The 136,100-nt window shown below is 44.1% G+C and overlaps 4 protein-coding genes and 1 long non-coding RNA gene across 10 annotated transcripts; 2 read left to right on the top strand and 3 right to left on the bottom strand.

The window, feature by feature from the left end:
• Positions 1–815: 815 nt before the first annotated feature.
• Positions 816–24,113, top strand: MYOZ3 (myozenin 3). The gene is made up of 7 exons (XM_053288232.1): positions 816–988; positions 8,175–8,267; positions 8,957–9,111; positions 10,741–10,818; positions 12,204–12,351; positions 14,617–14,797; positions 21,295–24,113. Exons 2-7 carry the CDS (start codon positions 8,183–8,185, stop codon positions 21,464–21,466), a joined length of 819 nt encoding a protein of 272 aa, XP_053144207.1. The 5' UTR covers positions 816–988; positions 8,175–8,182; the 3' UTR covers positions 21,467–24,113.
• A 1,020-nt stretch (positions 24,114–25,133) lies between these two features.
• On the bottom strand, positions 25,134–38,083 carry RBM22 (RNA binding motif protein 22). Of its 2 annotated transcripts, none has more exons than XM_053303094.1 (11): positions 37,701–38,083; positions 36,089–36,142; positions 34,952–34,981; positions 33,810–33,942; positions 32,211–32,311; positions 31,317–31,489; positions 30,619–30,819; positions 28,568–28,732; positions 27,588–27,676; positions 26,808–26,942; positions 25,134–26,105 (listed from the first exon to the last, which is right to left on the bottom strand). In XM_053303094.1, exons 2-11 carry the CDS (start codon positions 36,089–36,091, stop codon positions 25,975–25,977), a joined length of 1,161 nt encoding a protein of 386 aa, XP_053159069.1. In that variant the 5' UTR covers positions 36,092–36,142; positions 37,701–38,083; the 3' UTR covers positions 25,134–25,974. The 2 variants fall into 2 exon arrangements, with proteins under 2 accessions (XP_053159069.1, XP_053159067.1); XM_053303092.1 differs by lacking the exon at positions 37,701–38,083 and adding an exon at positions 37,151–37,293.
• Positions 38,084–40,057: 1,974 nt separating this feature from the next.
• Positions 40,058–61,060, bottom strand: DCTN4 (dynactin subunit 4). 3 transcript variants are annotated; one of them, XM_053295613.1, is made up of 14 exons: positions 60,845–61,060; positions 55,017–55,087; positions 53,184–53,362; positions 52,468–52,511; positions 50,721–50,828; positions 50,048–50,068; positions 48,660–48,733; positions 47,821–47,933; positions 47,592–47,701; positions 46,436–46,509; positions 44,921–44,975; positions 44,125–44,232; positions 43,720–43,817; positions 40,058–42,389 (listed from the first exon to the last, which is right to left on the bottom strand). In XM_053295613.1, exons 1-14 carry the CDS (start codon positions 60,977–60,979, stop codon positions 42,176–42,178), a joined length of 1,404 nt encoding a protein of 467 aa, XP_053151588.1. In that variant the 5' UTR covers positions 60,980–61,060; the 3' UTR covers positions 40,058–42,175. The 3 variants fall into 3 exon arrangements, with proteins under 3 accessions (XP_053151588.1, XP_053151590.1, XP_053151589.1); XM_053295615.1 differs by lacking the exon at positions 60,845–61,060 and adding an exon at positions 57,248–57,268; XM_053295614.1 differs by lacking the exon at positions 50,048–50,068 and having other exon boundaries at positions 60,845–61,059.
• A 10,473-nt stretch (positions 61,061–71,533) lies between these two features.
• On the top strand, positions 71,534–93,213 carry SMIM3 (small integral membrane protein 3). 2 transcript variants are annotated; one of them, XM_053295616.1, is made up of 2 exons: positions 71,534–71,945; positions 91,024–93,213. In XM_053295616.1, exon 2 carries the CDS (start codon positions 91,041–91,043, stop codon positions 91,224–91,226), a length of 186 nt encoding a protein of 61 aa, XP_053151591.1. In that variant the 5' UTR covers positions 71,534–71,945; positions 91,024–91,040; the 3' UTR covers positions 91,227–93,213. The 2 variants fall into 2 exon arrangements, with proteins under 2 accessions (XP_053151591.1, XP_053151592.1); XM_053295617.1 differs by lacking the exon at positions 71,534–71,945 and adding an exon at positions 72,169–72,190.
• LOC128344772 (uncharacterized) lies at positions 90,830–135,884 on the bottom strand. Of its 2 annotated transcripts, none has more exons than XR_008316038.1 (3): positions 135,494–135,884; positions 133,211–133,519; positions 90,830–91,017 (listed from the first exon to the last, which is right to left on the bottom strand). It is a non-coding gene; the product is annotated as an uncharacterized LOC128344772 (long non-coding RNA). The 2 variants fall into 2 exon arrangements; XR_008316039.1 differs by lacking the exon at positions 135,494–135,884 and adding an exon at positions 133,914–133,980.
• Between the last annotated feature and the right edge of the window lie 216 nt (positions 135,885–136,100).

The following is a 136,100-nucleotide window of genomic DNA, read 5'->3' as shown; positions in this document are numbered from 1 at the left end:
GGGTAAAGGGCTGATTTTAAAGTGATTTTTGAAGTTTATGTGTCTTTAAGGTTAGCAATGAGAGTGGATTAATGGTTTGTCATTGAAAATCTTATATGCTAACAAAGAATCTACACTCAGAACACTTCCAAAACAACAAAACCCAGTACCCCATGGGTTAACAACCCATGGGGGTGGTTGGCACCCTCTTTGCAATAGACCACCACTCACTCTGGGCCACCCCAGCACCCCACAAGTGGATTTAAGGTTTTTCTCCATAGGGAAGAATGGAGGTTTCAGCAGCCCCATAATTGCACTTGGGGGGTGCTGGGGTGGCCCAGAGCGAGGGTGCCAACCACCTCCAACCACCTGGCCTCCTGTTGTGCCCAGGGATGGTCCAAGATGGTTTTGCTGCCTGAGGCAAAAGACCACCCAGTGCTCCCCCATCTGTGGGCAGGTGTGCCTGTGCTAGTGAGGGGGCATCAACACCTTCATTCCATCTCACCTACACCTGAGCTTTCAGCAGCACAGCTTCCCTCACGTCTGTGCCTGAGGTGACAGCCTCACCTTGCCTATCAGTAGAAACCAGCAAGAAAACTTTTCATTGCATCAAGATACATGTGCTCGCTTCCTGACTTCTGGACACTGAGGTGTCGTTAAAGATACACAGACAATAGTGACCAGCTAAGAGGCTGGCAATCCTGCTAGTGGGCTTTCTGCACGCCGTGCTTTGCTCTCTGCAATTGCCAGTGCAGCTCACCAAGGCTCTGCTTTGACCCGCCCCCTTCCTCAGCCAGAAATAAATGTCTGATGTAACATGGATTAGGACCTTGGAATCTCAGCTGTGGAGATAGGAAAAGGCACAAGGGGAAAAGGCTGGGAATCACCGACTAAGAGAATCTCTTGGGTGAGAAAGGCGGCTGGTCTCTATCTAATCCTCACCTGGAAATCTCCTGCCATTTAAAGACTTCACCACAAGGCTGTACAGGCTGAGGAAGGGCACAAGCAGGTATGGGAAAATCTTGTCTCTCTCTTCAAAGGGTACTGGGTTTATGGGAGAGGCTGCAATGAGCAAACTGTGCAGGACAATGTCAGTAATCTGAGCTATGATGAAGCCTGAGGGTGTGTCTTTTAGATCTTGTAGAAAATGTATATTGTAGAGGATTAAACACCTCTATAGTGCAACACCTGTAGAGCCAAATGCATAAATAGACCCTTGTAGAATTGAAATTTGGGACTTGAATAAAGTGTGGATATGCCAGCAGCTGCTGATAGGAAAAGAGTTGGATTTGGCAGCCGCTTACAAATCCAGCCCAATATCACAATGGTCTGTTGCATCTGTTTTCTATGAAACAGATATGTGAAGACTCCAGTACAATTGAGGCCCTGTGCAAACTCAAGGAGTGCGATGACTCATTCCCTAAGGACACAAAAATGGACATGGGGATGGCAAATAGTCTGAATTCAAGGAAGAGGAAGCAGGCAGAATGAGACGCCATGCGGTCACTTCCCAGTTAGATGGGGCTGCTGAGATTAGTTCAGTATGTTCAACCAAAGACATTGACATGGGGTAGCCCTGAATGCAGAGGCAAAGGAAGGAACAAGGGAGGGCTAGTGGTTTTTCAGTGTCTCCTTATAGGCACTGGAGAACCCTCTTTGCCATGGCTGGTGACCAAAAAGGCTGATGGGCAAATATGAGCACTAGCCCCCAGAGCATTTGTTGTTGGATGTTTGAGCGATCTATAAAGGAAAATGGCTTCTGGTCGAAGAAGTGCCATTTAAGGACTAACAATTTGGCCAGTGAGTCCCCTGTCCTGTCTCCAATGCTATATCACTTCAGATGCCCTGGGAGAATGCTCAACACCCCCACAGAACAGCAGAGGGGAAGTGTGCTCTTGATCCAAGCTGGCAGCCTTTGACACCATGGAGGACAGAGCTCTGTGTCAGTTCTGTAATATTAGCACGGTCAGCCAAGTGCTAATTAGTTTTCCAGTTTCTAATTCTCTCAGCAGATAACATGCTATTCCCTTTGTGCTGCCTTGTGGTGGTAAGTAACATGGGTTGGTCAGAAGCATTTGCTTTCAAGCTCTTTGGGAAGTAGGAGTGCCATTTGAAGTGACCATATAACTCTGGCTCTTGAGAATCATAGCTATGAAAAGGAGTTGCTAAGTCAACCAAGATACTTGGCTTGGCCGTGCAGGAAGGAGATCATACCCAAAGTTTTGGAGTTACCAAAAGGAAATCAGGTTATTTCACTGAATCAGTGGTGTCCAGACAATATTTAAATAAGGAATTATCCTTGAAAGTATTTTTATTTTATTTTATTATTTTTTATTTTATTTTTTGTTTGTTTATATTTATTTATATTTTCCATTTGACTCAAAGGCTCAAAGGATACAGAGAGACAAATGAGGGTGAACAATAACAAATGTTGCTGTTATACAAAGAATGGGGGCAGGGGTGGCTCCTCCTAAGAACAGCCCTGCTGGATCAGGCCCAAGAAAGCCCATCCAGTCCAGCATCCTGTTTCACACAGTGGCCCACCAGATGCCGCTGGAACCCACAGGCAGGAGTTGAGGGCATGCCCTCCCTCCTGCTGTTACTCCCCTTGCAACTCCTCCAAGCGGTAAGGTGAGGCAACAGCCTTAGGTGGCAAGTACCAAAGGCTAGGGTGGCTGCAGTGGGCACACCAGCCCAACCACTGACACAGACGCCACTCCACCTGCCTGCTGTTGCCATCCCGCCTCACCTCTGCTGCCCCATCCCTTGGCTTTTCCCTCCTCTGCAGGCTGTCCCCACAGCTGGCACTGGATGTGAGGAAGAAACCACCTAGCCCAGGGCTAAGGCTTCTTGTGGGAAATGGGCAAGGCGTCATTGTCGCCCAAGGACCAAAGAACAAGGACAGCAAGGAAGTGGTCGAAGGATTTCAATGCAGTCCTAATAAAGGAGCCAAGGGCCCAGTTCTGCATTTGCCATTCTGAATTCTGACACATCGGGGAGGGAAAATGCATGGCACCGATTCAGCATCAGAGAAGTTGATGGGCCAGTTTGCAAGTGATTTATTTAAACTGCGCTGCAGTGACAGGAATGAGCCCCTATGGGATATATCAGTTTGTGCTACTGGCATGCTGCAAAATGATACCAAACTAAAGTGAGTGTATAGATGTATGTTGCCTCACTCCTAATAAAACCAAAATAAACGTAATTGTGTTTTGAGCCCTGGAATGCAAGTGCGCACGCAGGGCTTAACCCATGGCCCCTTGGACCTGTGGGGTTTCAAGGATTCCTCTCTGCCTCCAATCCCAATGAGGTCGTCATCCCAAAAATCCTGCTGGCATCCTTCACAGCCCAAGGATCAGGGTTACATCTCCCAGTCCTCCCAGGTCAGTAGCTTTAAATAGAGGCTGCTGATTTAGGGAAGTCTGTCCGATGGAATGAGCAGAGCTCCACCGTGAAGCAACAGGGCCAGGAACCTGGGCCTCTCAGGAGTGCACGGCTCCATCCACGCAGCTTGGCCTCAGACTCATTCTATGGCAGTCATTTGGGTTTCTGTGCCTACAGCCGAAGGTCATGGGAAAACAGGGCCCAAGAGAACAAGTTGCACTAAGATACAGACTACAGGAAGATAACTGTTAATTTCACTGCAGTCACAAAACCGTGAAAGCATGGGCTAGCAAGCTGACTATCAGTCATGTGACTACAAATCTACTCCATCTCCCTCAAGCTTATGGGACAGCTGAAAACATGGTCTGGTGTCAGAAGTGAGCTGCTTCGCTAAAAGCCATAGCAGCATACTCTTCAACAACTGACAGAGGAAAATTCTCACTTGTTATCACTGCCTGGGAGTTGCCCCACATTTGATCTCACACATGGCCTCTCTTTGATCTGCTCTACACAAGCAGAAGAATGAGGTACTGCTGTGAGGTGCTGGAACTCTGGACAGCACTATTTCAGACTACGTAGGGGACACCATTTCTGCATGTTCACCAATGTGAAAAATTCCCTGAATTAATATATGAAAAAGCAAATAAGTGGGAAGGATATGCTAAAACCTTCTTCCTGGTGTGCTAGTTTACTGTCTATGGAGAGCTTTCAAACTGGGATCTTTCACCGGCATTCAAAAATGGTACAGCCTACTCTACCACCTTCTGCCTCCTTACTGTGTTCTGCTGAATGTGTCAACCAGGCCTCTAACATTTTGTGTTATTACTGTACTTCAAAGTCCATTGCAGAAAGTACCCCAAGCCTCCATAGCCATGTAGAATTTTAACAAATCATTTTCATTTTCAGTATAATATCAACATAGATAGCATGAGAGTGGGGGGCATATATGCCTTCATCAACTGCTTGTGGGCTTCCCTGAAGCATCTGGTGGACCATGATGGGAAACAGGATAGACAGGCCTTGGGACTGATCCAACAAGGTGCTTCTTGTGTTTTTATGTTGTACAGTGTTAACTCTCCCTTAAACAGTGAGGCATGAAATGTGTGGGATGTTCAAATGGAAAGCACACCCCAGCATCTTCTGGATATTCTGTCTTATGTCACACTAGTTGCAATATCTAGTGAGTGTCTGGTCCTCCATTCTTGTGCTTCTCAACCATCCTCTGCACATCATAGAGGACTCTGGGTTGGGTGGCGATTTATTTATTTATTACATTTATTACATATATAAACCGCCCCATCCAGAGGCTCTGGGTGGTGTACAACTTTTAAAAAAGATATAAAACCCACAATTCAAACACAATGCTAAAAACAATATAAAAATGATTAGAACCATTTAAAACCAATTAGAATACTTTAAAAAAACACAACACTTTACAAGCCTTGGAATGCCAGGCCAAACAAATAGGTTTTTAGGGCTCTCTTAAAGGCCGACAGTGAGCCTAAACTGCGGATATCTGCCGGGAGTGCATTCCATAGACCAGGAGCAGCTACAGAAAAGGCCCGGTTCCGAGTCGCCACCAGAAGTACTGGTGGTAACTGGAGACAGATCTCTCCAGATGGCCTCAACAAGTGATGGGGATCATACTGAAGAAGACGCTCTCTAAGGTAACCCGGACCCGAGCCATTCAGAGCTTTAAAGGTAATAACCAGCACTTTGTATTTTGCCCAGAAACATATCGGCAGCCAGTGCAGCTGTTTTAAGACAGGCATAATATGGTCTCTCCGGGTTACCACAGAGACCAATCTGCCTGCTGCATTTTGAACTAACTGACATTTCTGAACAACGTACAAAGGCAGCCCCAGATAGAGCACTTTGCAGTAGTCAAGCCTGGAGGTTACCAGCTGTTGCACCACTGTTTTGAGATTGTTCTCTTCAAGGAATGGATGCAGCTGTCAAATCAGCCGAAGCTGATAGAAAGCGTTCCTGGCCATAGCCTCCACCTGAAATACCATGGTGAGGCCTGGATCCAAGAGCACTCCCAAGCTGCCTACCTGTTCCTTCTGGGAGAGTGTAACCCCATCCAGCACAGGAAGATCTAACTCATCCCTTAAATTCCAATCCCCCACAATGAGCACCTCCGTTGTGCTTGGATTCAGCTTCAATGTGTTATCCCTCATCCAGCCCATTACTGCCTGTAGGCAGGCATTTAGGGAGTGAATGCCATTTCCTGATTCTCAGTTAATAAGGGGATGCCAGAGAAATCAGAAGGAAAACAGGAGAAATACATTGGCCTCTAATCTTTCCAGATTTCTGTGTGAAGATTGCCAGTGCTGTCCGTTCAGTGGACTCTTTAATTTGCACACAGATCAGTGGCAGAACACATGGTCAGCATTCATAAGGTCCCAGGTTGGCATTTCCAGTCTAAAAGGGAGGAGAGATCTATACAGAGGCCTTTTACAGTCCTGCTACTTGACCACTTGGAGATCTAACTTGGAGGGTTAGATGGATCAGTGTATAAGGTAGGCCTGCTCAACTTTGCCTCCCCCCAGCTGCTTTTGGACTACAATTCCCATAATCCCCAGCCACATTAGTCAATAGACAGGGATTATGGGAGTTATAGGCCAACATCTACTGGAGGACCCAAGTTGAAGAGGCCTCGTATAATGTCATATATCTCTAGACCTCAGTCTTATTGCCTCTAATACCAGCCTTGCTTTTTCAGATAAGTGTTCTTGCATCAACAGCAGCCTTCTCCCTGGTTCTTTGAAGCAAATTGCCGGACCTCCTCCTCCTCCTCCTCGGTGGCAGGCACATTCAATGAGGGATCACTCCTAAAAAACAGATGAAAATTTTGTACATATTCCTACAATCAAGTTTAGATACCTACAATTCAGTTTAGATCTCATTCACATGTACATTTCTGCTTATCACACAATATTGCCTCTGCCCCAAATAGTGACATTTCCAGAACTGCAGAATTCCCAAGCAAGATCAGCAGGCAGGTGAGCTCCATTTTGTTGGGAATTCTCTCTGGTAGGAGAAACCCTTTTTCATTATAGCAGAGTGCACAGAGGCACAACACAGCAGAATTTAGTTAGGAATGCATGTATGCTGAGAGTAAAGTAACTTGGAGCCAGTTCATAGTTTCAAATCAATATGAATGGTATTTATTAGAGAACTCCATTCTAGATAGGAAAGTGAGGAGTTAGGATCTCTAATCTAGCTAGCTAGCTGGATGCAGATGGTTTCTGCATCTCTGCACACATGGTGCAGGGGAGAGGAGCTTGCATGTTGCAAGATAGAAGGAAGGGAAGAGAAGGGAAGAGAGGAAGAGGAAGTGCAAAGTAGGAAGGAAGGAAGTTAGTCCCTAAGAGTAACAATCTACATTCCAAAGGGATAGTGTCAGAGCAGTAGAGAAGAGATGACCAGTGTCTTGACCCTCTAACCATCTGACTCACTAGTCTGTCCTCCACTGTCATTAAGACAAGAGACAGTGCAAAGTCCTTCACTTCCAACACCCCCTCTCGATGTCTCGTGACTCAGTTGACAAGATTCATTTTCTCTCTCAATTTTTCAAAGCTGTGTCTTGATAGTGGCTTAGTGAGTAGATCTGCAAGCATTTCATTTGTTGGGCAGTAGATCAGCTTGATTAGTCCATCCTTTTGCAGACTTCTCACTACATGGTACTTCACATCAATATGCTTGGTACGCCTCTTTACATCTACCTGTTTGGAGAGTTGAATGCAGCTTTGGTTGTCTTCATACACTGGTATGGACTGTGGTACATCTATACCTAGATCTTTCAGTAGTTGACACAGCCGTGACAGCCCTGTGCAGCTGATACATATTCTGCTTCAGTGGTTGATGATGGTGTTATGTCTTCCTTGGTGCTTGACCAGCTTATGGCTCCATCTCCATAGAAAATTATGTGACCACTGGTGGATTTCCTTTCCGTTAGGTCTCCACCCCAGTATGCATCTACGTATGCTTCTAGTTTTGGTTCACTGTTAGCTGGCAGCTTGAGCTTAAAGTGTACAGTACCCCTTAGGCACTTAACAAGTCTCTTAATTGAATTCCAGTCCTTGACTGTTGGTGATGCAGTCTTTCTGCAAAGTAAGCCAACTGCTGTACTAATATCTGGCCTAGTGAGTGTACTAATGTATAGAAGCTTACCCAATGCTACACAATATCTATGGTTGTCAGATAGTGGCTCAGTTTGATCTTCTTGCTTTATGTCGTTCACTTCCATTGGAGTTGGTGTAGGATTCGCATCTTCCAGTCTGAGCAGGTTTATCAGGTCTTTAATTTTCTGTTCTTGGTTGATGAGGAAACTTCCATCTTTCTCTCTTTGTACTTGAATGCCCAAGTGGTGTGCAGTGTTGCCAAGTTGCTTGACTTCCACATCTCTGTTCAGATGATGCATTATTTCCTTGCTGTCATCTGGATTCTCATAGGCAAGAATCAAATCATCAACTTACGCCAAAATGTAAGTCCATTTGCCATCTCTGCATTTCGTGTACAGGCAGGGATCAGCTTCACTTCTTCCAGGGATCAGGAAGAGGAAGTGCAAAGTAGGAAGGAAGGAAGTTAGTCCCTAAGAGTAGCAATCTACATTCCAAAGGGATAGTGTCAGAGCAGTAGAGAAGGGATGACCAATGTCTTGACCTTCTAGCCCTCTGACTCACTAGTCTGTCCTCCACTGTCACTGAGACAAGAGACAGCGCAAAGTCCTTCACTTCCAACACATTTAGATACAAAAGCCGGCAGCCGATGTGTGAAGATTCATCCAATCCTGTGTTCCTTTGCAGTAGGAGAGATGTTTCCCCTTCCGCATTATGAGCCCCGCAAAGAGCAGAAGGTGCAGGCCCAGGTCTTTGTGAGAGAGATCAATGGAGGAGATGGTAAGTCAGCTCCGAGTGTCATAATCTCTAAGCCATTCATGAAATGCCGTTCTAACATCTTTGCCATTGGTGGATGCTTCTCACCTCACAGTGGTCACTTATAAAGTTTTCATAAGCACAAAGACCTGGTAAGGTGCAGACAATTAAAAAATACTGGGGACGGGCAGGACACACACATTAAAATAAAGGGCAGAAGTGGTGGTGATGGAGAGACTTGCACATCCGAAAATCACCATTTTTCTACTCCTTCAAGAGATCATTGGTGCAGTTCCGATCCAATGGGATGCTGCAGTGTATAAGTATATAATTTCTAGGATATCAGAAGGTACTTTCCCTATTTCTTTCTAAAGTGGAATCCATCCATTTCCATTAGCAGGTTCCAGCTCACAGCAATTAACCATCAAGTTGGTGTTGACTCCTGGCAGCAACAGTCAATGGGGTTTACCATTGCCATCTCCCATGCAGTATGAGATGATGCCTTTCAGCATCTTTCTATAATGCTGCTGCCCAATATAGGTGTTTCCCATAGTCTGGGAAGCATATCAGCAAGGATTTGAACCGGCAACCTCTGGCTTGCTAGTCACGTCATTTTAATTTACAGTATATCCTGCCCATTGTCACAGGAAAAAACACTTAAGGAGTCCTTGCTTTTGTCCTCTTTCTCGCTGTGTGTATGTATGTTTTCTCAGCCCCACAGCTAGACTTGGGAAAGAAGGTTAGCATTCCTCAGGACCTGATGATGGAGGAGCTATCCCTGCCAATAAACAGGGGTTCCCAGCTGTACCAGAAGAGGCAGAAGAGGGTGCAGCGCTTTGTGTTGGAACATCCTACAGGCTATAGACTTGTGAGTCCTGTTTAAAATGAAGTTGTGCCTCCGAGTTGGTGTTGAATCCTGGTGACCACAGAGCCCTGTGATTTTCTTTGGTAGAATACAGGAGGGGTTTACCATTGCCTCCTCCCGTGCAGTATGAGATGATGCCTTTCAGCATCTTCCTATATTGCTACTGCCTGATATAGGTGTTTCCCATAGTCTGGGAAACATACCGATGGGGATCCGAGCCAGCAACCTCTTGCTCCCTAGGCAAGTTACTTTCCCGCTGCACCATTAGGTGGCTTGTTTACACACTGGGAAAAGAGGTAGGAAACTCCTGAAAAGACAATCAATAGCAAGAGACGACAACAATAGCAAGAGGCGGCAACACAGGCAGCCCATTCACAGCTAACCCAACTGACCTTCGTCTCTATTGCCAAGGACATAATTGGGAATATCCAGCTTTCTTAGTGTGAGACACTGGAACCTCCCTTGTCAAGCTGCTGTGGTGGGGATGGCAGATCACACAAGTCATGTTGACAATGAAGCACAATGTGAGATGATGCTTTTTTTCCAGCTTCAGCAAGAAAATCCTTGTCATCCTCCCCTCTGCTTCCTGCCTAACAGGTCTTATGCACCCTAGGAGTAGGGGATGGCATGAGCCAAAGCATTTCTGCCCTGGTTGAAGCCAGTTGGAACAGGAAGTCAAGGCATTTCTGCCTTCACATCATCCTTCCTTTGCCCTTTGAGCTTCAGAGGGCACCTAAGAACTGGCAACGTGTTACAGGAACTGGACAAAACCAAATGGCAGACTTGAAGCTATCCATGATCTTTCAGTTAGTCAGATATCCTGGTCTAGACAATTACTGTTGATCTATTGTATCAAACCATTAGGTCCAGACACAAATCCTCTAGTGCAGGCTTCCCCAACCTGCGGGCCTCCAGATGTGGCTGAACTACAACTCCCAGCATCCCTAGACACAATTTATTGTGGCTGGGTATGCTGGGAGTTGTAGTTCAGCAACATCTGGAGGCCCACAGGTTGGGGAAGCCTGCTCTAGTGGGTGCCATGTTTCTCAGTCTCTCTTGCTCAATAAAAGCCAATATCTGGGACTTAAAGCTACATGCATTGACATTAGAAGAAGCAAATCTTACCTTTCTAACTAATGAGAATAATTATATGGAGGAACTGCCTCCCAGAGTTGGTAGGGAGGATGACTCCTGTGATCTTCCTGGGTGGCAAAAAGCCATCCAACACAAACACCTACATAAGCTTATGTTAAACTTACACTTAAAAATAGTTTACTAACTTGATATATTCGTAGTTAAAGGAAATCCAATCAATCACAGCCCACACAAATATCTGGTTATTGTTTCTGTTTTACATAGTACACCTTTGATAAGCACTTTTTTGTTGAAAGGGGTCCAAAACTTAAGTCGCTGTATTAGTTTTAGGGAAGTGCACACAGCGTAAGGGTAAAACAATGAGCCACAAAAGCAGTGTAAGCTACTGGACTGTAGATTTCAACAGATAGTCACATTTAGTTTTTAAAACGTTCACTCAGGTGTCTACAAGTGACTGTATGCTGTCATACTTCGGATTTCATTGTAGCTGTTGCTTGGGCCATAAAAATAATGCTCTTTTCCTTGTCTTCTTTGCAGATTTCAAACTGGACAGCAGGACCAGCAGGAGGATCCAACACAACCTATGAGGCAGTGGGAGGAACAGAAGGATCCATGGTCTGTTTACAGTTGCATGGAAGTGGGTGGGAAGAGTCCCACTTGTTTAGTATCCATTCTACTGTTCCATGTAGTTAATAATGGAGTAGTCTCATAGACTACTCCACTGAAAGTCAATATTTCAGTGATGATAGGATGATTCTACCTATTCATTCATGCACCAGAATATATACCTGATCTGATTATCCTTTAGTATAATGTTTTTTGTAACATGACTGAAGGTAAAATGTAATGGTAGCATGTATCACCATGGGAGCTCTCAGAGGATGCTGTGCTGAACTAGAATCCAAATCCTTCTCAACTTTAAAACAAATGTATAGCTTTCTTCTAATATGGGGAACCTACACTGCAGAATTAAACTTGGTTCAATAGGCAGTGTCTCTTCCAAAGGGATTTAGAGCACTGTAATTCTGGGAGGGGGAATAAGTCTTTGACAGAGTCACAGCAGCTGCATTCACACTTAATGTGGAACTGTGGATCCAATGGACTCACGATTCCACTCCCCCGCCCCCCCACCCCGTGCTCTCCTGCCTGTATTCGGACATTACAGAGAGCACTCTCTCTGCTGTCAGCAAGACTGCAGAGAGGAGGGGGGACTAACTGTGCAGGCTTCCTTCCTGTATGAAGGACAGCCCGCACAGCCAATCATGGCCGGACCTGAGGGAGGAGCTTTCCCCCTCAACTCCAGTTGAAGGGGATGCAGCCTGCAGTTCCAAATTTGGACGAAATTGCATCTAACTTCAAGTTACGGTGATGAAACTCACTACAACCCAAGGATTCAGTTTGGAGTTTAAAAAGCAGAACCTCGAGTCAGTCACTGCACAGAACTGGAGTTGCATGCATATGCACACAACAGTAAGAAAACCTTTGTCCCCTGAAACTCCGGTTCTGCATTAAGAACGCAGCCAGAAAGTGTGCAGAAACTATGATTCCTAGAATTCTTAGGAGAAAGTTATGACAATGATTTAAAGCCAATATCCATTTCTAGAGTAGATACATCCTGTGATCATTCCTAATGATCCCATTCTAGAAGAATCAGCTAGAGAAGCAGGAGGTGAGTGGAATCAATGCCGAGGCTCCGTGTAGTCCACAGCAGGATTGAAAGAAGCAGCCCTGAAGGAGGTCCAACCACAAAAGTTTTGGGAAGGAGTGCTCTTGCATAGGGACAATTTTGCTGTTTACTTTAAGCAAATGCAAAATTATCTTCCCACTACTGACCCAAAAAGCAGCTTCAAACTGCCCAATTAGCATCCTTTCTCTGCCATTTACCATTCTCCCTCTCCCAGAAGATCCAGTTTAACTTGTGTTATTAGAGGACAAGCTGAGGAAACCTCTTTGATGATGCAAAACATTGTAACCTTTGCCTGTTTGACTTTCGCTGCTAGTCTGTCCATAATGCCGAGGGGAAGGAGAACTATGAGGCACAACTTCATTCAGCAGCCTCAGGAAAGGGGGCAGCCCCCAAAGTACCTAAGAAAACAAGCAAAGTCTTACAGATGAGCAAAGCCCTGAATCCCAATGCCATCGCTCCAGGTAATGAATGATTCACAGCTCCATCATGATTTTGACGAGCCTTTCAACACAAATGCAGGCCAGTGGAACATTTAATGAATGTTCAAATAATTGTGTGACAGTTGTCATCTGAGGAACTTCAGCTGGTGTCAGAAGAGAAGGAAAACCTAAGACCTATCCCAGTGTCTTTCTTCCACTATTAATGTAGCTTGTTTACAGTAGTGCAGGAGATTAGTGCAAACTCACTTCTGGCTACAAGCCCCACATTTCAGATAGAAGTTGTGTGTGTATCTGTTGCCAGATTTGGCTTTTTTAAAGCCAAATTCTGGGTTGCGGCCCATTTGACCCATGAGTATACCCCTTAGGTTCTGGCATCAACTGCAAATCACCTGTGAGATATTCTTTCACAAAGCCCAGATGAATCAGGTAAGACTCACTGAAATCAATGTGTGATGCTCACACACAAAAAATCTGCATTGTTGTGTCTTTATGGTGAAAGACCCATCAAATTCAAGATATTTCCTAAACGTATATTTCCAAAGAATCTTTGCCACACAGGTAGACAAATCCCATTACTGTATACAGATCCCTGAAAACAAACTATGAGCAATCAGGAACTTACAAAGATGAGAAGGGGAAACTTTGAGAAAGCTTGTGCCTCCTCCCCAGAAGAACTAAAAGTACACACATATCTATATTGTCTCTGTTATTTATCACATGGTATGACCCCAAACAGTTTGGCTCTGGTTCATGTAGGAGCGTAACTATAATAGGGCAAGGGAAGACAGTTGTCTGGGGGCCCACTGCCTTGGGGGGCCCCCCAGAGACAAGTCATATGACTGACTCCCTCAGCTGCGCACCCATCTGGACTTCCTTCAGTTGTATTCATCCTCCGAAATTGATGTGAGTGTTAAGACCTGGAGCTACCAGAACAGCATGTTTTTCTCTAGTACCATTAAATGACTTGCATCGTCCACAATTTACAAAACCTTTTAAAACATATTTTAGGATGATGTTCTATTGTGGCACATAGGGGTGTGTGTGTGTGTGTGTGTGTGTGTGTGTAATGTTTTAAAAGGTTTTGTAAATTGTGGACGATGCAAGTCATTTAATGGTACTAGAGAAAGACATGGGGGCTATTCTCACGATCAGCCAAAATTGGGCTAGGAGAGCTCACACTGGCTAGCCTGGTGGCTTACAAGCGGCTAGCCCGCTTTTTTAGCCCTCCCCTTAGCCCTGGTTTGCGGAGCAAGCGCTCCGCAACCCCGGGCTTTCCAATCGTGAGTAGCTGTGGCATGGATCCGCGCCATGGCTACTCATGAAGAGACCCCCAGAGGGGAGGCAAAAAGCCGCCTCCCGGCTCCGGGGGTCTCCCCAGTATGCCCTGCGTGCTTGCGCAGGGCATATTGGAGCTTCTAGGGGCCACATGACCCCCAAGCTCCCCAGCCCCCACTGGCTCCATCATGGAGCCAGCAATTGTGTGGGCGGCCAATCTGGCCTCCCAGGGCTCCCGCTGGGATCGTGTGCAGGCAGAGTGGGCTTAGCCCGCTCTCCCCGCAAAAGCAGCAAAAGCAGATGCTTTTTGTTACCACCATTCAGCCTCATTTAAGACTTCTTTACTTCATGAGCTGAGCTTCAGTGAGGGGGGTGGGCATTTTAAAATCTTGTCTCTGGGCCCACTCCAACCTTGCTACGCCCCTGGGATCATGCTCAGTTTCTAGGTTTCTTAGTATGCAAGTTAGTACCTCACTAATGAGGTACTTCTCTTCTTGTGTTGTGAGCCTCACGTTATCTGGAATGTCTCGCACTCTGGTCATAATCCCAACCCTCCATCTGTAGTAAGAGCTTTCCTTTTACATACTTAAAACACGTGTTACAGCATAACAGGGCACAGTGTCCCTGTGTGTTTTGTGTGTATGGGTTTTTTGAATGAAATCAATCCAAAGAAGAGCTCACAATATCAAGAGTCATCAGTGGCTGACATGATGTCCAGGCTAATATTATCACATTTATCCCCATTCGCAACAATTGATTTCATTTCAGCATTTATAGAACATCTGGTGCCCTTCTTTCCCCTTCATGTACAGTAGTCTTCATGACTGAATTATATGCAACCAAGGAAACCTTTGATTTCACTTGGATCCTTTTCCTACCCTATGTTCTAAGAAATTTAGAAAGTCCCCATCGTTTGTGCACACATAGTAGTTAAGAAATTTGAAGTTGGATACTTCAGGCTTATTGCTATAATTAAGGTGTCTGGCTTCAATTTGGAATTTCCAACTGCAGGCTATTCTGGACCTTTAAAGGGAGTGCCGCCAGAGAAGTTCAACAGCACAGCCATCCCCAAAGGCTACCAGTGCCCTTGGCGGGAATTCCTTAGCAGTGAAGATTACCAGGTAGACAGTGAGAACCATTTGCCGGAACCTCCCAAGAATGCGAATAGTTTTGACCTTAGGACCTTCAACAGGTAATGGCAGCATTCGGTTTATACTGTATTTGTTCGATCAGCAGTTTTACATAAGATATTCAGAGAAATCTTTTCAGTCTGGAATACATCTCGTGAATTTTGGGAATGTGGGACAGGAAACAGAAGAAAGTCAGTTTTAAATCAAATGTACATTCTACCCAATGCCATTTTTACATTTTGAATTTTAAACACAGGAAGTACAAAACTAATGTGAAAGAGATTTAAGCATCACCTGTAAAACTGCCTCTGTAAATTCTGGCCTTTTCAAAGATTCAGGATCAAACGAAATGTCATGCAGAATGCATGTACTTACTATCTGATGGCCTTTTGTTTTGTTTTAAAAGCCACTTTAGGAAGTTGTGATAGATAATGGGGAAACCTGAATGGAGGTGCTTAACATTTCCTCATCTGCATTTCCCCAAATGAAATAGCACCCCAGGTGCACCCCTCATAGTGTTTAAAATGCATATTAGTGCATGCTGTCTACTGAGAGAGTGACATTTAAAATGTGCTTTAAAAACTGCTTTGGATCTTTCTTACAAACCATTTTGATAGCTGGTTTATGATTATAGACGTCACTACAGGAACAGGAATAGGTTGTTCTTCAGTACCATGATTGTGGTCTTGTGGCAGCAAGCATGACTTGTCCCCTTTGCTAAGCAGGGTCCACCCTGGTTGCATATGAATGAGAGACTACATGTGTGGGCACTGTAAGATATTCCCCTTACAGGATGGAGCCACTCTGAGAAGTTTTAGGTTCCAAGTCCCCTCCTTGGTAGCATCTCCAAGATAGGGCTGAGGGAGACTCCTGCCTGCAACCTTGGAGAAGCCGCTGCCAGTCTGTGAAGACAATATTGAGCTAGATAGACCAATGGTCTGACTTGGTATATGGAAGCTTCCTATGTGAGAGTCTCTGCTCACTGTGGTTGCTTTCCCCCTAGTATTTTGTCCCAAGTCCTGCCTTTGACAATAGATCTTTATTGACCCCAAGCAGAAAACTAGATATGTGTGCGCCATTGCAGGACTTGACCCATTTTGACTAGCTGGGGCTGGGCCTCCCAACACTCAGTTTCTGTTGTCAGTATGAAATCGTATGACTCCTCCACAATGTCACAAACCTGCCACGAGCTGGGGAGGGAACACTTTTAACAATTTTAATTAAATGAATATTTGGGGAAGGAGTGCTGCTAAAGCAAACTTATTTTAGCTTTGCAGTTGATAAAGTTACTTTGTTGAAAACCAAAAATACCCAGCTCCTAGGACTGTCTTCCATGATGATTAGAATCTTCATTTCTATTAAGTCATGTCTGCCCTCCCAGATTGTCAAGCAGTATGATCAAGGGAGGGCTACTCCTGAACGCACTGTCTCCCGCCACCAAATCCTGAGCAAGTTGCCAATACGGCTATCCGATGGTGGCGAATAGTCTGCGTGCGCACACACACACACACACACAAGCTTTCCCAGGCCTCTGCTTGTCCCGCAAGGTAAAATATTCAGGTTTTAGAAATGCATGAAAATGTGTAAACCCCTGCTAACTGAGCTAAGAGGCATAGCTTAAAAGTGGCAATTCTGTTGTATTTAGCAGGGGAAGAACAACTGTCCCTATCCAACCCCAGCACAGCATCCCTCCAGTGGTTGTTGCTAGTGTCTAGTAGCTTATGTTTCTTTTTAGACTGTGAGGCCTATTGGGACATATTTCTCTATACCAACTATTTTGAGCACAGGGTTCCTTTTGTCTATCTTCTGATGCCCTACTGAATGGATAGGGCATTTCTCTATTAAATTCTTACGTGCAATTGTGTGCCTTTTTTCTTTTTTCTTTCTTTTTTTGCACAGGGTCTGAATACACACAAAAGCAAGTGAGAATGGAGTAGAGAAAGAAAACATCCAATAGGGCAACAGAAGATGGGCTAAGGGAAAACTGTGCTCACTAAGGGTTGTCCTGATAATACACAAAAGTTTAATTTAACCCATTCTCTTTAATATGGTTTCTATATACAAACATGACAATATAGAAATGAAATAAAACCTTTCAAGTTAATGAAAAACATTTTTACAGACATAAGCAATCTTTAAAACAATAATTTTCAAGTCAAGCAGTCCCAGATTTGGTTGTGGAAGTCAATTGCATCCTATAAAAACTACTGAAGCAAAGGTTTTACAAATCAAACGTTCCCCAGTTTTAACCTCAGAAGTCCGCTTGATATAATGAGAACTGCTGGATGTTTCAACTTCTGTCTCCATAAATGGCTGTTTAATAAATGGCAGAACTTCTGTTCATAATTTGCAGTGCATGTTTGCAAAAAATCATTCATATGTTCTTCTTATGTAGGGAAAACATGTTGCTAAAAACCATGCCCCCATCTAGTCTTAGTTATTCTCCCTGTTGCTACTGTTTTACACCATGTCTTTTTAAAATAACCTTCCTGTGCCTCAACATCTTTAACATATGTTGGACCAGGGAACAGATCCTGACATGTACTCTTTAGTTTCTGTTGCTGCTCATGTTTCTCCATCCATAGCTTTGGATTTATTTATGGCCTCGCAGCAGAAACACATTCACATAGCTGCCTAGTTCTTTCAGTACCATATCCATTCTCTGATACCCTGTCCTATTTAAAGCTTTAAATTAATACTCAATAGAACTGGATGCCAAATTAATCCCACTTTTACCACCCCTTCACTTTAATGTCTCACTGGCTATCGACTTGCTGCATAACATTTCAAGAGCTTAAATTGACAATCTATCTGAACGTCAAGAGGAAATGTAAAAATTCATTTTATCTGGCCCTTTAAAAAGAAAAACGAGTCGCCAAAATAAATCAGGAAACAGACTAATTTCTCATACAATAAAGATTTCCTTCCTTAGTATCAAATGGTGAATGCTGCCACCTTTCAAGGTTGCACAGTATCAGTGGAAAGCCCAGCAACAGAGGAATTCAGGCATGTGGCTCTACTAGCTTGCTTAGGGTGACTTTGCCTGATCCCTGGGAAGTCTGGTTCCTGGGAACCATCAGCAACCAGCCGTTCATGCTCCCAGCAGGTGCATCACCCAAACCTGCCAGTTCTTCGGCTCTCTCTGCTGCCCTGGCTTTCATAACCAAGATTTGAAGCTGGGCAGAGAATGAGGGTAAAAGATCAGGTGCAGGGCTCAGACCACATACCTGCTGGGAGCGTGCACTCCCCAGGAACTGGACTACCTGGTGGTTGTGCAAAGCTGCCCTTAAGCATCATTGGAGGATCAGGGCAGGTCTTTGGACAAACCCACAGCATAACTTTGAAAGCTTTGTCTTAGTGCTCCAAATTGGATCTTTTTCATTGCCTTCAAAATTACTTTCATTTCAATGTGATCAATATTGATTCTCTGATTCCACTTTCAGAAGTGTTAATATTTTTGGAAACTTCCAATATACCAAAACAAATAGATTTTCAATTGCTAATGCTCCATTGTCAGTTAAAAGAGAGCAGATAGGTCTGAGCTTTATGCAAATATTCTTTTAAAGATGCTCAGAATAATTTACCTGAATATGTGAGTAAATGCAACTTAGTTTTAGATAACAGCACATCTCCCTTCAGTCATGCCTCGCCATCTGCGAGGTTCCATTCTGGGAAAACCTTGCAGTTGGCGAATTCACAGTAGATGAGCCATTGAAATCAATGGCAAACAGGGGGTTAATGGAATAGCGATCGTGAAAGGACTGCAACATATGGTTAAAAAGAGAATAAAATTCCCCCAAATCATAAGAAGTGAGTAAGAGGAGTGAAGGGAACCCCTGAAAATGTTCCCCCAAATGACCATGACCCCCCAAAATGACCCCCTGGCCCTGAAAATTGCAAAAGACACAGAGAGAAAAATCTTGCCAAACTGCAGATCTCAGGTCACCGTTTTCTGATTGTGGATATTCAAATCCATGATTGGGAAACCCATGGTTGGCAACAGATGACACTACTACTACTACTACTGCTACTACTACAACAAATATTTATATACTGCTTTTTGAATATAGTTCTCAAAGTGTTCTACATAGAAAAACAGTAAGAACATAGGAACATAGGAAACTGCCATATACTGAGTCAGACCACTGGTCTATCTAGCTCAGTATTGTCTTCACAGACTGGCAGCGGCTTCTCCAAGGTTGCAGGCAGGAATCTCTCTCAGCCCTATCTTGGAGAAGCCAGGGAGGGAACTTGGAACCTTCTGCTCTTCCCAGAGTGGATCCATCCCCTGAGGAGATTATCTTGCAGTGCTCACACATCAAGTCTCCCATTCATATGCAACCAGGGCAGACCCTGCTTAGCTATGGGGACAAGTCATGCTTGCTACCACAAGACCAGCTCTCCTCTCCATTAATTTCATATTACTCCAGTAACAACTTAGGACAAATATGGATACATTGCATGGATGTAAGAACACAGGGGCTTAGAGAGACAAAATATTTCCCTTGCAGTTTGGGACCACTGTGGCATTCATCTTTCTTGAGGATGGCAACAATGACCTAGGTTGTTGTTGTTTTTTCAAGATGACCATAACCTTGAACACATCTGTCTGACTGTGGTATGCATGTCAACATAATGAGGCAGACTATATCCATTGCTGCAGTTCAGCAATGTTTGCCATAATACACACACATATCTGAGAAGTGGTCAGGACTACACAATTCATGAATTATCTGCCTCCTTAGAGTAACCCACATCTGAGCACCACTGAGTAGCAATAGTGAGGCTTGGTGAGCACCACTGAGTAGCAATAGTGAGGCACTACAAAAGCAGAGAAACTTGCAGTAACTGGTGCAACAAGATCCAGATTGCTTTATTTGTAATCTTTACACTACAATTAGCAATAGCAATAGCACTTACATTTATACAGTATACCTACCGCTCTATAGCTGGAAGCTCTCTAAGCAGTTTACAATGATTTAGCATATTGCCCCCCAACATTCTGGGTACTCATTTTACCGACCTCGGAAGGATGGAAGGCTGAGTCAACCTTGAGCCCCTGGTCAGGATCGAACTTGTAACCTTCTGGTTACAGGGCGGCAGTTTTACCACTGCACCACCAGGGGCTCAATTAACTGTAGAATGAAACAAAAGAGTTGCCTTGCTTGATCAGGCCAAGTTCCATCTAGGCAAACTTTCAGTTTCCATTACTGGGGGACAAAATACTAAGGCCTGGTTCATATGGACCCACGGTTCCATGCCCCTCCCCCATGTCCGGACGCTGGGGAGAGCATCTCTCTGCAGTTAGCGAGATTGCAGAGGTGGGGAAGCTGGCTGTGCTGGCCAATGGGCCAATCAGGCCAGAATGAGGGAGGAGCTTCCTCCCTCAACTCCGGCTTTGTGGGGCCAACCTTTGTATGTAATGCTGGCACTGCAGAAATGGAGTTTGTAGTGGTGAAACTCCACTCTGACCAAAGGTTCAGTGGAGTTCAAACTGTGGATCACTTTCCCTCACAAATTCCATTTTCCCTGGTTCAGCTGTTCAGGTTTGGAAACTGGAGGTGAAGGGACTTCCGGTTTCCCATTATGCATGAACCAGGCCTAAGGGTATTCACAGGACCGGCGGTGGGCAGGGGAAAGGTAGGGTCCAACTCACTTTCCCTCCAGACGTGCAAGCAGTGGCTCTTGCTGGTTTCTACACTGCGCTTCTTTTTAGACTATGAGCCTTTGGAGGACAGGGAATCTTATTATTATACTTCTTTTTTTGATGGAAACTGCTTTGAGAACTTCTTTATTGAAGCTATACATAAATAATAGGTGACATGATGCATAGCCCTCTGCTGACAGGAGGAAATTGGGAGCCCTCAAGAAGCCTTCAGCTTCTTTCTGCAGCAGACCAGGTATAGAGGGGAAGGGGGAGTGACGTTCATGTCTCTTCCTTTCCTCTAAAAGCCCTTTCAACTTGTATAAATCTGTTCCTGAATGTCATGCAGCCCTTTGAAATAAATTTATATGAGTTAAAAGGGCTCAGGGAAGGAGGGAGATGCAAAAATTGCTCCCTCTCCATGCCTGTTCTGCTGTGGAAAGATTTCAGCACAGTGACACAGATAGATAGATAGATAGTCTATGACCAACCATGTTGAAGGTTTTGTGTGGACTCCCAGCCCTCTTACCATCCCTGGGAGGCAGTGCATCATGTCACCCAACAACTACGGCTCCCTAACACATACATTTGATAAAATAAATGCCTGCAGTTGTGTGTTAGGCATCCCCAGTCTCTGTAGGAAATGGACTGTCACTAAACATTGGAGAGTTAAAAATGAAGCATGTCAGTGCTGAAATATGCAGGTGTAAGTACAAATAAGATGGATCATACTTGCTTGATTCAATTGTTTGAGGCAAATTAGCACAACGGATAATCAGGAATGGTTTCTGCTTGTGATCCACTTTTAACAATGGATGAGTGTGTTGGCAGTCAATAATTCTGCTTTCTCACCATAGCGTGAAATATATGCTTTGTTTGCAAATACAATGCAGCACTCTTCCTTTGTACTTGCAGGACTCCAACTCCATTTGGAGGGCCGTTACTAAATGACGTGTTCCCTGGATTTGGGATGGCTGAAGCTGAGACAGACACCATGAATAGCTTGGAGCTAATGTCAAACAGGCGCAGCTTTAACAGAGCACCTCAGGGCTGGATACAGGTTATGCCCGAGTCAGAGGATCTGTAATGTGTTGGAAATCCTGCTGCCTTTTTCTTCCCAACCTCAACACATGTTGGTCTTCCACTTTGCTGTATAGAATTGCAAGCAGGGAGCATCTTTAACATAGAATAGATACAGAGGCTGTTCTCTCACACAGCCCAATTCAGGCTAGGGAAGCCCAGCCTGGGTGAGGCTGTGCATGAGAACTGCTGGGATCGGGCCCAATCCTGGCAGGGCAGCACAGCCTAGTCCAGCTTTTAGCAGGGGTTAAGGGAGCGAGCGCACCCTTAACCCTAGTTCCAGGACTGTGCGTCACAGATGGGCACCTAGAAGGCCCGTCTCCTGGAGGAATCCCCCAATGTACTGTGCTCATTGCGCAGTGCATTGTGGGATTCCCGGAGGCCGGGATATGTCGTTCCAGCTGTCCAGAGCTTGAGCACTTGGGAGTGCAGTCTGCTCTCCCAGCATACTTCTTCTGATCGTCTGGGGAGAAGGTCAGGTTTGTGCAGCCTTCCCCTCACCTGCCTGGTAGGTCATGTGAATAGCTCGCTCCACAATATCCTACCCGCATACCATAGAAGTTAGAAAAGCCACTTCTGCTTGTTTCCTGCTGTTCCATGTATTCCCTATAAGCACCTGTCTAGGGCCATTCTTTTACTCTTCTACTGTACAATTACAGCATCCCATCCCATTCGCTGCCAGGTTTTTATAAGCATCATACAGTGGAGTGAGGCCAACTATCAAGGCTAGAAGAGCAAAAAGCCCAAATGTCAGAGTGACAGTGCAATCCTGCCCATTTACTTTAAATAAGCTGCACTAGGGGACTGCAGTATGATGAGGTACTTAATTTCTTTAAAGGAGTGATGTCTAACAACGTGAACACATTCTCTTCTGACAAATATGAAGTTAATGTCTGTTCAACAAAACAACAGGAAATCAAAAATATTAATGTATGCCAAGTACAGGTGAGAATGTTCTGAGATAAATCAAGGAACATGCTGTAGAGGCTACTAGCAGAGAGCTTTTTCACCCCACAATCATGGTAATATTAAGATTGTCTTGCAACCCCATTTTCTTTTGTCCTGGAAGCTGCTTGCCAAAACTTGTTTGTAATACCTTAGATCACCCCCAAGATCCAACTTTGAATTGAGCAGAATGAGTCATGTTGTTAAAGCTCAAGGTATCACACAGGAAGTTTTAATATGGAATCACAAAACTACATTGTCATGGTGCAATTTAAAAAACAACAAATAAATTTTAAAAACCACTAAGCAGTGCTAATTGGCTATCCTGTCATCAGTGCCTATTGCCCTTGGCTCTTACAGATACAGAGGTCTTTCACATGACCTCCGGCGGCTGCTGCGAAGGGTTGCAGAGAAGGCAGGGGCCCACCTGCCTTTCCCAGCAGAGGAGCAGTGGCGGAGTGGAGGGCAGTGACAGGAGCTGGGAGTGGGAGGTCTTCCCCCTCCCCCATCCCAGGATGCCCTCTGCTACTCTAAGTGTGATAGCTGCTCTAGGAAGAGCAGCTGCTGCACTCAGCACAGCTGCTCCTTCCCCCCAACTCAACGCTGGAAATGGTGGCAGGCCAAGGGGGAGCAGTTTAACCCGGCGGTGATCACCCAATCGCTGGCCAAGGTTAAAAACTTGGGCAGTTTTGGACAGCGCTGGGATTGGGCTCACTTCCGGCACTTCACATGTGCAGCCTAGCCCAGGCTGTCTGTGGCTGTGTGTCTGTGTCTGTGTGTGTACACACAGCCTCACACAATGGTGAGCTTGCCAATTAACCTTTGTTAAATAACATGGAACCAGGAAACCCATCCCTGTGGAATATTTTGGAAAATTAGAATGAAGGATTAGAGGAGTGCTTGAGAAATAGGTTCATCAGGGAAGGCAGTCAGGGCAGCAAACCTATGCTTACAGTGTTAATGGAACTTAATTACACATAAACTCTAGAATTGCAACTTAGCTCTCCTTTAGCCAGAAGCTGGAAATCAAGAGGAGAAAGTATTGTCACACAATAGCATTGTTATTAGTACAGTTCCTCTGCAAGCCCGCAAACAGGCGAGTGGACCACTGGTCTGACCAAATTGTCCTGATGTGTTCTACTCTGATGCATATGTAGATATTGTATAAAGCAGACACTCAACAGATGCAAGGTATCTACAAAGCTAGAGCTGTACATCTCCTAGCACTTGGAGTAAAATAGTGTATACCAGATCTAAGAGGAAGGCTCTCATTTAAAGACCCACTTGAAACAACTGAGAGTTGCTTTATTTTTGTGTTTATTCAGCTTCATAGAATTAGGCTGTGTAATTTTTTATGGGTGTTAATATATTGGTATTTATGTGGTTACTAAGCTGGGCAGTTCTATAGATCTTTGTCAGTGGTTCAGAGGCTGCCATATCTGTAAAATAATGTAATATTAACCACAACACTCAGCTGTGATTGTTTAGAGGGAATACAAGAGCTAATTTCTCTCCAAGAAGCACTTAATTACTATTCAGAACACTCAAAAGTAGAATTTCCATTCCATCTCCTATACACAGCGTGTGAGCAATTACATACATAGGACTATCACTGCATTTGTTACAAGGTTTGTGTCAGTGAAGAACTGAAAGTTATGTTTACATTCAGAAGTCTAATGGGGGAAATAAAATGAATTGTATTTTAAAAAGTCTTCTTGGTCAGTTATTTGATAAACAACTGTTGCTTTTCGTAAAAGAAAAGACATGCAGACAGAAAACTACTTGTGAAGTGAAGCTAATACTATGCAACAAATGCCTTCATAACTTGTAGCAAAAACAAAGAGCACTGTGGTACTTTAAAGCCTGTAGATGTGTTGTGGCATAAGCTTTTGTAAAAATGGCTCTCTGTTGGTTTTCCTGTAACAGCCAAATGCAGTTACTCCTCTGGAGCTCATTACCTGGAAGCGCTATTCTATCAGGTACAGCACTACCAGTAGCATTGTGGACAGTAACTAGGAGGTTGCCTTTAGATACACATGCACAACTGTAGTTTGAGCTCTAAGGACAGAGAGTTTAGATGAGTGCAAAGTAACCAAGGATAGTTGCTGTCCATTTTGTTGGTTCTTCTATACAGGTTTTTGCACTTAATGTTACTTACTCCTGAGTGACTTAGATGTGGGTAGTTTGATCTTCAGAGTACATGGTTGCACAAAGTCTGTCCTAGATTAACCTGCAATAAGACAATGGCAGGCTGAGGTGCAGGTTTCCAATATTACCTGAGCCTTCACTTAATCACTAAGAACACAACTAACTTCTATGAAATTTAGAAGCTGTTATTCTCCAACGTCATTTTAGAACTTTAAAAGAACTTTAAATCCTAAAGCTTTGAAACTGCTTAAAGAAAGACCGGAGTACTTTTGAAAAACTTCACCCTGTCTGCAATTTCAGGCCATTAGATAGGTTAAAAAAAACACCCAACATGCATTTATGCAGGTGTTCATCACTCCATTTGGATTCCATTATGCCATCATTTTAGGAAGCAAGGCACACACTGAATAATACTAAATTCAGTTGTTTTAGACAGCTACCACTGGAAGCAAGATCCAGATACCATTGTCAAAATCTACCCAAGTGTTAAGAGAGAGTGTGTGTGTGCGCTCACATGCACGCCAAAGAGAGAAAGAGTGTTTATTACACTCTTATTAAACACAAATTAACAAGACTTCAGATTAAGTAAAAATATGGTTCTCTTTACTAGGACACATTACAGACTTGATGCAGAAAACAGATGGTACTGGGTGAATACTGAGAACACATATCTAAAAACAGACATCAGTAATCAAATATTCAGTTAGGAAATAAACCTGACTAGTTTTAGTAGCAACTGGACATGAAGGCCACATAAGCCATAACTCAACTCACCAACCTCTTAACAGAGGCTCAACAAGCATGCAATGCTGCTGCCTCAATATTTTGGTAGCATGTATCACAGACAGGATCAAAAATGATGAGAAACAGCATTTATTACAAAGTGACACACCATCTACATGTCCTTCATACTAGTCTGCTGTGATCTCCCTGAATCTTTCCATTCCAGCTCAGTGCAAGGAGGAATTAATTTCGCTTCAGCAGTGATACAGTAATTTGACATTCACATGAATAGCAGTGAAAGAGTTCCCATTTTAAATAAGGCTGGGTAGTTCCATTGTATAATTGACTGGAGATTACCAAACAGGCTTAGTTATTTTTTCCAAGAGACAATCTGTTTTTCAAAGTGTGCAACACTAGATACACTGATGGGATTTCTAGTAATAGTACAACTCATTTCTCTAGCTCACATCTCTGCTCTTCCTAACACAAGCCAACCTTTCCTCCCCCAGTATTAAATATTTTGGTTATATAAATGATCTTATTTTCTAGTTGTAACACAGTAAGACTAAGCCTGTACTGCATATACATGAGGGAGAGGTTTAGTTTCCCTGCTCATCATAACTGAACGTGGTATGCTACCAATGTAACTTTTTGTATTAAAAAAATAGAAAAAAAGACAGTGAAAATGATCCATTGATGTTAGGGGCTGTTGTGTTTTCCTGCATGGGCACCCATTCTCTGTGGGTCTTGCGAAGGATAATGAATGGGACCTGGTGCTCTCATAAAAGGAGGTGGAGGTCCCATCGCATGAAACATGTGCGGTCCAAAACCTGCAAAAAAGACACACAGTTTTCCAAGTCTGATCAAACCTTCTGTTACAGTTAAATGCATCACCCCCAAAATGCTCTGTATCTGTGACCAACCAACTTGTCTTTATTAGTCTGATTTAGTTGCTTCTAAACACAATTTAACTTTACTTTTGCTTTCTGATCAATCATAATTTAAGTTCATTATCAGCAGGCTTCTGTATTACTTTACATACATTTCAAGAAAGGAAATGGTCAGAAATTTTTAGCAAGACTAAGAATAGGCAGTATGGCTGCAATCCTCTATTCACTTAATTAAGCCTCACTGGACTCAGTGGGCCTTACTTCCAAGTAAACCCACATAAGATTGGGCTGTAAATCTTTGAGTCCCTCAATTTCCTTTTCCCCAGGAGTGTCTCCCAAGAGCATCTCTTTTCCTGCTGCACAGACCCACAGCTCAATCTTAAGATATAGACTCCAGGGGCAGAATTCGACTGATCGCTATAAGATATTTTATTTATTTATTTAACATATTTTTATACTGCCCAAAACTTACATCTCTGGGTGGTTTACATAGAGACTGAGGATTAAGAGAGCAACATAGACTTGGAACAATCAGTACCCCAAGAGATTCCAAGAAAGCAAGATGCTACAAGCCAACCAAATCCACTGAGTCATAGGTCTGACAGGCCCATGTCTCTTCACTCAAAATAAAAAAAGAATTACCAGGAGGTGGTGGTGGAGCAATGCCAGGTGGTGGCGGCAGGGCAATGTTCACCACAGCTGGAGGCCCACTGGGAGGTAAGTTGAAATAGTTTGCAGAAGCTGCCTCCTCTTCTGCTGCTGGAGGAGGAGGAAGAGCTGCAGGACACAACATTCATGAATTAAAGCTTTTTAGCAGTCAAGGACAATCCAAGCCCAAAGAAGACTACAGCCACTAACTAAAAAACACCACCACATCCTTCTACACCAAGCCACCTGGATCCAAATTAAATACCTTCTCTTTTCAAGGGCATCATTATTAAGGCTCTCAAATAAGCCTGCTCACTAGCACTTATATTTTAAGTCATCCTCCTTGATTTACAGGCATCCTCTTAGCCATAGTTTCCTTCTCTATTCCTAAAATACCCAACCTCTAACTAGGTCCAGTTCAAAATTTAGCAACTTCTTGGGGAGATGTCCATCATATCTTTGGTTCCCAAGAACAGAAGGAGAAAAGCAGCTTATGTGCTGCTGGCCTTGCCTAGCAAGCCACAAACCCATGCTAGGGATACGCACGAACCCGTTTGGAAGCCCTTTTAAGAGCCTTTTCGGCCAGTTTGAAGGCCGGAGGTGGGGGGGGCGCTGACTTTAAGGGTGGGGGAGGGTGCACTTACCCCTCCTTCTGCTTTCCCTTCACCAGCGCTCCTTTAGCAAAGGCTCCTTTGGGGAGGCAGCATACTTCCCCCTACTTGGTTCCATGCACATCCCTAGCCCATGCTTCTGAATGAGGAGCATTTTACTTACCTCCAGGTAGTCCAGGGACTGGCTCTAGCTTTATTCCAGATTCTGTGGTCCCATCTCTTTCCTTCTCCTTTCCTCTGGCAGCTTGAGACCTGAAACCCAAGCCAGAAGCACTGGAACTAAGCCCAAGTGGCAAATTTGGCAGACATGCAAATTTAAAAATTCAGTGTTACTGAGTATACAGGTGGACCTTGTTTCCCACAGTCCCGACATCCACTGCTCTGCATATCCGCGGCCAGGCAATTGACACCCTACCTCTGTATACGCAGGGAAAAGAGGTTTAAAAACCATGTGTCTGTGATTCCTGGGTGCATTTTGTGGAACAGAGCCATTTCATGGCTCGGGGTGGGGGGTGGGGGGCGTTTCCTGCAATTTCCCACAGAAAATTGAAAGAACCTAAACTCACAATTCCCATTGCCTCAAAGCCGCATTATCCATGGCTTCAGCCAAGAACAGAGCCCTCACAGATAACAAGGTCCACCTGTAAACCAAAGCCGGGCGGGAGGGCAGGGGGAGAGACTTGTGAGAAAGCCACAGCTAATGCTATACTTACCAACAGCTGGATACATCAACACATTAGATACACTGCACTAACTATCGCACTCCCAAAGGCAGTTTGGAAATAGAAACATGAGGCCCTTTTGCCACATTTGCAACTCTGTGGCATGCTGTTTGAGTTGTGCTTGTGGTGAAAGCAATACTATCTTTACCGGAATCCAAAACTAGGTTTTTTCAAAGCTTTTGATATTAGAAATTGGGAGGTGGTCTTAAATTCAGAATCCTGTTCTTTTTGAGTAAACGCGGGTATAATCTGTATTTAACCTCTACTTCTTAAGAGGGTTATCTTAAATTCAGAGTCATCTTCTATTCAAGTAAATATGGGTACAAGACTTTGGTACCCTGTAAGTGTTGGAACTTGATGTCAAGGAAAATATCTGAAAGAAGAATGCATGCTGCCATTGTCCCTTTTCTCAGTCACTCACCTGCCCCATTTCACATTAAGCCTTCGGCCATTGACAATCAACTTGTTGAAAGACTTCTCTGCTGCCACTTCTGCAGCTTGTCGTGTGGCAAACTGGATGAATGCACACTGCTGCCTCTGCACCACAGTTATTGTCCGGATCTCACCAAACTGGTAGAAATGATTCCTGAGGAGGAAACACCTTGATTTAGTGACATCTTGTTTCTCATTACCACAGCATGAGACTCAAACTTGTCGAGACACCCTGGGTTTCTGGGGCTTATGAGGAAGGAGGCTGAGCTGGAGGCATCTGAGGAGACAAGGTAGGAGGCTTTGACTTTGCCAGATCATCTTCCCTGCCTGGATTGGAAAATTTATTGCAGCCTCCCATTCCTGTTGCCTGGCCCAGAGAGCCTGAAGATCAGCTCTGCTCAACTCTTGCTCTGCTGCCTTGTTAGACTTGTGGCCTTCCCTTCCTGATGATCAACACCTTTGGGCACTCAGCCCTGCCTCAGAGTCTTGAGAGAGAGGAGAGACTCTGGGTTTCTGGGGCTTATAAGGAAGGAGGCTGTGCCGGAGGTGCGTCCAGCCTGTAGGCAGCCATCAAAGCAGGCCGGCCTTTGGTGCCAGGATTTTGGTGTGGGACTGAGGGCTGGGGCAGAGTATATGCTTTTATAGCTGTTTTAGAAGCTGAAACTGCTATGTTGATAGCTTCTGTTGCTGAATCTTGGATGATTTTAGTCAATAGTCTAAAATTGTCTAGAGATTGGGAGGAGGTATCCATTGACTGTGGGGTGACTATTCTGTTGGTGGAGGGGAACTGAAGTAACATTGGAAGGTCAGCAGGCCATTACAGGGAAAGGGAAATAAGAAATCTAATAACTGTTCCCTTCTGGCTGCCCTGCCAGCTCTTTGACCTTGGGGAGCAGTGCCAACATCCCACAGAACCTCATCTTGCTCCTTTGTAATTTATTCAGGTTGCTCCAGAATAAATCAGGAATAATCCATGATCTGATTATGGATGAAGGGGCCGACATGGTATGTAACACAGAGACTTAATTGGGGGAGGCTGGCGAGTCAGGCTGGTCCCAGCTTCTCCCTCCAGGGTACTCTATTGAGGAGCAGGTGAGAGGATGCGGGCAGGGAGGTAGAGTGGCTGTGGTATATAAGAATAACATCTCCCTTACCAGGATCCCTGTTGAAGTGTCTGATCATATCAAATAAGTGTACTTAAGGTTGGTGACCAGGGATGGATTGGGATTTCTGCTGCTGGACCAATCACCCCACTGCCCAAGAGTCCCTAACTGATTTTTCCATTGTCATGGATGGACAACCGTCTGGTTAAGGCTGGACTCAAAATTATGTCCCACCACCACAGGGCTGAGGGCCTATTAGGGTGGTCTGCCCAAGGTGGTTATTGGATCCAATAGGATTCCAAGAAACCTTAGAAGGATTTAGTTTTGGCTCCGCCAGTGATCCTGTTAATGCCCTGGTGGAGAACTGGTATAGTAAACTCACCAGGGCAGTAGACATTATTGCTCCTAAGTGCCCTCTTTGACCCACTTCAGAACTGGCCCCATGGTATATGGGAAGAACTACGGGAGCTGAAGCAGCAAGGACAACGACTGGAGCACAAGTGGAGAAAGACTTGACTCAAATCCGACAGATTTGAAGATCTGAGCATTTGAAGACCTATGCTCAGGCAATACTTCTGGCAAAGAAGTGATTCTTTTCTGCCTGTATTGCATCTGCAAGCTCACATCCAGCAGAGTTGTTTAGGGTTGTGAGAGGGCTAGTATATGCCCCTCCTCTCTTGAATCAGAATTTGGAACCATCCATTACCCACTGTGACATTTTTATTGAGTTTATTGTGGATAAAATACTATGTGGAAACAATAAGGTACTGATGGTCAGTAATAAAACCTAGAAGAGAAGTCCTAATCTGGTATATACAAGCACCAGCCATTTTCAACATGACCTGGGACATATTCTAGAAGAACCTTTAGTGAAGACATACCCTTACTTAAAATTATGTGTAACATTGCCAAAGCAGAGCTATATACACAAACATACCTAAGGTCAGTTTCAGTGATCGTGTCACCCAGGCCACCTACATACAATGTTGTAATTGTCTTATCATCAGGTGGGTCCAGACGAGGCATTGTGGAAGCTCGTTTGAGAAGTTTGTCAGCCACAGGATCATTAATACCATAGTAACGATCCTTAATGTTCTGATCAGCAAGAGGATCATCTGGATCTGTAGGTTTTTCATGCCTAAGAGTTCAGAAACAGTACTGTGTGACATTCTTTTTTTAAGGGCAACAGTTTCACTCTTAACATAAGCAGAATAATAGACTGAGCTCTTAAAAAGAAATTGTAAACATGTGAGACTGAACTGAGTATTTTCATTTTCTGCTTCATTGAGTCCTCTAAACTTTGAGCAGTTGGCGATTTCATACTGGTAAAGAGAAATAATTTTCAAAACAAATAAGCTTAAGATACATTGAGATTATGAATTGTGGATATATTTGCAAATACTGGAAGTGCAGTCTTAGCTGGCAGCTCAATGTACCTTGCGAACATTTGCTCAGGAGTAGCATTACTGTTTTAGTGCTTGTCTAGTCAGCATTCAGTATCTTCTGCAACTTTTGCCACATTTTAATGCACGTGCATTATTTTCATTTCATTTCACAGAGGCATTTCACACCTGCCTCTGTGAAACATTATACTTAAACAAGGTTGTAAGGTTCCATAGATCAGCATAATCATACCTGTAGGGGCACTCTTCCCCTCTCTTACATTCTCCTTTCACCCAAAATGAACAGATGTGTGGGCGGTTGCGTTTATAGTAAGGAGTAGTCCGAGCCAGCTTGAGCAACATGTCACTGGTGGATGTTGCCTTCCCTAGAGCGCCAACAGGTCGGGTACCATCAGAGTTCATGATCTTGAAAAGTAGATACACAGATGTAAACCGTAAGCAGGGGGGAGAAAAAAACATTTTTTAAAAATTCAATTTTTAAAATTTTCTTAACACAATCTGTAAAAAAATCCCCAAAACCTAGGTAAAAGATTATCATGAATAGTCACCATAACGTCTAATTATATTGTATAAGCATACTAGTTAACCGCCGTATATGGAAATAAGATATAGTAAATATATTGGACTGATCACGACACACAGTCCTCATCAGTCCAATTCTGTACACACACAAGACAAGCCCTTACTTTAAATCATGATCATGATTTAAATCACTAAATTACCACTGCCAACTGAGCAAAGAGACACCTTTTAAAGTAGTGATTCTCTTATATTTAGCAGGGGGAGAACAACTGGCCCTCTCCAGCCGCAGCACAGCATCCCTCCAGTGGCTGTTGCTGGTATCTGCCTTGTGTTTCTTTTTAGATTGTGAGCCCTTTGGGGACAGGGGAACATTTTATTTATGTATTTGTATATGTAAACCACTTTGAGGATTTTGGTTGAAGAGCAGTATATAAATATTTGTTGTAGTAGTAAATTCAGTTTTCCCAAGAAGTGATTTAAATTAGGATTTAAACTGATTTGATTTAAATTGAAAACACCCTGACAGGAACACTAAACAGAAGTTTCACTTCGCAATTATCTAGTTCATTTGGTTTGCATAGTAAATTATAAGACAGTTCTTCACCTCTCTTTCCATATTTTGGGTGTAATACTCTTTATTAACATCCGACTTGGGCATATCATCTTTAAGTGAGAGTCCAGCATCTCGAACCTGAATAGGTAAGCCTAGCATTCAATGGAAAAAATTAAAATTAAGCCAAAACAATCACATTTACTATAAAGCCAATACATTCAAACTGTTACAGCAATCACGACTAAGGCTGTAGTCCTACACATGTGTATCTGGGAGTAAGTCCCATTTAACTCAATAGCATTTACTTATGAGGAGAGAGGCACAGGACTGCACTGTAACTGTACTTAAGCAGAGAGACATGTGCATCCATACTCATAATTACTGTGAAACACTGTAAGACTCCTTGGAACTAAAATGCACATTCAGGAAAGTTCTAGCTTGCTAAGAAATGGAAACATTAAGCTTGTAAGTTTTCACACAGGCCTTTTACTACATGCCCCTACAAAAAAAACCAAACTCCTCCTTGTACATAATTGTCCTTTAATAATGTGAGCTGTTTTTCATCCCAACCTGTTTCATCCCAGTGGTCTTGGAGGAAACTGATTATCTAGACCCATTTCATACTGGCTTTAGGGTGGGCTATGGGGTTAAGATGGTCTTCGTCGGCCTGAAAGATTACCTTTGCCAGGGAATTAACAGAGCAAGTGTGACTGCACTAGTTCTTTGGGATCTTTCAGTGGCTTTCGATACCATAGACCATGGTATCCTTCTGGATCGCTGAATTTCGGGATAGGAGGCACTGTTTTACAGTTGTTCCACTCCTATGTTCTGGGTCGATTTCAGATGGTGGCGCTTGATGTTACATCAAAACAGGAACGACTATAAGGAGTTCCTCAAGGCTCCATTCTGTTACCAATGCTTTTTAACATCTACGTGAAATCACTACTGCAGGGTTTCTTAACCTTGGGCCCCCAGATGTTGTTGGAATACAGCTCCCAGAATCCCCAAACATGGCCTTTGTGGATGGGGATTCTGGGAGTTGTAGTCCAACATCTGGGGGCCCAAGGTTAAGAAACCCTAGCCTACTGTACCACCACCCTTCCCCCATGAAAGATTTCCCTAAAAATATTCACTATTAAATTTTAATTAAATTTACAAGTATAAGCATAAAGAAATGCATTTAGAAATAAGAATAGGCGTAAAGAGGTCTGGGTTCAAGTACACAGTGTGTGCATGCATGCGCACATGTATCCAGGTCTTCCCTTCCACCAGCAGCCTCTCACATCTCACAAAGTGCTGCTCCAGAGAGCCCCTGACACTGGGTAGCTTTAGAGGGGGCTGCTGCAGGACCTGCCATTATCCCCTTCCCCTCCACCGTTAAATGCTTCTGACAATCATCCCCCTTTTGGGGAAGGAAAGGAAGGTGGGCAATTCAGCCTTCCAAAACAGATAGATCAGAGCCAACTTCACCCCAAGTGTTGTCTGTGAGGGTTCCAAGCCTTGCAAGCATCCTTTAACATATGCAGGTCCAGGAGACCAGCCCATACACTGAAGTACATTTAAGTGCACAGATCAGCCTTGCTGTACTTGCTGCAACGACAGAGTATTACTTTTATTTTTATCCGCTAGAGCAGAATGATTATTACATACCATATTCCAAGTCAAGAAGGCAGGTCTGACAAACATTCTTCAGTTTGCTACATGTTTGGCACACTTCGGTCTTCTTAAAGCGCATCCGTACACCCGGACACCAACGAAACACTGTGAATGGCCTGGCACAGATCTGAGACAAAGACTGTATTAGCACCTGCCAGCATAACGGAAGCACATAAGCCATGAACAACATACACAACTAAAGACTTCCTTGCTTCCAGTCAACATAGCTCAGAAACTCAGAAAAAACAAAACAATTCCGGGAAGACCCAATAGGAGGTAGAAGTTGACTGTGATACACTTTGATACAATGCTGTCCACACTAGCTAACATCCAGACTTGATTACTCATGAGTCAAACCACAGAAAATAATGGAACACCTTCGCCATAACTAACTTGCCCAATGTTCTCAGTGAAATTACTCATGAGTAATTTAGTCTGTAACTAATGTTTTTCTGGTGATTATACCTAGGAAATATGTGAAAGGGTACCGGCCCTATCCATCAGCACAGCACCCCTCCAGTGCCTGTTGCTGGCATCTGTCTTATATATCTTCGGGGACAGGGAGCCACTTTATATCTATGTAAACTGCTTTGGGAACTTTTGTTGAAAAGCAGTATATAAATATCCATATGTTCAATTGATTTATTGAGTTTTCCAATTTAAAAAATATTTTCACATGAACCTTTTTAATTTATTTCAAAAGTTATTATTTTTTAATTAAAGCACATGAAGTGTCTATTATCAAATATGGGGTTCAACTACATAGCTACTTGAAAAGTCTTTTGAGTTACAGTATGGGAAATTGAAGTGGTGGTGATTTTTTAAAAAAACAGTAGGGATAGGTCAAACATGTCAAATCAGATCATAATTCATTTAGGGCATCTGAAAAATTGGAATAGTAATTTTTGTAAGAAAAATAATAATAAAAATGTATGTGTGTAAAACAAGGGGAAATTGCTTGGGGACATATTCCTATTCAAAATTTTCTGGAAAACCCACATCTCTTCTTAGTACACCTTTAGGGTACACTCAATTATTGGGCAACATACCTACCAGGCTTTTAAAAAAATATGACTACCTTTTACAATTGCCAGTTATGCTACTCTGAAGAGCTCTTTTTGAAATGACAAACATACCTTGCATTCTTTTCCGTATTTCTCTTTGGTCTAGAATAAAGGAAAAATGCATGTTACTAAAAACAAAACTGTTTCCAAATAATGTGCACTTTAAAATCCAGATTCCTTCCTCAACACTCACAAACCACCACCATAATATATTTTAACAGCTCTTACTATGCACATTATTTTTACTGTTGAAATTGTCATAAGGAAGAGAGCCAATCATTAAAAAGAAAAAGAACATGTAAAGAACTCTCTCATATAACACTGAGTTATATGACTCTCTCATATAACGTTTTTAAAAAGACTAAAGATCACTGTTACAGAATTGTTAAGACAGAACGATAGGTAGAACTTAAAGCAATCTTTTCTACTGATCACAAATATCCTGAAGACAACACAGGAAGCTGCGTTATCCTGAATTCAAAACCATTAGCCTACCTAGCTTAGTATCATCTACAGTGACTTGAAGAAGCTTTCCAAGCAAGTTCTTTTCCTAGGCCAACCAGAAGATGCCAGAGACTGAGCCTAGGACCTCCTTCTGTGTTTTCCACTGAGCTATAGTCCTTCCCTGACAGATCTGATAGGTATATCTTCTGTTGCCTGCCAATGGTTCCCCATTCATTTCAACAAAAGTGGTAGCTTTGCATGCACAAAAGAGAGTTCTTCCCTCCTTCCATCCAATGGGAAGCCCAGTTGCTTGGACTGTATGTGGATCAGGGCAAGTGTGTTAAGCATGCAGTTTTACAAAAGAGAATTTTTACTGGCAGGATGAAACTATATATGATCTCCAGCTTCATTTCAATTATGTTTACTCAGAAGTCTTACTGATTTCAATGGGATTTACTTCCAATTATGCATGCTTATTATGTTTGTGTCACAGAAGAGCAGACTAGAACACATCACATTTCTGTATGTGTGCATACACATCAGATTAATATCTCAAATCTCAACATATTTTCTTACAAGCAAGGGTCATTACTTTTAATGGACAACATATTTTACAGCAATGAGATAGGACCTAGAAGATACGTACAAGTTGGTATTTTCCCTTACTTATCATAATGATTAGCAACCTAATATTGAATTTCTTTGCATGTGCACACTCTAAGATGTTATCCTCTCATTATTCCCTCACCCCAAAACAAAACATACCATTCGAATATAGGGGTTTTCTCCAAGACATGTCTGACACAAAATCGGAAAATCCTATACAAAAAACAAGACATTTGTTTTAGAGCCAAGCTAATGGTTCATTTCAGCCTTCAATTTCTGAACAATTTTAATAGTCTATTTCAACCTGAAATGGTGCAATTGTGGACACTACATGAAATAAGCCACTTTGTCCACCTGATCAACAGAAAGTGGACACACAAATATGTCAATATTATAAATTATTTGCCCACCAAAATGAAGCACAGAAAAGGTGCATAAGCAACAGTACATAAAGTAGAATCTTTGGAAGAAAGACACCCCCAACTATATGCAGAACACTCTCAGATTCAGAAGTGAATCTGACACTTCCAGAAGAAAAGTGGAGAGCATTTTAAGTCCAAGGCACTTTTGCATTGGGACACACACAAGCTCATCCTAAGTGTCCCTTGGAGTCTATCACAATAGGAAACAGCAGCAATACTGGACAGAAAAAGAATGAAGATCACATTAACTACATCAGTCAAATATCCTGGATTCAACAGTGGGATAGAGGGAAATGCCACATCACATTCATATTTGCAAGTCTGAGTTTTAAAGTAAGATATTTTTTTTTTAAATGCAACACTTCCTCCAAAGGACAACTTGGCAAACTATGAGTAAACCGACATGTGCACGTTATCTGCAGCTATCTAGCTTCATTAAGAGATGGGGAGAAAGGTGCTATTTTTTGTACCGGGAAGGACATTTTGCTCAATATACGTGGCAACAAGCGACTTCGTACTAGACACAAGGAATCCAGCCCTTGGTCCAGACCCAAACCTCTTCGCCCGCCCCTGAAGTGCCCATCGTGCAAGGGCAGCGAGCGGCTTCTGACTGCCCCCCATATTTCAAACGCTGCCTGCTCCGGAGAAGGCGGGCAGGAGACAGAAGCGTTTCCCCCTACGGAGCGAGCAGAGGCAACAGACTCCATGCCCTCGGAAGCTTAAGGCAGCCACGCTCCTGGCCTCTTCTTTCCCACAGACGCCAGGCACCTAGCCGCCCCTTCACCCCCGAGAGCCCTACCGCATCCTCCCAGTTCTGCCGATTGTAAGTGTTGGAACCCAGCGAGGTCGCCATCTTGCTCTTCCGAAAAGTGAGAACCGGAAGCGGACTGTCTAGACAACGGAAGCCTCCGTCAGCTACCTACGTCTTGGTCATAGAGATAGAAAGTCCAGAGTAACCCTCACCCTCCCCTTCCCCCCTATTTCCTTTGGTCTCTCCATTCTCAGCCAAAAAGCTCCCCCAAGCCTCAGTTTTTAAAGGTTTGTCCGTTCATATTTTTCACACAAAACATGCTGTAAAATCAAAGGAGCGTGTATTATTGTTTTTGCTTCCCCCCACCGCACCCCCGCCAACCTCGGAAGCCTGGAAAAAATTGTGTTAAAAGACACCAAGATTGTTAAGACAATGGAATAGTCAGTTTAGCACTTTCCATAGTCTTTGCGGTGTGAGCTTGGGGGAAATCATAGACCATATGAAGACTTCTTATTCTTAGGCGCACTAGCAGCACACAATGCAAAAATACCGGGAAGCAGGGAGTTTTCTTCGCGCTAGAAAACAGTGGGAGACTTACCGGTCTGAGCTTCCGATTTCGTACTGAAATGCGACATTGGCGGAACAAGAGCTTCCAGGGAAGGATCCTTGCTGGGCGCAGTGAGGACAGAGGGGCTCTCGCCCCATCTCCCGGTTCCTGCGGCGCCCTCTTTGCCCAGCATTGGCTACACCGGCCCGGCGGCGTTCTGTGGGGGTCTTTCTTGACGGCCGCACAGCCTAGCGCGGACCTCGCTTCTCTTTCTATGCGAGCAGGAAATTTTGTGTCCCCCTCTTCTTGTAACTATAGAGTGCCCGCCCGGGACCTCGGATAATATTCGTTGCTGCTCTTGTTACGGAGGAGCAGGCAAAGACAGGGGGCTTGGGAAGGTCTTCTGCGTGCAGGCTCCTCGGGACCTTCTCTCTCTCTCTCTCTCCGCCCAGTTTTATTCCATGCAGGGGTGAAACTAAAAGAGTGACGCTCTTTGACGCCCCCCCCCCCCCCGCCTTTTTGATGCTAGAGGCAAAAATAAAAAATTTCCACTCTCCTGAGGTGGAAGGTTTTGATTCCTCCTGATTGGGGACACGTTTCCTTGTTTCGTACAAGTGAGTGAAGTTTTGAAGGCAGAGGAACAGCAGAGTTTGTGTTTATATTCGGGACGTGTGACGTGGCAAGCATAACCTTCAAAGAGGCATTCGGGTCTCGTGTGAGAGAAGGGAGAATGCCTCTTCTAAAAGGGGCCCTGCCACCTGCACTTTTTCATACGTACTTTTACTAATTTTTAAATCAATTAAATCAGTTACACGTTGCAGCCTTTCAACTACTACTTAAAAATCATAACGTCTTTACCATTCGGTTTCTAAAGTCAGTTAACCAGGTCAGGATTCTAATTAATCCTTTAGCACGTCAAAAATATAGTAAGGGGCAGCGGGAGCTGTTACTCTTGTAGGTTTATAACTTCTTATAAATTATATTCCTGCACATTTCTGTGACAGCAGGTTTACATTGACAGTGATAAGATTAAGAACTGACAAGCTGCTAATACCATGAGCTTCAAAGTCCCCGGTTCAAATTTCTCCTTGTCCACAAACTCAGTAGGTAGTGTTAGGGAAACCATTATTTTCAACACATGAGCCTGCAACAGAATGGTAAAAAATACTCTTCTGGGATTTTAGTACTAAAATCCTTATAGTGGTGTTATAAGGATTACTGAGATAGTGTATGGAAAGTGCTTTGAACATTTGAAATGCATCACAGTGTCTACGTGCATTGAGTGTCTGCACATCAATGATGCTGATCTATAATATTGTGCATATTTGAATGGATAAAGGCAGCAGAGACACTTAAGTGCAACGTATTTGCTGTCAAGGGGGAGGATTTTCCCCAGGGGCAGTCACAAGTGACAAGCAACGTTTGAACTGGTCCATAGCTTTTAGAGAGTGAGGTGCAAATAAAGTGTACCCCCCACTCCTTAGTCAGCAGGGAAAGTGTTTTTATCCCCTTTCCTTCTAGTAGTTAATGTCTCTGAGACAAACCAGCTGTAATACAATTGTTATTCCAACAACTTAATAGAGGCTACCTTTATGATAGAAGTGGCCCTCACAATCCAGCTTTTAAAAATATACTTCTTTCTAGGTCTGTGTGCCATCATCCCCTTGGTACTATGTGGAGGCCACTGCTTGCAGCATGCTTATCTCCACAGTACATTGTACACTTCTGGTACAGGTGGGGATCCCCTTGACAGAAAGCAGCCCTGTACTGCTCCAGCAATAGCTAGGACAGCAATGGCGTTCAGCAGGAGATATATACAGGAATCACTCCGTGGGGTTGTCCTTTTAAGCACTTTCCCCATGAGAAAAGCACTTAAAAGGACTAGCTCTCCCAGCATTTGTTGTGCCCCACATGCTGTTCCAATGGTTGCTGGGGCAGCACATGGCTCTGCTTCCTGTCGAGGATCCACCTCCTCTCAGAAGTGTGCAGGCACACTGCAAGTAGCCATCTCCACATGTTGTCAAGAGGATGACATTGATTATTTAAGCTTTGGTTGTGTCAAAGCAGAAGCTTACTTCTTTCCATATCTTTCTTCTGAAGCCAAGAGCAACTTACACTTAGTCCCAGGGACTTCCCAGCCAGGCACTGATGAGGTGCACACCTGCTTTGATCCATATTGCTACAGTACCAAGTGCTCCAAAAATCATTATCTGTGCCAAGCTGCCCCAATTTTTGCTGTGCCCATAAAAAGGCATTTAGGAAGGCACTTAAAATTGCTCTATTACTAAAATGGTCCAATCTCAAACTAGTAGTGAGTGGTATTGCAAAATATGCCAACCCAAATGTCCTTCCCTGTACTCCAGTGCTGTAGCTAACTAACTAACACACACACACACACACACACCAGCAACAGCTTTGTCTGCTTCTTTATTTCAAGTTCACTATACAAAGTTAAACAATAAGGCAACACAGTAATCTTATTAATAGTGATAAAGGCAGAGTGTTTCCAGAGTCCTCTAGAGAGGAACCAGCAAGATGTTTCTGTGTGGAATACATTTTATTCCTATGCTCTATACACTTAAGGGGGGAAAGGAGACAAGTCACTGGACAAAGTTGTTACAGCCTTTAGTTTTCAAACCAACCATCAGAGCCTCTGAAATATGTCCAATCTTCCTATACTATTTACTAGGAAGCACAAGTGTACATCACTCCAGCACAGCAGCATCTCAAATTATCAACTCAACTCCTAAAACACTACTCAATCAATAGTTAGATTGGAAGAGGTTATAAAATAATTCAAATGAATCTCTAATTTAAACAGAGAGCAGCAGACACTAACACTACACATTTAAGAATAAACATTGGCTGGACTTCTTAAACATGCTTTACATTGTGTATAGTCTACGCAAGCCTGTAAACATTAAGCTTTCCATTTGTTTTTTATTTTGTTCACACACCCATTGTACAAACTAGAAAATAAGGCATAACCTTCCTCCAAATGCCAAGCAAATTCTGACCATTTAACACATCTTCAAATGACTTGCAAGCACAAAAAACTGTCAGCAGTATGGTTTCCAACTATGAACTTGTACAAATATTTCATCCAAGCTGGAAATATGCATTTCCCTTCCTTCTTTGTGGGCTACAGCATAGAAGAGTCATATTGTAATGTGTTCCTGTTGTCAACATTTTGCAAATATGTGATCTTCACATGCCCCGTTATCTCCAAGCTGCACATTAAAGCCCCATTCAAGCACATCTGTATCAACTGCTTATTTCTAGACCCATTTTGAGAAAGAGCACCTCACCATGTCTCACTGTATTTCTTGTCCATAATCTTGCAAAGAAAAAAGTTAACTGAAAAGTCTATGTTAGAAGATTTTTCATGTGGGTGTGTAGGCAGAACTGTAATACTGAATTTAGGGTTACTACTGAATGTTTCGAGTCAAGCCCTGGACAGTATATAGTTTACAACCATTTATTCATTCAGTTTACTGCCAATGAAGCCTTATGAAAGCCATTCACTTATGCTTATAATGGTATGGCAAACAGGTCTTTACGTATAATGCAAAAATGCAGTCTGTGATGGTAGCTACTTTCTTAAGAAATCTTACTTTTCAAAACATACCAAATGATCTCACCTGTCAAAAGCATCAAATATCTTTGGTCAATATCCTATTCCTAAAGAAATAACTTAATGGACACTAATAAGTGCCTCCTGTCCCAAATCCCCCAATGGCAATCCAATTCAAAGTTTTCAGCAGCATTTTCACTTATGGATTGCTGTATATCCTCTTTCATCTTAAATCTGCTTTCCAATGTCAGACTAGCAGAGATGTTAAACCCCACAACATTGTGGAATACTGAGGCAAATGCTTTTTTCTTAATCGCCTTTCCTTAATAAACTGTGGAGGACAAGAGAACATCCTATACAAGGTCAAAGTTGAGCACATGAATAGAAGGCTAAGGAGTGCTACTTGAAAGGGATGCTATGACTCTTAGAAGGTGCAAAGCAAGAGCATATCATGCTGCCAGTGCAAAGTTGCTTTAGTAGAGTTGCTGCTGTAGCTATGGAATAATTATTACAGTCAACAGAACTATCAGGAAGGAGATGGTTTGGACATTAGCTAATATTAGCATTGTGAAATTGGCACAAAGAAAGCTAAGAAAGATTTCGTCTAGGAAATCTCATGTGACTTCATCAGGGAATAATGCAAATACATAGATGGCCACATGTGTGGGTGCTGAGCTTTGTGCTATAAAGTTGACTAAGCACATGGCAAAGTGAGGAAGCCATTAATTCACACAGTAGGCATTGTGGAGAAGGGGAGAAAATTACCCAAAAGCATAGCCCTTCTCCCTTCATCCCATCTCTGCACTTTTTGGCTGCAGTTGGGGATATATATTCACATCCAGAGGAACCTCCACGAAGCAGTGCCTTCAACATTTCATCAGGACACATTCTTCTACAGTGATGATATAGTGTAGTGTGTGGCCATCTTTTAGGATCCAGTGATCAACAAGCTTCATGGAAGCAGAGGGCCCAGGGTGAGCTCCACATGGTGTGTGAGCCAGATGACCTCACAGCTCTGATCACCTTCCTCCATGGGCCGGATTGGAGCAGCAAGGTTTTTAAACTCATGTTTCATCTTAAAGCTTACAGTAACTTCTCCCTCTTCCTTCTGTGGAGTGACCTTGATAAATATCCCAACTTTGTTCGCCTTCCGGAAAGCTATGATGCTGAAATACAGGAAGGCAAATATTGAAATTGTATATTTAAAATGAATAGTTGCTTTCATTCTACAGGATATATTTGAATTTGCATGTAATTTCCAAAGTAGCACAATATAAGAAGCCACTGCTACAAATGCTAATTACATGAATGAATGATAATGCAAATATAATGAACCAATATCAGATCTACATTTATCTCCATTTCTCAAGATATGAGCATTTTCAGGACTACTCAACACAGCACATTGTTCTAGAAGACTATATTTCTTGAAATGCCAGTAACCAAAAAATGGATTGTTTTTAAATGACATTGCCATTAATTTGAAAGCAAATCTGAAAAACATGATACAACTATCACCCATCCCTACATCTTAACTGGATATTTGCCTTTCATGAATTGAATAGTCTTTTAAACTAGCATGCTATTTCCCTAAAAATATTGCACAGTTTGTATAATAAAAGCCCAACTAGCTTGCTTCCTTTAACTATTCTCAAGGAGTCAGTGCTAGAATATCTTGGCTGTCCCCTGGCAGACACAGGCAATCAGGCTGCACATTCATGCACATTAGGCGGCTTCAAATACAAGCATTTGTATTTCTGTAACTGCATATGCTCATCGAATCCTTATACCATGACCTATTCCCCACGTCCGAGGGAAAGAGAACATTTCTCCTTATTCCACAAAACCTCTCTGTGTCACCACAACTGCCTTTCTACAGAGAACTCCCAAATGAGCTTATCAATTGTAGTAAGCCAGTTACTACAGCTGAACAGATAAGGAACTGAGCAAAACTGCCCCTTTACCAACACCATAACATGAACTCATGGCTGTGCTGGGAGCTGAACATTCAAAAGACCAGACCAGCATCTTGCTTCCTACAGTGGCCAACCAGATGGTTCCAGGAAGCCCACAACTGGCCTAAGCAAACAGACCTCGAAAAACTGTTGTTCCCCAGCAGTCGGTATTCTGTGGCATACGGCTTCTGAACGTGGAAGTGCAGTATAGCCATCAGTCTTCCGTGCATTTGTCTAGTCCCCTTCCAAAGCCACCTAAGCCAGTGGCCATCCTCACTGGCTTGTGGCAGCAAATTCCATAAATTGTGCATTGTGTGAAACAATACTTGCTTTTGCCTGTCCTGAATCTATGCCAATCAATGTAACTGGCAACCCTGAATTCTGGTATTATGAGAGAAGGAGAACAGCAGCTGTCAAAATCTTCTCTCTAATCTTGGTCAGCTGCCAACCTGACAGAAGCCAACGCTGCCAATCACAAGTGAATCCGGGACCACATATTCTGAGACCAGGCCACTACATAGGAAAAAGGGTAAAAGCTCACTCAGGATCATCCTGAAAGTCTTGAGGCTCTGCTAGCTCATCATATTCAGCTGCAGCATCTTTGCCAGCCAGGATCAGCTCCTTGGAAGGAACCACCACCTGAAACACAGTATCAAGAAAGGATTCATTACAATGGTAATGCACAGCACTGGCATGGAAACGGAAACATCCCATGCTATTGTTTCAGTGCACATGACACACTCCTTACACGGTATAAGGTAAGGAGTGCCTATGCCAAATGGAAGCATTCTTTGTAAGCATGCTGCTACTTTAATACATAAAGCCACTCTAAGTCTCCAGTAGAACATTATACAGGTGGCTATAAACAGATGTACACAGCATGTGTATTTTCCAGCACAGCATCCTAGTATGCACCAGAATCTAGGTTTGTATGAAGGTGCAATACCTTAGCAGTACTATTGATGTCATCAGGATCACCTTCTTCACACTCTTTCAGTGTTACATGGGTAAGGTTTTCCACTGGATTTGTCAGAGTAAGAAGAACTTGACTCTCCTATGAAAAAAGATTGTTATATAAAAACATTTGTCTAAGAAAATCTTTCATCCTTATTTTATTTTGTTTCATGTAAACCTATTTCTGCTTGTGTGATGCTACTACCAAAATCCACATATTTATTTTGCCACATGCTGGAAAAGCTACCCTAATCTCTTACACAGCAGAAACACACACCAGTAGATCTCCATTAAATTTAATAAAGACTTTTCTCAACTACCACAGCTGCATTTCAAAACACAGGTTCAATTCAGTTTGCTCGGTTCACATCAGCCATGGTTTGCAAATCAGCCAACAAGCCAGAATTAGAAACCAGTTTCAAGTGGGCTTGCAAACCATGGTTTGCCATAGTAGCAGAACAAACCATAGTTAGGGTTACTGTTTCACTTTCAGAAGCCCTTGCACAAAACACCAGAAGTGCTGACAGGAAAGTTGTTTACTTTCATTTTCTATCAGCACTCCTGTTTTTTATGTTTGGAAACCCAAACCATGGTGGGTGTTAAATGATTGTTTCTGCAAACCATCATCTGATGTGGTGTCTTAATTGAGCCATAGTTATGGAAAGCAATGTGTTGGAGTTAGGGCCTGAAAAGTCTTAAAAAGAAAAGTTCAACATCCATTCACATGTAACCTTTAGTTCTCGAATGTCCACCTCTAGAGTGGGGTACCAGAGTGGACAAGAACTAACCTTCATGTAGCGCAGATTGGGAATAGACATGATTCTCACTTCTGGTATGTAGTTACTACAATACAAATGGAAAAAAGTGAACAGCAAATTCCTGAATGAGACCCCTTGCCTGTAGTATTCAGTCTAAGCTATCCATTTTATTTTACTTTCAGATGTCTGGATCCCCTTTCAGGCACCAAGTTGGTGACTTAGAAATGGCAAAAAGTATTTGACTCTGTTGTAAAAAAAGGAGCCACAGCACATGCTTTGCATGCAGAAGGTTCCAATTCCAATCCCTAGCACTTCCAGGTAAGGCTGAGTGACTCTTGATTTACACCCTGGAGAAGCACTTCCAGAGTCAATGTAGACAATACTGAGCTAGATAGACCAATGGTCTGAGTCAGAATAAGGCATCATCATATGTTCACAAGTTAAACAAGAAGTTTTGGTAAGAATTAATCTGCCTACTCTCCTTTCACTATAATCTTAAGTGATAATTACAATCTTAATGATTTAGTCCATTTTCACCTGAAGTATTCACACCTCCATCATCCTGATTTGGGGTGGATGACATCACAAGTTAATGCTGTTGTGGTGTTCCTATGTGTCCTTACAATTGTACCAAATTTGGTCCAAATCAGTTAGGCAGTTAGCCCACCTCCAGCTCAAATGTTCATGCCATCTTGAACTGGGGTGGATGACATCATCACATACTGTGCTGTTGAGAGGTCCCTACAACTGTACCAAATTTGGTTCAAACCGATCTAGGCATTGTGAAGTTGATGGGACATGGACACACTGAAAGCTAGGTGATCTCATTAGCTTACTTTCCTCATGGAAAATAGGCTTAAAAAAGAGAGAATTATAGGACAGGATGCAATTCCAACTCTCAGTTTGATTTTTACTGAGACTAATTGTGAACATGGAATATCAAAAATTAAGTTTGTGTACTTCCCAATAAAATTGAATTGCACTTTTAAGCACGGTTACAACCTAGCCCCTTTAAAGATTACATTACTGAGAAAGCACTAGGTCTTGCTAAAAAGGAGAGAAGTGGGAATACACAGACTCTTTCTGAAAATATCAGTTCAATTAATATGAAAGTACTCCAGATATTTCTCAAAGCAGCACATTGTACTTTATGCTACACATAGCAGAGAGCAATAATTCCATTGAGTTGATTAGCATGACACTGTTATGTTCGATAGTTGAGTAAGCCTCCAGCTTTGGCCTGTTCTTAATGCCATTGTAAGTGTGCCTGGGCCATACCATTTCATACTGCAAAGGGGCTCGCTTGATTAAATGCTCCTACATTAAGGGAAAAAAATCCCTGTACATTGAAAACTAGATGGCAGGGGAAATTGGCTTTAGCTTAGACTTCTCCCTGGCATGTTATAGTTTTCTATGTGCAGGGAATTTAGTTTTTTATGGAGCAGCATTCAATCATCTGGGCCTAGTAGTCTAAATAGCACAGCTCAGAAACAGGCTTAACACCACAGTGAAATTTTGTCCTTACCCATTTTCCAAAATACTTACACAGCTACCAGCTGAATTTTGAATTTGATTGATGTAGGATTGAATTCTGGTTTACTCAAATTGTGCTCACATTTCTAGGAAAGACATAAGTTATGAAAACAAAACAAAAAATTGTGTGGCCAAATATCAAAAAACATTCAAAACTACAAACACCACTACTGGCGTACACACTACTAACCTTCTGTTAGATTGATTGGTCTACTTTAAATTCACTAATATTGGACTATTGAAAATGCAAAACATTGAAGGTGCCCTGAGATTAATTTACATAATTAAGTTCCAGAAAACCAGCACATGACAACAAGTTCTGAAAATAAATGAGCTATAATCAAGACTCCCCCACTGCTAGCAGCAGAAAATTATGTTCTGCCAACATATTGTTAGTCTGGGTGTTGGCCACTGGTGCCAACTGTATCTGTCTAATGCTTATGAGGATTAAGTGTAACATTAGCAACCTAAAGGCCAAATCTGACTCTCTTAACAGTAAACACCTGCTGTCAAAAATTGGCAACCATGCCCCTAATGCTGCCCCCTCTCTTGCCCATCACAGCATCTAGTGGAACTCACCTCATTTTGTGATTGTCATGACATTCTGTATTTCTGCCTACTCCTACTGCTAGCAGCCAGTTGGAAATGGAGCAGAGGTGGGGGAACATCATGACACGACAACACAAGCTAAGCCCAACTAGATGTTACAGTGGGGCAGGGGGAGCTAGACACCCAGCTACTTTATTCAGTAGCAGATGTGCATTTATCACCACTTTCTGTTTGGCCCCAAGACCATACAACAGCAAGAATACTTTCCACTGCTTCCCCATATCAAGTTATCTGGCTGCTGAGCTATTTTGTACACTAACTCAAAACGTTAAAAAAAATCTTGGGATGGTTCTTGGATCATGCATTGTATCTATCTGCCTGGGATTCTAAATGTTAGAAGAGATTGTTTTTGCACTGGATGGCCAAGCACTGTTTAATGTTCAACATTTATTGTTGAACATTAAAACACTGTTGAAGTTAAGAGAGAAATTGAAGAGAGTGCGGACCTGATCCATGTCTGGATAGAAGACCACTGAGCATTCCATTTTAGCCATTCAGCTTTCTAAAGTAAAGTTAGAACATACGTATAATAAGTTGTTTTCTCCATGAGGCTACATACCCGGCACCGTAGTGAGCGTTTTATCAGCAGATGTTTATGGCGTGGGTAAAGTTGGGAAGCACAGATGGGCTGAAAGTCCGGCTGTAGGAGGCGTTGTCGCAGCGTTGTCACTGTCCAAGCACAGATAGATTAAAAATTCTAAGTCAAGTATTTTGAAAAATGCACAGTGACCAACCCCTGAACTAATCAGCTGGTGCAGAAAAACACTGGGGATATCCTAAGCTATTACCTTCTGTTAGATTGATTGGTCTAGTATAATAATCCTCAGGCAGAGGTTCCACTTCCTCCACAGCCTGGGCTGGTTCAATTTTTATCTCCTTATGGTCTTCTCCTTCTTTTAAGCTGGCGCAAAAGAGAAAAAACTGCTTAGTGAAGTCAGCAAGTTATTAGCCATAATTGAGAACATTAATTGCAAGCAGTATTAAATTACTGGTCCAACTGAAGCCCTACAATTTTGTAGCACAACTGAAAGACCATGGAGTTCATTTATATTTTGACATCCTTAAAGCACTTAGAACCATAACGCAACCCACAGGATGAACAGCAGAAGACAGAACAGCTGGGACAAGGCGCAAGGGAGTCATAGCACTTAGACGAAGATATTCAGAGTTAGAGTTATCAAATGAAATCTTTACTTGTCCCAGGCAGCCCTGTTTCTGTACTTAGCGTATGTTACTTGCAAAGTAGATAAAGAGAAGCCCATTTACCCTCCCCAATGTCCATCACCAAGTCCAGTAATGTTGTCATGGTCTGGCTCCTAAATTTATGAGCTGCCTCTTAGCTCCAAAGAAAATTTGTCAAGGCCTGACTTATTTTGAAAGTGGAAGCACTTTCCAGATACTTAGTAAAGTGGAAATGTTTTCAAAAAGCATTTCATATAGCATTGCTTTTTTGACAAAATATTGTAAATCAGACTTGCAAATAAGTGCACAAAGTTACCCGTCTATAAGATGAACCCCAGTGGCCTGGGGACAATTTATAGTTGTTCCAGATGAACGGCAATGTGCAAGCTGGTTGTAAACACACTTTATTTCACCCCAACCACATATATGACAACTGAACACTCACGACAGTCCAGCAAGGGCACTGATGGGAGCTCCAGGCCTCTGACGCTGAAGCCTGGTTCCAAGACCATACTTGTCCTACAAAAGATATATACAAAATCAGTCAAGCCTGTGGTCAGTTGAAACAAGTTCACAAAGCTTCTTGCAACTTGGAAAGTATAAGGTATGCAGCAAAGAATAGCGAACTAACAAGGGTTTTCTCTGCTCAAAGCAATTTCTGGAAATTAGCTGGTTAGTAAAACAAAACAAATATAAGAAGCTAGAAAAGGAAAGCTGCAAGCTGTCTAACTTCTTTTGATCTCCCACTCTAAATTATTTTCACTTAATGTTCAAGATGACATGCCACTGAATATAACTAGTTTAGATCCTGAAAGTTTCCCCTCCAATTGAGAGGAAATTTGTAGACCAAAATGCAGCAATGAGGTACAGATGGGCAGGACGAAACAGTTACAATAATGGTAAGAAACAAAATTATGTCTCCCAACTACCATCAGGTGAGATGCTTGCTGAAATGTGGTATATAAATATTTATTGTGTTTATTGCTACACTGAATTAGTGGCAAAATATTTATAGATTACAATACAGAAGTCTGTCAACAGCAAGTAATTTTATTAACAATTTATGTGACAGTTTAGCATTTCATTTATCTTTAACAGTTTGCAAGGCAGGTTACCTTATTTCCCCAGAGATGGGAAAACTGAGGCTGAAAAACATATTATTCTGGAAGTTGTCTGCTGTGAGGGAGTGACAGAGGGGCTTGAAATGAGGATTTTCAGGTCCTAGTTCGATTCTCTATCCACTACTCATATGTAAGGTAGAGGTGTGCGATTCATCTTTTCATTTTTTTTAAAAGCACTTGATCAAGAAAAAAGTGTGACATTTGCCTGCCTAGCACATAGCAAATTACTGCGATATCAAACAACAGTTGTTTTCCAGAGCTAGACCTTAGACTGGATTATTTTCCAACAGAAAACAAATGTTTAACAGCAGCAGGGGGTCCAGAGCTCAGAGAGGCTGTCACTTGGCCCAAGGAGAAGGCCTGAATATAAATAGAATAATGGCCTAGAAGATTCAGTTGGCAGCCCTGAAGAAGAGTCAGATCTACAAATCTCCATTAATCTCAATATGATGTGCACTAAATTATGCCAAGATCAACAGATACTTATGCTAACAACGTTATCTTTACACATACTAGAAAACTACAGAAATCCGTGTTAGCAACCTAGATGTGAAACCTGGACCTATGTCAGTACTATTGCATTCAAACTGGATTTTAAGCATTATCACAGGCACATCCAAGACCAGAAGTTCAAGTACAGTAATGAATAACATACCAGAAGAATGCAAGGGGTTTCAAAGGCTTAACACTATCAGAAACTGAAGGAACTTACCACTACATGTATAGTGTGTTGCTGTGGAGAGCCCCCAAAATAGCAGCACGTAGCAACGGAGACAAGAAAAATGCAGCAATAAAGACAAAAGCAAATGCACAAAGCAAGCAGGTTATACAGTTATCCAAGAGGCAGGAAGCGTATGCAAAATTATTCCGCTAAGCAAAATTAAGCCTCTCCTTCCACGCAGGCTACACTGCTGAAAGTTAGAATGAAGCATTTAGTCAAAACTCGCAATTTCTAGCATATGGCAAGTTTGTGCTGAATTGGCCTAGCCAACATTACAGAACTGAAACCCATGGTAGCATCTGGTCTCAGTTCTGATTTTCAGCCTAGGCTTTCAAACATCCTCTTCTTAGAATGCCATACAAAAGCCAAGTTACTTGAGGGTTCCCAAATTACAAGACTATACATTTCACAAGTGGCCTGCAACCCTTAATCTGTAGAGCATTCTGAAATGTCTCCATATGTAGGGGCTTAGAACTTGCTTAGGGAAGATTATTGATCCAATAAGCTTCCAATGAGCTCTGAAGATCTACTGTCTCTAGATCTGTCTGCTTCCATTCCCTAGAAATCTCCACTATAGCATTAGTCTTGCTTCTACCATTTAAAAAGTGGCGTTTTTATTTTCACTTTGAGAGCTCCAAAATTATGTCCTGGTGTCCCAACTCACCGAAAAAGCTAGTGGCATGTAGGGTCGGCGTCGAACCAGTTTTTTACGATCCCTTTCCATCTTTTCTTTCTGAGCCAGCTGTTGATAATACTCAACCAGTTTATTGACCTGTATAGGAAGGGATGTCATTTTAAACAGTGATCTGAAAGAAAGGCTATTTTTGAACTTATGAAGTTGCTTATACCAAACCAGACCATTGATCCATCTGGCTGAGTACTGACTACACTGACTGACAGCAGCTTTCCTGGATTTTCCAGAAGAGACCATTTTTCAAAATGGTGATTCCCTTTATATTTAGCAGTGGGAGAGCAAATGGTCCTATTTAACCCCATCACAGCATCTCTCTAGTGGTTGCTGCTGGTGTCTTCCTTGTGTTTCTTTTGAGACTGTGAGTCCTTTGGGGACAGAGAATCATCTTCTCCTTATTCCTTTTTCTATGTAAACCATGTTGAGAACTTCTTGGTTAGAAGTGGTTTAATAATAACTAGCTAGGCCGGGCGCAGAGCATCTGCATCTCTAGCTGCCTGCCCTGCCCCCCCTCCCCCGCCTTCCTGTCACTGTTTTCTCTCCTACCCAACCCGCCTGGCTTCTTCCTTCCCCTGCCTGTTGGCCGGACCGCCCGCCCGCTGGCTGGTGGCCATTGCCACCTTCTTTCCTGGCCGCCGTCACTGCCGTTTTGCCTGCCCGCCTGCCATTTTGTCTTCTTGCTTGTTCTGCCACTGGCTGGCCACCCACAGTTTTTATCAGCCGCTGCCACCACCGTCATTTTTCCCTCTACCACCTGTCCCATGGCTAGCCTATCAGGCAGTTCTCCAAACTCTCACAAGAGCTGCCACCCATGGGACTAGCCATGGGTATGCCTTAGAGAATATATAGATAATATTTAGAGATGGAAGAGGATTAAAATTAGAACCTTCAGCATGTAAAGCAGAAGCTTTACCACTGGACTACACACACTCCCCTATCTTTGACAAGATACAGATCATATTTCAGATAAAAGGAATTCATTTTGAAAAAAATATTCATTTTCCACTGATATACTTCACTAAATAGATACAAGTCATGTGATATTCCTTTTCCTGGTAACTATCTCAACCCCTATCCATTATCAGAGTCTTCCCCCCACTTCCTTCCTAAGTTTGAAAATTTAATGTTTATACTTGATGCACGAATTATGTGGAGAAGAAGGGAGGGGACTCTAAACCAAGTCCACGAGCCCCACCCCCAATCCCCCCTGAAATTTTAGCCAAGTCTTGCCTCTTTCCCGTAGCCTTCAAACATAACTGTGGGAATGACCACAAAAGGTATCTGTGTTGGAGAGGTGGCAGTACTGTAGAGTGATATGGTGAGGCAGGGAAAGGCCCTGACCTGGGCAATAGGCAATACCTTTCTCCTAGGGCCGACACAGGGACTGTGTCCATCCCCATATTGATCACTGATAGTCCAAACTGCAGACCAGTAATGGGGTTAATGCAGGTCTCACAGAATGGCTGGTGGGGGGAAATCCTTCAGCTACTTAGTACCTCCTACCAGAGGTTCTTTTTACTCTAGTCCCAATTTAACACAACAGTTCTAAATCAGATGAGGGGGAAGATACTGCCTAGCATCAAGCATGCAAGACTCACCCACCTGAATTTAAACAATATCCATCCATTTCTCTTTTGTGAGTTAGTGATAAGTAAAAGCAGATCTAATTTGAACATTCTCTTCTTTTTCATGTTATCTTATTAAAACATACCCTACGTACCTTTTGAGTATGAGGATTCTCAGGCTCCTGCCAACCTCCACTGGCTGCAACATACAAAAAATGGTAAAAGGGGTGGGGGGGACCAGGATTGCTGGTATACTACGTGGTTCTATAGTTATCCTCATTACACACAGGAGAAGACAAAACCCACAGTGTCTGCCATCTTTAGCATCAAAGTGCTTGATATATAGTATTGTCCATATGTGAGGTAAGAGGGGGAGAGATCCAACAAATATTATTAAGGAAAGAGGCTAGAAAATCAATCTCTCTCTCTCTCTCTCTCTCTCTCTCTCTCTCTCTCTCTCTCTCTCTCTCTCTCACACACACACACACACACACACCACCATCAATATTTTCATATTGTTAGGCAATATCCTAGCAACAGCAACACGGGGCAGCACACGGGCACTAGTACTAGAAGAGTGGATGCTGAATTGTGTTAAGTCAAAGGAAGCATTCCTCTCAGCCCACACAAGGAGTCGAGACATCCCCTTGTCATCAAAAAGATCTTCCACAGTAGAGGGACCGGATGCCAAGGATAGCCTCAATTTGCCAATAAAAGCTAACCCCACGTTAGCAGGCCCCTATTTATCTCCCCAGTGTTTAGTTTCTAATACGCTTGATGAAAACAAAGAAGTACAGTGCCCAGCTTTAATTAAGGCTGTGTGTAACATGCCATGGAACAGTTATGACATTCTTCCACCCTTTGTGCTCACCAACTGATTTATCTGCCATGCCAACATCCCTGGAAGTCCAGCGGCAAAAGCCACAGGCCAGGTAATAAGCTTTCTTCATTGTAGTTTTGGCTGGATCATCAGGCAGCGGGGCAGGGATGCTTGTTGCTCGGGTAGAAAGAGTATGCATGCAACAAGGACAGTCAAAACAGTTAGCACACCTGAAAACAGAGAGACCAATATGAAGTTGGGTGTTATCAAGCATGTACCTCGGGGCTTTGCTCTGGAATTCAAGTCTCCAGATTATCTGTTTCATAGCTCGGAAATTGCCTCTCACAATCTTTAGAAAAACAATTTTCCTCTTCAGAGAGGGGGGTTAACTAGGGATACCACCTAGGGATATGCATATCAGGTGGTGTATCAGTGGCAACCGGTGAGGGCAGAGCAGGAAGGGCAGCAAGAGGTACCCCTTTAAAAGTTTTTACCAACAATACCACCGGCACCTGGAAGTTGCAGAGAGCAGAGGTGCCCCACCGGCATCCTGCACGGCAGCCACCCTGCCTAATCTGGCCTCTGCAGGCACAGCAGCCATTGTGTCGTCAGCATGGTGTTGCTGACCATGCAAATGGCCACTGTGCATGTGCAGAGGCCAGGTGAGTGCCACTGGTGGGGCAGCTGCTGCACAGGATGCCGGGTGAAGTGCCACTGCTCCCCGTGGCTTCCAGGTGCTGGCAGTATCGCTGGTGGAAATATTACACACTCCGCCTAGGGATACATATATTCCATTTTATTGATTTATTTAAACATATTTGTATGCTGCCCAAAATGCAAGTCTCGGGGCAGTTTATCAATATGGTAAATGAAGAGGACATAACAGTATCGGTCAACCACAGCCCCTCCCCCCCATGAAAAGGAAGAAAATTTGCTGTGGACCAAGGTGGTCACAATAAAGCACACTTCTACCAGTAACCATGCAAGATTCAGTAGTGAGAAACGCAAAGGGCTTTGAAGCACTTCACACACAGGGGCTGACAGGATGCACAGCAAGACCTTTGTGTTACCAACCCACCAAGGCCGCTGCATCCTGGAAAGTGAGCCAACTGCCCTGCTGCACAATCTCATTGGGGCTGACTTTCCAAAATGCAGCAGCCCTGGTGGATTGGTGACACTGATATAGCGCTGTGCACCATGGTCTGCCACTGGGGAGAAATTTTTTCAAACTTGTGGGGTTTTTTTTTTTTAACAATTGGGGGGGGGGGGAATTAAGGATTATATACTGAAATTTATTCTACAAAATATTAAGGGAGAACATCAGCAACAACATATTCTACAGTGTGCTCCTTACATTGTAATGAGTTCCCATCAAACACAGCTCACATATGTGAGAAGTTAACAGCCTTACACCCAGATGTGAATTTATTGTAATGTGGGGCAAATTTGTAACGTTTGTCTAGTGTAATCAGCGGCCTGCAATAGGCATATAAAGTATATATCAAATGAAGAGTCAAACACACAAAGGCATATTTCAAATACCCTTTCCACATTTCAGTAAGATCACACTGGGCATCCACACTGGCCATGCAGACGAAGCACAGTCCATCAACATAACTCCTCCCATGAACAGAAGGTGTGTTCCACTTGCACAAGGACTCCTTCTGTTTATGGAAGGAGTTAGACTGACGGAGCACCCAGCCTGGATGCAGCCCGATGCAAATAAAAGCCACATGACAAGATTTTAAGAACATGGTTCTAGAGTTTTACTAAAGTACAGGGATCCAAACAAATAAGTATATAACTGAGAATACACCAACAGTGAAGAGCTAAGTACACAGACAATATCTGTACAACAGTAGCCACAAAAGCATGTGGTCTTACCTATTCTTCTTCAGCTTGGCTTCAGCTGATGGCATATTTTCCAAACAACTGGGACAATAGTGAGAATCCACCTAGATTAGAAAACAACAGATAAAAGCTTCTTTATGCAGCATGGTATAAAGATACCAAATAGTCATCAACTGACATCCTAGTCAGCAAAATGTGTAATAATATAATTATTCTGAGTCAATGAAGTCAGCCAATCATCAGATGTCCAGAATGTCTTAACTTAGCATAAGCAAAGATGTATCGGCAGCACATGGTAGCTAAGGATCCCCTGAAACTCAGAGCCAGCCCTGGATGGTGTAATTTTAAGCAGAGGGCCAACAAAGGAGAGAGGGTGCTCAACACTTTCCCCAAAGGCCATTTTCCACTCACAGTCATCCCTTTGTCCCAACAAAATGCTACTGATGTTTATCTTCATATATAAATCTGGAACCTCATGCAAGAACAGTGCTGGGATGAATTAGGAGTGGAAAAATAGTCAGCAGGCAAAGGGTCTAATAGACACATACATATACCGTCCATGACACCTCCGCTCAAAATCATACAGCCTCCAGAGGCTGCTTTTCATTCAAAAATGCTAAGTCCCTGCTTTGACAATGTGTCATTTATCCCTTTGTTATTCAGGGTTAATGTGCCAACAAGAGATTTTCTAGAAGTTCCAAACTGCATATAGTGTTTTGTTTAACTTTATTTGAATTCAATAGAGATTAGAATGCCCCCACAAGAAAGATGGTCAAAGCAGCTACTTTGAGATTAATGAATAGCTAGTAAAATTCTGGAAATTTTAAGTACAGCAGTTCTAAGGTCATCCAAAATGTAGTATGCCCCCAATGAATCGCACAAGAGGAGTAAGGATCAGGATAGAATCTATAGCATCAGGAGACCCACAGTAGTGGAGATTAATCCTTCCACTATCCTCAATTGAAAGCATTTTAGATTTAGATGTTAGCAAATGCATAAATCATATGAATAATTTAAGTTTAACTTCAGGTGCATGAGGAAAATAAGAACCTGCTTCAACAGTGACACTACTCTAAGGACATAGTTATACCTATAGCCAAACTGATTTAACATTCTCCTCTTTCTCAGAACCTTGAATCCTTCCTGTGGTGTGGGCAGAAAGGGATCTGAGAAAATTCTCAGCACCCTAGCAGAATACAGTTCCCACAATTCTTTGGGGGAAACCATGAGAACTTTTGTAAACAGCCTTGGGGTTGTCTTTTAACAAAAGGTGATATATAAATGCAACAATAAATAAATAAATAAATAAAATAAAATAAAATAAAAAATTGGTATAGAAGCAGTTAAAGTCATACAGAATCAACACAAGCCTGTTGCAGATATATCTTTGAATTATTTGGATGGAAATGTGCTCACTTTCTTTTCAGAGAAGCACACCGATTTGTTGCTAGGAAGCATCACAATGAAGAAATCTGACATGATGGCTTTGTTTGAGGGAAAAGAATGAACTAGAATCCCACCCCCCAAACATTCCAGCCACATGTTTCTTACTTTCTCTTCAGCAAAGTTAGCATTTGATGCATCACAATGACCAATACAAGTTTTGTTCTCACTGTTTTTGGATATGCGGAACTGCTGAAAACCAGACTGTATCATACAAAACAACAGCTACCACTGACTGACTCCAACTTTCACTTATGCACAAACTTGCTAAAATGTTGATTTTGCATCTTATCGTGTAGGCCTCCTGCAGCTTACAAAACTTAAAAGAGTTGAAGCCAAACTTAATAGACCTTATAAAAAGAACCTTCTTGCTCTGGAAAAAAAACCCTGACAAAGTGGCATATATGCACATCTTTGCTGTATATCCGAGAACCAATTTCAAAGGAAAAACATCTTAATAGTTTTGTTCAGAACATCTAGTTGTGATGTAGATCAAGGATTCTCAACGTTGGGTCTCCAGAGGTTATTGGACTTCAACTTCCATAATCCCCCACCCCAGTGGCCTTTGGTTGGGGATTAGGGGAGTTGAAGTCCAATAACATCTGGAGACCCAACGTTGAGAATCCCTGATGTAGATCAAAGTTTAGTATTCCAGCATCTTGTAGGAAAATATGGCAAGTTCATCACAACATGATCCCTTTATTGATTTTGAATTGGCCTTCAATTCTATCTCATGAGGTTTGTTATGGTCAAAGCTTAGGGCAACCTTGACTGATTAGCATTTATTATTCTTGATCTATGAATTACATAGTAATACTTACCTCCGTGTGTGATGTAATCTTAGTGGTGACCTTTCAAATTCAATTTCTACAGGTATTGGTGTTAAACAGGGATGTATTCTAGCCCCCGTTATTTAATTTTTATATTAATTCACTTGTCAAATATTTGAACAGGGCAGACAAGTACCCTCCTAAGCTAGTAAGAAGACAGGTGTCTATACTCCTTTATGCAGACAATGCAGTTATTTTATCTTTATCACCCATTGGTCTTAAGAGAGCACTGAAAGCGCTTACCCAAACTATACAATTGGAAAATTAATGGCAATACAGTCAGTCAGTTTTTATTACAGCCATTGGCCAGCCAAAAGATAAAACACACAAATAGTGGCTGATAATTACACACAATAAGACAGTAGACAAGCATCCAGGATAAATTACTTTAAAAACAGTAAAACAACTCCTAAAATTGAGACCTTAATCTCATAGCAATAAAAAAAAATTGGCCACCACTTTTGTGATCTCACAGCTTGTGTCTGCAAGACAATATTGTGTATTAAAAAGCTCACACCTCCCAGGAAATCTAACTAACAGGGGAAATAAATTCTTCTCTAACACCTTGTTACAAAGAACAATATAACAAAACATGGGTAACCGTTTCCAGGAGACCAGAGCCACAGGAGCAGAAAACCATAACTGAAGAATCCTTAGCGAACCTCCTTTCCAAAAGAGAGGAGGGCAGCACATTTAAGCGAGCCCAAGCAAACGCAACCCGAAACTTGGAGAAGTGAAGAGTTGTTAGATCATTTGCACCTCTATCTCCCATGGGGGGAGGGGGGGCATTAATGGCAATACAATTGAACAGGTTAAGTTTTTTAAGTATTTGGGGATGGTGTTTCAGACTTGGGGGGTGGGGAGAAATGCACATTTAGATTATATAGTGCAAATAGCGCAGCGAAATACTGCTGCGATTCTGAGATTCTGAGAGTAATCAACTTTACTACAGAGTGGAAAACTTGCATAAGCCCATAGCAAGCCTGAGGCCAAGTTGAAATTAGGGATGTGCATGAACCGGTTCGGAGGCCCTTTTATGGCGCTATCTTTTAAAATGGTCCAGCAGAGCAGCAGCATACCTCCTTGCCACCTCCTAGGACCAGAAGTGGCCAGAAGTGCCCAGTGCACATGATGTGTGCACACTGTGTGCACACACCAGGCACTTCTGGCCCGAGGAGGCATCGGGGCAGCAAGGAGATATGCTGCTGCCCCACCAGACCATTTTAAGACAGCGCCAGTGGGCAAAACATGGAGGGAGGAGTAAAAGCACCCTCCCCCGTCCTTAAAGAGCTCTCCCCCCCGCCCTTTCGAACCAGCAGGTGCTGGTTCCATGCACATTACTAGCTGGAACCTGAACTTGAGTTCCGCACTATTAATCGGTGCTCTATATTCTCTCCAGGTTAAAAAGGCGACTAATGTTCATGAGTGGAAAAATGATGACTATCTTAGAAGTAAATGACCATTTTGTCTGCTAAGGAGATTCATACTGTAACACACAGTAATCCCAAAGGAACTGAGGAAAGCCCAACTGTTAGAAAAAGAACACTGTTTAACACAGTTTGAAATAATGTTACAAACACATCAAGAGCAGTGCTCCCTGTAGTAGGGATTCCCAGATCTTGTCGACTACAACTCTCTAACCAAAGACCACTGCAGGTGGGAGTGCTGAGAGTAGTAGTCAACAACATCTGTGGATCCCTGGTACAGGGAACAACTGATCAAGAGACTAGAACAAGTTGTTCTGGTAAGAACTAATTTGCTTTTGCTTTTTTCCCCACTATAATCTTAATTGATAATTACTATCCTCACAAGTTAGCCCACTTCAGCCTTAAATGTTCACACGTCTGCCATCTTGAATTGAGGTGGATGACAACATCATAAACTATGCCATCAAAGTGTCCTTACTGCTATAGCAAATTTGGTTCAAATTGATTAGGCAGTTCACAAGTTAGACTAGTTACGCCTCAAACATTCATGCGTCTTGTAAGTGGTGGGTGACATCATCACAAACTACGCTGTTGAGGTGTCCCCATTGTCCCTACACCTATACCACAGGAACCTGCCATATACTGAGTCAGACCATTGGTCTATCTAGCTCAGTCTTGTCTTTACAGACTGGCAGCAGCTTCTCCAAGGTTGCAGGCAGGAATCTCTCTCAGCCCTATCTTGGAGAAGCCAGGGAGGGAACTTGGAACCTTCTGCTCTTCACAGAATGGTTCCATCCCCTGAGGGGAATATCTTGCAGTGCTCAGACTTCTTGTCTCCCATTCATATGCAACCAGGGCAGACCCTGCTTAGCTAAGGAGACAAGTCATGCTTGCTACCACAAGATCAGCTCTCCTCTCCTACTAAATATGGTTCAAATCGGTTAGACAATCCACAAATTAGCCCACTTGTGCCTCAACATTCACACATCTGCCATCTTGAATCGGGATGGATGGCATCATTATAAACTACACCATTGAGGTGTTCCTATGTGTCACTCACTACAACTTTAAGAAATTTGGTTCAAATCAGTTAGGTGGTTCAACGGTTAGCCCATTTGTGCCTCAAACGTTTATGTGTCCATCATCTTGAATCAGGTGGATGACATCACAAACTATGCCACTGGGGTATCCCAAGGAGTCCCTATAAGTGTACCAAATTTAGTTCATAATGGTGCAGGCACTGCAAAGTTGATAGTGGGGGACACAAACGTGGACACACACACAATGCCGGGTGATATCATAAGCTTACTTTCCTTAAGGAAAGTAGCCTAAAAATGGGAGGAAGATAGTTTAGACCAGTACAGTGCTGTGTTTCTATCAAACCCTACCTCATCCCTAATCTCTTTGGAGCCCTTGAACACATCACAGTCTTACTGAGAAACTGGGATAACAGTGCACCATATTACACTGTTGCTGGAAGAACAAACAAAAAGCAATTACTCTGCCTGATTCATTGCATAAATGTAAATGAAAAAGGAGGGTATGGTCAAGCATAACTTCATCTAAATGGGATTCCAGCCCCCATCGTGCATGCCATTTACAGATCAAAGCTCTGCACGAGAAAAGCAAAAGGTAGGGTCTCACCATCCTGGAAAATCACTGTAAGCAATTGGAACAGCGAGAAAGATACAATTAAATTTGAACACAGTTTCCTATTATGGCAAAATACACAAGTAACACCACATTATATGGGGATAAGAGAATCTTAAAGTATTTGCCAGGAACAAAAGAAAACAACGTCACCCCCCTGTAAATCAAAACTGCTAAAAGTCTCTCCAGTCACCCCTTCACCTGCCTTCCTCCCTTAAGACCAGAGTGACAACTCTGCCATACTGCCCAATGGAGAGAGAAATCACACTGACAGATGGACACGAGCCCCAATCAAGAAGCTAGTCTCGAGATCCACTCGCCTGGCCCCTTACAACCACCAACCAAAAAACATCTCTGCTCCACCGGCAAATTGCTAGCCATTTGGAAAAAAAGAAGAGTGAGTGACAGCTGGAAGAACCAATAGGCACGTGGGACGTGTAGTGAAGTCCCTCCCCGCTCTCCTGCTCCCCGCTTCTCTCCCCCTACCACCAGTTTACCCCAGCCAGTTTACCTCATGAGAGACACACTCCAGGGAGCGGAGCTCACTGCAGTAGCGACAGAAATAGAGCTGCGAGAGCGGCGCACGGATCTCCTTCTCCCCGCGTACCAGATACGAGACGCGCTCCGATTGTAGCAGCGAAGCCATTTTGGAAAGAGGCGACTAGACCAGCCTCTCCACAGTCACTCACCCCACCCAGTTCCCGCTATTTCCGGCACGTGACCCGGAAGCACCCTCCCTTGGACACGTAGCCACGTGGCTGATCAGCGCATTTCCGGGTGTCTATCCTAGAGCATGGTGGGAAGAGAGAGAGAGGGATTGAAATGAGTGTTAAAAATAATAATATGAGGCGCCATCTAATTTTATAACTAGAACTTGCCTGGAGTCTCTTTTTGGAATCCACTTGTCTGCTTTAAAAATTAAACTTTTATGGGAATGAATTTCTAAAGACAATGGTACGTTCAGGTTCCTAAGAGATTCTGATAAGCTTTAGTCTCCCGTTGCAGTAGCGGTTGGTCTTGCCCTATAGCAAGCGAAAGATAAGCGACAGTTCCTAACAAGAAACCAGACGGGAAACACCGTGTCCGCGGTACAAACTCGCCACAGCAAGATAATTTTAAATAGCATTGCCACTTGTCATTCCTAGTTAAATCTGATTGGATCTGAAACCTATTGCCTCTTTCTGCAATGAATGAGTTTTACGTCTTCCACAATACCATTGAAAACAAGTAGGTTGATCAAACCTATATTCGACCTTGAGTATGCATTTCAATTCATTCAGCTAAGAGTGCTCATAGGGATATGGAGTAAATATCCCCGAGCAGCAGTGGGCTGGAAGGGCGGGGTATAAATATTTTAATTTAATTAATTTAAAATTAAATAAATAGAAAATGGCAAAAAGCCTCATTCCATTCAGGCCAATAAACAAACTATAAAAGACTGCCAATCAACTTATGCCAGGTTGCAGCTAGGAAAGTATGTGTGTCTTTTTAAAACAACTTTGCTGAAGTAAAAGGTACTGCATTCAACTCCCCTCGCTGTCCCCCTTTTACTCACCCGCTCTTCAGCTTCATCTGCTGAAGGACTCCCATATTTAGACCCATTTCAAAACAGCTTTTGAGCAGGCAGTGGAGTTGCTGATCCTTTTGGATTTCTCGGCAGCTTTTGATACCATCAGCCATGGTGTCGTTCTGAGTTGCCTGAGTGAGGTGGGATTAGGTAGCACAGTTTTATAGAGGTTCCATTCCTACATCTCGGGGACATTCCAGATGGTGTTGCTTGGAGACAGCTGCTCTGCAATGCAAGAGCTAAAGTATGGAGCTCCACAAGGCTCAATACGGTCTCCAGTGCTCTTTAATATCTACATGAAAGTGCTGGGAGAGAGCATCAGGAGGTTTGGTGAGGGTGTTATCAATATGCTAATGACACCCAGATCTATTTTTCCATATCAGCCTCATCAGGAAATGGCATAACTTCCCTAAATGCACGCCTAGAGGTAGTAATGGGCTGGATGCAGGATACACCCTGGAGGGCTCTCGGGTACCTTCCAGAGCCTTTGGCTGTATAGAGCAGTATAGAAATGAAATGAAATGAAATAAATAAATAAATAATCTTGGGTCCCAACCCCCCACAGTGGGTACAAGGGCACCCATTGTTGGGGGCTGGGAGCCAAGAGATTTTATTTATTTATTTATTACATTTCTATGCTGCCCTATACATCCAAAGGCTCTGGATGGTTTAGATTTGCCCGTTCTGGATGCAGTTATACTCTCCCTGAAATATCAGAGACATAGCTTGGGAGCGCTCCTGGATCCAAAATTCTCCCTGGTTTCTCAGGGAGTAGACAGGAGCGCTTTTTAACAGCTTTGGCTGATACGTCAGCTACGGTCATTTCTGGAGATATGGTGCATATGCTGGTAACCTCCAGGCTTGACTACTGTAATGCACTCTATGTGGGGCTTCCTCTGTATGTAGTTTTGGAACTACCATTGGTACAGAATGCGGTATCCAGACTGGGACAATCCAAAGGGACCATATAACACTGATTTTAAAAATTGCACTGGCTGCCCATATGCTTCCTAGCAAAATACAAAGTGTTAGTTATTACCTATAAAGCCTTCAATGGCTTGGATCCAGGGTACTTAATAGAGCGCCTTTGTCATGAACACTGGCCTATTAAGATAATCCGGAGCGGTCCAGTTATGGTTGCCACCGGCTCATTTGGTGGCGACTCGGAACCGGGCTTCCTGTGGCTGTCTCGGGGCTTTGGAATATGCTTCCTGTCAAAATAAGAGCATCTCCATCTCTCATTGCTTTTAGGGAAACTCTCAACACTCCTGTTATCTCAGGCTTCTAACTAAATTATTTTTAAACTGTTTAATTGTTTTTATCCCCCTGTAATTGTTAACTTTTTATTCTGTGAAATTGCTTTGTTTTTACTCTGTTTTATATTTGTTGTGTTTTAAATTGTGTGCACCGCCTAGAGAGACACATATCAGGCAGTATATAGATATAATAATAAAAAATATATTTGTTCCAAAGAAAGTAGGAGGAGAGGGGAGTTGTGTAAATCATATATAAAAATATGGGCCTACAACAAAATGTTGTATTATATCCCTGCTGTGGAAGAAAGAAAAGGTGAATTTGAGTTTATTGTGTGACAGTGTGTGTGCATTTGCACATAGAATTATCAGCTGGTTAACTGATTCAGTGTGCAAATTCCCCCTCTGTTCTTCAGGAGAGTTCACACACATACAGTTGTTTTAATGTTGTTTGTGGGGCTTAACTCCCATACCAAAAGCTTAAATGTGTTAAATGGCTTCCCTCTTTGAAATGCAAAGGTGTGGTAAGAAACAAAAAGACTGATGAGAAAACTAAAGAAACTATACACTTTTACCCCTCAGAAAGAGGAGTTGCAACTATCTTGAAGGAGTATTTTTCAGGCTGACAAATTTCCTGCTCTTTTTACTCCAGCTCTTCTTTTCCCTTTTTTGTCACTGAGTTCCTTTAGTTCTGCCCACCTGATTTTAAGTACCCTCTGAATCTGCAAACATTCCATTTCATTATAGTTACATATAGTGTGTGTTTTTTGGCCCCTTAGATTTTTCTTCCTCAGATTTTTGTGAAAGTGATGTATCTATAGGTCATCCGTCTGCTGGTTCAGGGCGGTTTACAATTAAAACAAACCACTAAAACAGTAAAGAACTAAAACAAATTAAAAAACAATATAACAATTAACAATTTAAACACATTTTAAAACAACAAAGTGATTAAAGTCCTGAAATCGGGTTTTTAATTTTAAATTAAACCAGATATTAAAACGCCCAAAATTTAGGAAGCTGAGAAAGCTTGGGTGAAAAGATGGGTTTTCAGGTGTTTTTTGAAAATTGTCAGAGTTGGGGAGGATCGTATCTCAGCAGGGAGAGCATTCCACAATCTCGGGGCAGCGACTGAGAAGGCCCATCTCTGTGTAGCCACCAAACGAGTTGGCGGTAACTGGAGACGGACCTCCTCAGATGACCTCAATGGGCGGCGGGGCTCATAATTCTTCCACGGGGCCATTCCTAGATGGCAGTTTTACTTTGCTTCACCATGGGAAGGGCAGGTATGTGTTCAGACATTGGGCGGATTTATGTTGAAGTCTGTGCGCGATATCGGGGGGCACTCCACACACTATTCGGGCTTTCCCCTGCACATTGTAGCTTAGCCTGCATTATCTCTATGCTAAAAAGTTCCATGTTTTACAGCGGCTTTTGGGGATACTTCGATATATCCCAAATACACCAATGTTTCTTCTGAAATGTATGGAGGGGCCATGCTGATAGAGTGCCTTTTATTTATGTATTTATTTATTTGTTTGTTTATTTATTCTTATCAAATTTCTGCACCGCCCCAAACTTTCATCTCTGGGCAGTTAACAATAGCATAATGCACTGCTAACTGGGCACTCCCCTGCTAACTGGGCAAAGAGGCACCCCGTGGTGATTCTCTTTATTTAGCAGGGGGAGAGTAACTGGCCCTATTCACCCCCAGCACAGTACTTCCAGTGACTGTTGCTGGTGTATGTCTTAAGTTTCTTTTTAGAATGTGAGCCCTTTGGGGACAGGGAGCCATCTTATTTGTTTGTTATTTCTCTTTGTAAACCGCCCTGAGCCATTTTTGGAAGGGCGGTATAGAAATCGTATTATTATTATTATTATTATTATTATTATTAATAAAACAAGTTAAAAACATATACAAAAAAATTAAAACAATTTAAAAATTTAAAAATAAACCAGTGATCAAAACCTAAAAAAATTAGGAAGCTGAGAAAGCTTGGGCAAAAAGATGGGTTTTCAGGTGTTCTTTGAAAATTGCCAGAGATGGGGAGGATCGTATTTTAGCAGGTAGTGCATTCCACAATCTGGGGGTAGCTACTGAGAAGGCCCGTCTCTGTATAGCCACCAAACGAGTTGGTGGTAACTGGAGACGGACCTCCTCAGATAACCTCAGTGGGCAGTGGGGCTCGTAGTGAAGAAGACGCTCTCTTAGATACCCAGGGCCTAAGCCGTTTAGGGCTTTAAAAGTTATAACCAGCACTTTGTATTTTGTCTGGAAATCTATTGGCAGTCAGTGTAGCTCCATCAGTAAAGGAGTAACGTGGTCTCTCCGAGATGACCCAGAGACCAACCTGGCTGCCGCATTCTGAACCAACTGAAGTTTCCGGACTACGTACAAAAGCAGCCCCACGTAGAGTTCATTACAGAAGTCAAGTCTGGAGGTTACCAACAGATGTACCACTGTTTTGAGGTCATTGATCTCAAGAAACGGGCGCAGCTGGCGTATCAGCCGCAGCACATAGAAAGCACTCCTGGCCACCACCTCAACCTGAGAAACCAGGGAGAGGTGTGAATCCAGAAGTACTCCCAGACTGCGAACCTGTTCCTTTTGGGGAAGTGTGACCCCATCTAGAACAGGTAGATCAAAATTGTCTCTAGAGTTGTGACCCCGCACAATAAGTACCTCCGTCTTATCTGGATTCAGCTTCAGTTTATTCTCCTTCATCCAGCCCATTACTGCTTCCAGGCAGGCATTTAGTGAGGATATGCCAACACCTGAAGAAGTTGACATGGAGAAGTAGATCTGGATGTCATCAGCATACTGGTAACACCCAGCTCCAAATCCCGATGATCTCTCCCAGTGGTTTCATGTAGATGTTAAAGAGCATTGGAGAGAGTATGGAGCCTTGAGGGACACCATACTTAAGCTCAGATTTCGAATAGCAACAATCTCCAATCAACACCATCTGGAATGTATCCAAGAGGTAGGAGCAGAACCACTGTAAAACAGTGCCTCCCACCCCCAACACCCTCAGACATTCCAGAAGGATACTATGGTCAATTGTATCGAAAGCTGCCAAGAGATCCAAAAGGACCAACAGAGTCATACTTCCTCTGTCAATTGCCAATTGGAGATCATTCATCAGGCCGAACAAGGCATTCTCCACCCCATAGCCCACCTGAAAACCAGTTTGAAATGGGTCTAGATAATCAGTTTCCTCCAAGACCGCCTGGAGCTAAGAGGCCACCACCTTCTCAATTACCTTGCCCAGCCATGGGAGGTTGGAAATAGGCCTATAATCGCTCAACTCTGAGGGATCTAATGCAGGCTTCTTTAGAAGAGGTCTAATGATTGCCTCCTTAAAACAAGGAGGCATCCTGCCCTCCTTCAGAGAAGCATTTATAATTTCCACCAGGCTGTCTACAACAGCCTCCTTGCTAAGCCTTGTTGGACAAGGGTCAAGAGAACAAGTGGTAGGCCTCACCACACCAAGCAGCTTGTCCACATCCTCAGGAGTCACAAACTGAAACCAATCCAGTCGAATCACATAAGAGGAGTTGTTGGGCACCTCCAGTTCAGACATCAAATTAATTGTGGAGTCTCATGAGAACAGCCCTGCTGGATCAGGCCCAAGGCCCATCTAGTCCAGCATCCAGTGGACCACCAGATGCCGCTGGAAGCCACAGGCAGGAGTTGATCTTCATCTAGATCGGCCCAAATCAGAGAGATATTATCTGCGAAAAACTCTTTAAACACATCTCAGTGGGTAAGTGATGACTCAAAATTCTGGTTCAAGGGATGTGGAGCAGATACCAGTCACCTCACAACCCTGAACAACTCTGCTGGACGTGAGCTCGCAGAGGCAATACGGGCAGAAAAGAACCGCCTCTTTGCTGTACGTATTGCCTGAGCATAGATCTTTAGATGTGCTCTATGTCTCAATCTGTCAAATTCGAGTCAAGTCTTTCTCCACTTGCACTCCAGTCGCCTACCTTGCCGCTTCAGCCCCTGTAGATCTTCCATATACCAAGGGGCCAATTTTGAAGCGAGTTGGAGGGGACGCTTGGGAGCAATCGTGTCTAATGCCCTGGTGAGCAAGTTGTTCCAATTCTCAGCCAGGGCATCAACAGGATCACTGGCAAAGCCAACACTGAATCCCTCCAAGGCTTCTTGGAATCTTAATGGATCCAATAACCTCTTTGGGCGGACCATTCTAAGAGGCTCCTTGCCCCTGCGGAGGTGGAAAGTGGTTGTAAGTCCAACCTTAACCAGATGGTGGTCTGTCCATGACAATGGGGAAATCACAGGAGTTCCCACCCATGGAACACCACCCTGATCAGAGTAAAATACCAAATCAAGTATGTGATCTGCCATATACATTGGTCCAGAGACCACTTGGGATAGGCCCATAGCTGTCATGGCCTCTGTGAGCTCCTGAGCGACCCAGAACTCCTGAGCTACCCTGGTTCCAGCTGATAAATATGGGGACTTTCATCTGGCTAGTGGAAGTCCAGGCTTCTGTTTATCTTTTGTTTTTGTTTTTAAGTTCTTGAGAAAAGAGGTGATCTATAAATTGTTGGCTGGTTCTCACAATCCGGCTATGTTGATTATGTTGAGGAGTGTGAGGAGAAGTCCTCACATGGCAGAGTATGCTCTGGTGGTAAAGAGGTTTAGCCCAAGAGATTTTCTGGTTGAGTTCAAAGAAACAAAGATTTATTAAGAAACTAAACATCACATACTAAGAGAGAGACATTGAACAACATACCCAAACAGGCACTAGCCTTCAACAACAGTTCTGACTTGACTAACTGACCTAATACAGACCTATTAACATATCATGCCTCTAGTGTCCAGAAGAGCTTACTGTGTTGCACAGAACAATGCTTTAGAATTCTCACTTCTAACAGGTATGTCACTGAAAGTTGGGAGACAGAAGTGTGACTGCTCCTGTGAAAGCCAGTATAGAGTGACTGTGTGCTAGCTCCAACGTTGGCTGGACTCTGCACTCCACCAGGCATTCAACCACGACCAGCAATCTAAGATCCAACATATGGTGCCAATTGTGGTTGAGTGTCCAGCAGAACTCAGCACCCAACCATCTTTGGAGCCAACACATGATCACTTTACTGGCTTTCATGGGAGCACACATGCCTCTGCCCCCCAACTTCCGACAGCATAATTAACATATCTGAATCATGAGAACCAACTCAATGTTTGTTTCTTAATTGACATTCTTCCCTGATCTACTTACTATACCATTCAGTGTTTTCCAGAAATTGCTGTATATGTGTGCCTCATATCCAGAATGTTGAGTGAGATGGTTTATTTTACGTTTACCATAGCAAATTCTTCTAATCATCATAAACTAATCATAATATTAGTTTAATATTAGTTTCCCTTCCCCTGCAGATTCATTTAGCTCCATCCTTGTTGATTTTTAAATCTACTTTTCTTTTTCGCCAGGCTTTTACCCTGTAGTTTACCTAGTTGCTTTTTTCCTCTTTTTTGTTAGTTACTTTAGTTTTATTTAGAATGTAATTTTAATGCTGTTTTGTTTTGTATGTTTTTGTACACCGCCCAGTCTTTGGAGTGAGCGGTATATCAAATGTTCCTGATAAATAATAAATAAATAAAATACAGTATTATCTAATCACTTTTGTTTGATTCCATAGCTGAATGGCTGAGGGAAATGAGAAGTGGCGATCCCGCATACTTACTTTCCGAGTATGGCCTTAGGACATCTGGGTACATAGCCCCAAGTGTCTCAGAATAACAGGCTGAAAGGAATTACTGGTATTATTCAGACATATTTATCCTAGCTGTCCTCCAAACAGCCCAGAGGAGCATTTTAGTGGTACTCTGTGATGTAGCGTTAACTAGGGGAAGAAGATTTTAATCAGTGCTTAAAATGTTACTCAATGTTCTGTACTGATTAATCAATTAGATGTTAATACAATACAGTTATATTTGAAATGAATTCTGATTGTGCATACCTAAATAAGCAGTCCACACATTGCAACACCCCTAAGAGTCAAATTAGATATGATGTGATACATGGAAGAGTAGTCTTCAAACTATTTGGGTTTTGTTTTTTAAAAACTAAATGTAGCTATGGCAGGGAGGAGGGCTCCAAATTTGATCAGAACAGTTGCAGAGTGAGTGTGTATGGGTGTGCATGTGTGCTTAGCCCTTTACTGGTAAGCCATTTTCCTGATCAAAATCTCATTCCCAGCTGCTGCTTCCCCCACCCCCAGGGAAATATGGCACAGAGACCTCATATCTTTTCCTCTCACAGACAGGAAAACAGCTGCTCAGGCAATTTTGATCAGAAATAATGTTCTGTGAGGAAACATTAAGTCAATTTGCAGCCCCATTTCCCACCCCGCCCAAGTGCATTTTATTTTATTTTTATTTTTTAAGGAAATGTTGTTTCCACATTGTGAGTATCACATCTAATTAGGCTCTGAACTACTCCTACTTCCATTTTTCTGCACCATCTCAGGCAACTCAGTCAATTCCCTCTTGAGCATTTATTATCACATACACCTGCAAGTTGCTGTAATGAACCAGTTGTAAGTTAATTAAGTTGTCCAAAAAGGCACCAAAAAATGAATCTGCTCTCATGATTTGTTTTCTTTTTGTAGTTTATTTTGTTTTTAAAAAATATTTTGACACAGCCAAGATTAGATGTCTTTTCCATGGCCTTTTAACATGCAGTAGTGGAATATTCCAAGAGAAGCTGTCCATTGGAATATTCCATTAAGAAAAATGTAGTTTCCCAAGGTCTTTTGGCATCCTTCCTGAGTGCGTTAAAATGGTTAAGTACAAACAATATTGTTTTCCAGTGTCTGCAGCCCATCCCACTGTTTTTGGGATGCAGCTTGACAGTTGGGGGATCATTCAGGCCATTGTGCCATTCCAGTCCATTTTTTGGCATTAAAGGGGCTCATAGGAGTACAAGATTGGAAATCTTTCAGTGCTACAATATTCTTCTCCTGGGTCTGCAACCCATTCCATTGTTTTTGGGATGCAGTTTGACAGTTAGGGTGCCATTCCGGGCTGTTTCAGGCTGTTGTGCTATTCCGGTCTATTTTGGGTACCGAAGGGGTTCATAAAAGAGGCAAGTTTGGAAATATTTGAGTGTTGCAATATTCTTCCCGAATGTCTGCAGCACTGTTCCCTCTAAGGCGTGCGCACATGCGCACACTCACAAGTTTTTGAATGTCCACTCAGTTAATTTTAGATCCTGCTCAGGTTGAATCAGGAAGGCCCCATTCTGAATGCAGGTGTGCACACACTGCCTTGATACTGCTGCCCAGAACAAAACTCATTCCACACAAAGATGAAAAAAGATTAGAGGGACCACTGATCTGCAGCCCTTTCCACTGTTTTGGAGATGCAGCTTGACAGTTGGGGGACCATTCTGGGCTGTTTCAGGCCAATCCCAGTCCATTTTGGGCACTGAAGGGGTTCGTAAAAGTGGAAGATTTCAGTGCTACAATATTCTTCTTCAGTGTTTTTGGGATGCACCTTGACAGTCCAGGGGTTGTTCTGAGCTGTTTCAGGTGGTTGCCCCATTGCAGTCCATTTTGGGCATGGAAGGGGTTAATAAAGCTGTCATATTGCAAATATTTCAGTTCTACAATATTCTTTTATGATGTCTGCAGCACATACCTCTGTTTTTGGGATGTGATTTGACTTTAGGGAGCTATTCCAGGATTTTTCACACCATTCTGGCTGTAGAGGGGTTAATAAAAGTGAAATAGTCTTGGCTGTTACACTGTTCCATTCCACTTTTGCTCTTGAAGGTGTATGCATTCAAGAGCACACAGAGTGTGCACTATATGTGCATAGTGGGCTCTGCTCAAATCTGTATCAGATTTAAGGGTTTTTTTCCAGCCCATTCCATTCCATTCCAGCTTTTACCAAATCCCGTTTTCTTCTTATGTAAAGTAGCCCATACCACACATTGAAAAGAGGGAAAATTTAGAGATTTGCAATAAGAACAGAACACTCAAGCTTTTAAAAACAAACTATTAAATATTTTCAAATATCACATAAACAAAACAACAATTTAAACCAGCCATTTAAATCTAGATTAAATTGTAAACACACACACAACGGAATAGTTGGAAGGGAAGGAAGGCTATAAGAAATAATATATATGAAATAATATATAATAATATAATAAATAATATATTTCTTATATATTGTAAGGGGGGGGGCGGAATCAAAGAACAAGACTATTTTTCAGCCGTTTTTTAATGTATGCATTTAATTTACTGGATTTGCGGGCGTGGGTCCGCTAATTTTCCCCTTCCCCTCACTATTGGCTTAAAAGACCAGTTGTAGCTATGTGCTAGGCTTGGGTATCTTCCAGCTTGTATATGACCGCTAGGTGGCCTGGTCCACCACGAGGAGGTTGAAGACTTGCCTGCAAGCCAGAGGGAGGCAACGACAGTTCAATCCCTAGATTGCAATTTTCTCGCCTTCGATATTGCAGGCAGTGGGAGGGACGCACAGCAGCTACTACGATTATCAGCAGATCTGAGCCCGTAAAGGGCAGCGATTCCACTACACAGGACGAGCAAGAGAAAAACTTTCCCTTCTCCTGCTTCGCTGGGAAGAACCTCACTTTTCAGCCAGGAGTCAGAACGCTGGTCAGCGGGCGTTAGGAGAGTTGTCTTCCCAGTCTCCGAAAGGCAGCCTCGTCTGTTTTATTAACCTTCCTTCTTCGTATTCGTCGAATTGTGGGCATTACGCTTCTTTGAACCAGCGCTCTGGAATTTCACAGGTAACTTTCAAAATACTCGTAGCGGGGTTTTAAAATAGCGTAAGTTGTTCTTAAGAGGCGATCTCCTGTAATACGGTGGTTGGGAACTCCTCATTGTTTTCCGTTCCTTCCTAGCGCTTTTAGCGGGTTGATTCTGTTCACTTCCTGCTCTCTCACGCTTGTATGACTTGTCCTCTCACGCTGTCCCTCTCCTTAGAATCAGTAGTACACAGGCGAAGAGTGACTTGTATCAGATGTGAGCTTCTGTAAGTGAAGTTAGCAGTTTTTTCTCCCCTTACCTCTTCTTTCTTTGTTTCCCTATGTTTTCTTGTTCTTACACTGTAAACATTTCTTCTTTTCGTTTCGCTTTCCCCCTCCCCCCGCGTTTGTATTTACTAATACTATTTCTCCTAGTTCTCGGTTTGTCCCGGAGATCAGTAATGCTATAGCAAACAGGAAAATCCACAAGAGGTGCATCATAGCCTATCCCTTTGATCTTCGTTTAAGAAACTCATCATATTTTTTCAGGGAAACTGATTGAACTTTAAAATTTTAATGGATTGCATATTCTACTATACTTAAATGTTATTTGCTTATTTATTTTAAAACGATTTCTATCAGTTTTGATATTCAAGTCAACTAAACAAAAATAATTATACCTAATAGTTACTAGCCTACCCACACAGAGCATCTGTGTGCTTTTTGGGGCTGGCTCTTCCCTCCTGCCCCACTCTCTCTTGCCCTCCCTCCCCCTCCTTCCTGCCCTACTCTCTTGCCCTCCCTCCTGCCCCACACTTTCTTGTTCTCCCTGCCCCTGCCTCCTCCCTCCTGCTCCCCTCTCTCTTGCCCCTGCCCACCCTCCTGCTCCCCTCTTGCCCTCCCTCCCCCTGCCCCCTCCCTCCTGCTCCCCTTTCTCTTGTCCACTCCTCCTCCCCCCACACTGTACATCTTACCTCAGCGGGTGGCGAACAGGGAACCTCCTCCCATGCGCAAAGTCCAACCACCCATTTCCTTCCCACCCCGCTCTGCAACTGGAGCCCCGGGGCTTCACACTGTCGCCTGTTTCCCACTCACCCCTCTCGCTGGCACCTCCTCCTGCCGCCTCCCGCTCCCACTCCCGGCAGACAGGCCAGGCTGTGCCGCCGCCTTGTCCTTTCTCGGGACCACCTGACTTGGCCAGGCCATCCCGCCTCCTCCTCAGGCTGTTTTGCGGCCTGCCAATACGGATCGCTGCCATTCTTTCTTGCCCGCAACTCTCGCCCTTCGGCGGCGGAACTCTCACAATGTGTCACGAGAATTCTGCCGCCAAATCCAGGACACGCATGCCGGCTAAGAGAATTAAATATATAGATTAGGTACAGTTGCAGGGAGTGACACACAGGAACACCTCAACCACATAGTTTATGATAATGTGATCCACAATGATTCAATATGGTGGACGAATGAACATTTGAGGTGCAAAAGATCTAACTTGTGGACCTTGATTTGAACCAAATTTAGTGCAGTTGTAGAGCCAGTGAAAGGAAAGTAGGCTGATTAGTTCTTACTAGAACAACTTTATTTGGTTTTCAATCTATGTCATGCTTATCAACCTTTCTGACCCACTTTAAGCATCTGATAAAACTGAAGATGCAACTCTGGATGCCACAACATCATGCCTTAAGAAACTAATTCACTAAAACTAATTCTAAGATTAGTTTGACAGCTTAATGCCAGGGAGGCAGTGGATGTCCTAAACAAGTGCCTGCAGACTGTTCTAGATTAGGTGGGGCAAACAAACTGAAACTTAATCTGGATAAAATGGAAGTGCTCTGAGCCAGTAAAACTGCTTATCCAAGTGGTGAGTTCAATCTAGTCCTGGATACGGTCACACTCCCCCTGAAAGTCCAAGTTTGAAGCTTGAGGGATGCTTCCGGTCCCAACACTGTCCTTGGAGGCACAGGTGGCAATAGTGTGCAGGAGTCCCTTGTACCAGCTACAACTGGTACACCAACCATGGGCGGAACTACTATTAGGCAAGGAGAGACAGTTGTCTGGGGGCCCCACTGCCTTGGAGGCCCCCCCAGAGACACCTCACATGACTCCCCATTGCCCCCTGCCCAGCCCCAAGGCCCCTCAGCCACTTGCCCTGTTTGTCTTCTCTCCTGCTTGTCCTCCTGGCCAGCAATCTAAGCAGCAGGCAAGCTGCAAAGAGCTCCTTTTCTCCCCGCCTCTCAGCTGATCGGTGGGTGCGTGGGCCGGCTTCCAGGGAGGCCTCAGTCAAGCCTGAACTGGAGTAGGCTTGCAGAGAGGCCCCAAGCAAGCAAGGAAGGAGGCAGGCAGAGTGGCCCCCACAGCTCTCTGCAGCAGACCCTCTGCCCAGCCCAGCATTTGCCAGGTAGAATATGAACTCCTTTTTGTGGTCAAACCCACCACCCCGCCCCCGGATATATAGGGATCTGCTTGCCATAGGGCTTTGATATGGGTGGGGTGGAGAGACTGAGAAGTCTCTGAATATTTAACTTAAAACAGCTTTGAAAATTTGCTGGCTTAAAAAACTATCTAAAAAGTCCTATAAGTGGCTTGTTTCATGGCAGAAAATTATAAAAACTTCTGGAACAAACAATATTATATTTACTTTATTTATTCATTCATTCATTTATAAATGCACTTATGTTCAAGTTGTTTTGCAACCCAGAAGGTCTGTGTGAGAACTGTGAAGCATGTGTTGTGCTTTTATTTTATTTTTCTTGTGTGTGAACTGCTCCCCAATAACTCGCAGGGACTTCTGGGTAAATCTGGCCAACATGTGAATGCAGCACCTCCATTCCAGAGGAGATGTGTGTTAAAGGCCTCCTGTGAAAAACCTCCTGCAATCAAACTTTACTGAATTTGTTCAGAATTCTGAGAAAACATACATAGGCTCACACTGCATGGTTGAAAGTCTCCTTTGCTAATCTGCAGCAAGGGGCCCATTTTAATAATTAGTGTTTCTAGTGTGTTCTAGGCATTAAAAGTAGCACAAATATATAGTACTCAATGTATCTATATCTATATTTCTCCTGGGTGTGCCCAGGGAAAATGCGTCCCGGCAGCCCAGCTAATTGTCTGGGCTGCGGAGGCGCCTGATTGGCTGGCGGCACACCCAGGAGAATTGGACTGCGGAGGCAAGGCAGTGGCGGGCCGGCAGCCTGGGTCCGCACCTGCCTGGAGGCGAGGACATGAGGTGGGGGTGGGGGGAGAAGGGGCTGGCTACCTCTCTGGCAAGTGGCGGCAGCGGGAGGAGCCCAGGCGCAGAGGAGGAGGAGGCCAGCCGGCATGCGAATGAAGCCCCGCCGGCATGAGAAGCCCCACAGCTTGAGGAGGCGGCGGGCGAAGCCCTGCGAGCCTGAAGAAGTGGCCGGCGGGCAGGCAAAGCCACGTCATCATGAGGAGGAGGCAGGTGAAGCCCTGTCATCGTGAGGAGGCGGCAGATGGGCGGGCGAAACCCTGCTGGCCTGAAGAGGTGGCTGGTGGGCGGGCAAAGCCCTGCCGGCCTGAGGAGGCGGCTACCATTGTGAGGCGGCGGTGGGCAGGCGGGCGAAGCTCCCGTCGGCTGGCCTGAGGGGGTGTGGCTGTCCGGCAGGCGAAGGCCGCCCGCTTGAGGAGGCGCGACGAGGTGGTGGAGAACCAGGGGCACAGATGCTCTGTGCCCGGTCAACTAGTATCACTATATATTGTGAAGTGTGTGTGTGTATTCAGTGAAATGTATTTGCAGGCAGCATACTTATTTTGAAATATCAGACTTAAATCCTTGAGGGCCTGGGGTGTGTGGAGGCCCTGGACTTGGGGGGGGGGGGGGCATTTTAAAATCTTGTCTCTGGGCCCACTCCAACCTTGCTATGCCCCTGACACCAACTATGACCGTACTTGGAGAAGTCAGACCACCTGGCCTCAGTCATTCATGCACTGGAAACATCCAGATTGGTTTAGTACAGTGCACTCTACTTGGGGCTGCCCTTGAAAATGGTTTGGAGGCTTCTGCATGTCCAGAATGCTGCCACAAGGATGCTCATGGGTGCTAGTCACTTCCCAAGTATTACACCTATACTGTGGCAGCTTCACTGGCTGCCAATTTGCTTCCAGGCCGGATTCAAAGTTCTGGTTTTGAACTTTAAAGTCCCAAACAGCTTGAAGCTAGGGTATCTATCAGACCGCATTCACTCAAATGAATCTGGCAGTGGCTCATCATCTTGAGCCCTGCTTATGGCCCCACCATTGACTGAGATTCAGTTGACAGAGACAAAAGACTGGGCCTTTCCAGTTGTGGTCCCTCGGCTCTGGAATGCCCTCCAAGAAGAACTTCACCATGCTCCTCCATTAGGGTTTTTAAAAAAGATCTTTAAAATGACTTGTTTAGAGATACTTTTTAATGGTTTTTTAATAATAGTTTGATAGGTTTTTAATTTTTAATTGGGTCTGTTTTAACTGATTTTATTCTACATTGTATTTTGTTTGTTTTACTGTTTTAAACTTTTTATTACTTTTATTGTTTTACTGTTGTGAGTTGCCCCAAGCAATATTGTACTGGAGGAATGGGAAATTCATATTTTAAATAAGATATAAATATTTTAAATAAATAAACTGTTGCAGCAATTGCTTATACTATAGTCGGTATAATTGCTACAAATGTACTTCAGAGTAAACAAGAGCAAATTTAGAGTCTGAAGATATATTTTGCTTGTATGTATGAAATTATCTCTCTCTCACACACACTCACACACACTCCAAGTTTCTGTCCCTAGTAATGACTGCTTAGGAAACTGCAAAGTTTCTAATGATCACTTGGAGGTTTCAGAGGAAAGGGTGGTCAAGAATTAAATATCCAGAATATTTTATTAGTTCGAGGGGTTGACTAACAGCAAGTTGGATTCAGACTTGTGTTCAAATCCTTCCTCATTTCTGGATTGAGTGGCCTTGGGCAAATCATTTATTTTTCATCATCAGTTGCCCATCTGTAAAATGGGAATAGCAATGATCCATCTCACAGGATTGTTGTGAAAGTGAGGATAAGCATGAAAGAACCAGAAAGCAATTTGTAAATTCTCAATAATAATAAATAATGAAGTCTCATTTGATCCAGTTCCATTCTATATTTTATTTATCTAACAAATTTATAATCTGCCACTCTAGTGTACCACTGTTTGGGGTAACTCACAAAATTAAAGTTACAAATTATAAAATTGTAGTTAAATCATCAAAACCCACCAGATATGAGTAAAAAATAAAACATTAATAATTAAAAATATTCCTATAAAGATAGATTTTACATTTTTTTTTAAACCCTGAGAGAGCGAAGCTCTCCCGGGACAGTGTTCCAAACCAGAGGAGCCACAACCAAGAAGGCCCTGTCTCTAGTCCTCACCAACCAGATCTCATTTAGTGGCAGGGCCAGGAGCAGGGCCTGAGATGCTGAACAGAGGTTATGGAACATATGAATGTACACGGTCCATGTACCATGGGTGTGGTGGGGTGACAGTCTTCTGCCCCACCGTCCATTGCTTCTCAATAATATCATTGACAATTTTCTGCCCCACACACCATTAATATGCTATCTGTTCTTCTTCATGTAAATGGCCTCACCAAGGTTGCAGTGTGGAGATGTAGCACTGTACCCGTGCACTCAGCTCATTAAGTGCCAGCATGCAAGTTGGAAGTGGTTTCTGGAGAGGCTGTCACTGTGTAGTTTGCACTTGTAGCTTACCATTCATTGGTTTACCACCGGATCTGTGCTCCTAACGGTTGTATGGCGTGTAACCCATCAGCAGCATCAAGTTGATGTTAATTTGCTGTGTCCTCTTATAAGAGACGTCCGAGACGTGCAAAGCGTGCAGCGTGACTTTGTCTCTATTTTCCGTGCAAGAGGAATTGGGTGAAGTGTCCCTTTCAAGAGCTGCATCATCATCATCCATATTCCCTTGCTCAATAAACGAGCATATGGGGCAGCCACTCCTCTCCCCACCCCCGCCAACAAGTGGAGTAGGCAAGAGAACCAATTTACTGCGCAAGGTACTGCTGTGGAGACACGACTGGAGCAAACTCCTGCTGCTTGAGCGAGCAGGCATGAACGCCTCCGGAAAGGAAGAAAGGGGGGCAAAATGCCACGTGTGGGGGGGGGGAGGCGCGCAAGGGGATGCGGTTAGGCAGCCTCCCTGGAGCTCCAGCTGCCGTCGCTCGCCTGGGGGCCGGGCTGGGGCGAGTTTGTGGCGGCGCGGCTGCTGCGTGCGAAGCCCAGCTCTGCCTCGGCACCCAACTATGCCTGGGGTGGGGGGGGGGGACGCAGCGTTTCGGAAACCGCCTGAGTTTCGTTCGGTGGCCTGTGGCGTGTCTCACGAACAGCAACGCTGCAAAAGCGACCTCCTCCTCCCTCCCTTTTCTCCCACACTGACTCGTCTCCTCGTCTTGCCGCCAGGCAAGAAAACACGCCGGGGGCGGGGCCGCCTCTGCCGGCACTTTTTCATCTCCCCACTTGTCGTCGGTTTGCATTGGCTGCAATTTCAGAGACGTGCCAGGAGGGGCGCGCAGGCAGGCCTAGCACAGTCGCCGCCTCCGCCTCCCTTACGTCGGAAATCCGGAGGGAAGAGGAACCTCTGGCCGAACCGAAGACAGACATTTGCGTGCGCCGCCGCCGCCCTGAGATAAAGGGCTAGGAATGAAACAAGTGTTCACCTCACTTGCGTCCAGCTCTTCAATCCCAGTCTCTCTTACTCCCGTGTAAACAGGACTGCAGCCCCTACGGTTAGGTGGCTGCCCATGGCAGCAGAGCTAGGGGCTTTGTTATAAAATAGCAAGTCGTCAGTTATGTAATTTATCTTTAATTAATAATGATGGACACTATTACTTCTGTTTTCCCCTTTGGGGTCTAAAAGATCTTAGGCTGGCCCTCCTCTTATGAAGCTGCCTTATACTGATTTAGATCAATAACTCGATATTGTTTGTGCTGAGGATTTTCCAGAGGTATAGTAGTCAAGGTTGAACCTGGGATCTTCCCTATGCAGAGCATATGTGCGGCCACTGAGCTACAACTGCATCCTAACTCTTTAACTGTTACTAGATCTTCATATCACTTGAGTGCATCTAGAGCTAGTGTGGTGTAATGGTTAGAGAGCTGGAGCAGGACTGGAGAGACATGGGTTCAAATCCCTGCTGAGTCATTAACCTCAGTAAGTAAGTAACCCTGGGCCAATCACCATCTCCTTGTCTAGCCATGAATTCCTTTACTGTGAAGTGCTGGTTCAAACGATATGGCCAGCACTGCAGGTGCTGTGGAAGAAAGGGAGTGCACCGAGAACACACCCATGACCTGTCAGGACATCTTCCGATGTCTCGATGCACTCATGGCACATCCCTTGATCACATGTGCAGGCTGTTCATCTGTCTGGCCCCTAAGCATACACTCCAAGGAGGGTGTTGGGATGTCTGTGGAGGACATTTCTACAGAAGGGGTGTACACGGAACTGGTTCCATGCACACTTGGGAGGCTGGGTGGTGGTGGCTTTAAGAGCACGGGGAGGGTGCTCTTACCTCCCCCGCCACACTCAACCCTTTGGGGCTGTTTTAAAAACCGCTGCCACAGGGTGACTGAATACCCTCTTGCTGCCCCGGTCAGCGTAAAACTGGAGCCACTAATGGTTTTACGCTGACCGGGGTGGCAAGAGTATACAGCCTCTCCCAACCAGTGGTTTTTAAAGCAGTGTCGGAGGGGGAAGCATAATGGGGGAGCTAAGAGCACCCTCCCTGTGCCTTAAAGCTGTCCCATGTTTGAACTGGTTCAAACGCGAGGATTCTGAACCTGTTCGGCATTCTAAGAATAGCACACTGAACAGTTTGGTGCACATTCCAACTCTACAGGTGTGTCTAAATAAAGACCGCAGGGGTCGGCGGCCACCTGGCCCCCGGAAGTCCCAGAACACCCTGCGCAAGTGCGTGGGGCATTCTGGGGAGACCCCCAAGGCCGGGAGGCTTGTTAGAGCCTCCCGGTTGGGGGGGGGTCCTCCTCGTGAGTTAGTGCGGCGCCGCGCCACAGCATCTCAAGATCAGAAGGATGGGGTTAGAGCGTCTACTCTGCTAACCTCATTTAAGGGGAGGGGTGCTTACTGCAGTTTGCTGCCGGGAGTCGCACGTCTCCTGTTGCAGCACACAACCACAGGAAAGTGGGCTAGGCTCCCTTAGCCCGCTTTGCTGCGGTCGTGAGAATCGCCTCAGATTGTGGAAGCAAGGTAGGAGGAAAAGCTACACCAAATGTTCAATGCACCAAATGTTTGTAAATAAGTGCAGTATGATGACTTGATAATACTAATGCCCTCAAACAAACACTTGTCTCTTACCATTGGTTTACTACTGGATCTGTGCTGCTAAGGGTTGTATGGCGTGTAACCCATCAGTAGTATCAAGTTGATGTTAATTTGCTCTATCCTCTTATTAAGCACTTATAAGAGACATCCGAGACGTCCAAAGCATGCAGTGTGACTCTGTCTCTATCCTCCGTGCAAGAGGAATTGGGTGAAGTGCCCCTTTCTAGAGCTGTATCATCGTCCATATTCCCTTGCTCAATAAACGAGCATTTGGGGCAGCCACAATATATGAAAAACCATATGGTCTTGCCATAGCTGCATTTTGTGTGACTGCAGATAGTATTAATATGAGCAACAGACCCAGGCTAATTGTATTTAAATTTGTACACTAATAGTTGCATTCAAATTTGGGGGGCAGGGAATGGCTGTACCTGCCATTCACTATGTGGATTCCTCAACTGGCAGCCCAGCAGGATTAGCCATTAAAATGTTCAGAGATTGATCTTTTAAAATGTGCATACATTGATGCCCAATGTGCTGTAAGCACTGGCAATTTGTGAAAAACAGTCCAACTTCCTCTCATCCTTAAACCTAGTGATTTAAGGCACAGTGCCTATTAATTTTTCATCTGTGGACAAGCTGCTAAATGTAGAGCAACTCTTCCTCTCATGCTGCATGACAGTACTGAATGAACGTGTGGGTTGCTTACTAACAGTCTGTGTTTAAACAAATCCTCCCTGAAGGCAGTGAGGTGGGTGTAGTCTGGCCTTTGAATCTACACAAGCCTTGACACAATGTTGTTATCACTCTGATCGGGAGTGCTTATGAGAAATGACACCGTGGCTCCAGCTTAACCTGTTTTGCTGACGTCAACGTCACAACACAGTCCAACAAACTAGAAGTGGAGTGCCAAGGACAAACTGCAAAATGGTACAGCAGAAATGGCATCAAGCTATTCTGCATGACAGGCTGTAGATGAACAGGCTCATTGTGTATGGCTGTAGTGATGGGAAGGGAAGAAAATGAGAACAGCAGGGTAGTTCCAAGTTCCCTCCAAGATGGAGCAAAATTGGAGCCCTTTTGTACAATAGCTGCTTACATAATCCCATGGTCATCTCATGATAGATGCACAAGGTACAGAGCAATGTGAGCTATTTCTTCGCATTTGTATCACACTCTGAAGGGCAGGTGTGACCATACAGGGGTGCAGCGGGGGGGGGAGGTAGGGTTCGACCTACCTTCCCCCAGACTATTTGCTCGAATGTCTTCAGCATGCAAGCCGCGCACCCGCACAATCTGTGCTGCCAGGAGCAGCGCAGATCACTATCCATGCTGCTCCTGGCAGTGCGGATCAACAGAGGCCAGGACCCGTCCCTTGCCCTTACTTCTTTCTCTCTTCCCCTCCCTTCTTTTTCTCTTTCTCTCTCCTCCACTCACTCTCCCTCCTCCTTTCCTGAGTTAACAGATCTTGCTCATCTTATTTCCTCATCTAATTCACACAGCATCAGCCTCTTTCTCCTGAAGGGGCTCTTTCCTCCCTCACGACCCCTCTCTTCGCAGACCCCTGCCCACTATCTGTCTGTCTGTCTGTCTGTCTATCTATTCCTCTCCTCTACAATCAAGAACATCTTCTGACCAGTAACAGTCACAGGCTGCTCTTCTTAACCGTCACAGGCTGCTCCTCCCTATCTGCATATGGAATCTCCACTGCCCAGTCACCATGCTGCTTCTACTCGCGAATTCTCGCGAGAGTTGCAACACATGGGATTAGCCATGGGTACACCTTAGAGAATTATATATATGTAGATTGCTAAAATGGAAGAGATGAGTACTGTGACAATTCACAATAGCAGTAACCATAGAAAAAGCAGGTGTCTTGGCTCTGCTAAGTTAATTTAAATAAAGTACTGAGGTAGGAACTATGACTTCTTATTACAGCCTGAATGGATGAGCTGTAAGTGATGAGACCAGATGGCTATGGAATATGAGAGATGGAGTGGGTGACTATTCTTATGTGTGGCTGAATGCATGAGATAAGTATAGCGGCTTACATACCATGCAGTTCCCTGTTCTAAGTAAGATGCACACACACTGCAGCGTTCTACTCAAAAGCACATGGGTGCTGGTTGCAGAGGTGGAATGCCTCCCTGCCTACTAAGCACAGTGTTATCACTGTTCTGATGCTGCTTCCATTACTTCCAATGGAATCAGCATAATAACAGCAATGATGCTGTGCTTAGTAGGCACGGAGACACCCCGCCTCCACTACCAGTGATCATGTGTGCATTTTGAAAACAGCCCCTTTTCCTGGAAGTGCTCTGTGCCACCTAAAAATATGTTCCTGAGAGTTGGGCAGCCCTCAGGGACATATTTTTGGGTAACCCAGAGGGCTTCTGGGGGAAGAGAGGTTGCTGAAATTCCATGCATGCACACACATACCCATGCATGCACAAACACACACTAGCACAAGTGTGGCAATAGTCTGGAACTCTTCAGAAACACTAGTGCTACACTAGTGCTTCTCTCATTGCACCGGTGCTTTGTCAGGATGTCAGCCAATTAATTAATTAATATATAGTTCCAATTTCTATACTTTTCATTAAATGTATCCCAAGGTAGTATAGAAAAATTAAAATATAATAAAAATCACATTCAAAACATTAAATCAATACATACACAGAAACATAGGAAGCTGCCATATACTGAGTCAGACCATTGGTTCATGTAGCTCAGTACTGTCTACACAGACTGGCAGCAGCTTCTCCAAGGTTACAAGCAGGAGTCTCTCTCAGCCCTATCTTGGAGATGTCAGGGAGTAAAAACCATAAAACACACACAAAACAAGCATAAAAAAGACACACACAGGAGAGCTGAGAAACCTGACAGCCCCTAAGGGGCAAATGTCTGAACAAAGAAAAAGGTCACTAGTCATTTTTTAAAAGCAGCCACAGAAGTTAAAGAGCAAATATTCACTGGGAGAGCATTCAAGAGCCTGGGGGCAACAACAGAGAAGGCCCTGTCTCACATGCATGACAATTTAGCCTCTCAATATCAGCTCATGGAGCAAAGGCCCCCCCCCGACAAACTTGTTGGGCAGGCAGAAACCCTTGGGAGCAGGTAGTCCCTCAAGTATCCAAGGCCCAAACTGTTAAGGGCTTTAAAGGTAATAACCAGCACCTTAAATTGGATCTGGAAAAAAATTGGCAGCCTGTACAGCTATTCCAAAATAGATGTAATTAGCTGGACCGGGCGCAGAGCATCTGTGCCTCTGGCTGGCCCACACACCACCGCTGCCTGTTTCTCCCCCCACCTGCCCACTTCTGCCCCCCCCCATGCTTTCTGGATGGCAGGCAAGCTGGCCCGTTTCCTCTCTCCCCCCTTTATGCCCCCCCCCAGCGCTTTCTGGATAGCGGGCCATCTGGAAAGCTGGCCCTCCACCCGCCTGCCTGTCCACTCCAGGCGGCGGCGGCCTCTTCCTAGTGGCTGGCCCGGCCCGCTGCTGTTGCCTCCTCCTCTTCCTTCTTGTGGCCGGCCTAGCCCGCTGCCACCTCCTGCTCCCAGCAGCTGGGTTGGCTCGCCATCGCCGCATCCTCTTTCTCCTGGCGGCTGGGCTGGCCCACTGCCACCTCCTGCTCCCCACTATCTTCTCCCCCTTCCCATCCCCGTTGCTATCCAGGCAGCTGCTCGCAAACTCTTGCGAGAGCTTCCATGCATGGGATTAGGGGCAGGTATATTTAAGAGAATTAAATATATAGAAGATATGCTCTGAACGAGCAGTTCCAGAAAGAACCCTTGCACCTGCATTTTGCACCATCTGAAATTTCCAAATATTCTGGCATGGGTATACATGGCCAGTATCTTTGAAGAAATATAATTTTAAATTACTGCATGTCTGGAGGTTTGCTCCTTCCAAAAAAGGATACTACTAATGTACTTCTCTGTAAATTGAGCAACGTATTTTCTGTGTTATGTGTAGGCTCTATTACAAAGGCATTCAATTTCTTCCCAATTTTGCCAGCAAATCCAGCAAAGTAGAACATGCCTCAGTCTGCCTGTGACGTAAGAATGCCTTTTTCCATGTAAAACTCTGACGTGGAAGCCCACAAAACAGCAGTTGTGGTGAAATTTGAATCCCAAATTAAAAACACGCACAAGCACACACTCTTTACTAGTCTCCTCTCCCATGTACCTTGCTCATGAATTACATTCCTAGCAGATTCATCATGGGTCTCTTCCCCAAAGCACCATAATTTCTTAACACTTTCCTGTTTTACATTTATATCTTTAGTAAAGTTCAGAACGGAAGCGATTTAACAAGCTTTTAGGGTTGTACATGGATATGAGCAGGAGGACTATATTAAACAAATTTTATTAACTGAACAAAGGAAGCACTGTTGGTTTTTTTGTTTTTAAAGAAACCTGACAATTTCTATGTCATTCAAATCAGTTTGCATATTTCTTGTGTAAGCCTATGCATTTTTAAATTATTTTGTTCCACTACCTGGACCATATTAACAGCATTCAATCTGACATACTTTCCAAGAAAAAGTGTTCCTCTCCATCCCGCTTTCTCTACTTGCAAAACAACAAACCCCCATGTGCTTAAGGCTCTGATTCTGTGCAACCTTACCAGGGAGTAAGCCGCACTGAATACCTTTGGGCTTTTTTCTGCGTAAACATGCATAGGATTGAGCTGCATGAATCTCACCAATAATTATCTTACAAAGCAAGGTAGTAGAGAAAAGCATTAAAACACATGAAAAACTTCAGTTACAGCCATGGAAACCATTTGTGTGAATGTGAAACTTCATTGGTGGGGTAGAGGAGATGCGAAATATGCATCAAATCAGTGTAAGTTTACTTACTTCTACACATCTAAGTTACAAGACATTTTCTTGTTCAGAATTTAGGCCGCCTGGTCACCAAATTTAGATATGAGTGCTGCCACCTTAAGTGGCGCAGCAGGGAAATGCTTGACTAGCAAGCAGAAGGTTGCCGAGTTGAATCCCCGCTGGTACTATATCGGGCAGCAGTGATATAGGAAGATGTGGAAAGGCATAATCTCATACTGCACAGGAGGAGGCAATGGTAAACTCCTCCTGTATTGTACCACAGAAAACCACAGGGCTCTGTGGGCACCAGGAGTTCAAATCGATGGCACACTTTACTGTATTCTACCAAAGAAAACCACAGGGCTCTGTGGTCACCCGTAATAGAAACTGACTCAATGGCACACTTTACCTTTACAGTCTTCTGGAACAATTCCATTTCACAATCCCATTAGTTCATTGGGCTTCCTCTTCAGTAAAAAGTGCACGAGCAAGGGTTGGATTCAAAAATCTGCTCAGCTGCACTAATATGAGTCTCTGGCCAAAGTAGCAAATTAAAAGGGGAATGCATAAAAGAACCCCAGTGGAATAATAATAAAACCTCTCTGATCTCCTCCCTCCCCATCCTCTTCTGGATTGAGAAGCTCCAGTTATATTGGAAGAAAATGGAGGAGGAGGGTGTGTGGTTTGGGATCTGTGGGAGGAAAGGAGGGGAAAGCCAAGATTTCTCCCTGCCTGTTTCTCTCCGCGAGGCAAGGGGATGGAGGAAGGACGGAAGCGTGGGCGGGCAGGAGCAAAGAACTGTCCACACTGCAAAATGCTACAGTGAATAAAATGCGGGGCAAGGCTTCCTACAACGGAAAAATACAGCTACTTTCCTGCAGCACATTTACAATGTAGTATGGCAAAAAAACGCATCATTAAAATTAAAATTAAGGCATGGGAAATGTGAACACACCCTGCTGACAACTTAGGGACACCGTTGTGGAAACACAGGCAATCTGGAGGGGCACTTAGTGGATGTGGTGTGAATACGTTACAGTCTGTAATCTGGAAAACACCCTGGAGTAGCTTTTCTGCTCTTTTAAAACTGATTCCATTGTTCTTTAAAGATAATGGCTCATAAAGCTCTTGCAGAAGGATGTTGTACTCGCGCAAAACTGTTGTGCTAGCTACTTGCACTCAGTCTGGAGCTTGCATTCCAGACAAGTGTTGTGCTACCGCAACCATACTTGCATCTGTTCAACAGTGTGCAATGTGTGGCACATCTGATTTCTCTTAAAGGCAATGTTTGCACAAGAGTGACACAGTCCAAGAGTGCCATTCCAGAAATCTCTGGGTTTTAATGCAACTGTGTGATGTCCTTGTGCTAGTACAACTTTGTTACACAAGCTCTTTGTTAGGTTGTGAGGCAGTGTATCCTTATGTTAAAGATACATTTAACCGAATATGCGTATATTTGGTGCCTTAAAATAAAGAAAAGAGACACACAACTGCAAATCTGACGGAAGGGCCAGATGGACTCCTGAACCAGTGTTTGATTCTCTGGGCATTATTACTGTCAAATGCATTGTAAAGATAAGAGGATGGAAGAAGCAGAGACAACTGCAGGAAGAAACATGGCAACAAGTCTTGTATTATTTGTGCATTTTTAGGCATCCAAGCACTAAACCTTTGGCATGAGAGAGCACAGAAACATTCAGTCCTCCAGCTGTGATAAAGCCCTAATGTGCTGCTGACATACCAGATCCTATGGATGTGACAATAGCAGCCTCTTGTTGAAAAGAATGAACAGGTTGGTTCTGTAGGCTAGCATACTGATGCAGCTGGAAAGATATAAAAGTGAAATAGCTCTTTGTGGGGGTGGAAATGGGCCAGAAAGATCATAGTGGAAAACACCAGCTATTCACCTGGCAGGAGCTTAAACATGGCACATTACACTTCGTTAGTATACTTAAGGTACTAAATCCATGACTCAGAAAACCATGATTGGTGAGATGCCCCCAAGCTGCTGAATTAGATAGAAAATGCCACAACACGAATTCTGCATTAACACTTAATGCAGTCTAATCCATCAAGAGGCAGAACTTGTGACTGAGATACTGACTGTGGTATTCACCCCATCACTAATTTCACTTGCTGAAGCAAAATTTTCCATGCAAACTGACATGAAAAGGCTTTAAGGCTTGAGTTTCAATATACTCCATAAATAAACACTTTGGTTATACATTAGATGGACAAAAGGTTCATAGTGTAGCAGTGAATGAGTTCTGGTGGCATGTATTTTCTGCCAAATAATTTTTGAAATATTAATTTTTACATCTATATTACTCTATCCTAAGTGCATTGTAATGTTTTATTTATATATATATTTATTTCTCTGTGTAAACCGCCCTGAGCCATTTTTGGAAGGGTAGTATAGAAATCAAACTAATAATAGTAGTAGTAGTAGTAATAAATAATAATAATTAATGTTTTGTCTCTCCTTGCGGATTCCTGAAGAGATTAAATCAGTGCAGGATCCTTTCCCCTAACTCCAGTACCAATGAAAGTAGATGGGGACATCTGTCCCACTAGCAACTTTGAAAAAGGCACACAATGAGCTTCAAGGTCATATTTTTATACAGATGTGTGTACACACACACAATTACATATTACAGAATGTTTCTATTTCAGTTTTATTAAAGATGGTTTCAAGGTGGCAAATGAATTGGAGTGACTGTTGAATAATTCATTCAGGAGAATGAAAGAGTTTTCCCATATCTCTGAAACATCACTGTCTGGCAAGGGTGGGAAAACAGACAGTGCAATGACACCACATCATGCATTATGTTCTGCTTGACATTACTGGCAAAGATTATTATTGGGGAAACAATTAAACATTCAGCTCTACTTGACAAATGACTAGCCTGCAGTAGCATGGCTCTTATTAATGCTGGGTCAGGGCAAGAGAGGAGAGAAAGGAGCAGATGGAGCTCTGGGAAGGAGAGGCAGCTGTGCCTCCTTGACACACATTGCCCCCACCCCCGTTCATTAGACAAGTGCTCCTGGAGGCATGATGCCTGAATATCAGTTGCAGGGGAATAACAGCAAGAGATGGAGCATGTCTTTGTCTCCTGCTTGTGGCCCATCTCATGGGCCACTGTGTGAAACAGGATGCTGGACTAGATAAGTCTGGGTGTGATCCAGCAGAGCTCTGCTTATGTCCCAGAGGATATCTTATGTCCCAATAGTTTTGAATATATGTGGTACAAGAGCCTGTGAGGTGTTGCCGGAACTGCCCCGGGATGCTGGCTAGGCAGTCCAATTATGCTTTTGGCTTAAACTGGGGAAATTAGCTTGGGTTGGGGAGCAGTTTGGTTCTATTATTAATTTAAGCAAGTCTTGATGTATCGGAAAACATAAGGAGGCAGAAATACAGTTTAAAGATTTATTAAGGATAAAATGGGGCACAGGAGGCAAAACTCAGGTTAGGCAACTGCAATAAAACTTAGCTAATATTCTAACTGAAAGTCTTGCTGGAAACAATTTAGCTGAAGTCCAAATGGAGAGTCAATCAGGTTGACTAAGGTTCTAAACCAGAGCCTGGCTGAAGGCATGTATTCAGGAGTGCCAGTGAAGCAGAGAGGGAGGCAAAGAGAGACAAGCAGTGGAGGAGGCTTAGAAGGGCAAGATGTGAGTTATACCTTATCCTTCGTTGGGTTGTTGGTGTGTTTGTTGCACATTGGTTGGCCTTTTCACCAGTAGACAAGCAGGGGAAGGCAAGAAATGAGCAGCAAAGTGTCTGAGAGGCTGCCAGATAGTGTAATCCAAGGAGACTCCCCTGCATGATGTGAAGATTCTCTGTGCTGTGATGACTCTGAAAACTTGTGGTGGGGCCAGGGCAGATATATTGAAAATCCTAGCCTGAGGCTTGCATTGAATCAATCAAGGGGGCTTCTCCTTCCCTGTAGGACAAGGACGTTTTTGCAAAACAAAGATGTCCATTGCTAGCTGGACTGAGTCACTTTGAGTGGATTTTGCCCCACAAAAGGAAAAGGAAACACTGTGCAGATGTGCTGCATTTAGTGAATGGAGCTGACCTCACTTGCATATCTTCACGTGTAAAAGATTACAAGTTGCTAGTTTCTATGGGCCACTTCTCCACTAAGTCCCCGCCAGACAATTTGTTATTCATAACGAGTTGGGAAATACTAAACTCTAGGAGTTTTGCTGCTCCTAGAAGGAGTGTTTCAAACTCTTGTCTGACTAGGCAAGGAAATTCCTCCCAGATTGGTTTATTTCTTCAAAATAGAGTCTGCTCGTGGGCTTATGCCTCTCTGTTCATGCAAGTGACCACTTGTGAATGCAATACTGCCTTTTTAGCTTAAGCAGGGTGAAAAGTTCACTGTTCACTGATAATGAGCCCAGGATGTAGTGCTGCTGAGACATCAAACAGGGGGTGTTTTGCAACACTACCCCAAAACACAGCGGTACTGGCAACAGAGGGAGGCCAAGAATTGGGAGACTGCTCCAAGAGGCATAGAATACAAACAACTGGCAGGCCTCATCCACCTAAGAACTGCCCTCTTTATTCTGTCATGTTCACTTTCACATTCAGATATCATAACATATATTTTTATTGACATGTATGTAGCAGGGTTGCCAGCAGCTCTTGGAGAAGCCACTGCCAGTCTGTGAAGACAATACTGAGCTAGATGGACCAATGGTCTCACTCAGTATATGACAGCTTCCTATGTTCCAGCTTACAGACAATCTTGTGATACTATTTTTATGAAGTTTTATGGGGGTGCAGGGCTTGGATTTTTTAAAATCCATTATATTTTGTGATTCTGACAATCTTTGAAAGAAGGGACGCCTGACAATCTTGCTATCTATCAAACTTTGTCTCCATAGCCTTCCTCTCTTCAGTTAAGTCAGCTGGTTGTTCTGTAGTTGAGCTAAAGAATAGTAGGGTTGTTAATTTTTCTCCCCATCAGATGATGCAATTAAAATAATGACATGTAATAAATACTAATGAATAGCCAGCTTTCTAAAACACCTTTTACTGAAGGGTATCAAAGTACACAGTTCTTCCTGCTACAGCTTATCTTTTGCCCGAGATTGCACTATTAAACTGCATATCTGTAAAATGCCCCAGAAGCCGAAGTTGTTGCCTTTTATGTTTGGAGCTGCTCTTGGAACACCTGCATAATGCCTCCTCTCTGAATTCCTCCAAGTCTATTCCTTAAAACCCTCTTTTTTCATGAAACCTTTGACATATCCAAAGTCTCTATTCTGTACTGTTAATTTAGCACAAGTGCATGTAACTGACATAGTCCATGTTTTCCTCCTTATTCACCACTGCCTCCATTTCCCTTCTCTTTCTCTGTGGTCAGCTTTGTGTCAATATATAGATTGTAGGTCTCTTGGGGCAGGGACCTGTCCTCTCACTCTTTGATTCTCTGGGCATTATTACTGTCAAATGCATTGTAAAGATAAGGGAATGGAAGAAGCAGAGACAACTGCAGGAAGAAACATGGCAACAAGTCTTATATTATTTGTGCGTTTTTAGGCATCCAAGCACTGAACCTTTGGCATGAGAGAGCATAGAAACACTCAGCCGTGTACACAGATGGCACAATAATAACCATGGATAGTAGCCCAGATTCCTGAGAACTACTGCCCTCTATTCCATCATGCACAGTTTCATAACCATGTATATTTTTATTATCATATAACAGGTTTCCATTCTGCAGAGAAGCTATTATATTATTGTTGTTGCTGTTCTGTGGAGGCACAACATTCTGAAATAATGAGCATCCATTATGTCTTATTTCATTATTACACTGTATGATATCTTGCCTTCTAGTATGGCACTGCAGATGCTCTCCCGCTCAGACACTGACCATACCTAGACTTCTTATATGCTGGAGTCATTGCATATGTTTCATTAATAATTTTTCTTCTTTGCTGCAGGGAGGAAAAAGAGAAGAATGGGTGTTGTAGAAGATTTAATGCCCACACAATTTCCCCTTCCAAAGCACGTCTTGGATGTATGGGTTATTGTAATGATCATCCTGGTCACCATCGTCGTTATGACATCCTTGGTATTATGCCCAGCAATCGTTGTGATCATATATAGAGTCAGGACACACCCTATACATAATGGAGTTGTGTGAGACTTGCTTCCTCCTCCACTGTGTGATTTTCCTTTTGAGAAACATCGGGCTAAAGGACAACAGAGAAAGCAGCCAGTTTATCAAGCTGTCTCTGATAGAGCTCTGATGATGAAAAAGTGCCAGCAAGGACATGGCAGCAACACAGAAACTGCGATCATGAGCTAAGAAAGCTACGGTCACAAAACGCACTCTGGGAGCCTTCTTATCCATTCAGACTGTGACTCTAATCTGGGACTTCTCAGTTTTGGAATGCTCAGCTAGCGCAGAATTCCAGAATGCTCCTGTTTTGGTTTATCTGTACTTTAATCAAAATGGTTCCTTTTGTGTACTGAGCAAACTGATCCAAAGGATTAAGGAGGATGGTGGAACAAGATGTCAGAAAGGAAGTGTTAAGTGTCCAATAACAAAATCCTTCTTAAACAAATGAGGCTTATACAAGAGCAACCAGCTTTAACTATTCTTCTCAAATTCTTGTCTTTCTCCCCTGTAAACATTGGTTGAGGAGAGGAATCTTTGGCTGTTTCCAGCTCTTTCCTACAAATGGCAATAGCTGAAAAGGAATCAGGGAGGGGAAATGAGATTCCATCCAAGTAATTTGCTGCCAGGGAATAGTTTAGGATGTGGTACTGAGGGGAAAGCAAAGGAGAAGAGGGTGTTTTTGTGTGTGACGGCTGCTGCAGCTGATTGTGGGAAATGGTGAGCATCTAGCAGTACTATGAATGAACAGAATGGGGGGGCCTGTTCTAATTATACCTAATAAAAGGCTGCTGAGAATTAGTTTGTAGTGTTAGTACACCATGCTGTAATAATAAAGAAAACAAAACTACTAGGATATGATCAGGGGATCTACAGCTATGAAAACTCTAGAGTGTGACTCACAAAATGCTGCAGCAACGTTCCCTGCTTTGGTGGGTCAGTCCTCTTACTTAAACAGTTGACTTCTCCACTTGAAAGTGCAAGCTCTTTCTTGTAATAGGAGTTTCTAGAAATGGCATTTTCCCCCCTGGCAGAACTGATCACAGTGCATCAATACGCATTGGCTGCTTCAAAGCCTTGAACAATTTCTTCCCTTTCTTTCTACTACTGGTTCTTCCCACTACTGGGGAAGAGTATCCCCAGACTCAATACTCTTCCATCCCTTAACACAGCAGAGTGGCCCAATTCCTGGTCCAAAGGGGATTCTTATTCCTTTCATTTCTGCATAGGAGGGGAACATTCAGCAACTGTTTCTGTAGCAGTGCTGAGGCAATGGTGGACTCTATACTTGCCAAACCTTTCCCTGTCATTCAGCTACAAGAGGCACTGGAGACCAGCTGTTAGCAGATGTTGAGGCTATCCTCATGATCAGCCAAGACAGGGCTAAGGCAGTCAATCCCAGTCTTGGCTGCCCAGGGAGAACTGCCGGGAGCTGCACTGCTCCCAGTGGCACCATGAAACAAACCCGGCTATGAAGCCCGGCTGTTAAACAAGGTTAAGGGAGCACTCGCTTTCAGCCAGCACGGAGACTCTGAGGGGTGCTCATCCATAGTTGGGGGGATACGCGGTGCAGAGTGGGATTTCTGGGGGCTGGGATGATGTGTCCTGGCCCCCTCAGCTCTGCAGTGGATCATCAGGGCGTGCAATCTGCACACCCAGCAACTGGGACCCAGTCATCTGTGGGGGAGAAAAGCTTCTGTGGTCTTCCTCCCTGCGTGCCCTCCTACCCAGGTCCCTGATAGTGAGAAAGGGCCCGTTGTCTTATTCTTAGTTTAAACTGGAGCTGGGCTTATATTTCTTTTAAATTTATGGAAAGAAAGAAATGCTCCCGCCCAGGAAAAACTGCTTACAATGCTTAAGAAATACCAGGAAAAATTGTGTATGTAGTGTACATAAAAAAGAAGTGAATAAATTTCAAGTGAAAGAATGTATCAGCAAAAACCCCTTCATGTTAAACTGTGATAGTATTTGTGCAAAGCTGTGGAATAAACTTATCTTGTTTCATGTACAAGTACTCTCTGACTATAATTTCAGGCATTATACCTGTTTCTGCCTGCTCTTACCCATAACCTTTCCTACTCTAGTCTCACTACCAGCAATGATTCCAATTCTTGCTAGTTCTGCCATTATCTGTTTGGTCCTGCCTAAGAACTCGAGAGTGAAGCCAAGTATGTGGTGCTGTGGAAGTTTGCCCTGACCCACACCCAGCCCTGGTGAACATCCTCACCCTAAATATGATCACCAGCTGTCCCAGAGGGGAAAAAAACATTGTGTTGAACATTGTGTGGGTTTGGGAGCTGTGCAGGGGCGTAACTACTATTAGGCAAGGGGAGGCGGCTGCCTGGGGCCCCCCACACCTCGAGGGGCCCCTCAGAGGCAAATCACATGACTATATATTGTGACGTGTGTGTGTGTTTGTATCAGTGAGGGGCCCATTTTAAAATTTTGTCTCAGCCCACTCCAGCCTTGTTACGCCCCTGAAGCTGTGTGTGCTCCTAATTTTCAGCTGTGTGGAAGCAAGGTAGGAAGAAAACCTGGGTAGCTTTTCCTCCTATCTTGCTTCCATGCAATCACTTCTAACCTAGGGTTTCCTCCTACCTTGCTTCCACACAACCAAAAATTTGGGAGCACACACTGCTCCTAAACTCGGGAATAACACAATTTTTGATTGTGTGATTGACCTCATAAATTCAAGCAGGTGGCAAGTTTAGCTCCCTTACCCCTACAATTCTTTCTGCGTTTTCATGGAGGACAGGGAGTCATGTGGGAACCCCTCCCCTCTGCTTTACAGAAGGTTTTTAAAAGAAACAGAAAGCCAAAAAAAACCCCAGTAAAATAGGACACCAGAATTCATAGGTAAACGGACAGAGGGAGCATGAGAGAGGTCATTTTTGGCTGCTATGCCCGTCATGGAACTCCTTACCCTGGGAAAGCCAGTTGGCCCCTCCTTATTAATGTTTTGACTACAAAAATTGTTATATCTGCCCCCCCCCGTGATTTTTAGCTGAAGTTCTTTTGTTTCTGTTCTTTAATTTATTTTTAGATATTTTCATGTGACTGTTTTGAATGTTTTGTAAACTCTCTTAGGGATCCATTTTGGGGTGTGTGTATATGTATAAATATATTTTTTGTGTGTGTGTTTTAGAGGAACAAGATGAGGTTTTGATTTTGTATCTACCATATTGTTGTATCATGTGCATTTTGCTACCTTTCCCCATGTGTTTTGTTAGCGGAGGCTGATCAAACAGGGGGTAGTCCTGAGATGAGTCAGGCTGTGGCCTGGAAAAAGGACAGAATCAGATCTGGAGCAGTTACTTTCTTAGCTTACATCCTGTTTCTTTTAGCTGAGGAGGAACAATAATAAGGGAAATTAAAGATGTAATTTTGTTACAAATATTCCATAATGATTACTCTTAGCGGCCAATTTCTGTAAAGAGAGATGATGAGATTCAAGCAGTGCAAGAATTAATGCACTGGATTAGACGTCCAGTGCCTCAATTACTGCATTGCTTGAAACTGCTGCATAGCAAACCAGAGAAGCTGGTTTTCAGTACAGGAGAAGCTCTGTACTGTATGGCTGCAAACCAGCTTCTCTGGTTTGCTATGCAGTAATTTCAGGCAATGCAGTAATTGAGGCACTGGAAGTCTAATCCAGCGCATTAATTCTTGCACTGCTTGAAATGCAGACTATCCACAGCAATCTGCCTGTAGTGGGATGGAGACTGTCTAGAGCAGGAATGGGCAGACTTCAGACTTAAAGATTATTGGGGGGGGGGTTCTTTTGAGAACCCTGAAGTACGAGTGTGCACAAAACTGGTTTTGCTAGTTTGGTTTGAATCCAAACTGGATTCAAATCAGCCTGGTTTGGTTCCAGTTCCAGTTGAACCAGAACTGGTCTGGTTTGACCTCCAGACCAGCTCAAACTGGTTTGTGGACCGATTTGGGAGGTATACTGGCAAAGGGGAATCCAGTGAGGATTCCCCTTTACCAGTAAAGGGGCAGAGGGGCTTCCCTAAGCCTAGAGGGAATGGGAGGGTAGTCTATAGTGCTTACAAATAGCAATGGAGGTGGCCAACATGGGGGTGGTTCTCCTCCACCCCCACCAGCCTCCCCCAGAGTAGCCAGGGATGGCAGCTGCCTAGTTCGGGTCTTCTTCGGCCCAGTTCTGACATAAGAGGCCAGAATTGTGCTGGAGGATGCTCAAAGAGGGCCGCTGCTGGCCCTGGCTACTCTGGGGGAGGCCAGTGGAGGTGGGGAGGTCTGCCGCTGCCGCATCCATAGCTGCTGCCACCACTGCTATTTGTAAGTACTACACATTCCTCTCCAGGCTTAAGGGAGCCCCCTCACTGGATTCCCCTTTGCCAGTATACCTCTGAACTGGTCTGGTCTGAACTTGGACCAGCACACACATACACCCCGCACTTTGTGGGGGCTGCTGGTCCTGTTTGAACTTGGACCACCCGAATGGGGCCAGTTTAAACTAAACTATGGCTCAAATTGAGCTAGCGTGCACACCCCCACCCCAAAGTCCTTCAACCAGAGCCAGTTAAAAAATAGTGGGACTGGGATGGGCAGACATAGACCTAGGGAGCGGGGCCTCTCTGGACACATGATCAGCCCAGGAACTGTTTTTCAGTATCAGAACTGATCTCAAAGTACTTGCACACAAAAATCCACTCCTCCTTTTCCTCCAAACTTACTTTGTTCCAGCAGCCTAATTTAAGGGTGGGTGGAATGTTTTTTGTTGTTGCTATTGCTAAGCAAATGTTGCTGATCTACTGCGAATCACCCAGAAATCTACTGGGAAATGCTGATCTACCTTATGCCCAGCCCTGATCTAGGGTAGAGACTGAACATGGCCAGTATGGAGTAATACTATCAATCATATCAAACACACACCTGGAAATTAATGCACCAACTCAGCCTTTGCCTATTTCTAACTGCAGTTGTGCATCCCTTCTGGCATTAAAAGAGGGGACTGATGACCACAAAACACCCCCAAGATCAGTGGTTGAGCTAAATAAACTCAGTTTATTTGTTCTTGCCCTTTTTATAAGTAGCCTTTAATCTGAGGGTTTGAGTTCTAAGGGAGGAAGTGTTTCCCAAGGTCATGCTCTGAGCCAGGGTTTCTTAACCTTGGGTCCCCAGATGTTGTTGGACTACAACTCCCAGAATCCCCAGCCACAAAGGCCATGTCTGGGGATTCTGGGAGTTGTAGTCCAACAACATCTGGGGGCCCAAGGCTAAGAAACCCTGGCTCAGAGCCATAGCATACATGAATGTTGAATTAGTACAGCAAAATGCCCAAATATCTTTTTTGGGAAAGAACTATAGCTTAGTGGTAGAAGTTTGCATGCAGAAGGTCCCTGATTCAATCCCCAGTATCTCCAGGTAAGGCTGGAAAGAACCCTGGAGAGCTGCTGGTTTGACTTGGTATGATGTGACTTGGTATAAAATGAGGCCACATAGGAGGCTGAAAGACAAATACCTTACCAAAACCCACCTAGTGAGTGCTAATATGAAATTTGAACTGGGGATTTCCTGGTTCACACCTCAGTCACATCATTGTCCAGTTGAACCATCATACACCTGCCAACATGTCCCTATTTCCCCATTCACCTAAATGGGAAAATAGGGACATGGCAGATATGCCATCATATCAAGAGATACTGTGCAAATGGAGCAGCCAAGAGCTGTTAATACAGAGTTTCACATCAATGGAAAATATGCTAAGTGCTTCAGATGCAATTAAGATTATGGGATACAGCTGGGCACATTACTCCTAATTCTTAAGAAACAGCTTTTCTCTAAGGTATCGTCAGGAAACACAATTAGGATAAAAGCAATTGCATAGGAAACACCTTGTAGTCGAGAGTGAGATCACAGCTTATGGAAAAGAAGGCAGAGAATAAAACTAGATACTTGGGAAATATTTTTGTCCCAGTTCATTTACACCAAAGAGATGTCTAGAAAATACTTGTTTATCCTTAATAAACATACAACTGAGGGAGGAAGTACATATTTGTTAGGAAATGGCTGTTTATCTTTTACACAGTCTATTTTGTTTGAGAACATTGTTCCCAGGACAACGAATGACCCAAAGAACACATATTGTTTGGATATATTAGTATACAGTATATTAGCATCTTGCCTTCCTGTGCTCAGGTCAAAATGAACACAAAAGTGTAGTTGGGGTGGGGGCTTTCTTTCCTCTAACTATACGTGCTAACAACCAGCCTGTTTTCCTTTCCCTTGCTTCCCCCCACCCCCGCCCCACCAATCCAAATGCTTCTTAAATTAGAAGTATGGATAGAAAGGAGAAATAAGTGGGTGCCTAGTTCTTTTGTGGTCCTTGGCCCCAGCAATACCACCCAAACCTTTCTCATGTGTAGAAATTGACTCTTATTTCTGGTATGCCAACTTTCCACATTCAAGGAGCTTATAAAATATATACATGTAGGGGAGCATTCAGTTATGCAAATCGCTTGCTTACTTGACTGATTCAGTCTTTTGAGGGCTGTACTATATCATTTCACCACTCAGTGGACTTGTATGGGACTAGGGGAAGCAGCTGCAATTAGGCTAAGAATTAACAGGCTTTTCTCCCTGCAGCAAAGCTCACTCGATCCCATTATGGCTGTGCAGTCTTCAGACAATAAATACTGTATTACAGGTAGTGCCACAGTGGTGTTAAAGGAAGGAGTGGGGGAAACTGCTCCCATTTATTCTTCATAAATTATTTTATCAATCTATAACCTCAGAGAGGCCACCACTGGTATGTCTGCCTTATAGAAACATCGGGCATCAAGCTGTCTGCTTTGCAGGCAGTTATGAATGCATTTTTAGCCTTGGTTTTGCTCCAAGTTGCGTTTTCCTTTATGGCCCCTCTGGGTCATTGCCGCAAGCTTGACGCACATCGGGAAACAATTAACCTTATGATCCAACCCACATTTCCGCCCCCCCCCCCCGATTCTGCCTCATAAGCTGCATATTATTCTCTCCATTTGCAGACCATTTTCAAAACCATTTTAAGACAGCATCTTCTTTATTATGACCCACGCCACCCATTGAAATCATCGGGGAGAGGTTTGCCTGCAGTTGCTACCAGCTTGTCTGGTGGCTAACCCGGGATGGGCCTTCTCCATTGCTGCCCTGAGGCTTTGGAACACACGCCCTGCTGAAATAAGAGCCTCCTCGTCTCTTACAATTTTTAAAAAGGCAGTTAAGACACATTTGTTCACCCAGGCTTTTAATTAGATATTGAGGCTTTTCTCATGATCAGTGAGAAGAGCCCGGGGAGGGTTAGTGGGGAGAGTGGGCTTAGCCCGCCCTCCCTGCACACGAGCAGGCAGTCTGTTCTGGGCAGCCGAGGCAGCCACCCACACGACTGCTGGCTCCGTTATGGAGCCGGCAGGGGCTGGGAGGATCGGGGCCCGCATGTCTTCTGGAAGCTCCAGCATGCCCTGCGCAAGCGCGCAGGGCATGCTGGAGAGACCCCCGAGCTGGGAGGTTGCTTTTCAGCCTCCCGGTCGGGGGTCTACTCATGAGTTGCTGCGGCATGGAGCCGCACCACGGCAACTCATGATCGGAAAGCCCGGATTAGCGGAGTGCTCGCTCTGCTAACCCAGGCTTAGGGGAGGGCTACTTAAGCGGGTGACCCGCTTTGACTCAACCAGGCTCGGCTGCGAGCACAGTGAGTCTCACGATCGGTGGGAAGCGGGCTAAGCACCCTTAGCCCACTTTCCACTGATCGTGAGAATAGCTTCACTCTTTTAATAGTTTGATGGTTTTTAATAGTTCTAATGTTGTTTTAAGTTTTAAATTGTTGTAATGTTTTAACCTTTTTACTTGTTGTTTTTATTGTTTTGTTGTAAACCACCCAGGTAGTTGCATTTTGGGTGGTATACAAATATGTTAAATAAATAAATAAATAAATACTAAAAACCCTTGCCTTTGTATTCTACCAAAAGAAAACCACAGGGCTCTGTGGGCGCCAGGAGTCGAAATCAACTTGATGGCACACTTTACCTTTAAGGACTTTAACAGCTAGATACAAAGCCTATAGATGATGGAGAGACCTATTTATATCCCAAAGTCCTTTAGAAGGTTTGGAAATGGTGCTTGTATACTCATAGAATAATCTTACCCTGCGAGTCTGACAAGACAGCACCTTTTAAAGTGGGGACTCTCTTCTGTTTAGCAGGGAAAGAGCAACTGCCCTTATTTAGTCCAGCATAATCTCTCTCTAGTGGCTGAGCTTGTTGCTGATGTGTCCCCTGTTTAGGTTGTGAACCTTTTTGTGACAGGGAGCACCCTTCTATTTTCTTATAATGTAAACCTTTTTGAGAACATTTTTTGGATTGAAAAACAGTATAGAAATCTATAAAATTTTGCTTCGAGTTCAAACCTTCAAACCTGTTTGCACATCCCTAGTCTGGCCATCAGTACCCCAGCTACACCCCAGCTAATAAGGAAGGATGTGGTCTTTCTTAGAAGTGCACTATTAATCATCCTTGAGTTACTGGCCTCATCTATCTATCTATCTATCTATCTATCTATCTATCTATCTATCATATATCTATACTGCCTGATATGCATATCTCTTGGCAGTGTACAAAATTTAAAATATTTAAAAGTCACAGATTAAAATACATGTCAATAGAAACAATAGAATAAAATAGTTATTAAAACAAGTTTTTAAAATTATTAAAAATTAATTTTAATTAAAAGCCTGTGAAAACAGGAGAGTCCTGAGGTTATTCCTGAAAACGAACAGAGAAGAAGATGCTCTTATTTCAGCAGGGAGTATATTCCAAAGTCCTGGAGCAGCCACAGAGAAAGCCCAGTCATGAGTTACCACTAAACGAGCCTGTGGCATCTGTAACCAGACCTCTCCAGAAGAGCTAACAGGCAGCAGGGTTTATGAGAAAGGAGGTGGTCTCTTAAATAGCCTGAATGAGCCTAAGCCATTAAGGGCTTTATAGGTAAAAACCAGCACTTTGTATTTCAACAGGAAACATATTGGCAGCCCATGCAGTTCTTTCAGAACTAGTGTTATGTGGTCCCTTCGTATTCTCCCAGAGACCAATCTGGCTGCCACATTCTGTACCAAATGTAGTTTCCAGACTATGTACAAAGGCAGCCCCATGTAGAGCACATTACAGTAATCAAGCCTGGAGGTTACCAGCATATGTACCACTGTTTTAAGGTCATTCACCTCTAGAAATGGACATAGCTGATATTTATTTATCAGCTTAGTCACTCTTAGTCACTCACAGAATGATCTTAGCAGCTTTGTAATTGTTTCCTTAAACATTTGCTCCTCCACAAGAATTCAGTTGCTAGATTTTTAAAGGATAATTTCATTTGGAAAGTAGATGGTCCCTTAGACGTCAATAATGAACTCATTTACTTGGAAGCAAATCTTGATGACCTCAGCAAAACCTACTTCCAAGTAAGTGGCTGATATATTGCACATGTGTATGCCAGCCTAGCAATGTTTCCTTCATGGAAACTGTGTAGCTTGCACAAACACAAAAATTATGCAAACGTTACACAAGAGCAAGCCAACTTGAAATACTCTTGCATGATGTCATTTGTGCAGCTTTTCTAGGCTGGTGTATCTTTGTGTGGTATGTTAGCCACTATATTTAAGATTATAATCTTGTTTCAGAATAGTGCAGCCAGGAGAGCATTACAGCATAGTTTCTTTCAGAACCACACAGCCCAATAAAATAGAGGCTAGAATCAGAAACTCACAGATCTGTGTATTGCAACCCAATGTAGAGAGCTGCAGGAAAGGGTTCCTGGGCTTGGAAGGGACTCTGCACACCCAGGCTATCCATGACTCTTACTGATCAAGAAGGTCTATAAAGGCTTCATGCCCAGGCTAGAGCTCTGCCTGAGCCACAGCAATGTTGGCTGCTTTGATCACTGACTCACAATTTCTGGCTCCTGATTCCCAGTTTTTGTTTGGCTGCTTTGATCACTGACTCACAATTTCTGGCTCCTGATTCCCAGTTTTTGCCATCCATAGTCCAGTTGTGACAATAACACTGGCTGATATCCTGACTAATAAAGTGAGTGAAAAATATGAGAGGTGTACCTGCTTCAAAAGATTGAAACTAGTTATGATGCAACCAGCTCACAGTGGGGAGGCTGAATTTCAAGGTTCCTACATTCCCCTCAAAGCATCTTGTGCCTAGTAAAAAATAAGTCCCTAAGGGTTGCACAGTTTTCAGGGACATACTTTTGTGTGGCACTGAGTGCTTCCAAAAGAAGGAGCAATGGGGGGTTGAATGTCACCTGCAACTCCTTCCCTCAGAAGTGCTCTACACCACAAAAAATTATGTCTCTAAGGGGTATACGACCCTCAGGGATATATTTCTAGTAGGAACAGGATGCTTTGAAGGAAAGGTAGGGACCTTGACATTCAATCCCCACTGCGTCCTGGGTGCAACATTAAGTGAGGAAGACTGCCACAGCAGGTGCACAGCTCTCTGTTCCACACCCACTTTGGAAGTTGGGATCACAGCCTATGGTTATTTTTTTTAAAGTTCTAAAAAGTGCTCTATAGCACTTCATGTTGGAAGTAAACTAAGTTTATTTCCTTGGCGGGGGTGGGGTGGATTTAGGCAGAGGTGTTGCTTGCAGTTGGAAAAGCAGTGTGCTCAGCCCTTACGAAGAGATATGGAACCAATATCAGCAGATTGTGATTTCCAGATCAACATTTCGGAAGTGACCCCATGTAGCTTTGTTGGCTGTTATGTTATTATGTCTATAAGGGGTATATGACCCATTATGAAATGACTTCTCCAGAAAGCCGTTTCATTGCCAAAATGTCATTACCCAATGTTTGTTATTCCTACAGCATAAAGGTTTGAAGCCTACTCTGGGAAGAGCAGAAGCAGCTCCAGGAGGTGAGCAAGCTTTTCTAAATAGAACAACATGTAGCCTTTTCCCACTTCAAACTAACTAACAGGAGGAGGGGAGATTTTGACCGGCTGGTTTCTCTTTGAGGGATAAGTCCTAGTCTGTGTGTGTGTTATTTGCCAGGGCTAGCATTTGCCAGGGCTAGCAAACTCCTGTGTTTTTGTTTGTCCCTGCCTGGAGGGGGAGGAGTCAGCTAGGGCTGTGGGAGGACCCACATTCCTTTGACCCACATCCTGTGTCTCAGTTTGAAGCCTGCTCTCTACATAAGACATGAAGGCCTGAGAGCATAGCAAACAGGGCATAGGAGCTTTGCGGGAGTTTAGCGGGAAGTGTGCAGGGGAGCCTGGAAGACGTCCCTGTGATCACAAGGAGCCCGGTGGAGTAGAGAAGGTAAGTACAAATCCCTTCCTCATATAATTACTGATCTCTTCCTCATATTCTTGAGAAAGGCTGTATGGACAGTTAGATAGCTGACCATTACAGCTGAGAACTATCATTCTAATAAACTACAGTGAGGGAAATAAGTATTTGATCCCCTGCTGATTTTGTCCGTTTGCCCTCTGATACAGAAATGACCAGGCTATAATTGGAATGGTAGGTTTATTGTAGCTGTGAGAGACAGAATAACAACAAACAAACCCTCAAAAGCCCAGTGCCCAAAAGTCAGCGATGGATTTGCATTGTAGTGAGGGAAATAAGTATTCGATCCCTTCACAAAAGATGTCTTAGTACTTGGTGGCAAAACCCTTGTTGGCAATCACAGAGGTCAGACGTTTCTTGTAGTTGGCCACCAGGTTTGCACACAACCCAGGAGGGATGTTGTCCCACTCCTCTTTGCAGATCCTCTCCAAGTCAGAAAGGTTTCGAGGCTGATGTTTGGCAACCCGAACCTTCAGCTCTCTCCACAGATTTTCTATGGGATTAAGGTCTGGAGACTGGCTGGGCCACTCCAGGACCTTCATGTGCTTCTTCTTGAGCCACTCCTTTGTTGCCTTGGCTGTGTGTTTTGGGTCATTGTCATGCTGGAATACCCATCCACGACCCATTCTCAATGCCCTGGCTGAGGGAAGGAGGTTCTCACCCAAGATCTGATGGTACATGGTCCTGTCCATCGTCCCTTCGATGCGATGAAGGTGTCCTGTCCCCTTAGCAGAAAAACACCCCCAAAGCATAATGTGTCCACCTCCATGTTTGACGGTGGGGATGGTGTTCTTGGGCTCATAGGCAGCATTCCTCCTCCTCCACACACGGCGAGTTGAGTTGATGCCAAAGAGCTCGATTTTGGTCTCATCTGACCACAACACTTTTGCCCAGTTCTCCTCTGGATCATTCAGATGCGCATTGGCAAACTGCAGACGGGCCTGTACATGTGCTGCCTTGAGCAGGGGGCAACTGCAAGATTTGATCTTGTGGGCACTGCAAGATTTCAGTCCTTCACGGCGTAGTGTGTTACCAATTGTTTTCTTGGTGACTATGGTTCCAGCTGCCCTAAGATCATTGACAAGTTCCCCCCGTGTAGTTCTGGGCTGCTTTGTCACCGTTCTCATGATCATTGCAACTCCACGAGGTGAGATCTTGCATGGAGCCCCAGACCAAGGGAGATTGACAGTTATTTTGTGTTTCTTCCATTTGCGAGTTATCGTGCCAACTGTAGTCACCTTCTCACCAAGCTGCTTGGCGATAGTCTTGTAGCCCAGTCCAGCCTTGTGCAGGTCTACAACCTTGTCCCTGACATCCTTTGACAGCTCTTTGGTCTTGGGCATGGTGGTGAGTTTGGAAGCTGAGTGACTGCTTGTTTCTATGGACAGGTGTCTTTTATACAGGTACTGTAACAAGCTGGGATTAGGAGCACTCCCCTACAGAGGGTGTTCCTCATCTCAGCTCGTTACCTGCATATAGTGAAAAGACACCTGGGAGCCTGAAATCTTGCTGGTTGATAGGGGATCGAATACTTATTTCCCTCACTACAATGCAAATCCATCGCTGACTTTTGGGCACTGGGCTTTTGAGGGTTTGTTTGTTGTTATTCTGTCTCTCACAGCTACAATAAACCTACCATTCCAATTATAGCCTGGTCATTTCTGTGTCAGAGGGCAAACGGACAAAATCAGCAGGGGATCAAATACTTATTTCCCTCACTGTATCTCTAAATATTGTAAACAGCTGGTCTTGTGGTAGCAAGCATGACTTGTCCCCTTAGCTAAGCAGAGTCTGCCCTGGTTGCATATGAATGGGAGACAATATGTGAGCACTGTAATATATTCCCCTCAGGGGATGGAGATGCTCTGGGAAGAGTGGAAGGTTTCAAGTTCCCTCCCTGGCTTCTCCAAGATAGGGCTGAGAGAGATTCCTGCCTTCAATCTTGGAAGAGCCACTGAGCTAGATAGACAAATGGTCTGACTCAGTATATGGCAGCTTCCTATGTTCCTATGAACGAGTATGAAGATAGAAAGTCAGCAGGGGAGGGGGCACTTCCCAGTGTATTGCACAGTGTGCCATATGTATGACTATTTGCTCCATGGGCAAAAGTCAAGGGTCTATGCTTGGTGCAAGGGGCTCCTGGATCTCAGGGAACAAGTTCGTTCCCTCGAGACCAAGGTGACGGATCTGGAGAAGCGCAGAGAGGCATGCAGATGAGACCTTCAGGGATGTGGTAGAGGCATCCCACTCCAGGGCTGATAGCTCCTCTGCTGTCAGGGAGAATGAAGGTCACGAGGATGGAAGACATCGGGCTGAGGAAGATGGAAATGCTTCTATAGAAGGGACCCTTTCCATGGAAGATGAGCCCATATCCTCTTACACATGGGATACAAACGGAAGTACTTTTTCACACAATGCATAATCAACTTGTGGAATTCTCTGCCACAAGATGTGGTGATAGCCAACAACCTGGATGGCTTTACGACGGGTTTGGATAACTTCATGGAGGAGAGGTCTATCAACGGCTACTAGTTGGAGGGCTATAGGCCACCTCCAGCCTCAGAGGCAGGATGCCTCTGAATACCAGTTGCAGGAGAATAACAGCAGGAGGGAGGGCATGCCCTCAACACCTGCATGTAGGCTTCCGGCGGCATCTGGTGGGCCACTGTGTGAAACAGGATGCTGCACTAGATGGGCCTTGGGCCTGATCCAGCAGTGCTGTTCTTACATTAAATGATACAGCTTGTGGTTTCTGTATCAGCCTCATTATTTACTTTACTTGATTACCCAGAAAACACATTTGTACAACTAATAAAGCTGTGTTTGACTTAGGCTTGCTCAAATAAAACACTTTCCCATGTTCAACTGATTCTGCTGCTGTTACCATATAGTTAACATTGCTCAGCTAACTTGCTAAGATGGAAGCTACCTGGACCTATGAATGTGCTATTCTTTCAATAACACAACTGAGAAAAAGAGTTAGCCTAGGAACGTACCATTTTATTTTATTTTATTTTATTTTATTTTATTTTATTGTGTTACAAAACCCTACATTTATGTCAGCTCAGAAAATGATCCCGCTAGCTTGACAGCAGTCCCCCCCCCCCAAGTTTAATTGTCTTCTCTGTGAGCACATTAAAATAAGCCATCTTATTTATTTACAGGTGTTAGCTTTTTTCAGGATGATTGTCCTCAAAGAGGACACAGTGATCTAATCCTTATGAATAATGCATGTGATCCGGAGCTCTGGATCAATAAGTAAAGGGTTTGTTACTTTAGTAGGCTCATGTGAAGCTGAATTTAAACTCTACCTGTTTTCTGCTCCCTGTAGTCAAACTTTCTGAGGAGTCCAGTTCTCCGCTGCCACTGAAATTAGCTAAATGCATTGCTTTTTACACTGGAATATGCTCTGGGAAATGTTACAATGTTTTGGGCGGTAGTTTTCTGAAGAAATCTCGATTACCGATAGATACCAACTTTTGCATGCACAGTCCTGCCACTGAAATTAGCTGAATGCAGTACTTTTTACACTGGAATGTGCTTGGTGCAAATTTAATATTTTTCTAACGAAATTCTGAATATCACACTTTCTGGTTATCTATAGATACCAAAATTTTCTTTAGGGGTGTGCATGAACCAAAAATTGTGGTTTGGCTCAAATTCTAATTGAATTTGAGCCGAACCATATGCTGCTGAGAGAGGTGCTCTTACCCCTGGACTTACGGGCCAAAGTCCAGGGCCTCCACAGCCCCTGGGGCCCCCCAAATCCTCTTTAGTTTGTCTGGCGTGGTGTGGTTGCCCGGACGAGTATGATGAGGGTTAATTTGTGGGGGTGGGGTAGGGGGCTTCTAAAGACCTTTCGGTCCAGACTCCAACATTACCTAGGTGCACCTCTGGCTGCCAAACTGGTTTAGTTGAACCAATTGGCTGGTCCGGTCCATTTGACCGAACCGGTTCAGTGGCTAATACTTGTAAACGAGATCCTCATCAGATTCCCCTTTACAAATGCAAGGGTGGGGGACCTTGGCTCCTGAAGGGGTGGCCGGGGGCAGGCAGTGTGCTTGGTGAGTAAGCGGACCCCTTCACGACCTCTCTTGCCAGTGCCACCACCCACCCTGCCCATTTGGCACCGAAGCAGTCCCCCTGAACCGGGCTTGGTTAGGTTCGGTCCGCAAGATGAATGAATAAATTCATCTTATATAACTTAAATATAAGTTATAAATATGTATAACTGTCATCTCTCGGCGGAGGGTTGAAACTGGAAGGGATTTATCAGATTTATGGAACACTAGCAGGTTCTTCATTTCCCCCCTCCAAATAAATATCAACGTTTTCTTTCTTCAGCACTTCACTGCAACTGCATGCCACAGACTACAGCTCTGGTTATTGTGTCTTATCTTGCCAAATTTTAACTGTTAGTGTTCTCAACAGGTTTTTAACACATGGAGGTCATTCACACAACCAATACCACGACAAGGAGGGTGGGCAGGGGGCAAGGCACGGTTCAACCTACTTTCCCCCAGACGATCAATCATTGTGTCTTTGGTGCATGAGCTGTGTGTCCACACACAGGAGCAGCACGGATCAACGGAGGCTGGGATTTGTTTTCTCAGCCTCTGGATATTCCCCAAGGCACTGCGTGATGAGTGCAGTGCCTTGGGGGATTCCCCCATTGGACGGGCATCCTACACACCCCAAGGAGACACACGATCCTGGCAGCTGGGTTAACGGAATAAGAACAACCTCTTAGTGATCAAATCAGTACTTCCAAAAACAACTGTTATACAAAAGCTTATAGAAAGAAACTCTATCCAATAACCATAAAATGTGAGGAACAGGGCTTTGTTGTTGTTTAAGGGCTCCATTTATTTAGTTTACTTGGTGCTCTGCAGTTTCTTTTGCACACTTGTGGTATTTTTTTGTCATTCAGAATACTCATTTCCTTGACTTATATCTAATTTCCCTCTATCTCTTCCTAATAAAATATCTGTTTTAGATTAGCAGACATGTTTCAGCTTGTTTTCAGGGAACCATGACAGCACATTCTTGAGAACTGTGAAGCACATGGGACTCATCTTGGAGCCCTCAGCTGAGGCAAGATGAATAAATATTGAAAACTGTCATCTTTGGGTGGAGGGTTGAAATTGGAAGGATTTTATCAGATTTGTGGAACACTAGTGGGTTCTTCATTTCCTCCCTCCCAGTAAATATCAATGTTTTCCTTCTTCAGCACTTCAGTGTAACTGCATGCCACGGACTACAGCTCTGCTTATTGTTTCTTGTCTTTGGCTGTCCTGTTTTTTTGGCATGTCAAGGCTATAGTGTAAAAGCCAAAGCATGTGGAAAAACTCCAGATGATTTTTGCCAGATGTTTGAAAACCGCTTAATACCTTGTTTTCCCACACACAATGCTAAGTTTAGTATGCCTCAGAGCCATCAGAAAAAGTATGCAAGACTAAACAAAGTATTGATATCTCACTGCCTTTTACATACCTAGTATGTCCTGCTTCATGTGGGGAATGACTGTGCAGTTTGCAAGCAAATGTTATAATTTGTCCTGAACTGGATTTTTCATATGGCTTTCTTCATACCCCTGCTGACACTTGCATTGTAAAGCATCATCTTTGATACTGCTTTATAAAAATCCTTTCTGGAACAATGATAATATTGCAGGAATGCATATTGAGCTGTAAACATTTCTGGGAAAACTCCAGACTCCCAGGCATTAGAAAGCAAGTAACCTAGAATTAAAGTTGTATTAACCTAGCAAGAACCATATGTCAAGAATACATATATTTTATATCTACATTTATCTCTCACAGCTTCATTTTGACACTGACTAGGGGAAAAGGCTTAATCTCAGTTGCTGATGGATTTGTCATGCTCTGGGCTTTTCATTTTAGTAGCACTATTAAGACACAAATAGTGCTACTGAGATAATCAGTCCTAAGAGTACATCGAAACTTTGATCCTATGACAAGTTAAGGGTATTTATTTTTAAAATTATGAGCTACTTTTACCATATCCAATAACATCTTGTAGTAAATCTTTCCCAGGTCATTCGTCCATTATAGCATTTTAAGGACAACAGGCTTTTCAAGAAAACAAAATCCCTACAGATTTTATTTTTGGTTCTTTGCTAGCACTGTCCTTGATCCAACACCAGTGATGTGATAATCTTGCCTCCAATGATAACAGGAGGTATGAGTCCTCATTTACACATGCAGTGGACTTCACCACTGCAGATTGCAGGTGGGGAATGGTGTTTTTGAATGCTTTCCTACTTGAAAAATTCCTTGTGAACAGAAATTAAGTGGTGGACTAGAGAAGCTTTCTCCCAATGTGTTCTATCATCCCACCCCACATCTGCATGCTTCACTGGAGCAGTCCATTTGACAACCTCACAGTACAAGTAGCTTATTCCCACCTCATCATATTGCACATGTGTACTTCCAGGTGTGGCCTCCAGTGCTGGGAGAGAGCAAAAGCGGACTTTAAAAAACTAAACACAATTTTGGGGAGGGAAGATAAAATATTAAGTGAGAAGATGTTGTGGAGGAAGGTGTAGCCTTATTGGTGTTGCCACATTTATAGCTCATTTGTTTCAGGGTTATGTGTATACTCCTGTACTTAGGTGCTACAGTGGAGGAACACTTTAAATATAATATATTATATTATTATTGTACTTCTTTAAACATTTAATTGGCTCACCTATGGAGCACAGGGGGACTGTGTTGCTCATCACCTGTGATGTCATGGGCATTATTCAATAGGTACCCATGACTCTTGCACAATCATACTGTACAGTTGCAAAGTGGGCAAAAGTGGGGGTAAACTCATATAAACATAAACATCAGCTCCTATAGAGACCAGCATGGGCCTGGTGAGGACTATTGGGGCAGCCCTTCTCCCACCTTCCCAGGAGCCACACAACCAGAGCCACACAACAAGGGTGCATTTTGATCATTTTTAGGACCCTGTCAGCATTACTCTAAATTTGTTAGACAATTTGCCTCAAAAGTTGCTCCATTTAAAAAAAGAGAATGTAGCATTTAACTGGGATGTATCCTGCAAGGCTACTATCAAATTGGCCGTTGCTGAAAGCCCTGCTCTCACTTCTTTTTGACACTAACAGGCACACTATTGTAACCACTGATGCTTCCGATTATGGTTTTGATGCTGTCTTGACCCAGCAAAAAGGGGACAGGGAAGTTACAGTTGCCTTTGCTTCCAGAATGCTTACTGCATCAGAGAAGATGTATTCTGTCATTGAAAAAGAAGCTCTAGCATGTTTCTGGGCGGTGAGACTTTTCAGGACTTACTTGTGGGGCAGAAAATTCACGTTACAATCAGACCATAAACCCCTATCTGCTTTATTTACTTGGGGAACAAGTCGAGCAACCACAAGAATAGCCAAATGGATCACCGGACTTATGGACTTTGATTTCCAGGTGAATATCTGCCAGCTCTTTGGAATAGAACTGCTGATGGTTTATCTCAACTTTCACTTCCAGGCCAAGAGGAGATCCCAGAAGATGTGGATGAAGGAGTAGTAATTGCACAAATAGCTTCATCCACTCATGGAGTGATCACATCTTCTGAGCTGAAAGCAGCCCTCAGTGCTGATCAAGTGCTTACTGAAATTAAACCTTACCTAGCTAATGGATGGCCAAGCAAAAACAGGGTACCTGAACATCTTCAACCATACATGCGTATGGTGGTGCCAACCTCCTCAAAAGGAAATGTGATTACAATTGTCCAAGGTCACCTGGGCATAAGCTTGTTTTAAAGGTGAATCAGTGAAAGTGCTGGGCAGCCTGGTATGGGCAAACACATTAAAAATGTAATCAGATACTTATTTGAATTTTAAGCCATTTTATGCAGAATTTTTAATTTTTATAATTAAAATATCAATTCTTCTTTATATTCTTCTTTTTTGTTATATATTATAAGCTAGGATTATATTAGTTTTTCCTGATCTTTTGTATTTTGGTTGACTATTCCAGGTGGCCAAAAATTTCATTTGCTGACAACATTGCTACAAACAAGGTGATCCAGTTTGTGGCTGCAGTTTTTACGAGGGAAGGTCTTCCTAAAAATCTGGTGACTGACAATGGGACACAGCTTACCTAATTTGAAATGGAGCAATATTTGCATAACCATGGGAAAAACACAATACTATTTCCTTGTATCATCCTCAAGAGATTGGCTTAGTGGAAAGAATGAATAGATTTGTGAAAGAAAGTTTACAAGTGGCTACTATGCAACAATAACCCTGGAAGGAGGCAATCCATGAAATTCTATTTGCTTATTGAACTACTCCTCATTCCACTATAGGAAATCACCTTTTGAACTACTGAGAGGACTCATAGCTACCACCAAACTGATAGACAACAACTGATAGGGTTTTCTGTGCCATCTCACACTGAGGATACAGAGATACATGATTGGATAAGGGACAAGCAACAAGAATATAAATTGTATGTGGATCAGAAATGGGGTGCGAAACAGCGAACATTTCAGGTAGGGGACTTTGAGTATGGCTGCCATAAAGTGAGAAAGGGATATTCCCAATATTCAGGACTGAAACAAATAATCAAAATCTAAGGAAATTCTGCCATACTGGATGATGGAAAGAAATGGAACACTTTGAGACTTTCAAGTATGCATGCTATGGAAAAAGAAGGAAGGGAGAGGAACTGGAGAGGAATTTGGTCTTGCCTCCAGTTTTGACCCCTCAGATGAGGCTGATGAAACTGATGGGCAATTCTCTGTACCAGAAAACAAATCACTAACAGCTCCTGTGCCACAGAACCCAAGAATTACGAGAGGTGTGCATGACAGGTGGCCACCAAAAAGACTTCAAGACTTTGTCACCAAATTTTAAATTAATTCCATTCTGGTTGTTATGAAGGGAAGGGATGTATCCTATTCCAAGGGCAGAGCCACCATAGCATGAATGAGTTCAAAGAACCCAGGCCACTGTGTTCAGGGGCTGTGACTCTTGCCCCAGCCACACCTCTTGTATTTAATGTCAGACACAGCGGTGGTGGTGGTTTTGCCTGCAAACAGGACACATGCCCTGTTTGCGAGCAAATTCTGGCCAGCGCCACGTTCACAGTGTGGCCAGCTCAGTTTCTGGGAAGCTTAGCCAGTGCCAGCTTCCTTTTAAAGCAGGGAGAGCTGCTCCCAGCCGTGCTCTGAATGTGGTGCTGGCCAGACTGGAATTTGCTCGCAAATGGGGCACATGCCCCATTTGCAAGCAAAACCACACACCCTGCGCCTGACGTCAGATGCAAGGGATGTGGCTGGGGGGGCCACTGACAGTGGGCTGAACCACGGACACCACTGGCCTCCTTACACCACTGTTGTATTCTATCTAGCAATCATTTATGGGTTTTTTAATTAAAAGTTTGTCCCTGTGGGGATCCTGTACAGCAGGCATCCCAAAACTGCGTCCCTCCAGATGTTGCTGAACTACAACTCCCAGAATCCCTAGACACAATTTTTTGTGGCTGGGTATGCTGGAAGTTGTAGTTCAGCAACATCTGGAGGGCCGCAGTTTGGGGATGCCTGCTGTAGAGAGTGTGAGGCATTTTCAGCAAATGTTGTGGATGCCTTTTAAACATTTCAGTGGATGCATCTTCATTTGATGAATGTAGGCTTTATTGACCCAAGATGCCAGTGAATAGCTTCCTCTCCATCCTTCCAACAACCAGATACCAGATGTTGATGAACTTGGATGTGTTCCAGCTATGCTATAATAAGCATAACCAGATTCAATGTGAGATTAATTATTCCTGATTTTTTTTAAAAACAAGGGAATTGTTATGGTCAACACATTTAGGTTTAGAAGCCAGTACAGGACAGAATAAATGACAGTGTACAGGGCCTTCAGGATATGTAACAGGGCTGAGAGAGAGCACACAAGTAGTGTTCTCTGGTATGAGAAGATGGGCGGCATAGCTACACATATCCTTATTTCCATCTGTGATATATTAGAGGCCATTCATGTTTGCCATTTCCCTTTCAACTTTACGTGAGGGCTGCTTTTGATTCAGAGAACTTGCAGTTCTGAGGAACAAAGAAACACTGAGGAACAAAGAGTAGTAAGGGAGTTGGATTCTTGGCACACATTAAATTTTTCAGACACTGATTTATAGCAGCTTGACTACAGTCACAGATTTGAGGTTTTCAGATGGCAAATGGCCCTTTGTGGTTTTTTTCATGACTATTAGCAGAACAACCCATAAGAAGAGCTCTGTCGAAGTAAAATTTTCCTGCAAAGGTGAAGCCCAGCAGGTCAAAATCCATGGGATGAAGAGGCAAGAGGTGAAAAGCAGATTCGATGTTGCACTTCGGTAAGAGGACACCAACCCCACCGTCCTGTACCATCCTGACTGCCTCATCAAACAATGTGTATCGCACTGAACCCAAGTGGTCAGGTATCCCATCATTAACAGAAGACCCTTTAGGATATGAAAGATGATGAATCAGGCGATATTCACCTGGGGTTTTCTTCAGGACCACCCCCGGAGATGACACGCTCAGATTAGGAAAGGGGGGAACTATCGAAGGGGCCCAAAACACTCCTGGCTGCAACTTCCTTGCCAATCTTTTTAATCACCATGGCCTCCTTTCCTATCACAGAACTACAGTTATGCACCCTGAATGCCTCCCGCCAGGACAACGAAGCTATCCCCAAACCCTCCATAAAACCTGCACTCAAGGAAACAGGTGCCCTCCGATTGGGATAGGCCTTTAACAGATTTTCCAGCACTGACCGCTTAATTGGGCTGGGCCCCTTTTCCCACAGGAGGGGCTGGGGGGGCGGTTACTCTTCCTGTTACCACAAGGTCAGTTCCTGAGGCCAGACCCCCACCCCTTGGCACAAGGACATGCGGAGCTTGGACGCTTGGCCCCACAGAACCCAAAGACATGCTGGAACCTGCATGTGGACCTGGTACACTACCCACCACTGTTAAACTCCCAGCAACCAAGTGGGGTCGAACCCACTGCTGGATTGCCCTGGAGGAAGATGTGGCAACTGAAGGTTTGGACAGCAAATGCCCACTGTCAGACCTATCAACCTCCATGGGGTGAGAAGGAGACATGATGACAAGCTACAATACCTGAAGGGGAGCCACCCAAGGGAGGGCAGGGTCTAAAACAGCCCTCATGCAAAAACTTTCATCATACTGCACCCACCCAGTGCCTGCAAAATCCACCCAGTGTATAATATCTAGATATTTCACCAAGGCCGACCCCCTGGCAGGCTCAACCCTAAGAATGACCCCCATGTAGATTGTGGATACGGAAAGCCAGTTGTTCCAGGTTGTCTCGACTGGCTTCCTCTTGGTCCTTGCAGGACTCCCCTTCCTTATGCTTAACTTCGAGTTCCCTGAATAGTAAATTGAAAATGTCCACATACTCCCCCCTGAGTATCTTGTCCTTGGTAGCTGGTAACAAGTGATCCCCAAGGGGAAGACCCACCGCCCCATTGGGAGCATGTTGTGGAGATAGCACCACTCCCATGGGGTAAAAACCTGCACTTCCACTTGCACCTACCGCTGGAGGAAATGGTTGCGGCGTGGCCCCCTTCCATACCTGCTTGAGTACTAGACAGCATCCCTGGCAAGCCAGGCACAGCCCCTACAGCCCAAGGCTGCGATGACAGGGCCCCAAAGGGAGTCACACCCCATCCCCCAAAAGCAGGTATCGGCCAGGGATACATACTGTAGGCCACTGGCCAGTACCTTCCTGTGGTGATTGTGTCATTTTCACCTGAGGGAGAAGGCCCTGCCGGTCTCAGATCCCCAGGCACCAGAACTGCAGGTGAAGCTGGCATTGGAACCGTCAGAACCATTGGTGATAGTACAGGAGGACCGCTGGGCACTGGTAGCATCTGAGAAGAATCCACTGGGTCACCAAGCTCTGCCGGGACCGGAATGACTGGCACCACATCTCCTTCCAAGGACGCCAATCTATTGGATAATGATTTCAGTAATTGTGCTTTCAGAGCCCCCCCATGTGCACTTCTTTGGCTTGGGTGGCACCCCAGAGGGGCCAGCTCCTTTATCCGAAGGAACTTTTTTGGCACGCTCAAGCGCTTCCATGCGCTGGATAAGACCCCTAATCTGCATTAATGCGGCATCCTCTTCATCAGAGGAAGAAGACTGTGGTGCAGGGTGTCGAGGGGTCCTGACTGGCTGACCACCTGCCTTTCCTTTAGCCTTCTTCGGGGGCATGGCTGGCAATTAAAGTCAGCCAGTGGGGGTGGAGTGGGGAACTGGCCAATCTTAGTGGGGGTGGAGTGGGGAACTGGCCAAGATATGAGCTCCAGGGCGGGCGGGGGGATAAGATGTTCATAAACCTGCCCTCAGAGTCACCTCCAGTTAGACACCACTACCTCCCTCAAGCGCCCGCGCCCAGATTTACCAGCCCTCCTTCATGTCCAGCACCCCTCCACACACACACCAACCAATAGCAAACCCTCGACTGGAAGGGGCGCTCCCTGCCCACCACAGGGGAATCATACAAGCCCTCTTCCAAGCCAGGCAGAAGCCCACCCAACAAAGGGCTGCTGCCTCCTCAGGCTTCCCAGATCCACGTGCAATTGGGCCAAAGCCTGCCAAACCCAAGTGCCACCGCACTGTTACTTGCGATGGCCAAGCCTCCGGCCGAAGCCTTCCAATGCTGCCTCACCCTGATGGGCTGCCTCCGCTCCAGCCCCAGGGCCGCTCCTCCTGTGGGCTCCGCAAACCCCCAGAATGCCGAGCCGAAGGCCGCACTGGTGTTGGAGGAGCTGCAAAAGTGAGCTCCTCCTTCGTCAAAGCAAAATACCGGACTGAAGTATGGGGTGGGGAGCTGCCTGAGCAGCCGTCTTAATCATGCCCCTTTAGCCCCTGCACAATCCCCATCTTGGGGCTGCACGTGAGGGTTGGATTGGGACAAATCACCCTCCCTGCAGCACGAGGCCTTGGGAGGGACATTCTCAAGGATAAAAATGCAAAGCACATAGAAGAACAGGCTCTGCTGGGGGGAAACCAGCATGACATCTGCAAAGGTAAAGCTTGCCTCACTAACCTTTTGGAGTTCTTTGAGAGTGTCAACAGGTATGTGGATAAAGCTGATCCAGCTGACATAGTATACTTGGACTTCCAAAAAGCCTCCATCAAAGTTCCTAATCAAAGATTCTTGAGAAAACTTAGCAGTCATAGGATAAGGGGACAAGTACATGTTTGGACTGGTAACTGGCTGAAGGACAGGAAACAGAGGGTAGGTATAAGTGGAGAGTTTTCACAATGGAGGGAAATAAGAAGTAGGGTCCCCCAGGGATCTGTACTGGGACCAGTGCTTTTTAATTTATTCATAAATGATCTAGAAGTTAGGGTAAGCAGCAAAGAGGCCAAATTTGCAGATGACACCAAACTATTTAGGGTAATGAAATCCAAAACAGATTGTGAGGTACTCGAACAGGATCTCTCCAAATGGGGGGAGTGGGTGACAAAATGACAAATGCAGTTCAATGTTGGCAAGTGTAAAGTGATGCATATGGGGGGGGGAACCAAACAAACCCAGCTCCACGTATAAGCTGATGGGATCTAGCTGTTGGTGACTGACCAGGAGAGGGATCTTGGGGTCATGGTGGACAGCTCGTTGAAAGTGTCATCTCAGTGTGTGGTAGCTGTGGAAAAGGCCAATTCCATGCTAGGGATCATCAGGAAGGGGACTGAAAATAAAACTGCTAATATTATAATGCCCTTATACAAAACGATGGTGCGGCCACACCTGGAGTACTTTCTACAGTACTAGATGGGCCTGATCCAGCAGGGCTGTTCTTATGTTCTTACAATTTCTGACCTTCACCTAGTGGCCATTTTTCATCCACCTTTTCTGTTTTCACCTGGTGGACATTTTAAGCTCACCTTTCTACTTGGCAAGCTAGCTAGGAAGTGGACTGCCCATCACAGGAAAGAGGCGTGTTCATGTGTGTCTATGAGTGAAAATGAAGGGCATGTCCTACGGAGTTGTAGAAGGTGGAGTGTAGGGGTGTGCAGAACCAGTTTGGTTTGAACCAGGTTCAACTCAACCTTGCCCGATTTGACCGGTCTGAGTTCAAACTGGAACGGCTCCCACAAAGAGGGGGCCGATCTGAGTTCAAACTTAGTCAAGCCCAGTTTGAATCAAACCGGTTCAAACAGTTTTGAATGTTTGAACGTGGCAGCCTCCATTACGGTGGTCTGCTTACAATTTTTCTGCCCTGCTTATTGGTTTTTGGGCATTGTCTTCTGCTTGGCTAGTGATCTCCTTTCTCCTGGTTGGCTTGTTGTCCTTCAAATCAGACTGTTGTCAGGGCAACTCTGCTCCCATTGGCTGAGGATGGGGGGAAGGGATGAGGGAGGTGGGAGCAAAAAGGAGAAAGTTTAAAAATGTATTCAAAGCCAGGCAGTGGTTGCCTGGCTACACTCTTTGTTCGGCTTCCAAGGAATTGCTCTGGCTATGTTGCTGCCGGCTTTGCCCTGCTGCTGCTGTTGCTGCCTTGTGCTTTTGCTGAGGACTGTGGATCCCCTGTCCCCTGACTAGGGACATGCAAACCAGTTCGGAACCAAACCGGTTCAACATCAAACCAATTCATGGCTCGATGTCGAGCTAACCCCACCCCGGTTCAGTTCAGCATCAAGCCGAACCCCTCGACCTATTTGAGGAGGTTCAAAGTTTTTTAAAAAGAGGCCAAAATGGCTACCACAATGGAGGGCAGGCCTGGAATGGGCCGAAGACCACCCAAACCGGGCAATTTCTGACGATAATGAAGGCTGGCAGGGAAGGGGGAGCCTCTGGATCCCCCCACATGGCAGTGCCCCAAAACCAAATGGGGGGGTTGAGGGGGTACAAAACCAAACTGGCCTGGTCCAATTCAAATCCAATCTAGTTCTAATCTGGTTCAAACCAAACCACACCAATCAGCTGTGTGCTCATCCCTCCCCAAGACCCCTGCTTTCTGGACCCCTGCCCTGCTACTTTTTTCTGGACCCCTGCCCTGTGGAACCCTGCAGACCCCTGACCCTTCTGGATTATCTTGCTGTATGCCTTGTTATGTGGAATACCCTACCCTATTGGATTACCTTGCTGTGCCTGCCTTTTTAATTACCCTCCTTCCTTTCTGTAGATTACCTTGTCATGTCAGATTAGTGAGAAACCAATGTGCTTGGGAGGAAGCCCTGCCAGGGAAGAAGCTCTTCTTCTCTTGGTGGGAGAGGAGGACGAGGTGACAGTTGCTAGCCCAACCAGATCCCCCCTCCTCCCCACTGATCCCTTTTCTCAGTGCACCCCCCCCACACACACACACCCTGTCCAAGACTGAGCAGGATCAGGAGAGGAGGAAGTCATTGCTGTTGCACCTGAACCTTCTCAGTCATGGATAATGGAGGGCGGTGCTGGTGCTGGTGGTGGCCCAATAGTACTGCCAGCAGCCAAGCGGTCCAGGACTGCCAAGCACTGCCAAAGTGAGCCTACACATGCTGTCTGCACCCACTGCAGGGCACAGATCAGTAAGAGAAAGGACGTCAAGCATCTGGGAATGTTATCAATGTGGAGGCACATTGAATGACACCATCCAGATGTCCTCGCTTCTGCTGGCAGTGCTAGGCCTCCTGCTGTGCCCTCGACTAGAGGTGGCAAGGGGCATGCTCCTGCTCTCAAGCAGGGCACGTTGCCTGTCATGCAGTGGGTGCAGTCAGTGGGCAGTCTGCTCACCCAAAGAAATGCCTCATAACCCGGGACATTGGAGAGATGATGGCTCAGGACGGCCAGCAGTTTCAGATGGCGGAGAATGCTGGCTCCCACTGGGTGCTCCAGCTGCTTGCCCCAAGTGTCAGATCCCTTTACACACCACCTTCAATAGGAGGGTGGTGCCCTCCTTGTTCCAGACATGCAAAAAGGTTGTGTTGGGGTTGCTGGAGTCAGCAGGGCCCAGCACCAGTCTACACTTCACTGCAGATGTGTGGACCAGCTGAAGTGAGATGCAGGCTGCTTTCCTGTCCCTCATGTCACACTGGTGGTGGCAGGAGAGTGAGGGGATGACATCTGATGCTGTTGTCATGGCCAGCATGTTCCAGGCAGCAAAGCCCAGGTGTATTTGTGCGAATACTGCATTTAAAAATTTTTAAAAAATAAAGGAGACATCAAGGCACACATGGCAGGGGGAAACCCCAGAGCCAAAGCTGTTACATAGCAAGAAATCAACCCCACACCTCACAAAATGTGCTCTGTGCTGTGTCTTCTCTACTGTGCCACCACAGCAGAAACTATGGTACTTGGAAGTACTACTGCTAATACTCTAAAGAACTGCCATTTTTTTTTAAAAAAAAATCATTATTGACAACAAAATCATGTGTACAGGTGATTTGTGTTTACTACACATGTACTCACAAAGTGTTATTGAGGGGTGGAAATGAAGGAGTGATGTGTAGATAATGGGAGGGGAAATGGGAGGGAACTTGAGGAGAGGATTGATAGTGATGGGTGATGGAAGAGGAAAGCAGGGAGATGAACCACGCAGTTTTTCAAAATGAAAGCCTCTTGTGTGGTCATTTTGTGTTTACAAAGGAAGCAGTTATAAAACAGTATACCAGTCACTGTTGTGTTTTTCCCCTCCCTTAATGGAAAATATGATCTAATTCACCCCCTGGTGGACATCATAGGGAACCAAGCTGATGTCTTGGATAGGATGGTTGGATATAGTTAGGCAAGATTTATTTGAATATACAGCTGGACATATTTTGTGCTTTGCAACAACAAAAATTGTACAGTGGAAACTACATTTTGTGCTGTTGGAATTTAATAAAGAAATAGGTTGTTTCTTAGAAAGAAATAGAGGAGGAAAGGAACAGAGAGAAATAAACTGAAAATAGAGATGAATAATGTTTTCTTTGAATCTTCATAATTTTATACAAAAGGTATATTAGAACTTTCCTTCCTTCCCTCTTTCCTGTTCTGTTCATTATCATTTCCACTTCCAACTTCCTTCTTTCCTGTTAGAAAAATCTGGAGCAAGGGGATGCTTGTGGATGGGGGTGGGTTACATCTGCCATGTGCAGTAGGAAACAAAGCTTAGAATAAATAGCTTAGAATAAATACAGTCATCCTTCACCAACCGCTAGGGTTCCATTCTGGCAAAACCTTGCCGTTGGCAAATTCACAGTTGGTGAGGCATTACAGTCTATGGGAAACAGGGGGTTAGAGGAACCACAATAAAGGGGGGGATACCCCCAAAATGCTAAAACAAAAAACAAAAAAAACCCCAAAATCCTGTAATATCACCAAGAGTCACCAAGAAGAATGAGCAGATCGAACCTCTGGACATTTTTTGAACCCCCCCAAAATCACTCAAAGGCATTTTAAATTGGCAAGGGGCAGCAAGTTCAGCAAGGATTAGCAAGGGTCACCAAGAGGAATGAGCAGATCGAACCTCTGAAACCCCCCCCCCCAAATTGCTGAACTCCCTCCAAAATCACTAAAAAAAAACCTTTGCCAAACACAGATACTCAGGTTGCAGTTGGCAAGATCGGTCAAAATTTCCCATTTGCACATAATCAAAACCACAGTTGGTAAAACCATCATTGGCAAGGGATAACTATATTGCAGCTGGGGGGCTTTGGAGGCTTTTTTGAGTCTCTCAAAATAGTTTTGGATTAATAGGCCCTGGAATATCATGACAGCAATATGAATATCTTCACAAACATGACTGTAGAAGTAGAGGAGAAAACTGCATCATAACTGATGGACCCAAGAAACGTGTTAAAATCATATCAATGCAGTTCTCTGCAGTGGTCTCGGTATTATGTATTCCACCTCATTACCTGGCAAAGTATTAGAGAACATTTCTTCATAGTTTGGAAAGCTCATGGTAATCTTATCTACTTTTCTTTTTTTCAATAGACGGGGAATATCAAGAAGGTATCAAAGGGCTTTGTGTAAATAATAGAGTGTACTTAAAAGCATCAGACATGAGACAGAAATGGTAGCTGGTGGCCCTTAACCCATCATGGCTATTACTCTTGCGTCTCCAATTGTGCAATTAGAACAGAAGGTCACAGCAGAAATTATTAATCTAAAGTAGACAGTACACAGCTCGTTGTACACACATTATTCCCTGAATAAAAGTCTATGAAGGATTGTAAATTTAGAAAATGATAGGCAATTTCCCAAATTCGATTAGACAAGCCTGCCATGCAGACATGCGGTCATTTCAGAAATAGCTTAAATGTTAGCCCTTTTAAGAGTCTGTCAGCCATCTTCTTAGCTTGTCATTTGAATTCTCTGGCTTGCCCCAGCCCTTTGTAGCATTTCCCGCAAAAGCTCTAATGCAAAGCTAACATGTTAGGCCACTGTCCCCTAAAACCAGAGTAGCTTCACACTTTTCACAGCAGATCCAACTTCTGTGAGCATATCAATGTTACACATAAAGTTTCCTGCAGCAAACCCATGATGAGTAGATGGCATATCTGTCTCTTGAAACACCTGTGTCCACTGTCCAAACATCAGGCATGTCACAAAATCAGAGTTACCATGCCTCCATGCTTCCATTACCTTCTTGAGGTTAGAATGCTGTACTGGGGCCAGCTCCCTCATGAGGGTAATACACACATAGCAATAATTCAGCACAGTTAACTTTAAGGCACTAGATCATCCTGTTGTAAAAAGGTAACGTGTGCTGTCAAGTCAATTTCGACTCCTGGCCCCTACAGAGCCCCCGTGGTTTTCTTTGGTTGAATATTGGAGGCGTTTACCATTGTGCCCTCCCACACAGTATGGGATGGTGCCTTTCAACATCTTCCTATATCACTGCTGCCCGATATAGTACCAGTGGGAATTTGAACAAGTAACCTTCTCCTTGTTAGTCAAGCATTTCCCCACTGCGCCACTTAAGGTTGTACTGCTGGATAAATGTGTGTAGACAGGAATGGAGGTACAAAGCATATCATTTCTTAAAGTGTTGCTTAATAGTCCATATGAAGAATACCAATCAATCAATCAGTTTATTGCAGCCATAGGCCATACAGAGCATATGAAGAATACCATTCCTCAAAGTGTATGTCAGTCCTGGAAATGAGAAAAAAAATCATCACATGAGTGTATGGAGAAGATACAGGATGTCCTCTTAAGATACAGGACATCTGAGAATTTGCCTCACAGTCATCTGCACAAATTCATTCAGACATGAAACTCTGAGAAACTTTGAGCCTCAGCGTTGCTAAGGGACTGATGCATTTGGAAGTGGAGAGAAAGTTTTATTTTTTGTAATAGGGATCTTACCATAAGTAGGTTATATTTACAAATATTTAGTTTTAAAGAGTGCTCATTACTCAGACTGAGACAAGCCAGCTCTGGTTTTACTACAGGAAATAATCTGATGATATAGACATGTGGACTGGAAGTGATTCATGCAAGGAGACCTGAGACACAAAAGGAATGACAGATTCCTTGAAAGACATTTGTTTTACTGGTTGCATGAGCATAACACTTCCCTGATATGACTGCCTGATACTATTCTTATTCAAAGCAAGCCTTTTTGACCTTTTCATGAATGGAGCAACATAGGCTCTGCTTGACTAAAGACATTTGCCCACACTGGCAACATTGGCTGGTTTCCCCCTTTGCTCCCTTCACTGTAATTCAAGAGAAGCCATTCTACTGCACATAATTAAAGTGAGTTTCACATTTATTATTTATTGTAATTAACATATTTTGGCCCAGCATTTCCAAGGGCTCTGGACAACTGGAATTTACACCCTAACACACAACAACAATATAGGCTTCCATATACAGAAATGCCAATGAAAGAAGAAAGTGAGAAATCTAATATGCGGCGCTTGCCTACCCACAGGGCATACCCACAGGACTGGGGGCACTGAGAGGGCGGTGGAATTATATGGGGAGGGTGCCAGATTTTGAGTAGAATGGATACTTAAGGGTGGGAGTATTCATTGCTGCTGAGTGTGGCGTGGTGCAGGTGTGTCCCGTGGGTGGGGCGCACCGGGGATATGCCCTGTTGCCCTGTGGGCCACTCCGAGCCTGCCTACCCATGAATGCTCTTTGCCCTTTCTGTGCCCCCCTCAATTTCCCCCCGGATGCCGCCACTATCTTGGTGCTGCTGCAGCCTCTGATCCAGCTGAAGAGGCATTGCCAAGGGTCAAGGGACCCTCAGCAACGATGTGGGCTGCATCATGGGTGGTTGCAGGGAGAGGGAGGAGAACCCAGAATGAAACTGGGCAGAGCTCTGCTAGCGGACGGTGTTGTCCCTGTATCCAGGTTATCTCCCTGCCCACAGGCTGCAGTGCACCCATGATTCAGCCCATGTTCTTTTTGGGGGTGGTAGTGGTGTTGGTGGTGGTCCATAGTGGCACTTGGATTTGGTTGTGCTAATTCTTTTACTCAGGCATTGCTGAATATGTGAGCTATAGAGTCTTAAAACCTGAGGATCATGAACAGGTAAGGCTCTAGTGAGGATAGGCAGACTAAGCAAGGTATGTGAGTCCCAGTCTGTGATGGACTTTGTTGAAAGGAAAAAGCAGTTTCCTTGAACTGGGCCTGGAAGTTAACTGGAGATCAGCAATTGTCATTTAATAGGATTAGTATTGTAACATAAGTTGGAACATAAATTTCCCTTAACATCCACTGAAATTTAGACAATTCCATTGCTTTTATCCTTTGCTTTTACTCCTGTTAAGAATAAAAATCAAATTTTTATTCTTTAAAAAAACTACATCTTGCATTATTTGTATTATTACATTTATATTACACCTATCTTTTATGTTTAAGGAAGACTGTTGTAAGATGCTTGAAGCCTAGCATGCACATTGGGATTTGTGATGGTTCCTGTATCCTCTGCCACCATTTATCTTCAACAGTCTTCTTCCATAATATTTACTGCCCTAAATAGTGGGGAAATGCTATAGGCATGGGCTGTTGAGAAAGTCCATATGCTTTAAAGACAAAGAGGATTTATTGTTCACCAAATAAAAGTAGATCCTTTCTAAGAAATACACATCACAACCAGTTACAGTTTACTCCCATTCATTCTGAGTCCCTTTCTCCCAGCTTCTTCTTTAACCGTCAACTTCCAACTAATTCTACAGCAGATGTCTATAGAACTCCCTATGTCAATCCAAGTACCTGGCAACAGTTGCCATGCTTAACTCACTAAAACCCTAGACCAAGCACCATGTAAAAACATAAATGGTTCTTAACTCAATGTTTTGTTTCTAGGAGTCAATTCTTCACATAGTTATCCCATTTTATTCTCACAAGCCTGCAAGGTAGGTTAGGCTGAGCATAGATGACCATGACTGCCTAGAACTAAAGATGGATCACCTACACCCAGTCAATAAGAGTAGAAGCGTGTCTGTCTGGGGACAGGCTCTATTTAGTTGCTGGCAAAAGGAGATGGAATCATGATCATGGAATGGCTTTATGAATGTTGTATAGTAGCCATACTTTCAGCAGAAGAGAATGTTTGCTGATCAGAATAAAGTACACACTTGTCTCTGTGTTGCCTGTCATGCCCCCATCCTCAGATAGCGAAGAGGAAGGGGAAGCTGGCAGTCTGCCAGCAGCTGCAGAGGAACCTGAAGGGCAGAGCCCAGCTGTTAGCCCACAGCAGGTACCTGAGGCAGGTCCAATCAAAGCCTCAGGAAAACTGGGACCATCAGAGGTAGCAGAGACAGGGAATGGAAAGCAGAACACTGAGGTAAACAGCAAAGCACCTTTGCATCCTTGCGATAGAAGACTGATGAGGCGCAGACAACAGGTGGAAGAACTCAGGAGAAGCAGATGCCTGCTTTACAAACCAGATAAATCCTGAATCTGTGTCAGCTGGCCGAAGGCGGATAGCAATTAAGCCTAGCTATAAATCAAGTCTGAAGGCTGCAGCTAAACGCTGGAAGCAACAAGTCTCTTTGAGCCTGCTACAGCCAAGCCTCCGACTCAGAAGAAACCCCCAGCTTTGTGTTGGCCTCTAGAGACCCAGGCTTTTCCTGCTGCTACTCTGCTACCCAACTGAGTCCTGACAGCTGCCCTAGCTGCAATGCCTCCCCTGAGAACGCTTTGCACTCCTTTTGCTCTGGAACCGTGCTATCTGGTGAGCAGACTGGGTTTGCGGGGGGGGACTGTCTGAACCTGATACTTCTAGTAAATTGTTCTCTTGTGTTTTCTTTGCAGACTTCAAGGAGCTGCCTTAAACCTTGACAGCGACCTTGACTTGGACACCGGACGGACAGGGTACTGATATTGCCATAATTTCAGCAACTGTCAATGCTCTTTGTTGATGCTACATTAAAGTTCTGACTCACTGGGCTCCGATGATGTGTGAAGGCCTAGCATTCACAGAAAAATTACACAACAGTAATACATATTGCAGTGACATTCATTTGAATCCACATTCAGTAAATAATTTACCAAAAATATTCCTCAGCATAGAATATGCTGAGGCTCCACAGAACATGAAGCCCACAGATTTGGAGCTTGTTTAAGGAAAAACCACAGGAGGATATGAAGGCACTCTCTGTCTCTTTCTCAGTTTGGGATGGGGGTTTAATTTGGGCTGCTTCATGTGCGGCTTCAAATTAATAACCAGCACAACCATTCCTACAGCCTTGTTCCCAGCCTCCAGCTCCAAATATCTTATGGTTTCAGACCTGAATTATGTCCTCTTGTCTGCATAGCAGCTTACATGCCACACAGGGATCTGTAGGTCTAAGACAGGCACATGTGCTGCATGTGAACCACTCCAAAGCACACTTGCACAGCTTGTGGAGGCAGAGCTACTCTGCAGCTACTAAACAATGAGGTCATTCACACAACCAACAACTGGGTAGGACATGTAACCTACCCAGGTTTGGGAGTTGTGTATGCTCCTAATTTTTGGTTGTGTGGGTTCAAACAACTAGGTAGGAGCAGAGAAGTGATTGTGTGGAAGCAAGGTAGGAAGAAAAGCTGGGTAGGACAGTGCTGTCCTACCCAGCTTTCATACCCAGCATTTGATAAAGGTAGGAAGAAAAACTGTCCTACCCAGCTCTTCCTCCTACCTTGTTTCCACACAATCACTTCTCCTTCCTCCTACCTAGTTGTTTCCACCCACACAACCAAAAATTGGGAGCACACATAGCTTCCAAACCTAGGTAGGACACTTATCCTACCCAGTTTTCAGTTGTGTGAATGACCTCAATGATAGGGATGTGAACGAACCTTAGTCCGTGCACTGGACTGGTTCAGATGAACAGTGCACTGAACTGGTTCAGTGCTGAACAGGTCCAGATGAGTTCCAAACTGGTTTGGTGCCACAGGGAGGGGAGTGGTGAGCGGGATCTTTAAAAAAGAGGAGAGCAGATCCTTTCCTGCTCTCCGCCAATGCATGCAGCTTCCTGCTGTGGTGGTGCCAGCACGCACATGGTGTCTGTGCATGTGTGGATGCCAAATTGGACCTGTGCATGTGCGGACATCATGTGCACAACCAGCACTGTGTGTGGGTTCTTAGGATGAGCACCGCTGCAGCAGGAAGCTGCATGGAATAACTACTCAATTAATAATCACAGTTGCAATGGTACTCCTATTGGGAATGATGGGAGTACCATCTCAACTGCAATTACACAAAGAAGCTATTCCCACAATCGGCAAAAATCAGGCTAGGGAAGGCTAGCTTGATTTCTCCTGATCATGGGAAGCAATGAGAGCCATGTGGCTCCCAGCAGCAAGCCCGCTTAAATGCCCCCCTTAAAAGGAGGTTAGCGGAGCATGCTCTCCACTAATCCTGTTTTTCAGATTGTGTGTTGCCATGGCAGCTCATGAGTAGCCTCCCGACCAGGAGGCTACTACAACAGGCCACTGTTTCTTGGCTGTACAGTCTATTTAACCTCATTAAAACAGAGGTAAAATGAAGCTAGAAGTGCCTTGGAGTCCTCAGCCAATCATCCTCTCTGCCCTGGATCATTAGATCTCTCAACTTTCTTGAAAGCTGCTTTCTCTCTCTCTCTCTCTCTCTCTGCCTTCAGAGTATGGGAGGAAAGAACAGTTGCAGGGCAGCCAAGTTTGTGTGAGCCAACTCTGTGATTGCTCATTCGGAGAGCACTTCTCCTTTTAAAATGAATTTTCCAAGTATGATGTGGGGCAAATTGCTCTGTGTTAGTGAGGAAGAGACAGCGAGGGAGGAGTTAGCTCAGCTCCTACTGCTTCTCTACAGGAGCTCAGCACCTGCAGTTCTCCTTCCCCTTTCCTGAAGAAGTGGGAGGAGGCTTAATTTCCAGTCCACCCTGCTGCATTGACAACAGCTTTAAAACTCAATGATAGCACCAGGTCAATATCACAATATCACAGTACTGATTTTTTGAGATGGAGGGAGAAAGAGGACAAATGGACTAGTTCAGTACAGATATCCCCTTTGCCTAAAACAGATGGAATGGTCATCTGTCAAGATCTGGGGTCAAGAGATGCTAAGAGGCCTGTTCTCCAAAACGACAGTACAGATTACATGCTTAGGTGCACACCTAAGAAGTGCCCAAGCAAATGTGATAAACAGTGTTACATCCTGTATGCATCATATAAGTATACTTGGTAGAGCCAAAGTTAGCTGCAGCCCCTTGGTCAGTATACACTTGGTGAGAAGCTTGGGTTTGACTCTGCGTAATCAGTGAATGGCCACTAGGACATTTTCACAATACTGATCAAGAATGCTCCCAGAGGTGATATTATAACTGGCTGCCACACTAGTTTCCTTTGAGCCTCATACAGTTAGTAAACTTCATATCCTGTAGATGGCACTCAAAAACCATAGTACAGTTAAGTCATTGCCAAATAAACAAGTGTCACAGTCTTATCTGAGCACACATGCATATAGTGTACCCAGAATGTTGGGGGCAATATGCTAAAATCATTGTAAACCGCTTAGAGAGCTCTGGCTATAGAGCGGTATATAAATGTAAGTGCTATTGCTATTGCTACAGGACTCTATATACTTGAAAGCTTTATTATATTCAAGCTAGTACTTTGTACCAAAGGGCTAGACATCTACAGTTACAGCCCTCCCTTTCCATGGAGTCTCTATAAGCAAATCTTCTGGAAGCACATTAAACCTCCTTGTTTTAGTTTTAAATTGCTTGAGTTAAACTGAGATTACATTGCTTTGGATATCTGGGCTGTGTTATATTTATATTTCACAACTATGTTTATAATGGGATTATCAAACTTGAGCATTTGGAATAGGAGAGCTGAAGTTCTTAAGTCTCTCTCCAGGGACATCTAGATCTACAGTCAGTTGGGCTCAATATGACACAAAGACTAAATAACTGCTTACAGCCAAATCAATACGCATTCAAGGGGCCAGGGCTGGGGACAAGAGGTAGCCGCCTCAGGCAGCAGATTGGCAAAAGTGGCCAATTGCCCACTGGCTGCCTCTGTAGCCCCACTTTCTCTGGCCTCCTCTCCTAGACCACTGATCTCCAAACCTCATTTGGTGGCAAGGGTGCACATGCATGTGTGTGTGTGTGTGTGTGTGTGTGTGTGTGTGTGCACGCACGCACACACACACACACACACACAGCCACTGCACTTGCCCCCTCCTGCTCATCCTAGGGCCCATCTAGGTAGGATGGGGTCCATAGAGGGCAATGTTGGGGTTTGTAATTATTTAACAAAGCACCAAAAGGAAGCTACACACTCCAGTTACAGAGTAGAGTGCAGAGTTTAGTTGTTGCAGTTATTTGAAGAACATGCTAGTACTCCTTATATGGAGATTGTTGTACAATCTAAACTAAATAGGTTTATTGGTGAAGTACATTTGGGATAGGAAAGACCTATCCTATCTATCAGCTACATAATTAATAAGTAGGGTAAGAGAAAGATGTTTCCACCTACTCTCTAAGAGGAAAAGAAGAGGACTGACTCTCTACAGGAAGTACCTGAGAAGTCAAGGCAGGGGCCATAGAGTTGAGGCAAAGCAGGGACAGGTAAGGGGACCCTCCCTAACTACCTCTACTTCCAATTCCACCAGTGCTCATTAGGATACTTGGTGCAAAAAGTTGATGCACTGGAACTCCATCTCCAACAGGCAGTTTGCTAAGGACCCTCTGAAACCTGGAGCCGGCTGTCCCCCACCCCCCAGGAGGCTCAGCTGATGTGATTCAGGATACAGTGGATGGACAAAGGTTTCCTTTTTTGACATTTCTTGTTTCCTTTTTTGACACTTCTAACTAACTATGGTTAAAGGACCTTCTGGAAGATCCAACAAATTAAGATCCCAAAATGAAGAGCATTTTATATAAAAGAAATCAGTATTGGGACAGAGAGAGGTTTCAGGAGTCTGCACACCTTCAGCAAATGAGCTCCAACTAAACAGCTTAGGAATGTAAAAAGGAAACTGAGAGTGGCTATGGAAAAAGTCTATTGATGCTGAATTTGGATACAAACAAGGGTGTGTATTATATCTGCACAACTAAAGTCCAAATAATATAACTCTGTTTTTCTCACACAGCTAACCAGTTATACTGACACCACCCTTTTTTCTAAATGGCCACTGCAACTGTTATAAGACTGTTGTGTGCACATAGATAATTACCTGTGATGTTTACACATTTGATGATACTTGTGCACACTCAGGTGAAGGAATGCATGATTTGCTCTATCTTTCCAGCATATGTCTGCCATGTTGGTCTTTTAAGCCTATTATTATATAAGCCACCTTGAAAGCTGGGGATTCACATTTTAAATGAAATAAATACAGTGTGTACAAGCAACAAAATATGTGTGTGCAGTCAACACATTTGACAGTCATACTGATTGTATGCAATTGAAGGGGCCCTTAGACAACTTCAGTTTGGAACACTTTTGTCTTGAGATGCAGGTATATATGTATTTATAATTCACAATATTTATATAATCACTGGCATGATGAACAGGGCTAATGGGGGCAGGAGGGTACTGTGTGTGGCACCACTGCTGTGGACACAGAAACAGCCAGGGATGGAGGGGAAGAAGCCAGTTATGCTACCACATTACCATAGTTTCTCCTGTTCACCACAATGGGAGAAATTATGGTAACACTGGTCGCACGACCAGTATCCTCACCAGTGGCACCGCTGTTTCCATATCCACAGCAGCAGTGCCACAATATCCCCCCACCTCCGCTAGCACTGCTCATCATGTCAGCCATTATACATACGCTTTCAGTGGATGAAGAGTAGTAAACCCAAACTACAATGTGATCTGTTATTACGAGAGGGGCTTCATGCGGAAGTGAACCAGAAGGGATCTTTTATCTTTGAGAATTAGCAGCAGGGCCTGGCCTCTGATCTGGCCCAGGAATGTAGTATACTATATGAAGAGCAGGGGGGTAACATTTCCCCCTTGTGCTATTTTCAACAACAACAAAAATCCCCACTCAAAGCAGCAATTTGCATCTAAAGTAGCAAAGAGATAATAAAATTCCTTTTCTGCCCTTGGCTCCAGGTACGCAACAAAAACAGCTTTAGAAGGGATCGGTTTGTTTGTGTGCAAAATTTCAGCCCCTTTGACACTGCCAGCCATCCCTCCCCCCTCCCCAGAGACTATCCTGGGTTAACATTAAACAGAAGAGACTCTGCCTTTTCTTGGCTTGTGTCATTTTTCATAAGCAGTCTTGTTTACTCTATTCAGAGACACTGGTAAAGCTAATGTTTATCGCCAGCACTGGTCATTGCTCTTTCCGCTGCCAGAATTGGGAAACTCAACCACCAAGAAAACATTAATTTGTTGTTTTCTGGGGCCTGGAATTGTGAGCTGACTAAATTAAATTCTAACCAAGTTCTGCCTATGAGGGAAAACACACTAAAGGAGAAAGGTACACAAAAGTTTCACTGGCATTGAAATAGTAATTGAAGAACATCATGTGTCATATATTACTGAACCAGTCTGTGCACAATCTAGGAGTCCATTAAACATGCTGCATCTTGCAGTGCTGCTTACTTCATCATTTCTAGAAAATGTGGCTGTCTCTTCTTCTCTAAAGTCCTGGCTGGCTGGCTGGTCTGCTTCCTATGGTGACCCAGTTGAGACACAATGCTAAACTTAGTTTAGTGCTACATGAGGGGCAGCCCAAGGTATTGGGGTGCCTGAGGCAAGTCACCAGATAATGCCTTGCCCTGGCCTCTCTACTGGGGCCAGCTCTTTCCCCTCTAGCATTAAAAGGACCAGCAGCCCCCTTATCCTTGCCCTGGGCACCAGGGGCGGAGCCACTATTTGGCCAACGGGTTCAAAGAACCCGGGCCATGCCCAAGCAGGGGCCGTGCCTCGTGGCCTCGACACACACCCCGCGTCTGACCTCAGATGTTGGGGTGTTGGTTTAGCTCCCAAGCAGTGGCCGTGCGGCCCCTTTGAGAGTTGAACTCCAACTCCTGAACGGAGCCTCAAGGCTCTCTTTGGGAGCCAGACCACGTCCCCTACGTCTGACATCAGACGCAGGGGCAGGGTCGGGGGGCCACCGCTGGGGCTGCACATGTGCCGCCAGCAGTCAGGCTCCGCCACTGCTGGGCACTCTTTCAAAGCTCCTGGTGATTTGTAAGGGAGGCAGGGCCAGAACAGGAGAATGCTGGCATTCACTCTTCTCTCCCTGTGCTCCTGACAAAGACTTGTAAGGGCCAGATCAGACTCAGAGAACTGCAGTTTGATACCTAGAGAACAAACCAGAATATCAAACCAATATCAAACATTGGTTTGATATCTTGGTTTGTTCTAACTCTAGTTAACAAACCACAGTTAAGTTCTGCAAATTGTTTTAAAGTGAAAACAAAAGCTTTCACCCTCCTCCTCTTTCATACAAAAGAGGGGAGGATCAGACATCCTGTCCAGGATGTATGAAAAGTGTCGTCCTAGCTATGAAATGTCCAGGAATTTGAGTGGGAAGGTTGCTTTAATTCCACATTTTGTGGGTGCTTTTTTTCTAGGCACTGTTAGCTACATGGTGTTAATATTTTAAAGCCCCATATCCTTGTTCTTTCTCTGGCACCAGTGTAGTTGGCTGGCTAAGTTGGTATGCACCGACATGCTCTGACATGTGCAATGCTTTGGGGGGTTCCCCTGGGGGATGGGTGTTCTAGGCACCCGTCTCTGTGTCCATGGGGGCTGTGTCCATGGGGGCTAAACATAGCTTGCTTCATGTGTCCACTGGGGCAGCACTGCCCCACCGGGATCAGGCCTGATCCCAGAGGTTCTCATGTGCAGCTCAGGCTAGGCCTCTCTGGTGCATGTGAGAATAGCCTCACTGTCTCAGTTATTTGTATGCCCCCCCATCCCCACTCCCCCATCCACATTTGGAGAAAATGGGCCTCTGGGTTTAGCTGTGAAGCATATGGACTAAAAGAGCCCCCTTGTCTCTAGTGGCATTGTTGAGATCCCACTTCCCTCTAGAACATCATCACCATGATCTGATGCAACATCTGCAGTCTTGTGAAGAGCCCTCTAAGACAACAGGAAGTATCTTCTGTGTGGTGTAGCAGGAAGAAATGTTAACACAACTGTCCTTTATTGTTACAACATGAAAGATAAAGCTCTGCAGAAGCTCCAATCCCAGCTGCTACTCCCTAACTATATGAGGTCCTAATCCTCTCCTGTGCAAATAACAGTATAGGGGAAAACACACAAAACAGCCAGCAAGCTCCACTGTTGAGCACTGTTTCCAATTCTGGTTAAAAAACTAGAGTTGTAATATTTGCACTCACCACTCCCACCCTTTTGACTTGTAGCAAATTAAAGCTTTTGTCTCAGAGCAGCTCACATGAGGGGAAAAATGCTGAATCATTCCTGGTGAGTTGACTGCCTGGGCTTCTCATAAAACTAATCTATATTTCCGGTAGAATTAAAATGCTGCCGCCACCACCCTCTTATTGACAGAGCTTGAACCTCTCTGGGCTTGGGGTGGAATCCCAGGGGAAACTCTATTTTGCTATTGGATAAGTACAAAAGCCTTCCACGTGTAGGCCTACATGTGATGAGAAAACTGGTAGCTGCTGAGCACTTGACGCTTTTGCACCAGAGAAATCCACTTCCTGCCCTCCCTTTTTTTAAAGTTAAAAACTAACTCTGAGAGTCTTGTAAAAAGATAAGAACAAAAATGACGGCTTCTGTGTGAGGCTTTTAGGTTTTAGATACACTCAAAAATACTTAGTAGGTTACAAAAATAGGTGGTTTTAGGCTTCAGTTTCAGATTGTATTTAAGCACGCGTAAAAGTTTAGTCTTTTGCAACGCCCTATGTGGGTTGAGCGTAGGCTAGTGTATCTTATTTTAATTATGTTTTAGGTAAACAATAATAGAACAGTATCAGGAATATGCAAAGCACACACAGAGAGAAATATAAGTATCTAACACAAAATCTGACTAACAAACTGTTCCATGTGCTCTATTCCCTTTTCTTTGAAAACTCACCCAACACCTGTTGAGAATAAAGCTTCCTACAATCCTGTCTCTCAAGGATCTGCAGAGTTATTTCATGAAAGAAACCTCCATGCTAGCTCCTGCCATGAGGGAGCAAATTCTATGCCCCTCACTAAGCCTTTCCATACGAGCTTCTCCAGCACAGACCACCCTTCTTGTTCCCAGAATTCCCAGCAACCACTCTCTAGGTCCCACCTACCTGGTGTATTTATTGGCTGCCCTAGAGTTCACAGGCCTGTCAGATAAGACAAGGGTTCACTCCTTGTTAAATCTTTAGACGGAGTGGAGGCTGATCACTACACGACTGTTGTGTCAAAAGGAATTCTCCTGGATGAATGTGGCAACTTTAGTGAGAGCTCTTGGCTCTTTAGGCTCATTAATGTAGTAGTGCTAAATCGTGGTTTAGGTGTAGTCTCAAGCAGGCCAGTGTTGCCAAACCAGCATCTTAAACATGAGGGTCATTTGAGAGCTGTCCTACCTGAAGGTAACGGGAGGCTTTTGCAATGACCTAGGGAAGAATAAGATATGAACGTAAGGGACTTGTGTTCTATGGGATAGTTACCTGGACAAATTACAAGATAAAACAGCCTCCCCCTGCCACCAGCACAACCATGCCTCTATAATGTATGCTAGAGCTCTTAAAACAAGGGCAAATCACAGTAGACATGTTGAATAAAACCATAAATAGGTTTGGAGAGTGTCTGAGGGAAGAGAAGCAGTCTAGTGCTTACTTTAGATACAGCTAATATATGGGAATTAGGCCAGGAGATTTGCCTGCTGCATCTAGCTGTGTAAAATTCCCCTAACCTCAGTCAATTAATGACTCAGGCTGTATTCAGACATAACACAGAACCAATGGTCCAATGGACTTCTGGTTCCACTCCCACCCCTCACGTGCTTACCTGTTCAAATTCGGGTGTAAGTGCTGGCCTGCAATCTGCAAGATTGCAGGAGGGGGAAGTGGCTGCCGGGCAACCTCCTTTGATTGATGGACAGCTGCGGCAGCCAATCAGTACCGAGGAAGGGAGGAGCTTCCTTCTTTTAACTCCAGTTCCAGGGAAGGCTGCCTGCATTACTGAATTCGGAAGTGAAGGAAGCAGACGCAAACCCAAAGCCCAAGCAGCAATCCACACTTCAAACTGAGGGTTCAAATCGGAATTTGGTGAGTGAACCCTTGGTCTGAGTGAGGGTCCGAACTGTGGTTTCACACATTTGGACATGCAGTTTCACAAACCCCAGCCACAGGGTTGTAACTCTGGTTTAGTGTGATGTCTGAATGTGGTCTCAGAATAAACCACTTCACAGGCTACACACACATAGGCTGAATTCAGACATAACACAGAGCCAAGGGTTCAATGGACTGCCAGCTCTGCCTCGCCACATGCTTACCTGTCCAAATTTGGATGTAAGTGCTAGCCTCCTCCGTGCAATCTGCGAAACTTCAGAGAGGAGGGAGAAGTGGCTGCCAGCATAGGCGCATTACAGGATAGGCAGTGGAGCTGGATGCCTACGGCGGCAAATATCCCCCCAGCAGCATTTTTCGCAGTAAATAAATATATTTACGTTATGCTTTTTGTTTCTGAAAACTCTAGTTGTGGGCGGCCGGCTGGTGGAAGGACAGGGACAGCAGCAGCCAGCAGGCTGCAATGTTGTTGTTCTTGTTTGGGCTGGCAGTCAGCTGGAGGCTTCTTCTGCTGCAGACTGGCTGGCTGCTGCTGCCGGGGCCAGGGAAGTATCCTATTCCTTTCCATTTTAAAAGTAGCAGAGCCAAGCAGCAATTGCCTGAAAGATGGGGGAGGTGTGGCATTTCTAACCCTCGGAGAGTGATTGACGCGTCCATCTCTCCTCCTCCCACTCTGGGGGGGGGGATCATGGGATTCTGATGTTTGTTTGGCCAAATTCTCTCCACCGTTATGGTCTGCGCCGTGGAAATCAATCATTTCCTCTCTGACTAATAATTTCCCTCCAAAGCAGCAGCGCAGAATCTTGTCTTTGTGCTCGGCCTGCCAGGGCTGCTGCCTCCTCCAGGGGCTCCGATTTTGCATGCCCATTTGCCCCCATGGTGACACAGGTAAGAAAGAGAACCTAACCTAGGAATTCCGCTTGTCCCATCGCCTTCAACAAAATGGTGTCAGGTCAAATGAGAGACAGAGCTGCCTTCTTTTGCCCTTGCCTTCCCTTTGGTACAAACAACTCTGTGAGGGGGTGGCTGGAGGACGGCCACCTCCATGGTTTTGCTGGCGAACAGGCAAATCATATTCCTGCAGCAGTTGTTTGGCAAAGGTTTGGGTTGGGTCGAAAGTCACACTGTCAGGAATGCTATAGCCATTTCTTGCACTGAGCAAGGGGCTGTGCCCCCAACTCCTGTGATTTGTGAGAAAACAGGGTACTTCCCCCCCACTCAGGTTGTAGACAAACTTATGCTTACAAGTGTATCGAACAATGATGAGTCCCAAGTGCAGCAGATCTGCAGACGTTTTACCTTTAGGTGGCTGAAGTAGTCCAGTGAGTTCTGGTTATTGCGCATGCTCAGCCAGGATTTCAGCTTGGCAAGCTCCATTGCTAGCAAAGGGACACAGACCGAGTCCTGTGCCCAGCTATTAATCCATAAAGCAGCACTGCTTGGTCCGAAACATTATGTGCATATTTTACATCCTACTGTTTATAACCAAGGGCCTTTTTAAAAAGGCTTTCATTTTATGAACGCTTCCCCGCTTACAGGGGCAAAATAACACATAGGCAAAAAGTAAGCACTTGCCAATGAAGGCAAATTTGTAGGAGCGGCACATTGTGATGGCCAGGGAAGGGGCCAAGGGAAAGTTCTTAGTCTTTTTAAAAATTGCCTTTGGGGACAGAGAGGGGTGGCAAGTCTTCCTTTGCCTATGGGCGGCAAAAAACTAATCCTTGGCTGCCAGGCTTTCTCCTTTGATTGATGGACAGCTGCAGCAGCAAATCAGGATGGAGAGAGGGATAGCACTTCCTGTTTTCTTGCATCCAATGAGCGCTTTCTCAAGATCACATGAGAGGGCTTCAGAGTGGGTGGCAGGGAAGGCACCAGAAGTTTGCCTTCTCTGCAGACAATTTGACTG

Source organism: Hemicordylus capensis, chromosome 2, assembly GCF_027244095.1.
Source record: "Hemicordylus capensis ecotype Gifberg chromosome 2, rHemCap1.1.pri, whole genome shotgun sequence".
NCBI lineage: Eukaryota > Metazoa > Chordata > Lepidosauria > Squamata > Cordylidae > Hemicordylus > Hemicordylus capensis.
This window is presented reverse-complemented; position numbering and strand designations above follow the sequence as displayed.

What these genes read in the sequence shown, in the direction of transcription:
- MYOZ3 (XM_053288232.1), top strand. Translation starts at nt 8,183, where the DNA reads ATGTTTCCCCTTCCGCATTATGAGCCCCGCAAAGAGCAGAAGGTGCAG. An exon ending in GAGGAACAGAAGGATCCATG is followed by an intron (nt 10,819 to 12,203) that starts GTCTGTTTACAG and finishes TTTCGCTGCTAG; the next exon opens with TCTGTCCATAATGCCGAGGG. An exon ending in GACCTTAGGACCTTCAACAG is followed by an intron (nt 14,798 to 21,294) that starts GTAATGGCAGCA and finishes TTGTACTTGCAG; the next exon opens with GACTCCAACTCCATTTGGAG.
- SMIM3 (XM_053295616.1), top strand. Translation starts at nt 91,041, where the DNA reads ATGGGTGTTGTAGAAGATTTAATGCCCACACAATTTCCCCTTCCAAAG.
- RBM22 (XM_053303092.1), bottom strand. Translation starts at nt 37,204, where the DNA reads ATGGCGACCTCGCTGGGTTCCAACACTTACAATCGGCAGAACTGGGAG. An exon ending in CTTAATGTGAAATGGGGCAG is followed by an intron (nt 27,677 to 28,567) that starts GTGAGTGACTGA and finishes CTTGGGTTTCAG; the next exon opens with GTCTCAAGCTGCCAGAGGAA. An exon ending in AGTCCCTGGACTACCTGGAG is followed by an intron (nt 26,943 to 27,587) that starts GTAAGTAAAATG and finishes TGTGTCCTGCAG; the next exon opens with CTCTTCCTCCTCCTCCAGCA.
- DCTN4 (XM_053295613.1), bottom strand. Translation starts at nt 60,979, where the DNA reads ATGGCTTCGCTGCTACAATCGGAGCGCGTCTCGTATCTGGTACGCGGG. An exon ending in TGGAGTGTGTCTCTCATGAG is followed by an intron (nt 55,088 to 60,844) that starts GTAAACTGGCTG and finishes TTTCTAATCTAG; the next exon opens with GTGGATTCTCACTATTGTCC. An exon ending in AACACACTATACATGTAGTG is followed by an intron (nt 48,734 to 50,047) that starts GTAAGTTCCTTC and finishes TATCTTTTGTAG; the next exon opens with GACAAGTATGGTCTTGGAAC.